Below are 142902 nucleotides of genomic sequence, written 5' to 3'. Positions count from 1 at the left end.
TAATCACAAACAGAACAGCAGCAAAGAAAAAGAGATACCGGTAGATATCACAGGCTTGTTCGCTTTCATGCCCTCAACTACACCAAGAATGATTGCTTCAAATCTAACCACAGAAAATATATTAGAGGATGAAGTGGAAAGATAGTTTGCAGAGCATGAGAGCATGGACTGTGATGTTTTGATCGAGTTACTGGAAAAGAGAAGATAGTTTTCCTCGTCTCAGGGCTGCTGCTGCTCGAGAACTCGTAGGCATGAGTGCAACATCAGCTCCCCCGGAAAGAGTTTTCAACCATGCAGGAGAACTGTATAATGCAGGGGTCGCGGATTACTTTTCAAAATTAGTTGAGGCCGCGGGCCGCAAGAATGCAATATCGAGGCAAAATAGTACTAATTTTGAGCATGGGCAACCACGTGCTTAAAACTTTGCGTCAGTACAACGCTGTGCTCATTGACATGGGCGATGGGCATGGTTACTACAAAAGAAGTAATATTTTATTAAAGCAGTATACAAGTAAAATATCATGATCATAAAATTCATTGTATTTTGAACTATGAGCTGTGCACGATACCTGACAGCGCTTTTCGGCGACTAATGAATCGATATTGCAGCTAGCCAGAGATGTTGCTAGCCAGACTATCTCATCCTAAAGATTGATCTTGCGGGGACGCCCGATGCCGTTTTCTAAGCGTTTAGGGCTTGGCAGTGTCTGGGCCATTGCCCGTCTTGGCAATATCCTTATCAATATCAGCTAACTCTCCATCGATCGAATACTGTTGTCATCGCCGAAACCTTTTCAGCTGGTGAGGAATAATGTTGTTGGGCACAGGCGAATAGATTTTTGAATTAACAACAATAATTTGAAGCTAGAATCAATTTCAGCATTTAAAAATGCTTTATTTCGCGTTCTTCCAAAATAACAAATCGGATAGCCGACCGCAAAATATGACCTCGCGGCCGCGTGTTGATGACCCCTGGTATAGTGCAAAACGAGCCAAGCTTGGTGTACAGACGTCCACCATTCTCACGGCTATGGGAATGCACTGTGATTTGATATGAACAGAACTTTTGGCCGTATTTATTTTCCGCTCACAATTGCATTCAATTTCCAAGTATTTGCGAATTTGGTAATTCTAATTCTAATCTAATTCGGAAAGAACTGTATAGCTCCAATTCTAATTCTCAACTAATTTGGAAAAAGCAGTGTAGCTCTAATTCTAATTCTAATCTAATTCGTAAAATTGTGTGGCTCTAATTGTAATTCCAATCTAATTTGGAAAAAACTGTTTAGCTCTAATTCTAATTCTAATCTAATTTGGAAAAGCTGAAACTTTTCTAGTTGTCCAAGTCTGGGTGGTAGATGCTCGAAAAACCATAGAAAAAAGACCCGATAGAGAAAGAAAAAGAGAAAGAAATGGCTTCTAAAATCAGCAACGTCGAAGAAGACTGTGACATCTGGCACTAGGTCAAGGTGGATGCCAGTTCAAGAAACCCCAACTGGTTGGTCGTTCGGCATCCCCCTATCTGTTCATCACATCGCATTGTATGTCTTGTAGGCCTATATAGTATTGCAGGCTACATTATGTGTATAAATATAATCGGACGATTGATTGGCCTTCCGTTTAGTTCACCTTTTTTTCAAGCCATGTGCATGTTGGCCGTGTTAATTAAATACATGTCGCTGAACGTTCTAACATTTTCGCCCCCTGAAGTACAGGTTTGGATCTGGATTCCTAATTATATATGTGCTCGTGACGACTGACCTTATGCTGCACGCGAGCGTCCGTATTGTGCTCTCAATAACATCAACCCTGGTGCCAGATCCTATCCGGGTGGTATGATGCTCATCTCTGGTGCAGACGCAAGAAAATCGCACGACTCGTTGCGCTTGGGTCACGTTTTCTGCGCATGACGAAAGGCATTTTGTTGTATTATTTGAACTGACTCCCCGAGCGCGAAATTTGATAAAACCGGCATCAGTCGAAAGTTACTGCCGTATAGATTACGAAATTATAAATTGACCCCGGAGCCCCCCCCCCCCAAATCATTCTCTATGTTTGTATTGCTACGTATGAGGAATTGTGATGGAGCAATCACGTCAAGGAGATACGATGGCTAAGCTGATTACGCTCGGGAGCAACGAAGAGAGGAACGGCTCCTGAAGAGCAATCGTATCGCAGAAAAACAATGCTCCTTCGGCGGTTCGACAATGGGTGAAGCGTTAGATTTCTGAGCAAGCGCGACTTGTCGGTTCGAAGTGGAGCGGAGAAGGTTACTAGTGAATTCGTCACTTGGTGGCCTCGAATTATAATCCAAACCTATCCCTACCCTAAACCCAAAATTGAACCCGAAAAAAAAGTACAAACATACCTACTCGGGATGGTGTGACCGTGACGTTCACGTTCGCGTTCTGTGTGTGAACCTCAAAAAATTTAAAGGTTCACGTTCACAAATGAACCTTCATAGGTTCCGCACTGTGAATCTTTTTCATACATTAAAATCTTTCATGTCATTATAACGTCTTTGGTTGAAATTATTCGCATTTCAACTTCGGAACACTCTATGCATGGCGCTGGCAGCATCAGAAGTCAACAATAGACGAGCATGCACCTTGCCAATCTCAAATATTTTACTTGCTTTGGTACAAAAGTTTGCCTGAAATATTCAGCTTTCCGTGAGTGAATATTTAGTGACTCTCTACTGTTAGCTTGACCCGCAATAACACAACATCAAGAACGAAATGCACTACATGAGGGCAGTCCGCGAATGATGCTTATTCAAACAATCAGTGAATTTGATAGAAAGAATACATCGTTGTTCAATGTAAAAAATATGGCAGGAGTACGTGATTCAACTTGATTTGATTTGTTTATTGCATCATGTAAAAAAAATCCGTGCGATTGGGGTGCTGGCTACTGTATAACTGGTTTATGGGGTATTATCAGTAGAAAGTGTAGAAATTCGTTTTACACTCTGCGCAACATCAATCTAGCAAAAGTTAGACGCCGAATACATTGTCCGGTCTGGCCTAAACCCTTAAGACATAAGCTTATATTCCCCTGCAAGTCATCGTCGAAATTGTGGGCTCCAGTTGATACATCTGGTGACGTTTAAAACGTCAGCATGTACTTAATTAAGCATTTTGTGGCTTATGTGGCTAGAGTCGTCGCTAGCTATCGTGTAGGCTATATTAATACAATGACCGTAACTGCCGCACCCCAAACCCCTTAATTGGGGGCGAGCTCGAAGAGGGCCCAAAATTATTTCGTGAATTAGCATAAACTATTGAATATTTCTTTGGAAATTTATGAAACTTTTCAAAAAATTTTCGCGCTGGGCGCGATTCAGCGTTTTCAAATATCTGGTCAGTCGGTTCTCTTCCCCCAAGAAAAACTACGTATGGTTTATAGAAATGGGCGTTACAGCGTCGGCCATTACCGCGCCGAGGCGTACCAAGACATATAAAGTTTTAGACCATGTAACATGCGACTCCAAGAAGTGTGTCAGAACGATCGGCAGCGATTAAACCTTGGCCGAATAGGACTGCCCTTATGCTGACCGAAAACTTCAATACAATCATACATTTATGTTTAATAGTCCATAGGCATCTAAATGGCTGGCGCCGAATGTTCCTGTCCTGGCAATCTGAACCCCACAAAATAATTGCTATCCGCAGCGACAAATTAATTGCCAGGGAAGAGATAGCAATTTTTCAGTACGTTTGGGTTGTTCACTATCTTTTGATATAGCAGGTCCGCCAGCCCGGAGATGTTTAATTATTATTTACGGGCACTACAGTTTCCAAGACTCAGTCACTCACTCACTCCTACCGGTAAATCTGATTACGTGAGCAGAGAGGATAAAAATTGCTAGCAATATAATTGCAATTCCCGATCCTATTGACCGATTCGTTTCGCGCATTTATGCGATATAAGCTGACTCATTAAACATTACAACAAATCTCGGTAATATGTCACGGCAAAAACGAACAATGGGATGGGGGGTCTGGAGGGCGAAGCCCCCCAAAAGTTCGGTTTATCACCCCATGGGTGGGCCCATGACCAACGTTTTGGGGGGAGCTGACGAAGTGCTATTATGGCCCTGATACATCACTTCATTGAAATGTAAGGTTGGAATTAGCAATATGACGTCACTTGGCGTCATAAGGTTCACGTTCGCGTTCACACAAAACCTTTCAACAGAACCTGAACCTTTTACGGGCTCGCACCATTCCTGATACCTAGTGCCGAGTGCCGAATTCACCAAATGACAGATTCAGATCGCCAGATTCACCAGGTGCCATATATCTTAATTTTCTTAATCGTAGTTACATTTATTGCATTTCAGATGCCAACTTCACCAAGTGCAGGATTCATCATCTCCAATTAAACAAATGTGGAATTCACTGGTAACTATGGAGAAGCAGTGCCTTATCGATGGCGGATATCGACACTTTCTATCGTTTACATATATGCGATTCAGGAGCGATGAGGGCGCTCAAGAGCAGATAATACTTTCTTTGACTTGGTCGGCGGAACGCATTAAGGCCCTAAGAATAACAGCATATTCCTCAGTTGCGCAGCCCAGGCCAGGTATTAAGATCGTTCATTCCAGATCAGTGGTTCTTAACCGGTTTCCACGGAACGCTAAGGGTTCCGTGAGACAGTCTCAGGGGTGACGTGGAGGTCAACACACCCAATCAACTCAGACATATGATTTGTGATGATACCCTCCGTTTTGGCCATCTATGGTTGTAGGCAATTAGGTCCTTGCAGTGTTGGAATTGCGACTGTTGTAGTGGTACGTACGTAGGGTTGCATTCAAAACAATAAATCAATTTGAAACAAACATGTTTCAAACATGGCCCTTGTTTAAAACATGTTTTGAATTGTTGTTTTCTATCCATGGCGTCACAAATCCTGAATTGTGATGCCACAGAGGATTGACATTGACAACTGAAAATATAGGGTAAATATGACTCCTTCAACGAAAAAGGCTTCCGACCACTGTCATAAATAGAACAAAAATATCTTTAACCGGGACTACATCGTTATGAAGCATTTTTACGTTCGGCGGTCATCGTCATAAGAATTCCATACCAATGATCTATATTTGCGTGCTAAATAACTGTTGAACCGACGACGATTTCGAGGGTTCCAGTTACTCCACATCGTATACGTCGACTTTATTGGGTGCTACTCGTCCGTAGGCTCATGCTACATAAATGTTGTTTCAAAAGTATTAACGGAATTATGGTATTATTATTGAACGTTTGAATAAACACGCGATTTTTTAAACGCATTTTTAAAACACTATTTGTTTTAAATGCAACCCTAGCAGTACGGCGTGTGCGGTGGCGTACGCAGGATAGGCTGAGTGCGAAATCGGAATCCCGACCTTCTGAAATGCCGTTTTATTCTCTGATATTTATAAGTTCATTTGTAATTATCCAATTGGCATCATGCTGTTGCGTTTCGACCTAATAATAATATGATGATGACGCTTTCCAAGGTGAAGCCTCGCATTTCGGAACTGGCATCTGAATGTGAATAGCAAAAGTTATACTGATTTTCATACAAAATTTGTTGTAATTAGGGCAATTTTTTCGACTTTAAAAAAAAATCAAAATCAGGTCAAAATTGTAGCGTAGGTCAAGAAATGTCAAAATTGCAAACAAAGTCAAAATTATTTTGACAACCTGCATTTCGTTTGTATCGTAGATTTTGCACAGTCGGGGAACTTATAATTTGATATTTTACAGCTTGTAGCATGATACTTCTAGTCTAGGCCTACCGTTGTAGACGGCCCATTGTCTGCTCATTTGTGAATCATAAACATTCATATTATATGAAACAAATAGGTTGACACTTGACATGGTGTTATGCTCAACGTACCGCAATATCCTAACTGAAGCAAGATTGCGTAGGCAATGCATGGTTCTTATATCAAGAAGCGCATTATGCAAAATTGTGATGTAGACACCATTGTCAGAATGAAGCAACACGGTGTGTAACCAGCAGTGTACGCACGGCGCACGCACAACTTCAGTATTGTCAGCCAACAACTGCTACTGTTGAACGTTCTTCTCCATTCTTGGCATGCTACTTAGTATAAGGACAGACACTTTCTACCCGAGAATGTAGGAAAGTAAGTATCTTTCGTTGTACTACAACAGATTTTATTTACTTCTACCGTCGTAATACGTGATGTAGCCTAACTACTGGAATTCTTCATATGGCCAGATTTGGATAAAATCAAATTTTTTCAAGAAAAAATATGTCAGTAAAATGTAGTAAAATTTTAACATTATGTGGGAAAACATCTAATTTGCATACGTTAGGTCAAAATTAAGTTCCCGTTCACAAACGAACCTTGGTAGGTTTTGCACAGTGAACCTTTTTCATGTATTACAATTTTCACTTCATCAAAACATCTTTGGTTGAAATTTATTGCATTTCAACTGCAGGCCACTCTATGCATGGCGCTGGCAGCATAAAAAAATCAACACCAAACGAGCATGAACCTTGACAATCTCCAAAAAAAACTTTTTTTGTTACAAAAGTTTGCTCGGACTATCCAGTTTTCCGTTTGTGAATATTTAGTGACTCTCTGCTGTGAGCTTGACCCGCAATCACACAACATCAAGAGCGAAATACACTACATGTAGGTAGTCAGTGAATGATGCTTATTCAATGTTCAACCAATCAATTAAATTGATATCGTTGTCTGATGCAAAAAATCTAGCATGCGTACGGGGTCAATCCTGATTTCATATGTTTATTGTATCATAAAAACCAAATCCGAGCGATTGGGGTGTTGGCTACTGCTGTATAACTTGTTAGAGGGTCTAATCCAGGGGTTCTCAAAGGGTGGGCCATGGCCCACTGGTGGGCCACAGAGCATTTTTAGGTGGACCACAAAGCTATTTAAAAAATTTAAGAATTAATGTAAGTTTAGTTATATTTGTTATGTTAAACGCTAGAAATATATTCATAAACTTTTCATCCGACTATGAGAAGATCGACGTAGTGACACGTATGGAGTCAGCATGTACAAGTCGGCGGCTTTCTCCACTGGTTATGACAACCTACGGCTAACAGTAACTAAAGTAATTTCGAGTATATGATAACTGGAAGGTAATGCTGAAGTAACCAAGTATTTCGACAGGGTGATATGTCGTATACCATTGAAAGGGGTGTGCAATAAACTCAGAATCAAGTGTAATAGATGTATAGATTTACTGCACTTCGGCAGATCGTATTATTGTAAGACAAAAATAGCCATAATTGAAAATTATTAGCAACTTCTGGTATACTGCCCCACCGCAACGAATTGTAATGGATTGAGGATTACGCAGAGTGCGTTAATCTTTGCAGTTGGTTTGGTACAAGACCTTTACAATGTACATTGTACATTGTACAGCATGCATAATAAAAAAACTCTTTCTCCACTCATCTGTAGTACTAGCACCCCATTCATTAATGAATTGGTTGAAGCTGGCCCATAACGATTATATTATTCCCCACACTAGTGGAACTAAAACTCCAATCACACAGTGAATGCGGGGATTTGATCATTGTGTTTCGCGAGTCGAATGGAGCAGCGGACGAGCATAATATACACACGAGTTTAAGCCTATGACCTACCAGGGCCGTAACTGCCAACGTAACATCCAAACCCCCAATTGGGGGAGTTCAAAGGGCTCAAGATTATTTTGTTGGTCGTTTGTTGGAAGATATTTATTCAACTCGAAAATTTTCGTCGCGCTTCGCGCGATTTCACATCCCTGGAGGTCTAGATTTTAATTTTATCGGTAAATTTTAGATAAATAGGCATATTGGTGCAGTCGATTACCACGCATTGAACAGAATTATGACTTTAAGAAAAGAGGTGGGCCACAGCACATTTTCAAACCGGAAAATGGGCCACGGCCAAGAAAGGGCTGAGAACCCCTGGTCTAATCGGTAGCAAGTACATAAACCCGTTTTACACTCTGCTCAATATCAACGTAGCAATACATTATCCGGTCTGGCCTAGACCTGGGCGTAAGCTTATATTCCCTTGCAAGTCCTCGTCGAAATTGTTGACAAAGTCACGGATAATATTGATTTATGGGATTATGATATCATTTGTTTGCCGCAGTTGATACATTTGGCGACATTCAAAACGTCAATATGTACTTCAGCATAGCGGAATTATGTGGCCGTAGTCGTCGCTAGGTATCGTGTACTGTACATGAATATAAGCTATCACTCTGTCGATGCGCATTGCACAGTTCATTTTGTGTCCCAGTAATCTATAGCAATGTAATAGATATCTACATACACAAAGTCGACTATAAGGCCACCGTAGGTGGATCTCTGGATGGAAAATCGGCATAAGAGTTGGTCGTAATTCTGATTTTAGCAAATAATAATGCCACACTTGTCGTTCATGAGGCTATGCAGAATGCAGTTCCGATCGTGATTTCCAACAGCATGCAGGAAAAGATATTGACGAAAGAGAAAGAGTGCATGGCGAGCACAATAGATAGCGACATTTTATGTCGTTTACCAACTGAGCAATTCGATCTGGCGATTAACGATAGTGCCAGGGTTATCCATGGATAATGCTAGCGACTTCTGAAAATGACCGATTTTAGAAAGATGTATGGTGACAGCGGCGGCGATATAGCAAATTACGTAAACGATGTGGACGACGAGGGCAACGTCAACGAAAAAAGCAAGAGCAAATCAACCAGCGAACGACGGATGCATATTTTGTCAGTATAGGAAAATGAATGGTAGGCTATAGACCTCTGACGAGCCCGATAGAGAAATATGTATCACTGTGTATTAGCGAGTACTATATATACCTACGAGGATCGCTGTACTTGCGTGGTGAAGACGGAAGTGCCAAGCGATATTCTGTTTGAAATAAAATAATGTAATGAGTGCTGTACCATACGCGAACGCTCTGAAGCGCAATGTAAGGGTAGTATTATGGATTGTTGTCCGTTTACTGGAGGTATGAGTGCGACAATGTTTAGCTTCTTGAGTAAATATATTGACTTGACATAGGTAATCGTGAAATAGAAAGTAACCGCTGACGAATAACTGTGCAGTGTTTACTACGTGTATAGTACAGTCACTTCGATGAGCCTTTGGAAACCAGCAACTGTAGCAAGCATTAGTCAACGTTGCCTTTTCAGTGAATATGATTAGTTGAGCACGAATGCACATTGCACAGTTTCCGCGCTATTTTTTTGAGAATTCCGCCTCATCGACGTTAGGGAAGGTCGATGGCAATGCCTTATATGCACGGTATAATCTATTACAAACCACTATTCACTGCAGGTTTAAATTTATTATTATATTGTAAAGTCAACCAATATTCCTTTGCATCACTTAGGTCAAAACAATCTTCGTGCAACTGAAGTTTTCAATCCATAACAGGCGCTTGTACTATGGACTCTTACTAATGCTAAATGCATATCCGTTTGTACGCAACGCGCCTTCGCCATTCATACCAATATGTCTAACGCAAATGAAGAAAGTGAGTGTATTCCCTCTTCATAGACTTCCATTCGTTAACGAGCGGATATAAAGTGTTCGTGGGTTTTATTTCAATTGCAATCCTAATGTTTATGATGAATTTTGCTTTCGGTGGATAGCAACTGTGCCTGTGGGAAATAATAGGGATTGTATCCTTGGACACTGGACAGCTATAGTGGGCGTTGAGTGTAGACTGCAATTGCGAAAAGACAGTCGGAATCAGACGATATAACCCTGACATATGATATATAATTTAATAGGATTTTAGATGTACAGATCTTCAATATTGCAGCAATATGGACTGCGGGCAATATGAACGTATTGCTTGCTGCAATATATAATTACAATAGTGTATTTGTGATATATATTTTGCGAGCTCAGGTCTTATCTTCGGTTCTTCTGTTAGACTCATTACGTCGATATCTTTATCCCGAAAATCAATTATTTTCAACCTTTTTATATGACAAGAACACATAAACTAATGTTCTGTGTCGCTGTTCCAGGTTATTTACAACCGAATATGTACTTGTTAACGTTGGTTATTTATCGTTAATGACATATCTTGCCTGTCTACTAGTTTTTTTTTAATGATTACGTCATAGAGACAAATAGTTCTTAAATTTCGAATTTGATTCACTCTATTACTGAAGTTCGCCACCGAAGAGAGTCAGTGGAAAAGCTTTTAGCGAATACATTAACAATATAAAATTATATTGTTTCGCATTATTCTGAAGTTCTGTACCCCAAATGGCTTCTTAATATTTCGAATTCGGTTTGAAACATTTATTAGCGTTTGCTCCAGATTGAATCAGCCGAATGCATTGACGTAGAATGAATATGGAAAAATTGATCTATTTCTTTGTGCAATAATCAGACGAACCAAACTAGCACTTCGCATCAACTCTGTAATTTTGCAAACCAGGCCTGTGGCTCTGTTCGAAATGATCTCGTGACCTACCGGTTGAAAACCACCGAATGAGAAATCCATCTTCACCCGACTGATAAATATGAGAACGTCATTTATGTGCATGTACAGAGTGCATTTACGGTTCATATAATACAAACGTTACATAGATCTCTAACGTGATGTCAGTATTACCGTAGTCTCATTCTCTATCTGCTATCAGGTATCAATTGTTTCAACAAAGGGATAACTGCCGACCACACTCCGAGATTTTTGGGCAACGAATACATGTGCATTGTGCAATATGAACTTTAGCCCGAGACATTTATTTCAACCATATCCGAAGTTGAATTCTGACTGAATAGCTGTATCTGAAATGGTGGAAGTGGAACAAAACACTATTTAGGTGCATCCCTAGTGTAGGAGGATTCCGTTGTTCTTGTCGCGATGGATAATAGTAAGTAACGCTGGTCGTTGTTGGTGTAGGAGTTAGTAGTGTAGCCGATATATATATATATATATTTTATCAATAGCCTACATACTTACAAGGTACCGATGTAGTCTATATCTTTGCTTTCGTGTCAAACCAGGATATTTGCCATTGCAGCGGTAAAGAAACCTGTTCATCAATCACTGGCACCAATGCAAGACTCGAGTCTTAACGAAGCTGTTTGTACAAGGAGTGTAACAGCTCAAACCATATCAACAGGTACTCAGTGGGCGTACGTATATTGCATGCATTGCTACCTTATATTAGTATCGCGTCGTTGCGATTGGCTGGAATTCTCTGATCAAGTCACGCTCCACGGAAGAGTTTGTATGGGCGAGTGCTTCGTCACCATATCTTCGTACCACACAAAGTGACTTCGTTCAATGAAATATAGTTAGTTAATTCGTTCTTCGTAGTGGGAAGTTCTTCCCTAATAGGGCGATTTCAATATTCATTAAGGCTCTATTTTCCTCGCACTGATTAAACCTATTATGCAGCGGATCCTAATTTGACTGTACATTTGAACTTTGAAGACACCTATGCCCAGCTGGAAATTTCTATGCTTCCGATACTTGAGTTTCAACGCTTTGGGAATCTTTCAATTTCGAAAATCCCAAGTTCTATAACCATAGTAGGCCTAAGTGAATACTGCGAACGATGTGGAATGACCATTAGCCGCGTGGTATGTACCCAACAAAGCGGCCTAAGCCAGATTGATAGCAATCTCTGACGATTCCAAAATTATTGTATATATATGGGAAGCTGTGCAGATAAGGTTACTAGACTTTTCATTTTTAGTGTCCTTTCAAAGTTATTCGGAACGATTCGAAGAGGAAAGTAAGTGTAGTATTAGTAGTGTATTTGTGTGATTATCCTATTCGTAACAGGAGCAAAAAATTGTTGCTCTGTGGCTTATTAGTACGAACTCACCAGTTAAACATATACGTAGGAATGTACTATAGGGCTGAGCCTCGAAGACTTCGTTATCATAACCCGATTTAATATCTCCGATAAACGCTATTCGTGTTGAAATTTACCAACAGCGATTCAATGTATTGAAGATGAAGTATATAGGTCTAATTGGAAAATTGTTATTGGATAGTGCATACAAATAGATCAATGATATAGCATTGTTCGCGCGCCGGAAACATGGTTCGAATTTTATTAGTAATTTGCGAGTAGGTGGCGACTTTGCTAGAAAGGATGCGCATTTGTGCATGCAACAAACCCCTCGTCCATTCTTGGCATCTATGGTTCAGTTCTTAGAAAAATTCTCATTTTCGCGAATGTAGGTCAGCCTTATGGCGATGCTCCTCCATTCATTATCTAAAAGTATCGTAGGCGCTGTCCAGTGTCCACGCTACTATTTGTTAGTTTCGGTACGGTGCTTTTTTATTCTGATTATATCCTTTATAATGGTTGAATATCATCGGTATCAACAGTGCATAAGTACGACACACGCGCGTCCACGTCGTCCAACTATCATATGGTGGACAAAAAAAAGATCATTGCTCTATCAAATATGCCGGACCTGATTTGTGGAACAGTATCTCGCCCGCTATCCGACAGTCATGGAGCATGTCCAGTTGTCCACATTCAAGTCAAAATACAAACAGTTTCTACTGAATCAATACTAGCTAACCCTCTATTTTACCTGACATATTAGATCTCGCTTTCCGACACATGCCACCGTTTTTTTTATCACCCTGTCCTTTTATTTTATATTTCTCTACTTCTCGTTCAGTGTGCATGCCTCCTTTCTTATATCGCATAGGTCGGGTGGATGTCTCATATCGAAGACTACTCCAAATCGTTTTGACACCTTCCCATCTTTCATCGTATCGCAGTCTTGCTTGTGGCGTATTGAGATGATGAAATTATTAGCAGTAAATTGAATTGAATTGAACTATAAAATGATTTGATTGACATGTATAACAACTGACTGACAGAATCGAGATTTTTTGAATGACACACGTACAAGTGCCATATTAATCAGTTGAGTGACACATTTAATAGTGCCGCTTATTCATATGAGTGACAGCTCATTAGAGAAATAGAAATAGAGTTGATTCGATCGAAACATCGACAAGTTCTATTCGAATCAATCAACTTCGACTCCAAGGGCCCATGCAAGCCCCAACCCTGTAACTCTACAAGCATTCGAATTCCTAAATCCAAAATAGTCCAACCTACAACCTCGAACCCTAATCTAACCTAACCCTAACCTAACCCTAACCTAACCGAACCCTAACCTAGCCCCAGCTCTAATCGCCATCCCTTAACCCTGACCTAACGAAACCTCTCACTTTACCTTGGGTCATCATCAACCTATACACAACCCACCCAAACGACCATCATCGGCGTTGTCACTCAATCGAGCTTTCACTCAATTGACATCGGCCTGCCTGAACTTGATGTTTGTTTTTGGGGTATTCATGTTGTTTGTCGACTACCATGGTTATTTACACCAGGCCGATATTCTTCTTATTTTCCGTAACTGCCGACTTATAGCACGGCCCACCTCTAGGCTTTTGTAAGACACTGCTGACGCGGATGAGGTGGCGAGGAGGAGCCTAGGTAAACCTCCAACACTTAGGTATCGGAATTCAGAAGTCGACCTCGGTCGGACTCGAACTCGCGCCCATTGGTGTTGCAGCCGCGGGTTATACCACTGCGCTATCTCGCCACCCCTGAACTTGATGTATTTGTCATTCAAATCATCTTTCACTCAATCGTTTACGCTTTATAATGTTAAATCATAATTTTAGTTCAACTGATTACATGCATGAAGGACTACCGCTATGCCGATGCTCTCGATATTGTGACGTCAATCTTGAAATCATACTCCCTAACGACAGAGGTAATACGAATACAATATCTTTAGAGTGAAAAGAGTGAAGGCAATTTTTCAAGGCACGGGGGAACGCATTTAAAAGGGTTTTTGATTCAAATTAGGACGCTATCTCCTGGGATGCATCAATTTTAATCATTATTTATTAATGAAGTATACAAATATGAGCGTGATTCCATCGTAAACCGTGCATTTGGCATAATGTCGCATTTTTATAGGCACTCACGTAATTACCCTAATGTAATTTCTTTATATACAGGAGCGGTTCAAGTACACCGTCCTCAAATTAGAGTGCTACCTCCAGCTGCTAATGTTTATCGAAGCCAGAGATGAAGGACCAAAGTTATTTCATATGGCTGCAGACGGCATGCAAGTGGAGGAAAATGAAGTCGCTAGCATTGCGTTGAAGTGCCGCGAAAAACGCGAATTTATCCGTGCAATGCTTTACTATCAATGCTCACTTCATTGCTGTCTTCGAGACATGAAAAATGGCCGCATAAGGAAAAGATCCATTCATGTTATAAATCGCGCAGAGAAATTAGCACTCGTAGTTTACCACTTGGGACTTTCGTCCGACACTAAAGGCATTGTGTATGAGTACGCGCTCCAGCTGTTCCACTCATTCATTGACGAATACGAATCGGGGCCGGAAAGATTGAGTGTGCACAGAGACATGACGATATTGGGATGCTGTTATTTCATAGCCGCCGCATTGAAGAAGCTCAACGATCCAAAAGGGAGCCTAATTTTCACATCAAAAGGAAACAATATTGGCATGAAAACGATGAAGGAACACAAGAACCACCTTCTAGCAAAATCCCATTTTTTAGCGGCGCAGTGTTACCTTGAACTTAACGAACCAGAAAATGCAAAGAGTTGGTTGGAGGTCGCTCTGAAACTCTGCCCATTTATTACGAATTGGGACTTCCAGTCGCAAACCGAAACAAGGAAGGAGTTTGAGGAAGAAGTGAAAACATTTATGAAGAAGATAAACTCATCTGATTCGGCAGCTTAAATCACGCATAACTTATCCTTACTTTGGATATATTTCTATAGAACATGCCATGAATGCAATTCATTTCCTTTACGAATTAAAGTAGCAATACAGTTGCAATAGTATTTCCGAGGTTATTATTAGCTCTTACATATACTACACTGTTCAGGCCTACTTTACTAGTTTCACTAGGGGTTAGTTGTAGAACCAAGCGTCACAAGTGTAATACCTAATTGGTTCGAAGAATCCCAAAGGAAACTTATAGACGCTTTTAGTAGTTAGATCTGACTATACTTTGTTTAGTTGCAAATATTGATATTGGCTTTTGCGTTTCGTATGAATAGCTACAACCTCCGCTGTAAAACTTGCGAGACTTCCCCATCCACCAATTCATTTCCTGTTGCCGTCAATGACTCAACCAGTAACGGACAATATGGGGATTGTCGTGTTGAATACGTCACATAGTTATATGCAAAGTCGTTGCCTGGGTTTTCAGTAAGTTATTTTGAAGTATAAGTTTTAATAAGGAGACATTTAGGCGTCTAGTCAAGTGTTCGAAAATCACTCATTATTACGTCATACGAGTATGGATGATGTAGGAAAATTCAAATATGTACCTTTCATGCAGGGCCTGGTATGGCATGGAATGGCAAATTTCCATACTCCATACCCACCTCAATCGTTCCGTACCATAGCAACATATTCTTCAATACCATATGTGATACTTTTTCCATACTTTCGCAGTTGGCCAACCTCTCACATACCTAATCTATTTTTGATGTGTAGAAATTTTCCGGCGTTTTTACTCTGATTATTATGGATGAATATTATCCATTTAAACAGCTCTGATGCTCCAACTCCATCCCCATTTTCTTTGTGTCATGTAAACGTTGTTGGTTACCTGGTCATCGCAGACGGATCGTAAAATATATACGGGATCGGGGGAGGCGAGTGGCGCAGTTGGTTAAACACTGTAGTCACGACACCAATGGTCGCTGGTTCGAATCCCGGTTCTGACCAACGCCTACGTGTCGGAGGTTTCTCTGGCTTCTCATCGCCTACCTCACTACTACGGTAGTGCGTTGAAAAGCCCAGACTGAAAGTGAGCCATGCTGTAAGTCGGCAGCAGAGAGCACGATGGGGACACATGGGAGCGAGAGACAATGAAGACGACTGCGAGAGAGAATGAAAAAGACGTCCCAAACAAGACAAAAAAAGCAAAGAACAATGAACTTTATGAAATTCAAGTGGTGGAGCACAAGGCCTAGAAAGGCGATAGGATCCACTGTGTTGTGCCGATTAATACAATACAATACAATGCACGGGATCATTTGGGAATCACAACAGAAGCTCATGTCATGCAAAACTAGGTGGTAACTCACTGCTAGCAGTGATATGGGGAATGGGGAAATCATCTCCAAAAGTATTATATAAAACAATCATTACAACGTCGAGACCATCGGGAAACCTGGCGCTAGTGTTCGAATTTAGAGTGTATAGTCTCAGAAGCTGCATTTATTAGTTATTTTGTAACAGCGGATGAAATGTCCGATTACCCGACGATGTGTGGATCACACATAGGCCTAATACATTTATTAAGCAACATCAGGGCACCCATTCTTTAATCTATTCATCTTGTTCATCTATTCTCGTTTGGGGGAAATGAGAGTTTGCGTACGCCACACGGACAACCCACTCTTTTATCAGAGATAACCAGTTTTAATGAGGTTACAATCAGGGCTGTGGAGTTGGTGGAGTTGGAGTTTCGCTAATTTTATCCTTAATGGAGTCGGAGTCTCAGAAATATTTTAGCAAAGTGGAGTAAAAGTGAAGTTATTGCCGCCGAAAAATTTGGATTTGAATAAAATTGTATTTACGATGGCCAATTCTTTAATCATTTATTATAAGTGTGCCCACCGTAAATAAAAATGTCAACTGGGGTTGAATTTGTCAAGTGGGAAGCAGCGTTTGGATATATTTGCATCAATTTTACAAGTGATGTTGTCACTCACACAACTAAACGATTTATTCACTCTTTCACAGTATATTGGCATAATTCCAAAAATTGCACCAATTTGTGATTGCATCAGCGGTTTTGCGTTGGTCACGAAGATGCATCTTGCAATGTTCTTCCTCTATGCAGCTGAATTGCAATTTGCAAATATTGTCCAATGTTATAATTATCATTACTAATAACTACTGATAATTACTAATAATAATTCTTGGTGCATACTACATACAAATGCTATCTGATTTATTATGAGTAATTTTAAGAGACCTTTGACAGCACTTTCTTTCATAATAAGGGAGTCGGAGTCGGAGCCAGAAGCATTTTCACAAACTCCGAACAAGACTACAGTCAGTATTTTTTCACGACTCCGACTCCAAGGCGTGCTAAAAAAATTTTAGACTCTGACTCCGACTCCATTGAGCGAAAAATTAGCCGAACTTCGACTCCGACTCCACAACCCTGCTATGAACTTTGCCATTGGCAAGCATTTAACTGAGAATAGCGACGAGATATTTTCTACATTGGGAAGAAGCTGCACACTTTGTCCATCTGTTAGCACTCGAGTCGACATTTATTAAACTGCATCAACACAACAGCGCTTGTGTCAGCAGAAGGAATATTCGCTGTAACTAAAATTGGCCACTAGCTGCGCTCGCGGTTTACCTGAACTTCAGTTCAGTTCATGTTGATTTGTTGTATGCAAGGCTGTGGAGTCGGTAAATTTTATTGCCGACTCCAACTCCGACTCCACACATTTTCAATGGACCGATTCCGACTCCGACTCCTGGGTCTTTAAATGTACCGACTCCGGCTCCGACTCCGACTCCTGAGTCTTTAAACCTACCGACTCCAACTCCGACTCCAACCCCCACTCCAACAGTATTACCCATTTACTTTGAAAATTATATGTCACAGTGACGGTTAAATGACTATCATACATATATATATATATATACATACATATGATGAACGATTGCAGGCAAAATTTGTTTCGTTGTGGCACAGCTCTAATAATTCACTATGCATGAAAGATAGTCTTTCTAAATATCCTTCCTTTTTCATATTTTATCAGTTTTTGTAACACGGAATCTCTATTAACCTAATATGTATGTATGTATCATTCAAACACGACATATAGCCCATTCTGTATAATTAAAATGTGGATAAAACAATCGAAGTGTTGCTCTTATGTATGAGTCACCAACTAATACAGAGATAGCCTATATCTTACTAATTTTCTTATTACACACTGTACTGATTACAAGCACACACACTCCCGCTACTAATAGACATTGGTCATAAACGAAATTTAGGAAGTAGTCAAATAGCATATGTCTAGTCTACATGCCAGTGTTGGGATCAAGTCACTACCTTCGAGTCACGGATCATTTCGAGTCATTGCACATTTTGACTCGAGTCAAGTCAACTCAAGTCACGAGTCAAGTCACATTTCAAGTCAAATTGCCTTTTCGAAGTATGACGAATGCTTACGTCATTGCATTTGTTAGCTGTCTCAAATACAGATTGGGTGGTCATTGATTCTGAACCGAGGAACGAATATAGAGTTAAATATACACGCAAGAAGGCGCTGTATCGCTCACATATAGCCAACCTAGAAATGCTAAGCTACGTAAGTAATTGCATAGCCTCAAAAATAATAGAGAAACGAATTGATAAGATGCAATACATTATTACCCGCATTTACAAATTGATATGAAACAATTTGAGCCTGCGCCAATGATTGAAGACTATATCAACTATCTTCGAATTCAATTTCAATAAAACAAGAGGTGTGGTTAAGGTAACAACAGAGAACAGAAATATATATTTTGCTATTAAATTACGTTACTATACTAGTGTACGACTACAGAGATGAGCGGATTTGAAATTTCTATGTCCTAATCCAATCCAAATCCGAACCTTCAAATCCAAATCCATGTCCTAATCCATAACTTTTTCATATTCAAGTCCATGTCCAATCCTAATCCGATTCCAACAGGAAATTCAGAAAAAATACTAATTTATGCAATGGAGGGATTCCAAAATTTTTTTTCACAACCAACGATTCACTTGATTCAAGATAACTTAGTAACCATAAGTACATTAATAACTGATCTGAATAAAGTTTGTCGCCATTCGCCACACGACATTTCAATCTCCCAGAAAATAGGTAAATCCAATCCAAATCCTAATCCGTTCCAAAAAAAAAAGTCTAATCCAAATCCAATCCAAATCCGACAAAATTTCACAAATCCTGTTTTTTCAAAACCTAATCCTAATCCATGCTCATCTCTGGTACGACAGCGTAAGCTGTAAGCTTCGATCACTTTGCTAGCGGTCAATTTATTTGTGAGAGAACAATGGAGGCTCAGTAAAACACACGATCAATGAATGATTGGTCGCTTTCACGGGTTACACCAGCGTTTCGCGAACAATCCGACCATAAACAAGATACATTGATTTTTATCGATATCGATTGCTTGATGACTTGAAATTGACTATTGAATTTTGCTTCGAGTCACGAGTCAATCCACATTTCTGATACGCCGAGTCAAGTCTAGTCAAGTCATTTTAGCAAAGTGACTCGAGTCAAGTCAAGTCATACGAAAAAGGTGACTCGAGTCATCCCAACACTGCTACAGGCACTTTGTCAAGTAATCAAGGACTAGGACTTGCAGTCTTTTTTTAATCATTTGTTCGACCCAAGCAGCTAAGCTACACAACAAATATTTTTAATTTTGTCAAGTGGGAATGATCGTTTGGTTATATTTACATCAATTTTACAACCAGACGATATATTTGCTCTGTTACAATATCATGGTATAATTCGAAAAATTGCATCAATTTTTGACTGCATCGCGAAGATGCATATGGCTTCTTTCTTCCTCCATGCAACTGAATCGTAATTTGCAAATTATGTCCAATTCTATCTATGTCAGGGGTGGCCAACCTTTTCGACCAAAGGGCACCATGAGATTTACGAACCATTGCGTTGGCAACTTCAATGTTGATGGCCTTTTTTTAGTTGCCCGATAGGAACGAACCGAATTAGGTAACATTGAAAACAAAACTTATATGAATATGCTTTAAAACTGATAACAGTTATGTCATGAAAACTCCGTGTGCAACTGTACAGTGTGCACTGTGCAGTCATGCCCTGGTCGTGCGAAGCATAAAATATTTTCCAAGGTAATGATGAATTCGATCAATTAATATATTACTTGCATATATTGGGGTCGCCTCTGTATAGCAATGGGCTCATTTGGCAAGGACAGGATTATTTGTGGTTTTGGACATAGCAATGTCGACTGTTTCAGTGAACATGCCTCAGTAGTTTTGTGCAAATGTTTCATCGCCGACGATTTCGCTTCGAGCACACAAGCAAAGCCACATGTTGGACGACACGTTATCTCCTAATTGCGAGCATAGTTAGACTCAATTCTGTAAATTGCGCGTATTTATAATTTCCAGGAGGGGCTCCAATACTAAATGCTAGAAATCTGACAATACATCATGCGAAGTGCTGAGAAAAATTTCAAGTCAAATAAATCTGCTACGGAATATTCTACTTTATGGTCATATACGAAGATCTGCGGTGAATGTGGCTGTCCAGTGGCCAATGCGTCGAAACTCATGTTTTAGTAATCATCAAATTTTACGGCCAGGCTAATCAAATTTTGGTTGGCCTTGCAATTTTACCTGATGTTATATCTAATTTCGAGAATTACCTCGCAGGCCACACAAAACCTTCTCGCGGGACACATTTGGCCTGCGGGACACGGTTTGGCCGCCCCTGATCTGTATCGTTACTAATGACAGTGATTGATGGTACATAAAAATCCTATTATAGTTAATAATAGTAATTTAAAGATACCTTTTACGATAAAGAAGTTGGAGTTGGAGTCGGAGTCGGAGTCGAAATCAGGGTCATTTTCACAAACTCCGACTCCGACTCCAGTCAGTATTTTTTCCACGACTCCGACTCCGACTCCAGCCACTATAGAGTTTTCACGACTCCGACTACATCAAGCAAAAATTAGCCAAACTCCGACTCCTACTCCACCGACTCCGACTCCCCATAAATAGTATGATGTTATTGTCAATAAAAGTCACTTTGTTGCTCTTTGTCACTAGTCTAGAGTTAATATTTGCAAAACGCAGATGACGGTTGGAGTTTTTGGTTGTATTAAGGCAAGCATCGCCTTACTGGACGCTGGGCGGTGCGAAACCCTCGTGGTACAACCGATACTACCAATCTCTCTCACACCCAGGAAGAGTATGGCCCTTGGCCTTCATATTCCTGAACGGGATCTGAAACCGCCGCTTGACGGGGCAGTATGCATAGCCACCATGCATAGCCATGGTGGCGAGGACAAGCTTGGGGCCGCAGACTCAAGCCCCTCAAAGCCTGGCTATGCTGACTCGTTGCACCTTTGACGGAAAATATGAAAGAAGGTAAAATGCGAGTTACACCGAGATGGGGAATCTGTGTCCTATGGCACAGAGGACCTAATACGGGGGGAGGTTTACTGCGGTTCCTCCGGACCCCTAGAAAAAAAAACGCAGATGACGGTTGCATGAAAATTGAGGTGAATTTGAACTATAACATATAGTGGAGTGGGTCGGCGCGGGTGCGTGACGGTTCAAAGGGGTACCGCGAAGACAAAAAGGTTGAGAACCACCGAGTTAGATTGTAGCACTAAGTGTTAAATGTAGAGTCAGATGCAAATTTACGAAATTCCCTATTTGCTGACTATTGCCCCTGAAGAGTGTCAGCTCAAAAAGCTTCGAATTTTAAGATTTACGTTATGAATATATTATTAAAGCACGTAGTTTTCTACGAAATATTTTGGATGCAGTGATACGACCAATAGAGGCTTCAAGGCAACCACGATGGTTTTTGTCGCTTCTTATGTGTTAGCCTTTCTTAATCCAGTGTACATGCATGTCTGTTATGTACTTGTACAATGTACAATTTGTACATGCTGTAGACCAAGGTGCGTGTCCGATTAAATAGGGTTACCATACATCCTCCATCAGGAGGATTTGCCCTGCTTTTTCAGGAAATTGAAAATGTCCTCCGAGGACGCCTAAATGTCCTTCTTTTTGCCAATTCGTCATCATTTACAGATTTTACAGCTAGGATATTAATGGACAAGGTCAACTGAAAATCGGCATAAATGACGCGAAATAGTTAATGCGGACGTTCGAGCGGGTAATTCGGCAATTCGGGAGTCGAACTTTTAAAAAATCAGCTATATTTGCAATTTACTAAAACTAAAATAAAATGTGTCCATCTTTCCAGATTCCAAAATATCGTAACCATAAATTAAAAGATTACTCCAAGTCGTTTAGGCACCTTCCTATCTTTTCATTATATATCGCAATCTTATGGTGTATTGATTTGATAAAATTTTTAAGAAAATGATGACGGTGATGATGATGGGAAAAAAGTGTCGGAACTACCTTTCTCATTGTTGATATTGGTATAACTCTTTGGAAGGCGACACAGGATTTTAGTACTCGGAATAAAATCGTCTCTCACTGTTCGACTCAAATCTTAATAATTAATGCTCGGCTCGGATTGGAGTACTCGAATCATATTGTGTCTCTAGGGTTGCCATACGTCCGGAATTTCCCGGACATGTCCGGAATTTCACTGAAAAATCTGCGTCCGGGAGGAATTTCTAAAATATGCCTAAATGTCCGGAATTTTGAAGGCTCAACATAAACAATATTATTTTTAAGCAGATTTATGCTATTCAAAATTCTTTCTTCGCGCAGCGCGCGAGTTAATGTAACATATATTGATATTAGTATGGACACCAGGCACCACCCTCCCAAATTAGCAATGAAAATAAATATAAATAACCATCATATACTGAAATAAGTCTGATTGTAATCGCAATTATAAGCTAACGGTAAATTACTAGAGTTGGTTACAAGGCCGATTGGATGCTTCAGTCACAGACAGTGGTTCCGAATCTTGAGGTCGTTTTCCTTTATCTGGAGATCGCGATGATGTTGGACGTATAATCAACTTCCTATGCCGTAACTTTGGGCAAGCTGATTTTTTTAGTAATCAGCTTATCAAATTTGGAGCTGGGCCACGGAACATTTTGAAGTTGGAAATGAGGTCGCGACCATAAAAAGTTGGAAATCACCGGATGTGCTACCTGCTAGTGCATTTTATAGTAGCCTAATATATGGAATAATCAATAATATTGATAGAAGTCATTCAAAAAATTTAGCAGCAAAATGCATATTGTAAGAGCCCAAGAAGTTACATCGACTACCGTATGTGGGGCCCAAGATCAGTGTTCTTTTTACGGCGTAAGGGGGCAGAAAAAATGTTGTTTCGGACCTGATTAAAACACATACCCAGATAGCGGCACCGACCTAACAGTATAGCAGGGCTGCCAAACACAATCCCGAAAGGCCAGACGCGGCCCGCCAGACGATTTCATCCGAACCGTGGAGAAATCTATTGCAGACCCTAGCCAGTAGCAATCACCAGAGCCCGCATTACAGATGGCCCAATTCATGACAAATGTTCCTCTCCATTCCTGTATACCAAGTACCATTTCGAGTTTTTATGCAGTGCTCGCGTACCACCTATATAAGATAAGCGCGCCGAATGTGGTAAAAATGTTTCCACCGTGTTGAGGTGCATTTTAAGGCGCAGTAGATGATTTCTGTAGTGGATCCATTTCAAATTATTGTGGTCAAATATACTAAAACGAAATTTGGTTAGGTAAGAAACCCAATGCTTTACGACTAGATCTCTTCGCCGTAGGCCGTCACTTGCGCGATAGCCCCTACCAACGACGACGACCTTACCACGACGACGGCGGCTTCGAAAACTCAAAATCAACCCGACTTTAACCAATAACTCCCTTCGGTCGAAAAAAACAGAATCTACTCGCGTACCACCTCGAAGACCTTCGCGTAACATTACCACTGCTGTATACAGTCGATGGCCAATGCTTGCTAGTGTGACGTCATATTGACAGACAATATGTCACCTCATTTTCAAATCCGCTAGTGGGCGCTAAAGAGTGTCCGGAATTTGCTTCACAAGAATATGGTAACCCTAGAGCCCTATTCGTCAAATTCGCCCCAATGTATAGGCTATTCCAAACTATGTACATATTGTTAACGCATGGTGTTTTGTAATACCAGTACCAGAACGAGTAATAACTCACTTATTACCAGTGTTGGGATGACTCGAGTCATGACTTGACTCGAGTCAGACTCGAGTCACCTTTTTCGTATGACTTGACTTGACTCGAGTCACTTTGCAAAAATGACTTGACTTGACTTGACTCGAGGCTTCAAAAATGCAGATTGACTCGTGACTCGAAGCAAAATTTACGAGTCAATTTCAAGTCATCAAGTAGCTTAATCGATGTCGACTAAATCGCCGTATTTTGTATAAGTTCGGATTATTTACCAGTCACTCAATGATTGTGCGCTTTACCGAGCCTCCATTGTTACACCACTAATGACTTGATTGTTAACGCAGTGATCGGAGCTTATAGATTACGTTGTCGTAAACTTGCTCACCTCAAACTAACCCTCTTGCGTGCTTTAAATCGAACAAATATCGTCCATACGTTTATAATTGTATATCATGGATATATATGCGAGTAGGATATTGCTCCATATCATTTTAGTGAACTTCCTGATGCTTCATATGCTATCTTATATTTTGGCTGATAAACATAGATCAGGGTTGGGCAGAGCTGCTTCACGCGCAAGCCGCATATCAAAAATCGTTGCCGTAAAAGAGTCACAACACAAACATTTATATATACTGCGATTTATTCCGTCACAAGGAAATGTAGGGTATCGAATGAAGTTTATTATTGTGTGGTATAAGACGAACCGTCCCCACCTAGGCTGCAATGCGTTTGAAATCGGACTTATATGACGTCAAACAGTGCGGAGATCGGTAATCATAATACTTCGTAAATATGTATTTTTGGGGTAACTCTTGGCAATTAAGGTTTCGGTGTTTGGTTTCGTAATGACGTTTCAATTCTAGCTTTGGGATTATTGGGCATATCTTGACGTAAAAGGCACCGTGGCTTACGCTCATTATCACCGATTGCACATTGCACACTCATTGAAGAGCCGCAATCAAAGACTCAAAGAGCAGCATGCGGCTCGCCAGTCACAGTTTTCCCAGCCCTGTTATAGACTGAGGGTATGCCGCTTTACTTGCGTAGTTTGACAGTTCTACGTATGCATGAGCGATATAGAGCGCCTTCATGGGTGTATAATCAACTCTTTTGTCGCTCCTCGATTCAGAATAAATGGGGACTCCATCTGTATTTAAAACTATTAGCAAAATGCAATGACCTTGAATCATGTATCGTACTTTGAAAATTCAACTTGACTTGACTAGTGACTTGACTCGTGACTTGACTTGACTTGACTCGACTTGACTCGAGTCACCTCCAAAAATCGGGTGACTTGACTTGACTCGAGTCACCTTTGAAAATCGAGTGACTTGACTTGACTCGAGTCAAAATCTGCAATGACTCGAGATGACTCGTGACTCGAAGGTAGTGACTTGATCCCAACACTGCTTATTACTCCTGATATAATGTTGCCTTCAATGTCTGACATTTACGTCAAACAATTCCTGACGCAAATTCTTGGTAGGCTACAAATGTAATCACAGATGATACAATCTGTTCTCGATTTTCGCATGCTGTTTCGATAGAGAGAGAGAGAGAGAGTCTTTATTTTCATCGAACCAAAATACATAACAAACGGCAGTGATGGTGGTACAGAAAATATGCGTGCACAGTATTCGGTATTAGATAGGAATGATCGATAAGACCGTGAAGGTCATCTAGTCTGATCACACCAGCATCAAACAGGTACACTTGACTCTGAACAGTCTGGCTGTAAAGAAATGATTAGTTAAAGGAAAATAGAAAAAAAAATTAAACAGTGGTGGCAAATGATCAATGAAGCAATGTCTGGGCGAGGTAGGGCAACAGTGTTAGTGTAACGACAAGAGGTGATCAAGTAGGGCTTTTTTGAATCTATTAATAGGCAATTCACGGATATGTGGTGGTAATGCATTCCAGATGATAGGTCCCGAGTAGTCGATAGATCTCTTAGTTAGGTTGCTATTGGGTGGGGGTAAGTAGATGTTTCCTTTAGACGAGGATCTCGTGTAATGGGAATGGACATTGGACATGTTTAGCAGGTATGAAAAAGTCATCAAACACAGGAGGCAGACTATTGGAAAAATATTTGTGAACAACTTTTGATACTTCGAAGCGATATAGTTCATCAACTCGCAAAATTCGATGCTTACGGTAGTAAGGCGATAAATTGGTACGTAAAGGTACAGATGAGATCAGCCGTATCGCACGGTTTTGCAGGGTTCGAATTCTGCACAAAAATGTTGTGCATGCATTTCCCCATACTACGATTCCATATTGCAGATGAGAGTGGAAAAGAGAGAAGTAGATGGTTCGTAGCACTGATCTGGAAACCAAAGATTGGAGACGGGTCATTATTCCCACACACCGAGCTAGTTTTGATATTGTGCATTCAATATGCTGCTTCCAAGACAATTTGGAATCAATGGTGACGCCGAGATATTTTGCTGAGTCACATATTGAGATTTGTTTATGATTGATGTTTACAGTGAAATTATGACTGGCATTATTTAAATCGAGCATCTCGGTCTTATCTGCATTCAAACTTAGTTTGTTTGCTTGGAGCCATCTCGACACTTTTGGGAGTTCCATATTCACAGATGCATGCAAACCATCGACAGTGTTGGAGGTTATGACGAGGTGAGTATCATCAGCAAATAGCGTTGTGCGGAATGAAGATGCATTAACAATGTCGTTAATATAAATGAGGAAAAAAGTCGGTCCAAGGACTGAGCCTTGTGGCACTCCACAAGTTATATCTCTGGTAGTCGTTCTTAATGACCCCAGTTTAACAAATTGTTTGCGGTTTGCCAGGTAGCTTTCAAGTAGAGTTGCTGCAATACCCCTGATTCCATAGTGTTCTAGCTTGTATCTTAAGATTCTGTGGTTAACTGTGTCGAAAGCTTTGCGGAGATCGATAAAAATGCTGCAGCCACTTTCTTTTTGCTTGATGGTTTTGTAAAAGTCCGTTACAATTGATAGTATTGCATGGTTGGTGTTGTGGTTGGATCTGAATCCATGCTGAGTCGAAGACAGTACTGCATTCAATTCAAAAAAGTTCTTTAGTCGGCAGTCAATCAGTTTCTCAAAAACCGTGGCAAGATTTGGCAAAACAGATATTGGTCGGTAGTTAGAAATTAGCTTTTTACAGCCTTTCTTAAACACTGGCATTACTCTGGCAGTTTTCAGTGCATCTGGGAAAATGCCTAGACGTATCGACGGAATCAGAGGGCATTTGAAATATATTAATAATTGAAATATATTTGAAAAGTGATTTTTTGATATCTTCAATGCCCCATTTTTGAGATGACCGGTAGAAGTAAAGTCTTTGCTTCCTCGTACTACTACTAGGCTGTAGGAAAGTATCTTTCGTTGTAATACAACAAATTTCAATTATTTTTACCATAAAAGGTGTTGCAACTACTGGAATTCTTCATATAGGACCAGATTTCGTTAAAATACAAGTTTTTTCACGTAGAAATTTGTTAGATTTTAAGTCAAAAACGTTTTTTCAGGCCAAACTGCTTCGTAAGGACAGACAGTTCCAACCAGAAATTAAGATAAGTAGTACAATTTTAACTGTGCGGAGACACCTATAATGTGCATACGTGAGGTCAAATTTTGGTCATATTTTGATTTTTTAGGTAAAAAAATCGCCCTAATAGCAATTAAATATATCTCACTGGACTTTCTAACATATTTGCTCCCCTATCGCCCCCTTTGGTATTTTAGCCCCTTTTTTCTCTAATAGCCCACTGGGGGTCAATATCGTCCACTGGTCTACAAAACTGAAAATTGTCAAGTAGAAGTAGAAATAGTCTTAGCCATCACGATCTGAGGAAGTAGGCGAAATCTATTGAAGTACAGGTAGAAATACTTCGGTGTTGACACCTCTGCATGTACAATATGCATCCTTAATGACTGGCTATTCTACGATGCCGTTATTCATATTGTATTATAACCTAACCACGAATATATATACCTGCGAACGTACATAAGAAATTCACTCCTGGATCAGCACAAGCTGTGCCGGGAAGAAGCTGCGCGACGTCAATGTGGATAAAGCATCTTGGATGGTAGGCTAGATGTAAGATAAGCGGACATATTACATATCATACTTCACTGCTGCAGATGGATCAACAACAACAAATATATCAAATTCAATCAAGCGAGAGCTCCGTCATTTTCCCCGTTGTCCATGTTGTGAGCCGCAGTATTTCGCCGATTTTTTAATGTAGCATGACTGTATCCAGATTTTGAATTTGCTTTTGAAAGTCGTATTTTAGTACGATTTTTCCATTGAAATATGAAAAATAAGCATGGTTTTGGCAGGAGTATTTCGGACTCTGAGTAAAGTATACTACAAAGAATATAAACGGCAAAAGACCAGTAAATAAGGAAACGCATGTTACCATGTCAACCTATTTGTTTCATTGGAATGTTTATGATTCACAACGAGCAGAGAATGGGCCGTCTATAGAACGGTAGGCGAACTTTTGTGCGGGCCACTATCCGCGCGAAGCGCGAAAATTTTTTGAAGTTCATAGGTCAATAATATTGTCACTTAACTATATTGCGGGCCTGCTGTATATCGTTGGGCTAAGTTTGCGAGGGCTGGGCTATTCGGCGCATGGACATATCGATATCGAAAGCTGCGACCAACATGCGTCAATCATTTCATGCCTATAGGTTTCATAGTCGACGGTCTTACTGCTAGCGCAAACGCAAGGTCGCATACGTTGAACGACACTTTGTCTCGTAATCGCGAATATAGTTAGACTCAATCTGATACATTGGGTGTTCTTCAATTTTCACAAAAGGGCACCAATTTTAAAAACAAGAAACCGAGTGACAACATATTGCGCCAAGCTTGTAAAAAATTTTTACCTTTGATAAATCTATCGCAAATTATCCTGCTTTATCGTAGTGTACGAAGATATAGGTTACCAATATGTGAATGGTTGATGGATCTGTCAATGAGTCGAAACTGATATTTTAGTCATCACATCTCAAGTGTTGCGGCCAGACTAATCAAATTTTTGGTTGGACTTGCAAGTTCACAATCTGTGCAATCCATTTTTCATGATATTAGAAATTTCGGAAATTACCTCGCGGGCCACTCCAAACCGTCTCGCGGGCCACATGTGGCCCGCGGGCCACGGGTTGGCCGGCCCTGCTGTAAAATGTCAAATGATAAGTTCACCGACAGTGCAAACATCTACGATACAAAGGAAATGCAGGTTGCAAAAAAAAATTCGACTTTTTAAACAATTTTGACTTTTTTTAACATAACGCTACAATTTTGACAAAATTTTGACTTATTTTTTACATGTCAAAAAATAATCGCCCTAGTTATTATATACGTGTGCGTGCAGCGTGTGGCAGTGGAGCTTACGCGTAAGTTCGTCGAAGCGAGAAGACTTGCATTAACTGCATTTACGATGTACTCAATCCTAATGAATTGATATCTTGGTAAATTTGGGGTACCGGGCTTATCAAACGCCTCGAAATCTTAATTAAGGATTGCACCGTGTGTTAATTGATCAGAGATAAGCAAACATGGCGACCCCTGTATGACAATGTTGCTTCCAAATCCACATTGTCTTCGTCATTATCGGCCAGAAATGGCTTTGAAGTGCTGTCGTTTAAATACATTTATTAAATACGTTTTATTCCTTGTATACGTGGATAAATGGGCGAATAATGTGTTGATTCAGCAATCCGGCCCGTCAAGTACTCATTTTTCCTATATTCGGCCCGCCGACTGGAGAAGTTGCCCGCCCCTGATTTATAGTGTCTTTTGTCGTTTTGCGTTTGTCGCGGAGATATACCCAGCGGTTTAAGAGTATATAGCCCCCGTCCGAATAACTGCTAAACGTACACAACCTATCCAATCAATCGGAGGTAGCCTACTCTTATATCTGGTCAATATGTACAATGCGCTACACGTACAAAACACAATGCTATAAAATGAACAGATAGGGTGATGACAAATCGACCAAAAGTTTTGTCCTTATATTTTATGACGCTTTGAGGCTCGCTCTTTCATTCTTTTCTTTGAATTCGCATGCACTTGATCGGGTCTTTTCTGGGCATTTTCGTATAGACGCTTTGAGCACAGTGACGAAGGCAGGGGAAGCATGCCTCTTTGCTTCGCCTAGGCCAGAGGTCTCAAACTCAAATGTGCTTGCGGGCCATTTTTCCAGTTTTGACGACGCCGCGGGCCGCAGCATTTATAGGGGTATACTATGTCTTTCCAAGTAGGTCTTATTTGGCGGGAATGAATTTTCCTATTGAAAGTGAGCCGATCCAGCAGACTGACAGTAAACACACATTGTCAAAATGTGATTTACGTTTGTATCAATTTAGGCCTGGCACGAAAAGAATCATCACATTTGTAGCTGATAATAGAGGCGGATCTGATATCAAAACATTTTTAAGTTGAGCATTGTAATACCAATTCGGAATTCGTGTATACTTCTGATAAGTAGGCTATTAATCAGGGTTGTAACGAAGTCCCAAGGCTCCGAGTCACAAGTCAATCTCACTTATATTTTTGACTCGAGTCAAGTCGAGTCATTTTCAATTCCCACCGAGTCAAGTCCGAGTCCAAGTCAGCGAACAGAGGATCGAGTCCGAGTCATGGTATTATGACTCGAGTCCGAGTCCAAGTCATTGTGTTGACTGCTCAGTTTCCAGTTAAAGTCTTCCTAAACCCACTTTTTTAACTCTGTTTGGTGATATTGAATGGTTCCCATTTATAATATATCAATTTTCCTCACTTTTAGCAGTTTCTGGTCGCATTTCCAAGCACCATAGTACCAACAAACGAAATCCCAATAGTGTGTTGGCTTCGAAATTACAATGAAATGTCGGTCTTCGCCGTCTGAATCTCGAGTCAATGACTTGCTCCGAGTCATGCGCAATGACTCGAGTCCAAGTCGAGTCAATACACAGATTGACTCGAGTCGAGTCGAGTCATTTCCGTATTTTGAGAAAATGACTCGAGTCGAGTCGAGTCATCCGAAAATCGTGACTCGAGTCTGACTCGAGTCGAGTCATGACTCGAGTCATTACAACCCTGCTATTAATCTCATGGCCAAATATCTTCAAATATAGAAATAGGAATATAGAAATATATTATTGAATGTGTCCAAGTGATTGAAATGTCGGAACGCCGAACGACCCGTTTCTGTTACATCGTTGGAGCGTACCACTACGGTACTCGGTACCTTTAAGTGGCCTTAATAACATGTTTTAGCAACCAAAGATGTAACTAACAGATTGCCAATGGTTGCCATAACTATACTTGCCTAGTTGGCGAAATAGCCTACCAAGCTGCGACCTTCTGATCTATTACTATTCCCCTGATACGCGATTAGTTTGTTGCGTCCATGGTTCTAACAAATTTACGGCATTCCGAGTCACTTCAAGTCCACTCGAGTCGTTTTCATTTTGCCATCGAGTTAACCCGAGTCTGAGTAATTCTAAGAGAGGTCGCGTCCAAGTCCAATTAACAAATTTCAGTCTAGAATCGTCTAAGGGTCCGGTTTGTCATCATGAATTGGAAATTAGCGAAACAGTGAATGTTCCACTGCATGGTAGCGTTTGCAATTGACGTGATAGTGAAGTTTGATGAATAGTTTAGGGCTTTCGGAGCAATTTAAGAGGGAATTTTCACTTTATAACCTGAAAAGATATATGTGACACTTAGATTTTGTAAAATTAATAAAAATCTAAAATGTCGTCGCGGGCCGCACAAAATGCTCTGGCGGGCCGCATGCGGCCCGCGGGCCGCGTGTTTGAGACCTCTGGCCTAGGCCAACGTGGGTGTATGATTTCAAAGACTACTCCAACTCTTTTCGACGCCTTCCTATCTTTTCATTGAATCGCAATTTTGGTGGTGTATTGAACTGATGGAAATTGCTAATCAACCGAACCGAGTCCAGATAAACATCCGACGCTTCTGAGCGTTGACTGCCGAAAGTCGAACAGGGATCTACAAGGTCGATGACGGTTGATTACCACTACACCCAACTTCCGTATTTTTACTTGTAATTGAGTAGAAACTTACGGAGTTACTTTTATATTCCACTTGTTCTACTTGAATACCACCGCTGGCTGCTTTGACCACGTCTGGACATTGCTAGACCCGTGTTTGATCTTGATCTCTCTGTTGTCTTTCTTTTTGACGCTTTCCTTGCTCTTTTCATTCTCTTCCTTGTATTCGTCCTTCATCGTATCATGCTATTTTCTCTTCTTTTTTTTAAGACGCCGTAAAAACAGCGACGAGAAGGAGGAGGAACACTCTAACATAGGGAGGGGTTCTTAAACTTTTAAATTCCTAAACCTCTAAATTTTATTTTGAGCCTTCGTAGAAAATTTTGAGAAACAGGGGGCGAAAATACCAAAGGAGGCGATAGGGGAGGGGAATGTTGGAACGTCCGAGATATATCTACACGGCCAAAAAATGCACGTGATGACAGTTTATTTTGCATATGACGCAAAAGTTGAGGTCAACTCAACGGAAAGCAGACGCGGAAACCGGTTTTCCGAACACCCACTCGAAAAAGCGAACATTTTTCAGTCAATTCAATAGCGATCAGAGCTAAGTCAATAAATTTCCCGTTTGTATGTCCTCATTGTCCTGTTTTCGGATCCGTAAATACGGGGGGGGGCGAAAATTTGTGCAGAGCTTTGATAAGGGGGCGATGAGTCGAAAAAGGTTGGAACCACTGCCCTAGCAGAAAACTGGTCAGAAGTAGGCAAATTCATGAACCACGGTATATCTATTGATATTGATGCGGTCGTTGATTCAAGTAAACCATTACAAGATCATTCAATTTTCAAAGTAACGTAAGAGCGCAACTTATGATATCTGACTACCGGTATCTCATTGGATGCTGCATTCAACAAAGGTGATTTTGCGCGCTTTATCGGACGGAACAGTAAAATGTTCACTCGCGGCATCAACGTGTATAGTGTATGTAAATAATTTACAATTAAGTTGGAGAGCGAATTTCCCCGAGCCAAAATGAAATATTACTTCAGCTGCAATATCAACGTTCGACTATAGAGACTGCGTAGTCTACAGCAATGCTCTTCAACCTTTTTCGTCATGGTAGGCTTACACCCTTTCAATGTTTACTCAAAACTCGTACACCCCTGATCACATAACACACTGATTCCGTATAGTAAGCCTTATCCAGTGATGGTCAGCCTCCTTGCTATTCACGGCCGTACTTCAATTCCATTTATAGCATACGGCCGCATTCCGGCGGAGAGTCTTCATGGCCCATCTGGACGTCATATACTCATATACTGTTAAATTGGTTACTGAGAACTTCGCACCGGGGAGAGCCCTTGTGCTGGTGTTCTGTGTCATCACTGCTTTCTTGAGATATACCGTGCGTATAAAAGTTTTTAATTGTAGCCGCAGAACACCACCGCGGGTTTACTAATGCACAAAAACCGCGAGTATAAATGTTGGGAAAAGTTCGATGGACTCAGTGGACTAATTTTTTTAAGTTTCATAAAAATCTCTCAAATTGTATATTGACGGTCGCCAAGACACGCTAATTTAGTAATTAAATTAACCTAATCATTATTGATCAACGGCTGCATGTGACCGTACGTCTGCAGGTTCACCACCTCTGACCTGTTGAAATAAGGATTAACAAGGCTGCAAAGTATTGAAAATGCTGAATACTAATCAGAGCTCAAGGTGACCGGACCACCATCTAGCACTTCGGTCCTTAAACACAACCCCCTCCCCCCCTGTCTCACCCGCGAGACACCCTGTCTACGACCGCGCAATTATGTAGACAGCACTAGTTATAAGCATCTCGCAGAAAGTACCAATTCAAAATTTCTGAGGTCTCGCGACGGCTTTCTCAAGAATCATTGTAGAAGACAGCATTGCAAGCTGAACACATGAACCTGAAAGGTTCAGGTTCATGTGAACGCGAACCTTTTGGAAAGGTTCTGTTTGAACGCGAACGGGAACCTCATGACGTCACGTGACGTCATATTTCTAATTCTAACCCTACATTTCAGTGAAGTGATATTCTACATTAATATACAGTGTACTGTACATGTACAGTGTACGTACGCGGTACCTAGCGACGACTCGGGCCACATAATGCCACAATTTGCAATGCCAAAGTACATATTGACGTTTTAAACGTCGCTTTGCCAACAATTTCGACGAGGATTTGCAAGGAAATATAAGCTTACGCCTTAACAGCCTAGGCCAGACAGGACAATATTTTCGGCGCCTGAGTATTGCTACGTTGACATTGAGCACAGTGTAAAACGGGTTTTTACACTTGCTACCGATGTTACCCCATTAAAAAGTTATACAGCAGTAGCGGACCGCATGGTTTTTATGATACAATAAACATATGAAGTCAAGATTGACCCCGTACGCCTGCTAGATTTTTTACATTGGACAACGATTTCAATTTCATTGATTGATTGAATAAGCATCATTCGCTGACTACATGTAGTGTCTTTCGCTTTTGATGTTGTGTGGTTGAGGGTAAATCTCACAGCAGAAAGGCACTAAATATTCTAAAACGGAAAGCTGGATATTTCAAGCAAACTTTTGCAACAAAGCAAGTAACATTTTTGAGATTGGCAAGGTGGATGCTCGTTTGGTGTTGATTTTTTATGCTGCCAGCACATGCATGGAGTGGTCCGCAGTTGAAATGCAATAAATTCCATACGAAGATGGTACAATGAAGTTAAAAGTGTAATATATAAAAAATAAGGTTCACAGTGCAGAACCTACCAAGGTTCGTTTGTGAACGTGAACCTCGCGTTCACACCATCCCTAGTAAATATAGCTCCTTTGACGAAATAGGCTTCCCACCCTTGTCATATTCGGACCAAAAATATCTTTAATCAGGACTACATCGGCATGCAGCATTTTTACGGTCGGCGGTCATCATCATCAGAACATTCATTCCGTACCAATGATCTGTACAATGTGTACATACGTACTTTGGCTGTTTTGAACCAGTTATTTCGATGGTTCCAACCATCCCATATCGTACACGTCGGCTATATCGGGTGCTAATCGTCGTCCGATAGCTCATGCAACAGCTTTTTGGAAAATATTTACACAATTATGGCATAATTATACAACTTAAAAAGCACAATTTTTTTTAAAGACGTTTGTTTAAAACATTGTTTAATACATATTTTATTGAAAGTGTTATGAACATGCAACCATTTGTTTAAATGCAACCCTACGAATAACATACACACCAGGGTTGTAATCGAGTCACAAGGTTCCGAGTCACAAGTCAATCTCACTTTTATAGTTTTGACTCGAGTCAAGTAGAGTCGTTTTGAATTCACCACCGAGTCAAGTCCGGGTCCAAGTCAGCTAGTAGAGGGTCGTTTCCGAGTCACAGTGTTTTGACTCGAGTTCGAGACCAAGTCATTATTTTCACTGTTCAGTTTTCAGTTCAATCCAGTTCAACCCACTTTTCAACTCAGCTCGAGTGACATAGAATGGCTCATATTCATAATATAGTCGTTTTGGTCAGAAAATGCCAAATCCCTAGATTAGGGCTCTCATTCACGGATTCAACAATCAGCCGATTACTATCTATATTAGGACTTTTTGGCGTGAGATTATCATCTACCTCGAAATCGATGGATTGATTATAATCAACAACTTCGCCGTAAATCCTGGATTGATTTAATTACTCGTCTTTATAGCCCAGGGGTTCTCAACCTGGGGGGCGCGGCAGGCTCTCAGGGGGGGCGCGAGAAATTGACAACTTCATTTAAGCAAATTTATGATATTCTTTGAAGATTTAGAGCAATTCCCACTTGCAAGTCATTCATTACTTCGTAGCTTTGGTAGTAACCTGAAGCTCGGTGCGGCGGGTAGCTGTTGTTAATTGCTGACGAACTGCACTGCCTAAGACAGATCAAGATGCAATATAGGTTAGCCGGTTTCACCCTCAATTAGGCTACCCTAAATCAACACAATTCAATTCAATTCCGAAACTGATCCAATTTAGCATGGCAGGACAGAACGACGACGTGCTCTCTGTAGTCACTTGCCAGCATTGGGATTAGTCTCAGTGCAACCCACCTTGAAATAAATTGATGTCCTGTTCAATGTTTTTTGCTATTTTCAAACAAGTTTGGGGAAATTTGTCAGAAATGTTAAAGACTCAACAACTGGAATGCGGATTCAAACTTGGCGTAAGATATACCATATGTATAATATTAGATCAGGGATGGGCAACCTGCGGTCGTATAAGGGAATTCGTGCGTCCGTCGACACCCAATTCAATTAGTATGTGCTGTCGGCCGTCGACATGCAAATTGAAATTACGAATTCACTCCCGTATTTTTGCGAGATTTTAATTAATCTTGAAATTTTCTTCGCGCTCCGCGCAATTCAACATTACTTCATAATTCGATTTTAATATAGTAGTGCCCTTCTCAATCTGAGCTGGAATCGTGTGCTTTTCACGAAAGAAATTTGTTTATGGTACATTTGGGCGATTTCAATATATTTCCACTATTTCCACTACCGATACAATCGGTAATCCTGATTGGGGGTCAAGAAATAACAGCATGCAACAAAGTGACTAATAACAATAGACCCACCCGAAGATGCATTATCATTTATAACTTGCCCCAAATTTTCGAAAGCACTCCCTCCATAAACTCTACCGGTGAATCTGATCACATATGGGCTGAGAAAGGATAAATATTTGATAGTAATATGTGATACTGCTATAGCTACTATTAATTACGGAATTCATTCGTGAATCTCAAAAATTTTCGTGCTCCGATCCCAGTACCTATTCATAACAATACCACTCGCGATTTCGACGCGTACAATATAGGCCGTTGTGAAAAGTAGAATAGTCCGGAGTTCACCGGGAATGGATATGGACAGATTAACATAGGTATTTTGCAGGGTTGTAATGACTCGAGTCATGACTCGACTCGAGTCAGACTCGAGTCACGTTTTTTTTGTGACTCGACTTGACTCGAGTCATTTTCTTGAAATGGGAAAATGACTCGACTCGACTCGAGTCAATATTTGGATTGACTCGACTTGTACTCGAGTCATTACGCATGACTCGACCCAAGTCAATGACTCGGCTTATTTTATATGACTTGAGGATAAATAAATTTGCGAATCGTATTGGCTAGTTCAACACATCTGACGAATTCTGCCGACATCGCTATTTGTCACCACTGCTTTCGTTGCACTCGTCTGATATCAGATATGCCGCCGCAAAAACAACAGACAATGGTACCATAGTGTCCTATATTATAGATAACTAACCTACGTAGGTTAGTTATCTATACTTATATGGTGTCGGCACAACCAAATCTCACGCCTCAGAAATTGATTCACGTCACAATTTCGATTTGGCTTCAGGCAATTTGAAGGTCATTTTTGACGGGCTTGGCGAGCATTGAATATGGTAAAACGAGTACCAATCGAAAGCTGACTCTGCACTAATTACGAAAATATAAATGTTATTCCGCTCGTGGCCCTGGAACCCCCCCAATCAGCCTCGAATTTTTCATTGTTATGGAGATCGGCATTGGGACGCAATAATGCTGTCTGGCTCTTTTGCTCTTGAGCTACTCTCTCGTTTCGCCAGACAGCATTGTTGCGTTCCAATGCCAATCAGGGTAGTATCAACTACCAACCCTGCTCTCCCTGTCACTCTACAAACATGCAATTAGGCACACTGTCAATTACTTGCGCGCATTAGTTGAAGCATTGAAAAATTCTATTTTAAAGCGTTTTGCAGGAGTGTTTGTAAATGTGAACATGATCACAACTGATGAGTCTTTGGATTGGCCTATCGGTAACCCCAAACCGTTTGGTGAAACCATCTTCTTCACATCATGCGTGTTCGATCCGAAATTTGCTTTCCATTAGCTTATGGATCTAAATTGCTCAGAACAATCCCGAATTGCACTGCGGCAGAAAATAATCGAGTTGATGATGACTGAGGCTGACACTCATTCATACAGGATCACCAGCCAAGGTACAAAATAATCTGACGAAGAGGTACTAGATCCTCCGCAATCAAAGTATTTAAGACTTTTCAATTATACAAGCAAACAATCGAAGCAAAGTTCAATTAGAGCCAACGCAATGACTCACAATAGTCAAGTACTTGGAAGAATCTGATACACGTGTGTAGATTTGATGATGATAGATGTGTAGATTTGAAAGCGATGATTCTTTGCATTTTTGGGCGACTCGAAAGAATGAGTATCCTATGCTCTTCAGTGCGGTTCAAAAATGCTTATCAATTCCCGCATCTAGTGCACCAGTGGAACGTGTATTCAGTAGATGTGGATTTATTCTAAGACCATGCCGCTCTAATATATCTGAGGATCTCCTTTCCACTTTGGTATTTTTAAATTGTAACTCGTCATTGATGTGATCTGCTGTCTGTGAAAACACACAATACCCTCTGTCTATTTGAGGTTTTGCTAGGTATGTGCATTGTGCACGTGAGTAATAATGAATGGCTAATGCTGCGTGATGTTTGTAGAATAGGACTGTTCGAAAGTAACTTCTTTTTTATTTTACTCGGTGGCTACTTGTTGAAATTGTTACGTTGCATAAAAAGAACATTGAATCTGGTTCAATTTTAAAAAGTAGAATCAATGATATGATAGGAGAAAATTTTGGATTTGAAAATAAATGAAGTATTTTTAGTGAGAAATTATTTCATATAATATAATTAGGCCTACATACTAGTAGTAAGCCGACTATTTTTTCATATCCAAAATATTCTACTCTAATAACTTTATTTCTTCTAGTTGGAATTTGCTATGAATCATATTTTTACACAATGTAACAATATCATGAGATAGCGGTAAAATTCGAAAATCTCTATTTGTAATTAATCTAAAATTTTCTTTCGTAGCATTGCATTCTACTGGTTGGAATCGAGCCAAATTTGATTTTTTAGGCAATCTAACAATTTTAAGAAGTAGCCGGAAAACTTGAAAAATGTTGTACAATTGTACAATTGTACAATTATTTCTCCAATGCTGTAACTGCGATGTAGTCTGTAATGCAATTGGGAAAACCTTAAGTAATTTCAAAAGGTATCTGTTTTTGTCACTGCACAATGCACATAGCTGCATGCACGCTTTTACAGCATGCTGGCTTGGTGTAAATACCTCTACATAAACATGCATCTGTTGATTCTCTATCAGCTGGTATCTTGACGTGAACTCGTTGGTTCTCTATCAGCAATTTATGAGCTATCGTCGATGTGCTTATCATAAAAACTGAATGCTTGAATTGGTGATGTATCAGACTGACAAGACAGATATTTGATTTTATGTTCTAACTTAGTGAAGTTATCTGTAGCATCGGTAAATGAGGCCAGGGCCTGTCCGTTAACTGCCTAAATAAACACGTCCCAAAACTCTGGTAGGGACAAAATGAGCATGTTTGGGAAGCTAGGAATTCGATATCACCCAAGCACGATTGAAAACATGAGCTGAACATGACTTCAATACTGTGACTTGGACTCGACTCGAGTCATAACACTATGACTCGGACTTGACCCTTTAAACGGTGACTTGGACTCGGACTCGAGTCAGTGATGAATTGAAAATGACTCGACTTGACTCGAGTCAAAACCACGAAAGTAAGATTGACTCGTGACTCGGAACCATGTGACTTGGTTACAACCCTGGTATTTTGCGTCCAGTTAGTTCATTAAACAGGTATGCCCTGGAATGTGGTCTTAGGCTACATAAGTGATCAAAATGCGGCCGTGATTAGCAAAAAGGTTGCCTAACTCTGTATTAGATGATGTGATCTTTTTGAAATGACGATAAATGCAGGGGGGTGTCATGGGGGGCGCAAATTTTTTGACCATCGCCAAGGGGGGCGCATGACCCAAAAGGTTGAGAACCGCTGTTATAGCCTATTTGCTACGAGTTTGAGTGGCTTTTCATGAACTCCAGGGGGTCGGTGGACCCCATTTGAAGATCCTCTGCTCAACACTTCAAAATGTACTACAGCCGATTATATTAGAACCGAAATATTCCGAGAAGGTGCAGTGCGTATAAATACCGTGATGAGGTCATCATCATTATGATAGTAGTACAATTTTAATGAAATCAATACATCACAAGATTGCGAGATAATTAAAAGATAGGATGGTGCCGAAACTTCTCGGAGTAGTCTTTTAGTCAGACACCCACCTTGGCCTGCCCTAGAGCCTGTAAATAAGAGACCTGCACATGGGAAAGGATAACGTAAAAGGAGACGACGAAAATGAATGCTGCATGCGTCGGTAGGTGAGGTCAATATGTCAGATTGTGGTCCGGTAATCTTGGCGATATCTAGTATTGAATAAGTAGAAATTGCTTGTATTTCTATTTGAATGTGGACGTGCTCGACGACTGTCGGTCGGATCGCCGGCGAGATGCTGTTCCACACTGCAAGCCCGGCATACTTTATAGAGCGATGCGTCACGTCAATTTGAATTAAAGCATTTGATTCTTTCAAAGTGACCATGCGAAAAGTTGACTTTCATAAATCTAAAATCTGAAATCGTTTCTCGGAGCTGACAATTTTGAAAAACTGCAAATCCTTATCGGATTCTAGTCCGGTTAGAATCCAAAATCCTGCTTCCACATTTTTGTAACGGCTGATCTGAGATTACCCACGTGCACCAAAGCGTCGCGAAACATAGCTCGCTCCGGTCTTTTTTCTCTGCAACGCGGATCACGTTGAAGGTATGACATGGATTAGATCGTTTTTCGGTATATTATTCCTTGAATTGCTCAGTTAAAATTAGGAAATAGCCCAGGTAAAGTAATAACTGTTAAGGATGTTTTCTTAGATAAAAACTCGATGTTACCCTGGTTAATTGTGTATTGTCAGGCCATGTACAAATATATCGGTCAAATGTTATCGGTTCTGGATAGCTATAGGTAGCTGATACTTTGGTCTTGAAATACCTTTTGCATGCTTGAATTAAGTGCTAACACGTAGACGAAACGACAATTTGAACAAAAGCTATACTGGCTCTTCAGTCTTGATAGAACTTGTAACATGTCGACCAAACAGCATCACAGAACAGTATTATAGCTAGCCTATATCGCAGTCGTGTAAACAAAGCAAGAGCAATTCTGTTAGCGGAATAGATATTAGTTCGACCTGTCCTTTCATTGCTGACTATTTGATATGTTTGTAATAATAATGATCTTAACACCAGACTGGAATCAGTGGTTGTTTTCGTCAATAAGTTGCGCGTGACAGAAGGGTTTCTTCCATAGAATAATTAAAGAATTAAATGAAAAGTTGCGCGTGACGTTTACCACCAATTCCACTCTGGTCTTAACATTGCAGATGGGGGGTGGAGTTACTGTGAAGGATGTTGATCAGCAAGAGTTTGTCAAGCAGTTGGCAGCATTTTTGAAGAAGTGAGTGAATAAGCGTACTTCTAGTATTGTTGAAACTCTCTGCTTTGAATACCGATCACCTTCATTGATGCGGCTATTCATGCAATAGGCTACTCATTATTATGCTGTTGAGATTACCGGTGAACTTTATACACTTGACTTATCGGGATTGGGTTTAGGACATTAGGCATGATGGTTGATGACATTTCAGGCGCTTTGACATGTGCCCCATCCTGTATGGAATCGGTGTCCTGTGCTCGCACTATACTTTTTTTTTAATTTTTTTTTTTTCAAGTACTTCAACATGGAGAATCATCGACAGGCAAAACGTACTGAGATTCCAGTAGGGTGCCCCATAACAAACCAGAACTCACCCTAAAACAATTAGTTTCTCTCATGAACGCGTCAAAATTTATTGTATTTTGCGTTGAGAGTATAGCAATATTGTGGTGGTGCTAGGTTATCGTAGCAGCATTCATAACCCATACCCTGACCCCCTACTGGAATCTCAGTACGTTTGCCTGATATATCAGGTGAGCAGCGATGATTCTCCAAGTTAAGTAATTTGATATAAAATAATGAAATAAAACAGTGTGAGCATACGACACCGATTCCATACAGGCCTGACCCTAATGTCGCAAATCCAACCTATCCTTAATATCCCTAGCCCCCTACCCTGGCTGGTGTGCCAGTCCCCAGTCTCGCACCTGCGTGAATCTTCGGTGTTCAAGAGACATCGATTCCATATTTGCCCCCAACTCTGACGTTCGTCACCTCGAACCCAAATGTTGCTAACTCTAAACCCGACCCTTACCTTAATGATCCTAATCTACTGCGCTTACACTGATACGTGATCTACCCATCCTCCGACCATAGTCGATACATTGGTAATGCCGAATTCACCAAGTTCAGTGTCTACCGCTGTTGACAATGTCGTATCAAAAAGAAAGTAGGAGAAATGTGGTTCAATTATATCAATTAAATTTTATTCTATCCAGTGGACTAGTGAAATTGCTCAAATTGCCCATCACATTTTTTGAATCTTTAGAATGAGCCTGTCTCCTTGTAGTGCAATGACAAGTGAGCATCATAATAAGTATATTGACTCGTATTAAGCATCAATTCCCCATCCTCTGAATGAAAATCAATCGCTTAAGGAATACTTGATGCGGCGATTTTGTACATAATTTTCAAAATAGTTATTGCTTTTCAGATCTGGCAAGATGAAGAACCCAGAGTGGGCAGATCTTGTGAAGACAGCAGTCCGAAAAGAATTGAGTCCAAATGATCCAGATTGGTTCTACGTCAGATGCGCATCTACTGCTCGACATCTGTACCTTCGTGGTGGCGTCGGTGTCAAATCTTTCACCAAGATATATGGAGGTAATATTTAGTTTACTTTTGTGAGACCCTTGTTTACAAACATCTCATTTGCAGGACGAAAACGCCGAGGAACCAAGCCCTCGCATTTCAGCAGAGGTTCACAATCGATTGCGCGCAGGGCTCTCCAAGCTCTTGAGGGAGTTAAAATGATCCAAAAAGACGAAATGGGGTTAGATTCACTTGCTTGTGTCAATCTTTTTATATAGTTTATATATCATGGTATTCTATTCTGTCTTGCAGTGGACGAAGAATCACATACCAAGGTCAACGGGATATGGATCGAATTGCTGGCAAAGTGGCTGCTGCCAAGTCTAGTTAACTTGAATAAATAAAATTTCAAGGAAACTTGTTTCATGTTGTATACGAGATGATTTGAAAGTGTCTTCGTGATTTGTTCTAATTCATGGTTGCAAAAGAGTAGGGCTCGTCCATCAACTGTCTCCGAAATGCTGCCTTTTGCATGCATGTCGACATGCAATTTGCATTTACGAATTGGCCGGCGTGCAGAGTAAATAGTATAATCGGTGATGAATTTACTAATTCCCTGAAAATATTAATCGAGCTAGGTTATGTCAGGTAATCGATTACTGAATTTCGTTAGTTTTAGGGAGTGTTTTATACTGCTTGTGGTCCGATGGTGCTGTGGAAGTTTTGTTAGCTGAATAGAATTCTCCTTACTAGCGCAGTGTGATATGTACGGATGCAGTGAGAATCGTCGAGTTGTGGTGAACGAACGTCTTGCGGAAGGGATATCTGTTATTGAGAATGTTGCGACAAGTCGGTCATAATTCCCCTGGAGAAAATATTCGCTTACAAGATGAATGCAAACAGTTCTGAGAGGAGGTATGTCACAAAGTAATCAGACACCGTTTAAAACAGCCTCAGCTTCGTTCTGATCCATGAAATCCACTTTGATGCAACTAAAGATACTTCTTATGTCCATTGTCCGCCCTCAGTTGTGGAATATACATTCCTTGTAGTTCACCAGGGCAGTTTATTTCTCCGACGTCGCTGGTGCCAAGTTGCGAAGTATCGTATATTTTCGTATTGTAGCTAGAGCCCGATCAATATCGGATTTTTGAGGTGATAACTAGCTACGAAACACCACGACTTCGTCACCCCTCAAAAGTTGGTTTTGGACCTCCATAAGGTGATCAACCGAACTTCTAGGGGTTTTGACCCCCAGACCCCTGTTTCACGGCTATGGAGAGATAGCGTAGTGGTCACGATAAGAGCCTGCCGCCCAGGTTCGATTTCGCGACGGAGGTTATTCTGGGCTCCTCTATCCCCGCGTCGCTGTTCTTATTGCGACAAAAAAGACCAGAGGGAAGAGAGCATTTACAAGGGATGGAAAGAGCAAAGAAGAGCCGCGGAATAAAGACAAACCTCGAAGAAAGAACTGCAACCGCAACTGGTCGTTCGGCATCCTCTTATCTGTTCATTACATCGCATTGTGTGAGTCTTGTTCGGATAAAAATATAATCTGAGATGATCTTATCTTAGTACACTTCCAAAATGGAATGTTATCGGACGGCAGACGTGTGTGTGTGCAGTGAAGAGAATTACAAGCTTAAGAATTCTGCCAAAATACTTTAAATTTAGGCAATTTCACGATATTTCAAATTGTGATATCGACTCGATCAGTACCAGTTTTAATAATATTTTCATAATTTCAAAACATCACAAAACTGCGAGACAATGAAAAGATAGGAAGCTGCCGAAACGACTTGGAGTAGTCTTTGAAATAAGACACCCACCTTCGTCCTTGGCCAAGGCAAAGTAGAGAAGAGGCATGCACATTGAATGAAAAGTAAAGCAGAAAATATAAAAGGCAAGCGACAAAATGAGATGGCATGTGGCGGATCGATGTTAGGTCATGGTCCGGTGATCCTAGAGGCTGACCGGTATTCATTTAGAATAAATTGCTTATATTTCGACTTCGATAATCGGCAAACCCATGATAACTTGTTGGCAGAGGTGGTCAGTAACGAAGTACTTCTACTTTTTCGAAGTACTCAAGTAGTTATCCTCTACTTCTGGTACTTACTCAAGTAGATCTGATTTTCGCTACTTCTACTTCTACTTCGTAATAATTTGTGATCTACTTACTTACTTTTCGCTATTTTCAGTTTGTCAAGTAGAAGTAGTTCAATCTTTCAATCAGGAAGATAGCCTGAGGAATTTCGGGGCTGTTTTCGCGGAGTATCAACATTTAATTTTCATAAAAATTGAGTAAAGCCCAGAATTTTCGTCGCGCTTCGCGCGCAGTGGATACGGAGTTACCAGTATGATTTCACGGAAGTATCAATGAATATAATTTAGGTAGCGGGTTGGCGTGGTTCCGTTCCCACAGGGATATCTAGAATTAGATATCTAGATATCCCTGCGTTCACACCACATTGTCCCCCATTCGCCATATGAAATAATTCATCACAGTATATATGGATCATCAAAACGTTTGAAAATGATGTTTTGCAATGTAGCATTTACTTGTCATATCGTAATATAGCATGTCCATGGCGCGTCCTAACCTGGCAAAGTGGACTCTGACATTTTTGTTAATTTTAGAGCTGTTTTAGCACACCACCTTTGAAACTTTCTGGACTAAAGGCAAGAAAAACGTGTTTCGCTTTTAGAAGTAGTATTTATGTTTCATTTTCAATTCCCAGTATCATATACTTTGAGTTCTAATTAATTTCAGTCCTTTTGTCTGGATAACATACATGTGGAAGTATAAAAGCAAGTGTAGTATAATGCCTTTAATTTCCGGAAATAAAGCTACACAATATCTCATTTTTACGGTCCACCATATTTTTTATTAACGTTTACTAATCGTGCAAAGTGTTTACACCGTATCCTATACAAATTCTCCGTATTGCTCTTCGACTAAACTACGGACCTTATAATATGGGGGATGGCGCCATACCATGTTATTTTCTAAATCGTGCTTTTCGAGAAAACAGAGGATAAGTATCGCATTTCCATATCAATCCTATCATTTTCTTCCCATGATGTGGACGAATGCTTATGCTATCGAAAATTGGATACCTGCTGGTATGCATCCATATGAATCAAGCTCGTCACCTTTCGCATAGCTCAATTTGCACCTTTTTACAATCCATGTGAACGAATTAGGATCGTTTTCACAACTACTTACTTACTTGAGTACTTTTAAAGTCAGTCAATTCTACTTCTACTTCAAGTAGTTTTAGGATGCTTATGGAAGAAGTACTTCTACTCGTACTTGAGTAGATATTTTCGTCGCTACTTCTACTTGAGTAGCTTTCTTGACTACTTTGACCACCTCTGCTTGTTGGACTCGAGCTACAACGCATTCACTTGAACATTGCTATCTCAAATTAATTAGCAATTGTGATCCAAACTCGAGTCACTAACCCTGTTGAATGCTTGGATAACGTTTGGTCACAGCGAAGAAACGTAATTCGCGATAACTTCGCCCGAGACAACACCACATGCTCTTCGTAAGAACAGAAATTTTCGGTATTCGGGAAATTGCCGAACATTTTTTATGATCGGTATTCTTCGATTCGTTTCAAGTCATAAATATATCATCATTCCGCAAATTCTGAGCATATTGTCTGGACCTCTGCTTGCACTTCAATTTTAATTCCCAGAATTTGCCGTTATCAAATTTAGATGGGTAGTCAAGCAATCCTTCTCAGCTCATTGATGTATTGTATGCGAAACGAAGTGTTAAGTTTCCCTCTTCCAACTCATCACGAACAAAACATGAAATAGCCTACGCATCCCGAAGATAAATATTATGTTCGGTTGAGCAAACTCCCGAACACGAACGAATACGATCAAGAATGAGCATGTAATGACCCCCCCCCCCCCCCAGGCCGGCGACAGTTGGAAAAATGGGCCTAATTGAGCAGCCCTAACGTACGGATCATCTTCACTCTCAAGTGGCATAATTGTAAAGCAAGTCATAGCCACTGCAAGAAAGCAATTCAGGATGTTTTTATTTGACACTAAGACCTGACGTGGCCGTGAATAATTTTTTTGCCATGGATTCTTTGTAAAATGTAAAGATCTTATCGCTTGCAGCCCTTGCCACGGAAAGACAATTTTCGTACAAGGCAGGAGGCAGAGTGCCATTACATAGTGTGCAAATAGTGTCTTTCTTAACACTGTCCAGTACAAACAGCAACGTGGCAGATGCTTGACTTTCCTCTTTCCTGGAAGGAAATATGACTATTTCCTGTTCCTTTTCGACAGCACCCAGATGAGGATTCTCTTCCTCGCTATCTTTTTCTGTGATTGCAACAAGAACAGCTGCGGGCAAACAGGACAGGCTTATTCCAGCATCCTGCAAATAACATTGCCATTTCAAGTTACAATCGGGCACAAATAGTTGCACAGTCTCACCTGTAACGCCATACAGACAGCATTGATTGCACACGAAAGAAGCTACATGAAAGCATTAAGGAAAATCATATGCGATGTAAGCATCCATATCAGGGGTGGCCAACCTTTTCGGCCCACATGAGATTTACGAACCATTGAGCGGGCCACTTGGATGTTGATGACCCTTTTACAGTCCTCGGATAGGAGCTAACCAGATTAGGTAACGGTGAAAACAAGACTTCTATTACTAGGCATCAAAATCGTCATGTCATGAAAACTAAGTGCAGTGATGTCCTAGCCGAGCGAATGTTAATGAATGAATTCAGTCAATAATAATGTTACTTGCATATATTGCGTGGCCCCTCTATAAACCGCTGGGCTCATTTGGCAAGAACAGGATTATTCGGAGCTCGGAATATTGATATCGAAGGTTTCGGTGAACATGCGTCTATCATTTGCAGCAAAGGTTTCATCGCTGACGATCTTTCTGTGAGTGCAGAAGGGAAGTCGCTTGTTGGACGACACGTTCTACAATAAATGTGAATATAGTTCAACTCAAAGCTGTAAATTAGGGGTATTTTTAATTTTACGTAGGGGGCACCAATGCCAAAAGCAAGAATTCGAGTGACAATAAATCACGCGAAGTGCTAGGAAAAATATCAAGTCAATAAATAAATCTTCAACGAAATATTCCACTCTATGGTCATATACAAAGATCTACGAAAAATTTGGCTGGACCCTGGCCACACAAATGCGTCGGAACTGATATTTTACACATTAACATCCCAAATTTCGCGGTCAGGCTATTAAAACTTTGGTTGGCCTTGGAAGTTCACAATTCTTTCACAGTTCTTTTGATATACTGGTTGGCCACCCTGATCTATATTCTATATATTGTATCATTTCAAATAAATAATGATGCAAGCAGTACCAACAGCTTTAGCTACTTTTATGGTGGGTGCTCTCCATGTCACAAAAAGCATAGAGACAGCCTTAAGACTGGGTTTGCTAGCCAGCGGGAATCAAACTAGGGAGCTCGTCTCAAGACCCAATGTGTAACCATTCAGCAAACGGTGTTACTTTGCCAAAGGCCGAGTAGTTTTGAAGGAACCTGATATTGATCCTAAGATGTTCCTAATTTTATGTTTATATACGTGAATTGAATACATATGCAGTAGTAGTTGAAAATCCTAAACCACTGCAGTAAGCCTAATACAATATGTTTAAAATGATGCCCATTTTCTGCGAAGGATACAGATCCATAATCTTGTATTATCTGCACGATGATCATGATTTGACTTCGAGGATGCAAACTCGTGATGATGACGGTTTCGCAGATGTTTTTGATTGTGTTCTCGAGAAATCGTTCCGCAACGCCCGGAATACCGTCCTTGGGTCGAAACGACACCTCAACAGCACATCTGTCGATCAGCTGCCTGCTCTCTCGGCAATCAGCAGGACCGTAGACAGCCGCAACAACATTTGTGTCCCCTGAAAATCTATCGAAATCTTGAAGAATTCATTTCGCGAGTTTTGAAATAAGTACATCACCTTCGGAGTAATCGACAGAACCGTCGGGATTCCTCAACGTATTTTGCTCGCATTTCATGTCTTTTATCGTCACATTCACCTCCTGTAACTTCATCTTTATGATGTTTTGAGCCAGTACTAGAAACAAGCAACTCTATGCTCTATAAAAAAATCATCAGAATGACATATTTCAAATATTTGACGCAAAAAATACCGAATATTGCAGACACTGATGTAAATTAAACAAAACATAAGATAAACATGGCAACAGATATTGCTGCAATCTGCTTAGGAATAGAGTTGAGCATAATGATTGGAGTACTCAAATCTGAACCAAGCATAAATTGTAATGACTCTAGTAGAGCAGAGATATTCGTTAAAGTACTAAAATTTTCAGTAAGAGTCCTATTTTCAACAATACTTGCAACCTTAATTGGTCACAGCATCCAAAATATGTAGAACGCACTGGAGAGGTCACTTCTGTGAAGTCACGATCAGAGAACAGCATTGTCACAAAGTGCAATGAAATAGGTATGGCCGCAAAAATACCAAATTATCTTTAATGTGGCATAGAACCGGCAATATTTTCTTTGGGGTCGCATAGAGGTACATATTTTAACTACCCACGTAATCACTTTTGTTGTGACCAGAGATAGTTCAAGTCATAAGTCAAGTAGAAGAAAATTTCTACTCAAGCATAAGTAGCATTTCAAAATAAGTAAAAAGTAAGAGTTTTGCCTAAAACACCAAAAACTGTTAAGCAAAAGTGGAAGTAGTCTCAAAACTTAATCCCTAGAGTATTAGTGAAAGTAGGCAAAATCCACTTGAGCACTCCAGGAAAGTAGAAGCACTTTGTTACTGACCAACTCTGGCTGATATTCGAATACTCAGTTCAAATGGAAGCATAATACTTGATTTAAAATAGAACTTGATTTTGATCAGCCTACTACAAACATAGCATTTATTTCAGATATGTTCATCCGATTCGTGTTCCGTTACGACAGTCACTGGGATAGGAGTAACAGCAACAGGGATATCTATAGGCGCACAGGACGCGGCCGGAGACTGGCACGGGGCTGCCGCGAGCGGTTTGAAATTCGTCTCCACCTCTTCCTCGTCTTCACTTTGCGAGGATTCAAAATCTCCCATGATCTCGTCCATTTCTGCCTTGGTTATGCTGGGCTTTTTCACGAGCGACGCAGACGTCTTCATCAAAATCGTGCTCTTCAACTTCTGCTTCGTGTAATCCGAGACCGACGCCGTCCTGTGTAGGCATTTGCGGGCCAGAACTTGAGACGTTTCGGGCAAAGACGCGGACCTCGCCAGAGCACCGCGACTTTGTTGTTTCAACGAGCGTATGTGAAGGTTTGCGTCTGAATTCTTGCGGGAAGTGAAAGCGCTGCGAGGAGAGGGTGATAAATCGGAATTCGGGTGTCCAGCAACGATCTTCGTGTAAGTCTTACCGCCTTGAATAATGGTGGTAATTTCCGCCCCGGGTAATGCAGGGGATTCATCAGAACTGGTAAATGCGGGTAGCTTTTCTGGAGTGACATCACTTTTGGAAGTTTGTGTCTGACAATCGGGTTTCGTGGATGAGCTAGCGATCAGATTAGGTCCTCCCATATGATTAATCACAGACGACGGACTTGTTCCATGAAGGCAAGGTGTTGTTGGAGTGACTTCGTTACAGTGACTGTTATCCAAATGCGGTTGGTTTCCAGAGGCAAGAATGGATTCGATATCAAAGGAATGGCCGGATGCTAGGACTGGTTTCATTCTACCGCCGGCTTCAACATCACGGATTACTCCATCTGGATCCTTAACAAGTTCCGATTTGGAAACAACCTGATTGTCAGTTGTTTTATCTAGCAGAGTTACAGTACTGTAACCTTGATCGTTTGAAGTAGGATCTCTTGTGACTTCGTCATTGGACTTACTTTTTTGTAAAATAACATCTTCGGAACGAGTTATGGATGCTTGTATGAACGTTTTTTCAGAATCTCCTTCACCTGTTTCGTTTGTTTTCTGTGACTTGGCGACAGAACTTTCAAGAGGCCTTTGATCCTTTTTCTGCGCTCGCAAAAGGTCCGTGGCCTTACTACCTGCGGGTGTCGAACATTTGGACGAGATATCGCAAAGCTTAAAATCAAACTGGGGAGAAAACTTCGCCAACTGTGACTTCGGAGTGGACGGAACCGACCCCGTGTGCTGTTGACAGAATTTGAGTATGCGTTCCACTTTGACGACGGCTGGGACAAAGTCCAAATTCGGCAGAGGCGTGGAAATGACCGGCATCGACGCGATATATTTTTCATAACACATTATCAGGAGTTCCTTGTGCCATTCCGTTTGCTTTTTTGGAAGAACGTCTTCGACAGGATCACTAACCCTCTGTTTCTGCTGGCAAACTTTACCGGCGTCCATCAAGAACTGCAGTTTCTCATCCGTAGTGACAACGTCTTCGGCACTTGCATTTGAAACCTTCTTATAAAGCGCTTTGATGCAGTAAGACAATGCTTTCTTACACGCGAGCACCCTGTCCGAATCTTTCAAGTATTTCTTCCCTTGATCGGGGGTACGGTTCAGTATGTTATGGAGATAGAACAACTTCCTGTGATGCTTGAGAGCGCACAGAACATCGAGCAGAAGGAGAATGCAGCGATACAAATGATACCCAAAGCTACCGGGTCGATCGACTTCGTCAACAGGTATCTTCCACACCCCGTTGAATAAGTTTGTTTTGTTTCGTTCGCTCAATAAGCCTGGACAAGGCATGTGCGACAAGCCTTGCCATGGGGAATCCGAACCGAGTAGCAGATCGCAAGACCAAGTGGTGTGACGGGTCTCAGGGCTGCAACGCCAGTAAAGATCAGCAAGTCTGTAAATAGCTTTGTAATGCTGGGGAAGGCGGCCCAGACACAAATGCAATCCGGCTACGCAAGATTTAAATATTTTCGAACACAATTCAAATCTCTTTTCCTTCGTTAACGGATAAGACTGATCGCTTGATTCCACACTTTTTTGTACATCATCAACGGTGCGGTCACAAATAGATTGGAATGGATTAACAGTCTCGGATGTGCGACTGAGGGTCAATTCGTTGACAGAAACAGTGTCACAGGTCTCCATTTGTTGATCGTCAACAGTGGACATCTCAGAAGTCAACGCCGAAACAATCGAATCCGGCACCAACGAGCCCATCGATAACTTAGCGCCGTTCTCACTTTGACGAACCACCAACTTTGTGACATTGACCGTTTTTCTGGTGTTGCATTCCACCGGCTTATCGTGAAATTGATGGTAGGGCAAGCTCTCCCTTCTCACAAAGTGACTGGCTTCGGCCTCATCTATAATATCGCCGATGAGATCGAAATCTTCCTTGGTCAATACGTCTCTCTGTTCGCCGTCTTCAAAGCCATTCAAGACGTTTATCTCGTGCTGCACCAGCTTGAGAGAGCTACAGTGAATCCTGTAGTACATCTCCAAAGCCTCGATTGCATAATCCGTCTGGTATAGCTTGAACTGAATTTTTTTCGGATATCTGGCGTGCTTGCGATGCAGCAAACTCGCGGCTCTGCTATATTTTGATAAATATTTGCGCGGCGTTTCTTGCTTTTTCTCCTGCACCTTGCCCAACATGTACAGTATCAGCCACTCTTCGCTGCTGATATCGTCCGAGTCGCATCCCAATGCAGCCTCGAAGCACTTCTCCGCCTGACGCAGCATGAACGACTTTTTCTTCTTCCATACCGCGACGGTATCGTCGGACGCGTGTTTCTTCAACTTGATCTGCCTCGAAAAATAGGAATGCATCCAATACGCCAGGGTTCCATACTCGATCCACAGCGTGGTGCTACAGTCCTCGATCTTCATCGCCTTTTGAAAGCAAAACAAAGCGGCTCTGGAATACGACACTATGCTTTCTTCTTTGTGGGACACTTGGTTGTATAGCTTGCTCGAGCACAGCCTGAGCCTTTGATCGAGAATACTGGATTTAACCAAAGCCAAAGCTGCCCACGAGTCGAATCGATGTGGATTGACGCAGAGATCGTGCAAATAGTATTTTCCCGCTTGTGGCATGTCCTTATTTTTGAAGTAATAATCGGCGAGAAGGTAATAAATATCAGCAAGAATTGGAAAATCGGCGTCATCGCACACAGGCTCGAGTTGCAGATCCCTCTCAATATCATCCTTTTTCAAATACTCGTCGAGCGATTTCAACGAGCTCGATAATTTTGTATTTATCTTCGCCGGTAAGAGCTTTACAATCCTAATCAGGAGTCCAGCTACGTCGCTCATGATTGTGTTGACTTTATAACTGTCGAACGCCGGTATGTTCCCGGGCTTGAAGTATTCGTACACCAAAAACGAATCTGCCCACCGGAACGCACAAGGCTGCGACCCGTGGTCGTAGAGCGGACTCGATTTTCCGAGCTTGCTCGGGTAACCAAACAGACAATAAATGCACTGTTCGATGCACGTTTGGATTTTGGACTTCTTTTTCTGCGGCGATGCGCTGTTCGATTTTTCAGAATCAGTGAGGCTGGTGTTGAGATCGCTTTCTTCATCCATGGATCTTTCATTTAATATGCTCATGTGACTCATCAGCCGTTTCAGCAGCAGTCGCACCATCGATCCATTATCGACACAGCAACAGCCCTTTTCTCCAAACCAATCGTGACACGCCATGAGAATCGATAGCGAAGATGACACTTTGTTGCTATCTGTGACATCGGACTGCGTCTCGGCGAAATCAGTCACACGATACAGCAATATCCAAGGAGTGAAAATCTGCTTGACGTAAGCCGCTTTCAGAATCAGTTGAGACCTAGACGGCAGGTGTACTAAATTGTGATGGTTCAACGACACGCAGTTCTCCGCACATACGGCGAGGTCTCCCTTCTTCACATTGGCCAGACATTCCACATTCTCTTCAAGACATTCCGCAAAGGTAGTGCAACACAAATTACACAGAGACTGCCAACTGTCATATAGTCTCTTGTACTTTGGCTCCTTTTGGGATTTTTTCACATACAAATACTGCAACTGTTGCGCACTTTCATCCAGAGTATTCAGCAATACTCGCAAAAGCATTTCAGTGTCACCGAGTCCGACAGCGGCTTTCACGGAGTAAGTCATTAACTTGGGTCTCTCAAGATCTAACGAATCCAGCCCACACGACTCGAACGGCGTTATATTCGCGTTCAACACTTTGAGAGCCTCGGTAAATTCATTATGTTCCAACAAGGCTTCGATTCTCTCGAGCAGCTGAAACCTTTTCAGAGAATTCAACCGTTTCAAAATGGACTTTGGATTGATGACGTTGTGGTGTTCGAGATGGCGAAGATGTATTTCCATACCTTCGAAACATAGCTTTGAACACATGGTCAACTCGCCGATAACACTCATTTTGTCTCCCTTGAGAAAGAAGTAATTTGCTCGCACCCAATGGAAGCGTAGAACGAAGTTTTTGAAGCGGTACTGCGGCATTTCGTCGAATTCCAAAATTTCTGGATGGTAAGACGCTTCAATGATATATCCCATGTCCCTGTACTCCAGATTTGACGGAACGTACTTGAAATCGACAGAATGCTTTTTATACTTCTTGTCGAGGATACATTCCATGTGCGTCAACATGTAATACGCTAAGGAAACCCTGTCTTTAATCTTCAAGTCGCTTTCTGCAAAAGGCTCCACCCTCAAACTTGGTTGCATGATATCGAATGCTTGGAGAAATACTTCTTTCAAACCAGACTCCCACGCCACATGCGACCTCCGTCCTATAGCCCTGCAATACAAAAACAGCAGGTGGAGGATTCCGTTATTAGTATCGTTATAAGCGTCGATGAACTGCCTGACTTCCTCCCCCTCCTCTAAATCTTCCTTGGACACTCGTTGTGGAATGTCACGGGTCGTCGGGTCATCCAGTGGCGTGTCCTCATTCTGCTTTTTCTCGACAACGTTGCACGAATTCTGTTCTCGAGATGTTGCTACATCTGTATTGTCATCGACTGACATCTTATCAATAGCTGAAGGTAGCGAAGAGGTTGAATTACTCGGGATATTATTCTCTTGTGTTATCTGAGATTCTTTAACATCGACTTCGTTTTTTCCTCTCTTGGGCGTCCGAGTATCAGTTTCCTCTTGAAGACTTTCATTACACCGTTTTAACGTCGTAGTGCTTTCAAAGTTCGAAGGATCGGATACAGGTCGTATGTCATCGGCTGCTACAGTGACTTTATTAACCTCACGTATCGTCAGCAAGGTGTCCGTTTGAACCGCCGAGTCATTAAGCATGATGTTTGCCTCTTTCTGGAAACTTTGCACAAACGGCGAACCCTCAACCCCCGAGATCGAATTATTCAAGTCCTGATCAGGGTCGACAAGGCTGGAACTTTGACTGTTCGTGTCGCTGTCCATGTCCATTGGTTTCTGCGGAACCAGCAAAGATTTGGGAAGGAGTCGACGCATCCTGTCACGAAAATCAAATTCCTGACTCGGAGCCGGATCTTCGACCGACTTGCTATGAAGACGAGGCTTCATTCGTGAGGAGCGCCGTTTACTCCTCCGGCTTTGTTCGGAAGGTTTTTCCGTGGGCTTTTTTCGTTTCAGCGCCTTTTTCGCTTGATTCGAATCATTCGACTCGGCAGGAGTAGACTTTGAGTCATTGGCCGCTTCAACAAGGCTGGGAGTACCACTCGAGTCACAACTTGCACAGTTGGACTCAGACTCGGGTCTATTCTCTCGCTCGGAAAGCACGCGACTGGATATCGGCTTGACGACGGACTCCGTCTGTGCTGTAGGTTCGTAAACGGACCTGACATCCGCTCCGAAAAATTTCATATCTATAGGACTAGTGATCGAAATGGGTTCTTCCTGAGTCTCGATAAATTGGTACGTCGCCACGATACTTCTGCCCAAATTCAACCACGAAAGAGATTTCAAAGGTATTTTTATTGGCACGATGGGTATTTCCGGTGGAGCAGTCCATTTACGAAAGTTATCCCTTAGAATATTAGCCTCATTGAGAAACTCGTCAGCGTCCTCTGCTGGTATCACCATCTCAAAGACATGGCTGCCGCAGTTCTGAAATATGTGATCAAAATCCTTTCTCAAATGTGGACACTCGCTTATCATTTTCCTACGCAAGACTATACCTTTTTTGTAATATGAATCCCTTTTCAGGGCCTTGGCAATCCATTTGAGGCAACTTTCGTAATCCAGAATGGAATAACACACAGTAATCACGCTGTCCAGGCACGGCCAATGGTTTGGGTTGCATTCGAGACCTTGCGTCAGCGCGCGACGCGAGAGATACAAGTTGCTCAACTTTGCCGCGAGTATTCCGATCTTGTGCCATAGAGTAACATCCGAAGTGTCGAGCATCACAGCCTGCAGATAGTTCTCCATTGCCTTGTTTTTGTCGCCTTTGCTCGCGCAAATGCTGGCAACATTCTTGTGCGCCGAGTACTTTAATATCAGACCGGGATCTTTCAACGGATGCTCGATCGCTTCGTTGTGCTCGTTCACTAGAGTCGTGGCAGACTCGACAATCAGCGGGGTTTCTAACAGTTGCTCGTAAACTTTTACAGCCTCATCGCGGTGATCAATTTGTTGCAAGCGCAACGCTTCATTGTAGAGTTCAAAAGCCTGCGCTTCTTGCGCCTCTTTCGTGTCTTTACGGGGCTTATCGAAGTTTGATTCGTTTTCATTTGTTTCATTCAGAGCTGATAATTTGAACATTGCAGAACAAATTGTATGCTGAGGGAGTAAGAAGTTACACTAAATATACATCAATTCTAAATAAAAACAGAAGTAGACAATCATAAAAAATTCACGCTACATAGCCTACTGAACCATCATGTGACTTCAGACTCTTAATAAAATAACTGAAGTTCGGCCTATTCAGGCAACTGCCAGTGATAGTGAGGCAAACAAATGCTACTATCAGAAATCATGGTGCTTCTAAAATAATATGTCCATTGGCAATCTTATGTCAGCAAAGGATAGTCCAACTACTAGGGGGTAAATTATTGTACAACTGACTATGATTGACCGTTAAAAACGAATGTAGACTGGCAAATCTCTCACAAAACGTCAACAAAAAGCAATATTAGAACATCAATGCAAGCAAAAATTTGGATGAAACTGGAACCCGGATGCCAGCAATTCAAAGACCTGCGTCCATTGAAACCAGTCACAAGATGACATAAAATTCAGTTACAAACAATGTTTCCTCTAATTTTTCACAACAGTGCGTAACGAGTAACGACCGTGTCAGCACTACGCAATCGCGCTGCTGAGATGGAACAGTGATTACGAACAATCTGAATATATAGCTTCTACAGCTGGTAGAACTTTGATTCTCCAGTAGGCTGGACTGTATAATCGGCGTAACTAAAATGATGAGTCTAAAAAGCATGAGAACAGTCTAACAGATTTTAACGGAAATGTGTGAGAATTCAGCATTGTTTCGGGGGCAACAGAAAAAGTATGATAAGTTCAAACACATTAGACAATAACTCGGAATTCGTGTGTATGGAGATGGGGATATCAACAGAATAGCCTATACTGTTTATCCTGTACAACACAGTCTGTGCTGTACTCCCCGGAAGAGAAAGGTATAACCAGAGCTTGTTCAGAATTTTATAGGCAACAGCTTCATTTATCTAGCAGCAAATTACGCTCGGCAAGAGCTATTTTGCTAGCCGCCATTATATCTTCAACCATAGAATTTGCATGAAGCAATCTTTTCTCCACTATTTTTTCTTTCTGACATATCGATTGGTTCAGTTCCTTCAATTCTTCATCCACCTTGTCAATTTCTTGTTGAAGATTTGTAATTTCTTTGTATTTTTGCAGAGCAATGTGAGCCCGCATATCAGCTTCCGGGTTGACTGCAATAAAATAAGACCCTTCACTTGATGCTAGCGCACATTAAAAAATGTAGGCGTACACCACAGGTGCTATATGTTCATTGGGCTTCAATTCAATTCAATTTATTGCTAACAATTTCATCATATCAATACACCGCAAGACTGCGATACAATGGAAGATAGGAAGGTGTCGCAACAACTTGGAGTAGTGTTAGAAATCAGACACCCACCTGGCCTAGGCAATGTAAATTTTTACAGGAGTCATGTACGCTGAATGAAAAGTAAAAGAAGATAATAGGCTACAAAAGGACAGGTGACAAAAATGATGCATGTGTAGGAAGGCGAGACCGATATGTCAGGTCGTGATCTGGTAAACTAGAGTGCCGACTAGTATTGATTCAGTAGAAATTGTTTGTATTTTGGCTTGAATCTGGACACTGGACATGCTCGATTACAGTTGGATAGCCAGCGAGATACTGTTGCACACTGCAGGTCCGGCATATTTGAACGAGCAACGATCTTTTTTGTCGATCACACGGTAGTTGGACAACATGGACGCGTGTGTGTTGTAAAGAAGTCCGCAGTGGAACTGATACATGAATTTGGCGATTTCTAGTTTTCACATATCTTTTGTTTATGACACCGAATATTTTGAGTATTGATTTGTTGGACACACATCCTGGCCCCTTTGGCGCCCTGGCTATGGTACAGAGGATCTGATGTTGTAGTTATTGCAGTGGCTTCAGTGGCAACGTACCCATTGCTTCAGTGCCTAATTTTACCTAAAAACGGTCTAAAAATTTGTAATTTGCTTTTAACTTTTTTTCTGTACATTTTTGAGTCAAAGTTCTGTGGAAGTGAGATAGAAACTTGTTGCTTCCGCATCCAAAATCAGCTTTCTAGCGTAAGCGGTCATCAATATATAGCGAAATTGGCTATTTTTGGCACGTTCGGAGAAATTGCACGACCACTAGAGGGTGCATGAGCCCGAAATTATTATAGAAATTATTTTTTGATATTTGGCACCACATATCAAGTGTCCATTTTGAAATTCAAAATTTTCCATTTTTCACTCCACCCTAATGCCATACCGTACCGTACTGTAACTTGTTGGAATAATGATTTAAAGAGTATCAGAAGGACCCAGCCTGACATGTATAGTCTCTAAGGCTGTAGGACAGACCACAGTTCTGTGATAAATTTGTTTCTTGTGACTGAATGTGACTCTTCCACGACATGTTCGAGTCTAGTAAAACCCTAAGGGTCCAAGGTATTTCGCATTTTCCGAGTTGGAAATAGGCCGGGTTGGAATCCTGGTACGTTGAGTGCAATAGCCTATATTTGGTGTGCCAAGGCTGTTCCCAGTGTCACACCTGAATACAATTAGTAGAATCTTTGGTGTGCAATGTGTATGATACACCAATTCCATATTGGTAAATAGGTTGACCAGCGCCCTACTGGAATCTGGGTACGTTGTACCTGATATAACTTGTGAGGAGCTGTGATTTTCCAAGTTAAGTAATTTAATAAAAAATAATAATAAAATATAACAATTTTCCTCCGCGGGCCAAATGAGAAAAATAAATAAGATGGCGGGCTGAGTGAAAAAATTGAGCTTTGTTCTCCAGTGTATTTAATTGTATAGGCTATTTCTAAATTATATTGTTAAAAATGCTGCTCAGTGAATGTGTTGATATTAGGTAATATGAGAAAGTGACGGTTAATTAAAAAAGTATCTGTTAGCTGTCATGATTCGAAACAATGTTAAACATGATACATTTTAGCTCTCTTTAACCCCCTATCCACGTTTTTCTATTAGGACTCTAATAAAACAGTGGTTTTAAAACTTTTTTAGGCACTCCTCCCTTTATGATAGTGAACAATTTCGGGAACACTCATCATGATAGCACAAAATATTAAAAAGTGCAACCAGAATGCTAGCAATCCCAACGGATAGTTTGATGGCATGAAATATTATGGCTGTTGATGAGAGAATTTTGAAATATCAAAGTCGGACAATAAACAGAGCAACAACTACAAGCTGGGTTATATCGCGCAGAGCGGGAAAAGATTTTTCGAAAACTTCGGCTTCGTGCAACCCTCCTCATGCTTTCACGTCTCTCAGTTCGCGGGCCACTGCACTGAAATGTATATGCAATAGTAAAAAGCTTATTTTCTTGGTCGCTGCCTTCCAAGCAGTGTGCAGGTTAAATAGCCTTTATGTTTGGCGAAGCTTTAATTAAAATCCTTATTCTCGAAAACATGATCGGCTAAAACTGAAAAGATGGGTTTACCCTTGACTCCAGTATGCGAATATTTAGTGCTCTAAATTCTAAACTTTCATTGAATTTAAGTTTTCAACATTCTTTCTTTTGGCATTTCCGTTGATCCTTCATGGGTTATATATATGATGAATGAGTCATATAGTAATTGTGAGCGATGATTGTCTTTTTTATGAATTAGGGACTTGGAAACATATCACGTCACAAATTGAAACCCATGCCTTATAATGCGTAATGTGACAATGTCAACAAGGAAGGTTTGAACTAAACTATATGGAAAGAGTGATTTCTTGCGACTTCAGTTGCTACTCACACTTAGCCACATTACCTTCACTTTGAGTCAGGATTACGCATGCCAGGTACGTAGGCAGTGTAATCGTGGCATATTAATTAACAGGCTATTCAAAGTAAACGAATTTCATGTTCATTTGATACAGCCTATGGTTTTAGCCATTGAAAAAGCAAGTTTTATGTTTTCAATTCCAAGCAACCTTTCGCGGGCCGCACAGAATAGCATGGCGGGCCGCACTTTGTCCAGGTCTGCCATACAAGCACCAGCGATTTCATACGGCTAGGTTCTAACAAATTATTTGCCGGCAAGCAAGTTCATGGGTTCGTTAATTCACCACCACCTGCATGTGCGTCTGTGGTTCGTGTCTTCACTGAACTGAAACATGCTTCAAAGAGTCGTAGGTTTATGGGCAGACAGGGCCCCTCCCCAACGTCACTCTTCTGCGGGCTCGCATTCCCTAGGTTATTTTAAAGCATATCATTATCAGCGGTAAAATTAATTTCATCCCGTCAAGAGTCTCAAGACACACAATCTGCACTTTATCTGGACTCTTTTTGATTTGTCAAGTCGCCGTTTGAACAAGATTACCGGATAAAATACCCTAGACCTACACTTGCACTACAGTATCACAACACGTTTGCATGTGTAACATACTCATATAGTATGAATCGTGATTTTAGAATATTATGAAACAGCCAAATGACGTTAACATGAGGTATAATCTTAACTAGGCTTACCATATTTTGGAAATCTAAAAAGAGGACACTTTTTCAGAAATTTCCACTCAGAGCTAAAATCAACGTTTTTCACTCCGAAATACCCGCCAGAGCGTCACTTCTGTGCTAATTTACGGCATATCACTAGCAATTTTCAAAAAAGAGGACAAAAGGGCGTCTTCCGAGGACACTTTCAAAAAAGTCAAAAAAGAGAACAAATCCTCTTAAAAGAGGACGTATGGTAACCCTAATCTTAACTATACAGTACCTGAAGGTCTGCATCCCTTGCCATCTGGTAACTCGGTCAATTTTTCCAACTTTGTCTTCAGTTCGTATTCCATTATTTTCTGCTTCAGGGCCTCTCGCAACATGCTTTCATATTTCTCACCGTACTCATCAGATATTTGCAGCAGTACTTGCGGATTATCCCTCTGTATTTTCGTAAACACTTTGGCAAGACGTCGGCAATCGCCAGGTTGGTCTCTCATGGCTCTAACGAAAGTGCCGATACATGATTCAAAGTATTGGTACCTATTTGATTCTGAATTTAGTTCCATATTTCTTCCAGGTTCAGGCCCACTTTCACTTTTATTCAACTGGAACGCTACGTAACCTGAACTAGGCTGGAGGGTGGAGGACGAGACGAGGAAAACAAAATGCGCATTTCGCGGTGCGATCCTGCAGTACAGAGTCACTAAATAAACATGGAGCGCACGCACCAACAAAGTCAGTCATAACAATGGTCCTTGCGTGGTTGCGATTGCTCAGAACAATGCAGATTTTCAGACTTTTAGGTGTATTTCAAGGGGGTTTCATTGCCCTGATGAGATTTTAATGTATATTTTCGGAATCAGTGCGACATTAGCTTTCAAATAAGACCAACTTTATTGAACTTAGGCGCGCGGGTCGTCCGCTATGGGATAAGCAATTATGCTGCGTTCAGATTGCTGAGCAGTAATTTCCTCCGGGCAAGCAAGCGTGACGACGGGTGTTGGGTATCTATCCGTAGGTTAGTTATCTATAGATTGACCCACTCCAAAAACTACTGCATCGGATCATCCGTATCATTGCCAAAGCCACACGGGCGCCTGGATGTGCAACTGACAAATCGCTTCCCAAAAGATTAGGTGTTCTAAACATAGATGATATGAGGAAGCTAAAAATTGCCAAGCTTATGTATCAATTCCATTGCGGTCACTGTCCCTCAAAATGTCCACTCCCATTACACGAGATCCTCGTCAAAGGGAAAAAATCTACTTGCCTAGGCCAGTGGTTCCCAACCTTTTCGACTCCCCCTGTCAATCTCGAAACAAATTTTTGCCCCGCATATTTACGGATTCGAAAAAGAGTACATGGAAATAGGAAATCTATTCGCTTAACTCTGATCGCTGGTGAATTTACTGAAAGGGCTATTTTTCCGAGGTGGTAGGTGCTCGGAAAAACGGTTTCCACGTCTGCTTTCCGTTCAGTTGACCTTCTTTCGCATCATAATCAGAATAATTAAGCCGCCTTTCATGTTCATTTTTTGGCCATGGTAATTGAAAGGCAGTGGCTACTCGTCCGGACCCGGACGAATAATTTTCTCAGGCTATTCGTCCGGCACCGTGTGACGTAGGCCCGTTACTATGGAGACTGTATGCGTTTTTGAGAGGCTTCGGTTTTGTACATTATTTATTCGCCCTTCTGGTTACTGATTTCAATGGTTACTGTTACTGATTTGTATGCTCATAATTATAGCTCCGAGGGAAAGTTTACGCCATACTAATAATTGCAAATAGCTGTGGTGAAAGTACCAGAACTTGACGCCCACCTTTACCTTTACAAGAGATGTTTACCTACGCTTAATGTAGTAAGAACAAGTAGGATAGTGATTTGTAAGCTCATAATTGGAGCTCCGAGGGAATGTTTGCGCCATACGAAGAGCTCCAAAGTGCTATCGTTAAATATCCGGATGCAGTCAGAACACGAACGATTCGCTGAAATTCTTGCTGTCTCCACCTATTTCTGAACTCATGCAAGCGCCATTGACCTAACCAATTGTACGTGAACTTGCACAGCTAAGACGGAATTGTCACCTCTGCTGTACTACGAGTACTCATACTTGATGTTGCTGCGCAGTAATGATTGGAATACCAACTGAGAGAGACTGTGCGTCTTTATTTTCATACAACAGAAATACAGAACAAATGGACAGCAGCAATGATCATACAGAAAACATGTGCATGCACAGTATTTGATGTCGGATAGAAGAGATCGATACAGCCATGGAAGTCAAGTGGTCTGATAAAACCCGCATGAAACAAGTATGCCTACATTGTCTCTGCATCATCTGACTGTAACAAATCGTAGTTGAAAAGATGAAGAAAAATTAAATGATAGCAAATGAATGAATGAAGCTATGTCTGGGCGAAGTAGGGCAATAGTGTTAATAGGAGAAAAATACCAGTATTTGGTGTCGGATAGGAGAGATCGATACAGCCTTGGAAGTCAAGTGGTCTGATAAAAACCCCATGAAACGAGTATATGCCTACATTGTCTCTGCATCATCCGTCTGTAACGAATTGTAGCTGAAAAGATGAAGAAAAATTAAATGATAGCAAATGAATGAATGAATGAAGCAATGTCTGGGCAAAGTAGGGCAACAGTGTTAATACGACTATCAGAGGTAATCAGGTAGGTCAAGAGTGTTAATAGGACTATCAGAGGTAATTAGGTATGGCAAGAGTGTTATTACGGTGACAAGAGGTAATGAGGTAATTTTTTTTATAATCTGCGATACAGCAGTTCACAGATGGTAATCCATTCAAAATGATCGGTCAGTCGATAGATCTCTTGGTTAGGTAACTATTAAATGGGCCCAAGTAGATATTTCCCTTCGGTGAGGGTCCTGTATTAAGGGAGTGAACAACTTAAGCAGGTATGAAAAAGTCATCGAACACATACGACAAACTGTTCGAAAAATATTTGTGTACAACTTCAATGTTTATATGATCATTGGGTGTTAATCTGGTATGCATGCTGGCATTTCCGCACATTCCTTATTGCAGGTGACAGTAAATGCTGTGCATACAATTTGCTGCTTTCAAGATATTCAAGCATTGATAGCGTGTTTTCACTGGGAACATCAATCATGAAAACTAAGTAGCCTACTTTCAATGTCAAAGTTGCCGCTACATATTTTTCTAACAGAGGCATCTGTTATTTTTTGCAGCGGCCACAGAACCATTTGTTTTGTTTAGGGTAAGTGTTTAGTCCAGCACATAGAAGATGATCCCGGTTGAGACAGGAGTCGCAACGAATTGAATTGCTCTTTGTAAGTTGAAGGTCGCATACTCCACAGTACCAGTCTTTCTGACTATATTTACTTTGGAATGCCTTCATCACAGCAGCCCATCCATCATATGCGAAGTAATTCTTGATGTGGAGTATATTCACAGTCTCATCAAGGCAGCTGTTGGGGATGAGACGAGTGTCAGACGTGACAGACTTACTGCCCAATTTCTTTCCATACACTGCTTCATTAGTGTCAGATGGTGATACAAACCATGACAGCATCACTGTGAATAAGGCAGAAGTGAAATTTGCTGAAGTTCTGCATGAAATAAACTTACATCGGTCTCTGTCTTTAGGATGTATTTTTTTAAATGGAACTGGAGTGTCACATTTCTTCTTCTTCGGAAGGCCAACCACAGTTTGTTCCAAGCCTTTTGGGCGTCCTCTTTTTTTCAGTTTTGATGGCAGATGAATGTTGGAAAGATCTGAAACAGCAAGATCAGTTTTACTATAGTGTAGCAAGATAAAGTTTGGATTCATTTGACACCAACCCGTGAACTTGTCTGGTGTCATGGTGATTTTGCTACAGTCTAAGGACACTGCTGGGGTGCTATTTTCTGCATCACAGACTTCGGACACTGCTATAGCGCAATCTGAAGGTAAACAAACATGCAAACATCATGAAATTGCAACATACATCTAAATCCAGTGAGTATAGTGACCTGGTCTGTGATTTAAGATAATTTCGAGCTAAAAAGGGGGCACTTCTTCGTTATTCTCCACACATCAGGAAGTGGTCTCCATGAAACCAATGCTTCCTATGAACATGTGAGAATTTATAAACGGTAAAATAAATTGATTTTCGCGTTGGGGTGGGGGATATTAGGGTCGGGTGGGTTAGGATTGGGGTGGCGGGATTGTGGTTGCATGTGTGGGGTTAGGATTGGGGTGTCGGGTTTGCATGTGTGGGGTTAGGATTGGGGTGTCGGCACGCGTGGGGTTAGGGGTGTCGTAAGATGAAGTGGTGGGGTTGCAGTTGCATGTGTCGGGTTGCGTATGCGTAAGATGAGGTGGTGGGTTGCAGTTGCATGTGTCGGGTTGCGTATGCGTAAGATGAGGTGGTGGGGTTGCAGTTGCATGTGTCGGGTTGCGTATGCGTAAGATGAGGTGGTAGGGTTTCAGTTGCATGTGTGGGGTTAGGATTGGGGGGTCAGCACGCGTGGGTTAGGATTAGGGTGTCGTAAGATGAGGTTGCATGTGTGGGGTTGCGTATGCGTAAAATGGGGTTACAGTTGCATGTGTGGGGGTTGCGTATGCGGGGTTAGGATAGGGGTGGCAGGGTTGCACGTGTGGGGTTGCGTATGCGTAAAATGAGGTGGTGGGGTTACAGTTGCATGTGTGGGGTTTGCATGTGTTGGGTTGCGTATGCGGGGTTAGGATAGGGGTGGCAGGGTTGCGGTTGCATGTGTGGGGTTAGAAGGGTGTCGTAGATGGGGTTAGGATTAGGGTGGGGGTGTGGTTGCAGTTGCGTGTGCGGGGTTAGGATAGGGGTTGCGGTTGCATGTGTGGGGTTAGGGATTGGGGTGTCAGCACGTGTGGGTTAGGATTAGGGTGTCGTAAGATGAGGTGGTGGACTGGTGGGGTGTCATAGGAATGGGTTGGGGTTTAGGCTGAGGCTAATTTAACCCCAATTTCACGATACCAAGACTACAAAATGCTCATGGGGAACATTGCTTCTTCATGTTCATGTGGTTGTGGACCCGGTGGAAATTCCGTATCATACGTAACGCTTACTTACCGTTGGTTAGGTCGTAGACCCTTAGATAAGCTCTGAAATCTGCGGCCGCCGTGGATGCAGTGAAAAGATATCTGGCCATACTTGAGCGCATCATTGAAATTTCGCCGAGTGGTTCGCTTTCTTACTGCATCGAGCGTACGTGAATCTCTCTTGTAGAGCTGGACGTAATTTTCTTTCTGGTATTTCTCCAAAGCACTTTTTAAGTCTTCATAAGAGGCGAACCTACTCTCGGAATCCATGCCGCAGTTACGGCCCACAGTTCCGGAAATCCCGGCACCCATTCTGCAGTTGCGGCATGCTTACGCCGGACGAATAGCCTGAGGAACTTTATTCGTCCGGGTCCGGACGAGTAGACACTTCCAATTGAAAAATCTCAGTAGACGTCCTAACATTTTCGCCCTCATCGCCCCCTGTCGCCGCTCCTTACGTATTTGCGCACCATTGTTTCTCAAAATCGCCCACGTTGGGAACCACTGGCCTACGCTAAGGTGGGTGTCTGATTTCAAAGACTAATCCAATAAGTCATTTCGATACCTTCTTATCTCTTCATTGTATCGCAGTTTTGATGGTGTTTTGAAATGATGAAAATATTAATAATCGGATATATACTGATACTGATACCGCATAGTAAAAATTAAATTACCGCGGCGACCTGATCAAGCTTTGTCTTAATATATTTCACCATGATATTTAGGGTTGCTTTTAGAACAAAAATCAATTTGAGACAAACATGTTTAAAACAAGCTCCTTACAAAAAACATGTATTTTATTTTATTTTCAAGTTATGACGTCACCGATGTTCAATTGTGACGTCATAGTGGATTGACATTGACAATTGAAAATATAGGGTAAATATAGCTCCTTTGTCGAGATATCTGTACTATTAATGTTGAACCGACTATTTTGCAGGCTCCAACCATCCCATATCGATATACGTCGGCTATAGCTGGTGGTAATTGTCCGCAGGCTCATACAACAGAATTTTTCAACTTAAAAAAATATATATATATTTGTATTTTCAAAAATGCCTGTATTTAAAACACCCTTGTTTGCCGCGGCACACTAGTGTGCCAATTGGACTGCTCGGGGATGCCGCGAGAGAATGTAGTAAACAATAACGCCGACGTATAAAGAAAATTAAGGAATTCAAATTATGAGTGTGGCATAATCGTTGGTTTTCTTATTTTTACACGCTCAAGACACACGATGAACAATGTGTTGCAATGAACAAATACAAGGCTGTCGAAACCACCAGTTACGGTCCCTCAATTTGGCATCCCCCTCAGCCTAATATCAGTGTTCGATTTTCCTCCCTCCTTTCAAACTCTTCCTTGGATTGGACTTTGATAGGGTCGATTTATTGCAAATACGCTGTGAATACGGTAACGTAGGAGAGGATCTCAAATACATCCCCGACACTTCGGAATTTGCCACTTACATGAATCAAACTGGTGCCTCCGCCGTCAATGGCGGTGACACGATAATTCACTCACATATGGCAGCACTTGGGACGGTGATAACTTGGGTGATTTTTTTACCTAAAAAAACGAAAGATTTTGACCTAAAAATTCTAAATTTTGACACATTTAGGCCTACATTAAAAAATTTTTGACCTCACGTATGTAAATTAGATGTTTTGCAACATAATGTCAGAATTTTTCTACTTATCGTCATTTCTGATTGGAATTGTCTGTCATTACGAAGTAGTTAGGCCTGAGCTAACTTTTGGGATTTAAAAACTGAGAAATTTTTACCTGAAAAAACTTTATTTCAAATTAATCTGGGCCTATGACGAATTCCAGTAGTTACATCACGCATTATGGGAGAATTAATTAAAAGTTGTTGTAGTAACGAGAGATACTTTCCTATACATTCTCGGGTAGAAAAAGTGTCTGTCCTGTCTGTGACTTGCCAAGAATGGAGAAAGAACGCTGGCAACACTGAAGTTGTGTGTATACAGTACACTACTGGATACAGTAATCTTGTACATATATTGTAAGTTGCAATGACAGTCCGTGCTTGCATTATCAGCAAAATGAGGCGACGCATCATAATGAAATGATGGGACTATAGAATACGGAGACCGCGTCGAGAAACAGGGTCGAAGAAGTGCAAGCCAGTGCCAGAAATTTCGCAACGGGTTAAGCAGCGGAAAAGCGCGGCCGCGCACGCGCAACCACGTAAATTTATTTATACAACTATAGCGTGTGAATGGGGATAGTTGGAGTTTATTTCAACTACAGTTCCATTACTGTGGCATTCTGAAATAAATGACTGCAGCCAAATATTTTCCCGATTTTATCTTTAATTTGAGACCACATAATATTTAGAGTGCAGTGTCCTTTAATATTTTTATCACATCAATGCACCACAAGATAGCGATAAGCTACAATGAAAAGGTAGAACTGTGTCGAAGCAACTTATTGGACTAGTCTTTGAAATCAGAATCCTCCTGGGCCCAGGTGAGATAGGAGGCATGCACACTGAATAAAAAGTAATAGAAGATTACAAAAAAGGACAGGCTACAAAATGAGATGACATGTGACGGAAGGCGAGATCGACATATCATGTATGTTTGAAATAATGATAAGGGTATAGCCTATCAGAAGGACCCAGAGCGGCATGTTAGTGTCTAGGACTGTAGAACGGTCATCTGGATCCTCAAATTCCGAAATATACATGCCTCTCCATAATCATTCTCATTGAACCATGAAAATCGTAGCTGAGCATTGAGCATCCAACAAACCCGGCTTATGATCGTTACATTCGTAACGGCGATTGCTGCGCCAAATGACGAATAAAGTGAGGAGGAATAAATGAAATGTAATAGCACTGAGAAACTGTAGCAGTAGGCATATAGGGTAAAAAAGGGGACGAAACAACCCCTTTTTCTAAGACGGGCCGATTCAACACTCCCCTTTATGCATGTCATTCCAGAAAAGAAACTTAGTAGTCATCTGGAATGGGCCGATTTATAATTGAAAGCAAACTATGGCCATTTTTATGATGCTATCACACAGTCTGTATATACGTCGATCTTATACAAATTTTGACAATGAATTATAGGCTATTGTGTTCGACGGAAATGGACACTGGGTAAACGGTATTTACAATGACAGCTTCGTGGAAGTTAATGATTGATAACTCGCGTAGCTCCCCTTAAAGATGCGATATATAGCGAGAATAGACCGAGTAAACATGATAGCTCTAAAATGAAAGTAATCTCAATGATAAGCTCTAGCTAGCAGGCTACAGCGCATTTCAGCAAAGTACGGTGTCTTTACCTTATTATTGATCTAGGCTACATGCCTACATACACCATGAGAGCGAGAGAGCAGATGATATATATATAACTATACAATTGTAAAGAAACTGTTGGAAAGATGATTAAGTTAATTCCAGATGAAGGTGATATCATCATAACTGAGAAAGATATGTCAATAAATACGTCAATCTCTGTGATCGCATTTTACTGAAACTGTGCGCAAAATTTCTAAGGCGAATTCATAGCTATTGGTGATAGAACGATCCATAAATTCATATTGTTGCACTTCACTGCCTATAAGCTTTATGCCGAATATCATCAGGAGAGCTATAAAACTGACGGTAGCTTCTGATAAGCGTTAGCTGATAAGATTCTACTGAATAGGTACATAAGTACAGCAATAGCAGCGTATATTGTTCACAGCAACATATTAACTGCATCCGATATAGGACGTCATGGATATTTGTCCTTGATGTTTTTGCGGTATATATAGGCTACCTGTAGGTCTACACCGACTCCTGACATACACATTACACACACGATCTGTGCGCATATAGCAGGAGTGTTGACACCCCGGCAGAGACGTAGTCGTGGGAGGGATAAGAGAGTCACTCCCCAATGCTTCGTAAATTAGGCCATCGTTAGTAAACACCAATTAAAGTTTTATTGGGAAGATTTATTCAAGTCCAAAATTGTATTCGCGCTTCACGCAATTTAATGCCATGATTTTTTTTAAATATGGATAACCCCTCCCTCAAAATGAAATTGCCTATGCCTAATTTACAGAATTCAATATTTAGAAGTGTTTTCGCAATTATGAGACAACAGTAACCTAGATAATTAGCATCACCTCGGGCAGTTGGGATGTTTTAGCATTGGGGTGTGCACTGTTCAGACGGTGGGTGTGGGACTATTAGGAACCAGCATTCCGGCGACAGTCATGTCCATGCAAGGAAACATCAAGTCATATGAAGTTTAGGAAAACATGTGATTGTCGAAGTGCGCTCCCGCATTGATCGACGGTGATTAAAACTTTGACTTAAACAACCGACGCTTTCTGGCCGAAACTTTCGATATTGATATGGCCAGGTGTCAAAGCAGTCTTACCCTTGCAATCTCAGCTCCGCTCTGCAAATGTGACCCACAGTAGATAATATTGCACCCCGTTAAGAAAATGCGGCTAGAATGGCATATGCGTCACACCAAAGGAGTTATTCTTTTAGTTTGGTCCGGTACGTGTGAGTGTTGCCAATACCGTTTGAGTAGCGGCAATTTTCGCCGGAGGTCCAGGATCGAGGAGGGTTGGTGCGATTGCGACTGACCTTATTTTGCAACCTTACTTTTCATGGTGATTTTGGTACGTAAGCCACTAGATATAAACAGATAAGTGTTACGTTTGCATGATACGATGAAATGTAAGGGCAACGACGAAGCTGCCCGTAAAGGACATGACATCTGGTGTTTAAGTGGTGTTGAAGACTTAACACCACCGAGGGCCCAAGACTATCCTCTTATAATTTTATTTTTATAATATTATATTTTGTGGCGGGGCGCGGGGTGCTAGAACTTATCATATATTTGTCCACTTCAAATTTCACTGGTTACGTGTGTAGTTTGGATCAGACATGGGGTGATTACATCATGAATGTAATCGATTGCGATTACGATTACTTCCGAATGACGCGATTACGATTACGATTACGATTACAGCAAAATCAGCAAGTAGTCGATTACGATTACGATTACATTGGAAAAGTAATCACGATTACTCACGATTACATTTATTTTGCATCTTAGAGATTATATTGGAAGACAATATATGGATTGCGCTGAAAAGGCCTAATGAGACGACAAACTTCCTTGAAAAAGATGCGTCATTTGCTTGTTACGTCATAATGTACATATTGCCCATTTTTATAATGGACGATTAATCGCACCCAGCGATTTGCATTCTTGCCAGGTCCATGACTGCCGTACCCCAAATTTCCCAATAGGGTGGGAGCGAGCTCGAAAGGGACTGAAAAGTATTTCGTAAACAAACATAAATTATAGAGTATTTTCGAGAGATTTAATTAACTTGAAAATTGTGTTTTTTCAAGTTGTAAAATTATGTCATATTTGTGTAATGCTTTCGAAAAAACATGTTGTATGAGCCTACGGACAATTACCGCTCGATTTAGCCGCTATACATCGATATAGGTGGGCTGGAACCCCTCAAAATAGTCGGTTCAACAGTTATATTAAAGATATTGCGTCAAAGAAGCTATATTTACCCTATATTTTCAATTGTCAATGTCAATTCACATTCGTGACGTCATTGCTTAAAAAAGAAACAATAAAAAACATGTTTTAAACAATGGCCGTCTTTTAAACATGTTTGCTTTAAATTGATTTTTGTTTAAAAGCAGCCCTAATTTGTAGTAATAGGGATTTAGGTTCCAATCAATAACGTGGCACGACACACCAAAGACATATACAGTTTCGACGAACACGCGACTTCACGAAGTGTGCTACTAAAGAAAGACCTTGGCCCAAACCTAGGGTATGTGCTGATTGTCAATAGCCGCGCTGGGTGGGCGTGACTTATAGTCTGGTCCTTCCAATCTGAGCCCACAATGCAAATGCCACTCCTAGGCACCCACAGAGCATTAAAGACATGACAATTTGTGTGTGCCTCTAACGAAAGTCTGCTTTTAGTCTGCTACGTGTTGGATACAACAATATCTTTTGATTATATAGCATACCGAATGCCATGAATTAACAACATATACCAAATTAATTATAACAAGATACCAGACGTAAATCTGACCATCGGAGGCAGAGAGAGGATTAAAAATTAATAATAATATAATGCAATTATCAATGTTATTGACGGCATTCAGTCTTCAACTTGAAAATATCACCCTATAGGGCCAAAGACCAACGTTTGGACTGGGAGACGAACTGCTGTTTTGGTTCTGATTCTAGCTATATCCCACGCTAACATGATATATAAGCCCATGGCTATGACGGCAGGTCCCTATGTTGAGTAAAGGATAGTGAAATAACGATTGGCGCCCGTTTCAAATAGAGTCATATGAGAATAAGATGAAGAGAACATAAAACTCTGCCTTCAACCTAATACAGATAATGTACTGCAAGCGGCCGTTACGAAAAACGGCAAAAACGGCTCGGTTATGATATTAAACAGTAGCTGTTGATGTTTAATGCTTCGTTTTATTTGACGAATACAACATTTCAAATCTTTGTCCGGTGTACATACGTACTACATGGGCCTACTGCTCGCCAATCAGTAACGGTCAGACTGCGTCTAACTAAGCATAACCAAACATCAATACACAAGTTACTATTTTAAACTAGGCAAGTGGTGATTAATTATCCTGCTGCAATGTACTATATGGCGTGTGCAACGTGTTGATAAGCTGATAAACAGCACGGCGGGTGTTCTTACAATCACACTACTGTACGTACATCGAATATCTATTTACTGTGGATACTTGTTACGCATGACTAGCAAAGCTAATAGGCTACTTCTGACGTAATAATGAGCAATGGCATTTGAAAATAAGACGTTTGTGCTATCACGTAACTGGTATAATATCTCTTTCTTGTTCACGAATATTCAGTTCATTTCGTAGTCCTTGTACAAATAAAAAGTAATCGTTCTTTCACAAAAAAATCGATTAGATATGGGAAGTAGTCGATTATGATTACGATTACTTCGGAATTTTTTCGAATGTAATCGATTGCGATTACGATTACTTGAAAATGCTGTAATCGTCGTAATCGATTACGATTACTAATCGCGATTACCCCATGTCTGGTTTGGATAGGTATTAAAGCGTAACCAACATTGTGCGAAGACACCAGTAATATAATTAGGTGATATGCATCAACTTCATTGGTGTGTGTTAACGAATTGTATATACCAAGGGTTCTCAACCTAGAGTCCATGGACTACTTGAAGGTACGAAACACCAAAGGGGTACGAGATGCATTCTGGAATCATACGCTATTTAGAGCCCAAAATTCTTTCGCAAATTAACATAAGTGGAATATTTTCATGGCAGATTATTTCACGTACCTTAGAAATTTTCTTCCGGCTTCGCCCGATTTCATTTCTACGCATATTTGATTTCATTGTGTGTACTACCCACTCAAACAATAGTAATCAAACATACGCCTAATTTACGGAATTGAGGTCAAGTGTGTTAGAGAGTATTTGTATTATTAATATTACATTAGTAACATTACTTTGCGCCGGTGAGATGTTTTAGTCTGGGGTGTACATTTCAATGCATAGAAGTAGTAAAAGTAGCAAGGCAAGGATCTGAAAATCTCTCAAGTTCCATGATGAATGCGACTTGATGAATACTACTTCAATGGAAAAATTTATTAGTTTTAGTTCATAAAGTAGAAGCAAAGTAAGTATTCTGAAACATAACTATATCGGAGTCCGCCGCGTAAGCTGGGATTGCAGTTCGAGTAGCTCGAACTAACTTGTATTGCCATGCAATGACTTCTCCGTTTCATGGATACTTTCTGGAGCGGGCAGGTGATGCCAATTGTCCCATAACAAAGAGAGATCTGGAGAAGCTTTTGCGACTATTCTTATCTAAGCGAAACACCATGTAGCCTACCAGTCTAATTCCCATAACAAAAGAAAATAGTGGTTATTTATAGCAAATTTTAGTATACTTCTGCGTCGTTCTATATAGCGCAGAGGTTCTCAACCTTTTTGAACATGCGCCCCCCCCTGGCGATGGTAAAAAATTACGCCCCCTTGACCCCCTGCACTTATCGTCATGCACTTCATCTACTAGTAAACATATGGTATATCTTACGCCAAGTTTGAATCCGCATTCCAGTTGTTGAGTTTTTTTACATTTCTGACAAATTTCCCCAAAACTTGTTTGAAAATAACAAAAAAACATTGAACAGGACATCAATTTATTTCAAGGTAGGTTGTACTGAGACTAATCCTAATGCTGGTAGTGACTACAGAGAGCACGGCCATGTTAATTTGATCAGTTTTAGAATTGAATTAAATTGTGTTGATTTAGAGTAGCCTAATTGAGGGCGAAACCGGGCAACCTGTATTGCATCTAAGTCTGTCCTAGGCAGTGCAGTTCGCCAGCTAATAACAACAGCTACCCGGCGCACCGAGCTTTAGGCTACTGTCAAAGCTATGAAGTAATGAATGACTTACACGTAGGAATTGCTCTAAATCTTCAAAGAATATCAAAAATTTGCTCAAATGAAGTTGAAGTCAGCCTATAGCCAACTCCGTTGAGCGCGACTGTTGGAGTTCGTATTTGGCCAGCTTTCTTGAATACGAAATAAGTTTCATCTTCAACGATCATCTTCTCAGAACGGTTGTGAAACATGTTTGGTCACAATTTATACAGACTTTGTCAATTACTCGGGCCCCCTGAAAGCCTCCCGCGCCCCCCAAAGGGGGTGCGCCCCCCAAGTTGAGGACCACTGATATAGCAGTTGCGTACTGGTGGCTGATTTCAAAGGAGGTAGAACGGTGAAAGGTAAAAATTTCTTGTTTATAGTTTTTGACTTGAATGAACTGTTATCAGGAGGTACATCTACAGATCTATAAATATAGGCCTATGATACAGTATTTCACTATTGAGCATTGCATGACTGGAACTGACGTTAATTAGTTATGCATAACCGGAAATAGCATTAAATAGTTATGCACGGCATTCTTTACGTGTGGTGTGGACCATTTCAAAGATGGCGGGAACGTTATGGCATAATAGATAATGGACACCTTGACATTTATCCGTCAGTGGACTCGAAAAGCACAAACCTTCTGGAGTCTCATTACATAGCATGTGCAAATGTTACTCCGGTTTCAAGTTCTGCTCTTGAATGGATTATACACTCGCCAGGAAAATCTTCGGCATACTTCAAGGTAACGACACCCGAGGAAAGACGGCGATGGCTCAAGTTGCTTGGCTCCGCCAAAGCTTGCATTGCTGATTCCTCTGCATTGATGGCAAGATATGACTCGGATACCGGTAAAAGCATCAGCAACCAGCAACTTAATTCACAATATGAGGAAGTTCTGACTAAAATTGACTATAAAGAATATAAAACCGAAGAAGCGACAGTGAAGGAAGATGTTGCAATTGAATACTCTAGTATAAGAGCAATAATTTCTCTGTCGGAAGATATAAAATCCGAGCTGTGCGATGTGCAGAAGCATTGTAAAGAGGGTTTAGATCACGTCAATATAACTTACCTTCAGACTAAGGAAAAGGAAATATCAAATCTATGGACCAATGTTAAAGGTATGATTGCATCATTTTCTCCTCATACCGAAGACTGTGAGACTTCACACTCTGAGAGCCTTGGCGATCGAATTAGAGACGGGAACCCAACCAAGGATGAACAAATTGAGTCACAGATCCACCAAACGCCGATAACACGAAAAGTTAATGTTACTACGTTCTTTACACAGATACAAGTATGTTTTTCTGATGTTATGGCGGAAGCAACTCAGCGACCTGAGTCGACTTTGGTTTGCTCGATTCAGTCATTATCATTTATGGAAGCTTGCATTCAACACGCAAAGTTATTCGATCTCATTGCTGGGAGTCTTCTGGCGCCCCTAAGAAATGACGTCTTGTCCAATACTGAGAAGATCAGAGCAAAATATCTCAAAAACGCGAACAAATACACGTATTTACAGAGAATATTTGACGATGAAATACAGGATAAGGTGAATCTAAATCCCAACAGCGCGACACAGGCTATTGTGTGGATGATGCGGGGTCTACGGACAATTTCAACGTTTCTATGTACAGTCTGCTCTCGGAACCACCATCTCTATAAGGACACATCAGGTGCCTTATCAGTTGCTTATGAGGATCATTTGAAAAGATATCATAATTTCTTTGTACAGAAGATGTTCACTGCAGGTTTGACATTTTTACCCAGTATGGAACATTTTAAGCAACAGCTCGTATTAGATAAAACCTGTGATGTGTCGTCCAAAGTTGTTGAAAATGAGATCATGGAACAAATAATTTCATACAGTCAATCCATGGTGGACATCGTTCAAGATCTCGAAAAGGTTTTCATTCATCATAACATTGACTTTTAGCTTACTGCACTAAATACTGCAGGGTAATCAACAACATAAATGTTTCATTTCTTGGTTGGTACTGAATCATTCAGGTTATTATTCTAAAATCTCTATGCACTATATTGAGCTGTACCTGAACAGTGTCAGTTATCCTATCTTTCTTGTAAATACAAAATTAGGATTCCTCATCCTAGCCTTGATTCCATGAAAGTAAGCATAGGCCTAACTGCCTTTATGGTGATTTCAATGATTAAAACTTATCAGAATACACAATGGACATTGCACAACTTCTATGATTTGCAAACCGTTTTCCTGTCATAAAATTTCGGCATATTGCTTATTTAAAGTATGGATCGCATTTATTTCCTTGTTAAACATCCTGTTCCGTATGTGTGTATTCAACATGTAAATGTATGCGACTGTGCGAATAGTATTGACGTTGCATCGACATAGCCTATAATCTAGGGCAGTGGTTCTCAACCTTTTCTGACACGCACCCCCCCCCCCTTGGCGATGGTCAAAAAAATCGCGCCCCCTGACCCACCTTACATTTATCGTCATGTCAAAAAGAGCACATCATCTAATACAGAGGTGGGCAACCTTCCTGCTAATCATGGCCGCATTTCGATTACTTTTGTAGCCTATAAGGCTGCATTCCAGTTCATAGCCGCAATGAACGATCTGGACGCAAAATGCCAATGGTAAATTGTCCAAATGTCCATATCCATTCCCGGAGAACTCCGGACTATTCTACTTTTCACAACGGCCTATTGTACGCACCGAAATCGCGAGTGGCAATGTTATGAAAAGTTGCTGGGAGTGCATATTGTCGAGAGTCGCGAATGAATTGTTATTTCTTGATGATTTCTATTCCTGCTCCAATTAAGAAGGACGCTACTGCATTAAAATCGAAAAATGAAGTCTTGTTGAATTGCGCGGATGGCGAAGAAAATTTCAAGATTAAATAAAATCTCATGAAAATTCGGGAGTGAATTCGTAATTGCAATTTGCATGTCTACGGCTGCCAACACATAGGCCTACTAATTGAATTAGGCGTCGACGGCCGCACAAATTCCTTTCCATGGCCGCATGCAGCCGTACGGGCTGCCCACCCCTGATATAATAGTAAGGTATATCTTACGCCAATTTTGAATCCGCATTACAGTTGTTTAGTCTTTTACATTACTGACAAACTTCCCCAAACTTGTTTGAAAATAACAAAAAAACATTGAAAAGGACATCAATTAATTTCAAGGCATAGGTTGCACTGAGACTAATCCTGATGCTGGTGGTGACTATAGAGAGCACGGCGTCGTTCTGTCCTGCCATGCTAAATTTGATCAGTTTTGGAAATGAATTAAATTGTGTTGATTTATAGCCAAATTGAGGGCGAAACCGGGCAACCTTTATTGCATCTAAGTCTGCCTTCGGCAGTGCAGTTCGCCAGCTATCAACAACAGCTAAGTAGCGCACAGAGATTTAGGCAACTACCAAAGCTATACAAAGTAATGAATGACTTGCACGTAGGAATTTCTCTAAATATTCAAAGAATATCAAAAATTTGCTCAAATGAAGTTGAAGTCAGCCTATACTCCGTTGAGCGCGACTGCTGGAGTTTGAGTTTGTCAAGCTTTCTAGAATACGAATTAAGTTACACTTCAATAATCGTATATTCAGAATGGTTGTGAAACACATGTTTAGTCACAATTTATAAAGACATTGACAAAATTGACAAAACTTTCTCGCCCCCCAGGTTGAGAACCGCTGATCTAGGGTTACCATACGTTCTCCTTTAGGAGGATTTGTCCTCCTTTTTCAGGTTTTTGAAAATGTCCTCCGAGGACGCCTAAATGTCCTCCTTTTCGGGAATTTGTCCCCCTTTAGAGATTTTAGAGCTAAGATTGGATAGATTCGAGTGAAAATGGGCATAAATGACGTTAAACAGAAAATTCGTGGTTCGAACGAAAGTGACGACTTTTTTTAGTCAACCAACAACAAAGTCGGGGAAAATTTACCATTTTTTTAGATTTTATTCCAGTAACCTAAGTTTGAAAGTTTTGAAAAAGTGTCCTCCTTTTCCGATTCCAAAATATGGTAACCCTACTATAATCATGCATATGCTGTTCAATGAATCGCTATGTCTTTAGTATTGAAGTTATATTTTACCGATTGCTGTCTGAAATAATATAGTTCGGACTTATGATTTGATGCAAACCGTCTACTGGGGTGGCGCATATGTAAACAGAATACCCTCAACATACTGCACGGAATCACGATGTACTAACGAGTTGATTTGCACCCTTCCAGCACATCATGCTAACAATCTGGATATTACACGCTTTACTGTACAGTGTACATGTACACCATGGGGTGTCAAACATACGGCCCACCAGACGGTTTAATCCGGCCCGCGAAGCAATTTTGAGTGGATTAAAGAATGCATGTATTATCGAGCATATTTCTAACAGCAATTGTTGGGATTTTAGCAAGAAATACTTCCATTAAATAATCCCTCACGACAGCAAATGTAGAGTATGGTCATAGGCCGTAATGAAACGTCGTTCATTACGGCCGCAAGCGATTGACCATTAACACTCTCATTCTCGTGCGCACTTGACCTGAACTGCGCCATATTGCTCCAGAGGGCATCGTTGCGTCGCAATATTAAACTCCGTTACAATTCGAGGCTGATTATTGCGGATCTATCAAGTTGAGTTTGACACCCCTGATGTACACTGTATGAAGTTATATGGCGAGCACCTCTAATATGTTATGTATACTAGTGATAGTTTTCCATATTTTTTTCGTTTTCAACTAGGTCGTACTAATGGCATTCTTTGTGCTGCTTATTTCCTAACAACCGGTTTTTCTATGAACACGATGACAAGTGCCAAGGACAACTGGTTTCACGGTCGTGCTTCCAGAGCACACGTGGAAAGGTTGGTTAGAGATGCTGCTGTCGATGGCAGCTTTGCGGTCCGATGCAGTGACACAATGCCAGGAGCCTTCAGCTTGAGTTTGTTGTGAGTATCCAATCTTGTTTAGCCAAGCGGCGAAGAAGAGAGCGTAGGCCGATAAGCAGACATGTTTATTTTTGGCACAAGCCAAAAATGCCCACAAAAAGCTTATTTTCCACATTTTTTCACATCTTATTTTTCGCAGTTTTTGCATCGTTATATCGTCATGAATAGATAGATAGCTGTAGACTCAAATTGGTCATATAAAACATTTTATTTCGGTCACTATTATGAATCGAAGCCACAAAATGCGTAATGACGATTCATAATCAGCACCAATAAACAATAAGAAGAAAAACCTAATGAACACATTGCACCAAACTCTTAAGTTTGGTTTTGTGACGCAGCGATGCCGTCTGGGATCAGGTGCACTTGCTCCTGAGCTGCTCAGACTGCATGGTTGCGTCACAATACCAAACTCCGTTACAATGCAACATTCGAGGGTGATTTTGAGGGGTCCCGGTCCACGAGCAGAATAAAATTTATATTTTCGAAATCACTACCACGGTAGCTTTCGATTGATACTAATTTTATCAAATTAAATGCTCGGCAAGCCGATCAAAAATTACCGTCAAATTGCCCTTGACCAAATGGAAAGTGTGACGTAGACCAATTTCACTGAGCCGTGAGATTTGCTGGTGTTCACACCATATAGGACGCTATGGTGCAATCCTTAATTAAGATTTTGAGGCGTTCGATAAGCCCGGTACCCCAAACTGACCAATATAGCAATTCATTATGGTTGAGTGTGGCGAGATAGCGTAGTAGTAAAATCCACAGCTACAACACCAATGGATTAGGGGTTCGAGTCCGACCGAGGTCGACTCCAGAATTCCTACCTAAGAGTTGGAGCTTTTTCGCCTCCACCCTAGGCTCCTCCTCCCCATCTCATTCGCATAAGCGGTGTCTTACAAAAGCCTAGAAGTGTGCCGTGGTACAAGTCGGCGGTTACGGAATCAAAAATAAGAAATATCGGCCTGGTGTCTTCGTCAAACACCATGATTACCAAAAACAACATTAGGACTGAGTAGCCTACATCGTAAAGGCTGATAATGCAAGTCTTCTCGCTTCGACGAACCTACACGTAATCTCCACTCTCGCACGCCGCGCACACACATATATAAAAACATACAGTCACTAAAATTTGACGTATAGTTATAGCAATTAGTGGGGAATATCGGCAGACTGGGGCCGCTATGGCCACATTATCATGTAAGACGGGAAACTGTCCGTGAGCCGTATGTTGCGTTCCCTTCATTTAGCTTGCACCTTTGGCACGTTTGAACTGGACTCAATTGGGCAAACCATGGTGTACGGTATGTAGGCCCTACCACTTTAGGTGCCACCATAGGTAGGCTATCACTATATTAAATTGGCCTACCTTCAGGCTATATGCACTAACGCTAAGAAAAGGGACGAAAACACCCATATCAATAAAATATGCATATACTTATTAGACTTTGCACATAAATATATTTCATAAAGTTTATATTATAACGAAAAATATTTTCGCGATTCACTTGATTACTCTTTAGTCTTTACCCTTTATTCATAAGTCTCGTCGTCAACGTTATCAATTCTTAATGATATTATGGAACTGGAAAGCCTATATGTGTGACCCGTGGTTTCGGCGCCGTATATTTATGTAGCAATGAAGTGGTTCTCAAAATTTTGACCAAAATTACGCAACGGCCTCGTAGCAATATTTCAAATGGCTCGTGGTCCATTAAAAATTCAACAAAAACACGTTGGTTTGATTCAATGGTATAAATAAACGTCTGTGATGGGTTCGTTTTGGACAGCGCAACCTTAAAATCGTGAATCACAATCAATCGGTTTAAATTCACATTCAACCCTCGGAAATGGTAGTTTTGGGCCCTCATAGAGAGATCATTGATCAATATTTGACCCCTGAGGGTTCCTATCCCGAACCTCTACTTCCTCTGTCTTTTGTTGTCGCACTAAGCGGGAATTGTTGTTGATAATATTGATACTTGCATATATGATGACCGCTTTATCGTCGCTGATGTTTGTGGCGAGGCACTTCGCGAAGTCGCATGTTGCTCAAACTTCGTATGTCTTGGCGCGGAAATGGTGGGGGCCAAAATTCCGATTCCTAGAAATCCATAGACTCGGTCGCAAGATTCAAATGCTTTGTCAGTCGGTTCTATCAGAAAAGTCAAACGTAACAATCAAGGATACGCTCGATTTATTTGCGTAGTCTATTACGCAAAAATGCATTTCCTGACTCTGTGATGTTGAATTGATTTTGTTTTTAATGCAAAAGCCTCTCGTCATTGCTAATACAGCAGTTAGAATCATTACTGTAAAGCGTGAGTATTTTGGGGAGGGCGTATGCATAGTAAAATCAGGAAATCTATAGACGACTAGGGCTGGGCACAATGATTCGAGTACTCGAATCTGAATCGAGTAATTATTTTAATGATTCGAGTCGAGTAGCAAAAGACGATTTTTTTTGAGTAATGAAATTATATTCTCCTCGCTACGGAAAGTTATTTTATCTACGAGAATTATGGTTTCGATAATATTTTCCGCTGTGGAAGCCTTGAAACCTTGATTGGCAGTATCGCAGTATACGAAATATATCGTACAAAGCTACTTCAGTTACTGGAAAAACATTTCCAAAGTCATGATCCTACAACAACATTGTCACTAAGTACAATGAAATCGGCAGGATCGAATAAATACCAAAGTATCTTGAATGTGATGGATAACAGGCATTATATTCCTTGTGGTGGCACACAAGGTACGTATTCGAACTTTGACATATTACATTTTGTTGTGACGTCATAATGAGTGATACTCGAATACTCGACTCGACTCGACTCGAAGCATAATACGTGATTCAGAATCGAATCACTCAGGTACTCGATTTTGCCCAGCCCTTTAGACGACAGTAAATCGCGTCAAGTGGGAAGAAATATTTCAAGTTGAATACATCTGCCACAAAATAGCCTACGAAGTAATCTTGGGCCACTTCAAACTTCGAATTTAGATTGCAATAAGTTTCCCGACAATTTTATAAATCCACAGTTTTTTCTTCGGGATTGTGTTGATGTTTGGAAGGTACTTCGCCGACCCAGAAAATTGTCTCGTATAGACCCCAGTTTGAGAACCACCGAGCTATAGCTGTAATATATTATCAGCGACATTATGCCAACACGGATTAGAAGTGCGATGTAGCATGATTCTTTAAAATATCGCATTCTGGAGTTTATTATGCTATTGATTTACTTATACATCGGTCATAATGTTCTAAATTTACAGGTATAGTGAACGAGTTTTTACTTATCGCGTTATACCAGTCTCTGGAGACAAACTGGCTGTGCAAACGCACTCCGGAGTTCAAAGCAGAAAATTTACATGTATTGATGAGCTTGTTCAACAGTACAGTACACCAAAAAATGGATTAGCGTGTGCACTGAAAAATCCTGTTGGATTTCAATCTAAGCCATGTAAGTATGACTGATGACGCCGTTACTGTTATTATTACTTTGCGGAACGGAACGGTACCTACACTTTCCGTTCTTACATGTCTGATATTATTTAACGGATACTGATACTGATACTGAATCTTCAGCATATACCACTTGATGCTTTATTTTGAATTTAAACTTACGTATTTCCGTTATGATACTTCGATCATTGCGTATTTTGAAGGTTATATGTTCTTCTATAGATAAGGACTAAAAGGCAAACAAGTCCCAACCACGAACCAATTGAAAACGGACTGGTTGTCTGTGGGGCGTCAACCAACGAAGTATTATCTCTATACGTAGCATAGTGGTCGTAGCAACAAAACAATGCACCTCAAAGTTATGGCAGGCTAATGCGTAAATCAGCTAAAAAACTTTGAATGTTGAGGCATAATTAAAGTTTCACTAACGCATAAGACGCGATTAGCGATTTAGCGATTACTACCCACCTTCGGGGACATACTATAGGGATGGAGAGGAGTGTGAAGCTGTGAAAGGTGCTGAACCGAGTGAACAGGAACTTTTATCAAAGTTGTACGTGATTACGTATATGAAAGCGAGCATATGACGTCACTATGGTATAATTCTAAGCAATTGTACGTTGTTCGCGTCCTCATACGTGTTAATTTTTTCAATAAATGGCTGACTATACTGACTATATTGGCGTACGCTTCGTGCAACTCGTAGGATGTGACCTCAACGAAATCTCATATCACAGGATGTTTTAATAATACCTCATTGATAAAATTATGTTATATCCCGGGTCACTTTGTGTCCGTAATGGCCCTGTAGTATCGCCCAGTATTCTGGGGATGCTCAAAGAATCTTCGGAGCCCAGAAACTATTCCTTAACACTGACCCCATACATGCAACTTCCGTCTCATCAGACATAAGAGACAACTCTGCCACTGCACGGAAATATATTGACAGTGACGTATAAGCAACTCATTTAATTGTTGGCAAGTAAAACAGCGTGATATGTCAATCTACATTTCAAAAACTCAGTAAATTTATCACGTCACAAGGTTCCGCTTAGTTTTGTCTTTGCATTGAATTTCCATTGCTGTCAAGGTTCGTTTGTCAATGTGAACCTCTGAATTATAAAGGCTCGCATACGAACGTTTTGCACCCCCTAGTAAATACATCCTTGAAAAATTGATCGGATATCATGAACTTGAGTAATGTGGATATTTGTATGCGAATGAATCTACTGGATCGTTGTATTTTACACAACGTACTTGATCATTGAGAACTATTGTACCATAATAACGATAAGAAAAATGAATAAACCTCATAACTTCATATATATTTTTAGCGTTGCCACCTCGAAATATTCCTGCAGCCGATACAAACCAAAGCTTACAAATCAACAACGAGACTGGTAAATATGCAGTATTAAGCCGTGGTACGCAATAGCTCATTTTAGAAAAGCCGGCACCATCTCATTTAGAAGGGCTATTGCGATCGTCAGCCACCAAATTGCAATCACAGAGCTCGAGCAATGTATCAGAATTGCGCTCCGTCGCAACAAACGATAATTCTATATAATCGCATAGACCCGCAGGTTATTTTTTTATTGGACGCACGTATAATTACATAAAATTTTAGTCATCTATACTTATGCATAGAAACTACTCAGAAACAGTAATTAAGCAAATATACCACTCATTCATATTTTTTTGGAACAGGCAAGCAACCGTCGGCTCCGCCCCCTAATTCTCCGACCTCAGCCCAAGTAGTTGGTAAGTTAATGATGCGTCTCGATAAAGTGTGACAACGATAACGCTCTATGACAGGGGTTCTCAAACCGGGGTATGTCAGAGAATTTTCGAGGATGCGCCAGGGATATATAGAACTGTATATACCTGGGGTACGCGAGTAACTTCCTTTTTATGGCACTGTGACAATGACCTGCAACAGCGACTTTAGCTTTTATGTGACAGGCGATAAAAATTTAACCTTATATAAAGCAGCGTTTATTAAGCCTTAGTGCCACCATACTTTTACATTGCCGTGAAACGTTACTCGCCTTATCTACATTGACGGCAAACGGCAGTGAATTTCTGTTTCTCTACTAGTGCGTACTGCGATGATGAGAGCTAATACGCAGACCATACTGTAGATCTCGGATAAGTTCTGTCAGAACCATTATCATCAGCTTATTGTGAAAGCTACTTGATTAACGATATTGCAACATTAAGTGTTTGCTTATGTACGTACGTCGTATACAATGATAAGCATGGGACTGGCCTAGTATGGTAGTACCTAGTACGCGTTTGCTATTCCGGAACACTTCCAAGAATACACGTATAGGCCTACTCGTGGAGAAGCGTCAACCTCACCCGCACCGCAGTAAAATAACATTTGAAAGTGTATACAAATACATACACAGTTTGTGGTAACTAGTCATTGAATTGCTTACACTTTAGTTTAAACAAGATTGTTTTCACGGGATATGCCATACATGCAGATAAATCGAACGGGTACGCAGTTGAAAAAAGTTCTATGATGAGCACCTACTCATGTATTCGATTTGTGTTCTGCATTTGCGATAGTGCTTCTTATCCGCACTTCCGAATAAGCTAGGACTGTATCATCATTTCGAGTAAACTCGGCTCCTCTCTCTCTCTCTCTCTCTCTCTCTCCCACTCACTCTCTCTCTCTCTCTCTCTCTCTCTCTCCTCTCTCTTCTCGGCGGTATCTTATATTATTTGAATGTGTGATCCCCTTTCACAGACCTCTCGGATGACAAACTGTGTAAAATCTGCATGGACTCAGTTATCAATATTTACATTGAACCATGCGGACATGTCTGTCTTTGTGACACCTGCGCAGGACGAGTGGATGTTTGCCCAATTTGCAGGATCTCAATTATCAGCAAAAAGCAAGCTTTCCTACCGTAGGCTAACATTGACGTATTTCAATATGCATGGTTCAGGGATGTAAAGACTAGATATCCCTGACCTCGTTATGTTATCCCCAATATACTATACTACTATTTTCCAGCAGCTGGTACTGCTGGTGTGTTAAGCCAGCTGTATTATGCAATAAAGCCGATGTTACCATGACAAACGATGCTTTATAAATCATAGCTCATGTTCTATCTAATGCACGTCTCCACATTTTTGTTTGTTTGAGCAGTCTTTTGTCTCGTGTACAACTGTACATGTTCATATTGTTCATTTTGAATAGGGAAGATTATCCAAATACAAATATACAGTCCTATTTGCTTATTTCCTCTCTAGTTAATTCTGTTTCTGCCATTTCTTTGAATGAAATGTGTTTTCTAGCCAGCCAAAGCCACTGTAACGCCAGTCGCCAGTCTGTTGCAATATCATTTTCCATGAAATATAATTATACAATTCGTGATTATGGCTGGGCAAAATGTGGTGTCAAAGGCAATACTATTCTGAATCGAGTATTAGACTTCGAGATGAGTCGAGTATTAAAGTATCACTCATAATGACGTCACACGAATGAGAATGATGCGGAAGTCAAATATGTACTTTTCGTGAGACCGCAATGAATCTAATGCCAGTTCTAAACCATATTAAAGCTATATTTTGGCATTTTCGACCTTAAATTGCGCCCTGTGAAAGTTGCTGTGAATTGATGACGGCTTCACAGACATCTATAATGTAGGTCTACACTGATGTGAGTAGCTTTGTAACAATCAGAATCTGAAAGTATTGACAAATTCTATGCGTCACAGCATGAATCCAAGTTTGCCTGCCTGAGAAAGATGGTCATGTAACTATACTTGTTCTGTTCGGGTCGACATACATTTGCGAGCAAATATTTTCGACCACGAGCATTAACAATCTAACTGATGTTCACGCGCAGTCTAAGGGTTTCTATATACGACAATGAAGTCAGATTTCAAATAACTTGTTGACAATTTTGATCGACTACAGACGCCTGATTGACTTCAACAGCTATTGAAGTATATTAGGGTACTAAATTCAATAAATACTGTTTTTGGTGTCTATGCTTCAAACTTAAAGTTTACATTGAATACGATTTCTTCCTTGTATAAGTGACTAAATACGCGATTACTGTATCGATTCTGTAATTCGGCCAGTCAAGAACTTCATTTTCCCATATCAAGCCCGCCGACTTGCCCGTCCCTGAAATTATGATTCTCGTTAACGAATAACTCTGAGTGACAAGAATCGTATAATGTCAATACTCAAATAAAATATATCTCACTATTCGACTCGAATCATTAAAATCATTACTCGATTCGGTTTTGAGTATACTCGAATCATTGTGCCCGGCCCTATTCGTGATGCATGTAAAAGCTATAAGCAATAATACCTAATTTTTATTAATACCTTTGACTCGACAACTGCTAATTTATTGGTATGAAGTTTATTTACTTTTATTCACATAGACATGCTTTTTTTTATCTCGAATATATCTATCCATTGGGCAGCTAGCCCTATAAATCGCCTCGCCAGTTTTGTTGTTGCCCAGGTATAATTATTCTGTGAATGTTTCTGAAAGATAATAAACTCTCTCACTACTGCTGTATCATGCTGAGACCATATAATAGTCTGTAGCAGAGTGTACGTGTACTTCGGTATGTTAATATACAAGAGATGATGTTGTATGCAAAATAGCTGTAAATTCGGAGGAATCTAATAAGACAGCCTCGGATTTGGAGTGGTATGTACACCGGAAGTCACCATCCTGCCGATTTAAAATTATAACCGGGTCGAACTTCAGGCTCTGTGGCAGACCTGGAGATTTTGCGGCCCGCGACGCTATTCTAATCAGCCCGCGAACAGTTCCTTGGAATTTACATCATAAAATCTATTTATTAATCATAATCCTTGCACTGAAACACGTAGGCTATATAGACTGAACCGGAAATGCGATTACCCTGAAGTCAAGTTAATTTAAGTACCGTGATTGCTTAAGTCAGTGGTTCCCAACCTTTTTGTCTGCATTCCCCACTTCAGATTTATTCCGAGCCTTTATTCCCCACCAGGACTGTAACAGCATTTCGTCAGCCCCGCCAAAAAAAAAAAACACGTTGGTCGTGGGCCCCACAGGCTGATAAACCCAACTTCTGGGGGGCGAAGCCCTGTACGCTTTTTCCCCGCTACTTATCAGCTATACATCGGGTCTATACTGTTTAGTGCGTCGCCTTATATTAACTGAACGCGCGAAGCGCAAAAAAATTTTATAATTCGTGTTTGAATCGGTCAATATGATTGGAAATTGCATATATTCTGTTATCAATTTTTTATCCCCTCTCTGCTAAGGCAATCAAATTCACCGGTATAGCTGAGTGAGGTGTGTTGGAAAAGGCAGGACCTCTAAATAAGAATTAAACATCTTCGGGCGGACCCGTTGGTATATTGACTTCGTTGCATTATGCTATTTCGTGACGTCCTATATCTGCTATGTCAAAAGATATGGAAATCACCAAAACTAAAAGGCACAAACGATTTCAAATTGGTATTGCTTTACTGGCAAATAATTTTTCCCTGCATTGCATTTGGCATTTGCCCTGTGGGCTTCAGATCGCCAGGACAGGAACATTCGGCGCCAACCCTTTAGCCGCCTGTGGACAATTAAACATGTATGTATAATTGTATATTGTATACATCGAAGTTTTCGGTCACCACGAGGCCATTCTTTCTCGGCCAAGGTCTTCTCGCTGCTGATCGTTCGGCACACTTCTCGGAGTTGCATGTGGCATGGCCTATAACTTCATATGTCTTGGTGCGTCGTGGCGCGGTAATGGTTGACGGCGAAGTCTTTATTTCTATAAATTCTACATATTTTCGTAGGGGAAGGGTACCGAATAATCAGATATTCGGCAATATTAAATCGCATGAATTTATGTTAATTCACGAAATAATATTGGGCCTCTTCGAGCTCGCCCCCCCCCCAATTGGGGGGTTCGGGGTGCGGCATTTGCGGTCCTGTTCCCCACTACCCAGCACTTTTGTCATCACAGAGCAACTATTTGCTGGTCTGACTACACAATACACACAACCACACAAGACAATCGCCTATAACTGCAACATAAAATGTATTGTAAACCCACTTTCTGATCGGTTGACTAAAAAAAAAAAAAAAAAAAGGACTTCTCTCCGCTCAGAGCTCAAATCACCGTTTTTCACTCCGAAATACCCGCCGGCCTTAAAAAGCAGGACGTTTGGCTGACTGGTCGGGACGCCGGGACAAGACGTCAAAAAGCGGGACTGTCCCGCCTAAAGCGGAACGTATGGTACGCCTACCTATACCAGTAACGCTCAAAATTTTCACGTCAAATTATAGTCGTGATGGATGCGTTTGTGACGCCATGATCGGCCATCCAGAGTTAAAAATGAGGTTTTGTGAACAACACGCAATTTAATTTTCGATACATACATTCCAGAGCAGTTAACTGGTAACGGTAATTGCGCATGTGTCTCCGTGAATATGTAGACTGTCCTGTATATAATTTTGAACAAATGGGTCTATTCCCCACCAAAAACCATTGAATTCCCCATCATTTGGGAACCACTGGCTTAACCTGAGTACGTCGTATGCGTAATCCAGGTTCAAAATAAAGCCAATATAGCGGAGTATGCCGTAACAATTAAAGTTATAAGTCACTGTTTCCTCATTCAATTTCAAAGTGTGTTTGTTGCCATTGTTACATTAGTCAGTCGTGAACCGGTATTTTGAGTTTACGATGATCACCGAGCAGTTGTCCGTGTTTAAGGAATATAATTTGAGTCGACATTATCAGAAAAATCATGCAGTGAAATACACCAACGGGACACACCCGGCTGATACGGAAGACCAAGGCTATTTTACCATGACACAGCTCGGTACGCAACCTAACTAACACGTCCACTTGGGAGCATGCACTCTTAGCGAAACGAGTATGTATTCACACCCAAACGCTCGAGTGCAATAGGTAAATGCCCATTGCATGCCTATACCAGACCTGGGCATTTTACGGCCCGCGAGCAAAATCTGGAGCGCGAAGCGATTCTGACCGGCCCGTGAGAGGCTTCTCGAAATATATAACATAAACCTATCTTTGTATACTAATGCGTGAACTAAAACCATAGGCTGTATAAACTTAACTGTGAATGCATTTACTTTCAAGGTTGCTTGTGGTGGTTACTTAGCCTTACGTAAGTCGTATGCTTAATCCGGATTCAAAATAAAGCAAATATGGCAAAGTATGCCGTAGCCGTAAAAATTAAAGTAAAAAGTCACGGTTTCCACATATAGGTCAAACCTTGTTGCTGTTTGAGGTATTCATGGTGTCTGTCGACTACAAAGGTCATTTACACCAGGCCGATATTCTGTATTTTGATTCCGTTTATGCCGACTTGTATAGCACGGCCCACCTCTAGGCTTTTTTAAGACACCGCTTACGCGGATTGGATGGCGAAGAGGAACCTAGATAAACCTCCAACACTTCTGGTAGGAATTCTGAAGTCGGACTCGAACCCACAAGCCATTGGTGTTGCAGCTGTAGATTATACCACTACGCCAGTGGTTCTTAACCTTGCCACCAGCGCCCCCCAGGGGGCGCTGGCGATCTTGAAGGGGGGCGGAAACGCTCAGGGGGCGATATGGGGGGCGCTGGGCTCAGGGGGGCGGTATGGGGGGCGCTGGAGAAAAATGGCTTCGCAGTAGATGATGTGGTGATAGGACATATCCTTAATGAGTATTCAGAGCAAATTAACACCGAAAACGTCGTTACATATAGCCTTCAAAATACATATAGATTTAATTGTCCATGGGCGCCTAAATGACTGACACCGAATGTTCCTGTCTTGGCAATCAGAACCCCAGAAGACGAATTCCATCTGGCAGGGAAAAATTATATGTCAGTAAAGAAATATCAACCTGAAATCGTGTGCGTCTTTTAGTTTAGTACAATTGGGCGACAGGGATATTCCTGCTCGGCGATATCCCCGTTGAGCGATTCTATATTTTTTGATATTGCAGACAGGGGGTCAGGAAATAACATTATGCAACGAAGTCATACCAACGGGTTCGCCCGCCCGAATATGTTTAATTATTAGTAACGGGCCCTACAGTTTCCAAGAAACCTCACAATGTTCGCTTTAAGTTTTGATTAGTCTGCGCACACTCAACGACTCACTGCGCTGACCCTTGGACAACAGTGCGTAACGACTTATTTTAACTCCGGATTTGTTGTGCGCAACGTAGATTTTCTGTGTGCAGAGACCGTGTCAGTACTGCGCACGTGCGCAGCTTAGAGGGAACATTGCACCTCACTCAGCTCTACCGGTAAATGCGTTTACGTGAGCACAGAGAGGATAAAAATTGATCTCAATTTACATGCAATTCCCGGTGATATTGACCAATTCAATCATTAATTAGTGAATTTTTTCGCACTTCGCGCGAATAGACGAGAATAGCTGCCTCAGTAAATGGACACCCAATATAGATACCTAATAGGCTATCAGCAAATAGCGGACAGCCTAATGGGGGTCTGGGAGTGAAGTCCCCCGGAAGTTTGGTTTATCACCCGATGGGGCCCAGGACCAACGTTTTTAGTTTGGGGGTGGGGGCTGACGAAGTGCTGTTACGGCCCTGGTAACGAATAATTGTACTTGCGGGCACGCCCGAATATGTTTAATTAATAATTACGTGCCCTTTATTTTCCTATACAACAGCTCACTCAGTGCTACTGGTAAATCTGATTACGTGGGCTGAGAGGATAAAAAGTTTATATAGCGACTTATATATATAATTACCACCTATTCATTCATGCATTATGGAAAATTTTGGTACTTAGGGCGACCAGGCCACACAAACTTTGCTGACCATCAAAATCACGATATGGGGTTCGTGGGGGCGAAGCCCTCAGAAGTTCGGTTTATCACGCTATGGGTGCGCAAGGCAATCGTTTTTAGGGGGGTTAACGAAGTGCTGTTACGGCCCTCCCTCTTACTCATTGTCTTTATTACATTCCTTACAATATGAAGTTGGGGGGGGGGGCGCTGGAGCACGATAATTTTTGAAAGGGGGCGCTGGAAGAAAAAAGGTTAAGAACCACTGCACTACGCTATCTCGTCACCCCTCAAACCTTGTTTGTTGCCATTGTTACGATTGCGAATAACCAGGGCCGTAACAGCACTTCGTCAGCCCCCCCCCAAAACTTTGGTCTTGGGCCCCCCATAGGGTTATAGACCCAACTTCTGGGGGGCTTCGCCCCCCAGACCCCCCTCCAGCGATACACTTTTACCGCTATTCATCATTTTCATTCGGAGTTTGTTTAGTGGATCAGCTTTTGACGCCTAAGCGCGCGAAGCGCGGAAAATTTCTAGAATTCATGATTTCATCGGTCAGTATGATCGGGAATTGCATAAATTGTTATCATTTTTTATCTTCTCTCTGCTCACGTAATCAGATTTGCCGGTAGAGCTGAGTGAGGTGTGTTTGAAAAGGTAGGACCACTAAATATTTATTAAACATCTTCGGGGGTATACCCGTTGGCAGGAACGAAACAGCACCTGGTCAGGCCCCTAAAAACGTGGGTCTTGGGCTCCCATAGGGTGATGAAACGACCCCCCCCATCTCGTTGTTCGCGTTTGTCACGAAATTATCTGTACTATACTGTGAGCCAGCGCTATGCGCGAAAATTTTCGATAATTTATGATGAAATCGATCAATCAGATCGGCGATTGCATATATATTATGCTATCAATTTATTGTCCTCTCTACTCACGTAATTAGATTTACCGGGAGAGCCCGTAAATAATCATTAAACATCTTCGGGATGGCGGACACGTTGATATGACTTCGTCACATGATGTTATTTCGTGACTTCAAGTCTGCTATATCAAGAAATATAGAATCGTCCAAATGTAGGCTTCTAAACTAAGAGGCGCACACGATTTCAAATTGGTATTTCTTCACTGGCATAAAATTTTTCCCAACGGGATGGTATTTGTCTTGTGGGGTTCGGATTGCAAAGACAGAAACATTCGGCGCCAGTCATTTAGGCGCCTATGGACAATTAAACCTATATGTATTTTGTAGGGATGGTGTGAATCCCAGAAAGGTTCAGGTTCGCGTGAACGCGAACCTTTTTGAAAGGTTCTGTGTGAACACGAACGTGAACCTCATGACGTCACGTGACGTCATATTGCTAATTCCAAACTTACATTTCAGTGATGTGATAGCCTATAACAATGTGAACGTCGACAAACGTCAAGTGTGTCAACTGCGGCAATCAAATCATATAATAATCCCATAAAATCAATATCTTCCGTCGCTTTGCCAACGAGGACTTGCAAGGGAATATAAGCTTACGACTTAACGATCCGGGCCGGACCAGACAATGCATTCGGCGTCTGAGCATTGCTACGTTGATATTGCGCAGAGCGTAAAACGGGTTTCCATACCTGCTACCGATATTGCCCCATTAGAAAGTTATATAGCAGTAGCCAACACCCCAATCGCGACGATTTGTTTTTTATGATGCAATAAACACATGAAATCAAGATTGACCCCGTACGGCAGCTAGATTTTTATTACCAGACAACGATATCAGTTTCATTGATTGGCTGAATAAGCATCATTCGTTGGCTGAATAAGCATCATTCGCTAAGTCAGGGATATCACTGGCTAAGTTGAGTACGTACGTATAGCTTGTGTGATTGCGGGTCAAGCTCACATCACAGAGTCATTAAATATTCACAAACGTAAAGATGGATATTTCGAGCAAACATTTTTAACCAAGCATGTAGAATTTTTGAGATTTTCAAGGTGCATGGTCGTTCAGTGTTGATTTGTTTTTATGCTGCCAGCGCCACGCATAGAGTGGCTCGCAGTTGACATGCAATAAATTTCAACCAAAGATGTTATAATGAAGTGAAAATTGTAATATATGAAAAAGGTTCGCAGTGCAGAACCTACCAAGGTTCGTTTGTGAACGTGAACCCCTAAATTTCGAAGGTTCACACACAGAACGCGAACGTGAACCTCACGTTCACACCATCCCTAGTATTTTGTATATATAACGAAGTCTTCGATCTGCATAAGGGCATAGACCTTTTTGGCCAAGCTTTTCTCGCTGCCGATCGTTCTGGCACACCTTTTGGAGTCGCATGTTATATGGCTAAAACTTGATTGTATGTCTTGGTGGGTCGGGGCGCGGTAATGGTCCAATACCCAATACTATAGAATCTATAGTATAGATAATTGGCTACTTTAATTCGCGCGCAGCGCGAAAAAATTTTGAAAAAATTGCATAAAATTTCAAAAAATACTCTATGATTTATGCTGATTCAGGAAATAATTTTGGGCCCCCTTCGAGCTCGGGCCCCCCCCAATTGGGGGGTTTGGGGTGCGGCAGTTACGGTGCTGCGAATAACTCGGTCTGGGCTTTGCGTCATACGTTTCGTTGCCGGTTTCCAAATCCATAATTCGTCAAACAATCCAATCAGTGCTCGTGAATAGCGGTCAGGACCAACAGAGGTGGAGGCTGAAGCTGTCAAAATGTCAAAGCAATTACTAACAAGCTACAAGCGGCTCGGGACCAAGACCAGCTTTGAAATATCCGAAATAAATTTTGGCGACTACAAATAGAAAAAAAGGTCTGGCCGTTAATGTGACTAAAAGGAGTAAGAATGTTTCGTGCTACGCATTGTTTTGAATAATGATGCTGAATGAATAAATAACATTTTTGCAAATTAACCCTCACTTTCTCGTTACGTTGTTTTTACACGTCCACTTCGTAACTTGTGTTAACAATATGATTCACTGTCTCCAATTTAAAAATAAGACCTTGATAGCTTCCACACCCTGTTTAACGTCCACTTGTATGAATATAACTTCATTATAGTTACACGAGCTTTCGGAGCTCTGCTCTTTCATCAGGTGATAAAGCGAAAGTAACGCAAAAAGTGCAACGCAAAAAGATTTTGAATTTGAACATATACCTATTATGACTAGAGCCCGACCGATATTGGATTTCTGAGCCGATACCGATAAGACCGATATCCAGTACCTCCACCGATAACACCGATATATTCAGCCGATATTCAAAAGATATGGAATCTACCTCAAGGTCCATATTTAACACATCAGAGTATTTCTTTCAACAACTTTACAGCCATTGATATGCTTGAACATGAAATAAATGATCCAGGAACTATAAAAATATATCAAAAGCACCAATCCAGCAATTGCAGATTACAGTTCACGAAGCACAATTTCTCGGAGTGAACTTCTGTGGTCTTCCATAGATGATGTATATAGTACTAAACACATTGAGCAGTCTTTCACTTGGTACCATAGTTAGTGGCACAGCAAGAATTGGATATCTTTCTTCATTTCGGTTCCACCGCTCCCTTGCAGGGGATCTTTCCTTCAATGGTTTCACCATATATTGATATTAATATTGATATTCTTCTGGCAATGCACCTGGAGCCTTCAGCAAATCATTAACAAATAGCTGAAGAGAATGTGCAAAACAACTCAAATTGTCCAAGTCTGCAACTGCTCCACCCATTCGGCCCTTGGGCCTTGACCATGACCAGCATTTCAACAATCAACGTTTTACGCTCTTGTGTCAGAATTGGCCAATGTCATCATGGAATCAAAAATTTTGGTATCAATTATTGGCTTTACTCCACGTTTGCTTGATTTTCTTGCCCTCATGCTTGCATATTTCCTATCATGGTGGCCCCGCAGGCCTCAGTCAGACGACTTCATACATTACTGGAATAATTAGCTCTGTTGGTATCGAACCGAGATATGTTTCGACACGACGCTTTTCTCTGTCATTACGAGGGTCAGTCCAGCATGATTGAAGTTCTCATTTCTCTTACTGATTGAAATCTTCTGCAGACAACTATCCATCCAGCTGCTCTCTGTCGTTGGTGATCGATTACTGCAGGGGGATTCCCACGAAGTCAGTGGGGCATAACGGTGGTTAGTTATCTATAATATTTTTCAGATAGGCACGCCTACTACCCTGTATGCAGTATGCACTATATGCAGCTTGGCCATTTATTTTTATAATTTACCGTCCTCACGTCTTCTATCGACTTCTCTGACTCCCTGCCACCATGTTGTGACGTCACGAAAATGGCCGATATTTTTTTACCTTCAATGGCCGATACCGATATTTCTCTCCAAGCGTGATATCGCCTCGATATTATCGGCGAGCCGATAATCGGTCGGGCTCTAATTATGACATCATAGTGGGTGAGAACTTTCCAGATTTCAGAATTGTGTACTTTATGACGTCATAGGCAAAAATATATAGTATACATTAGAAACGCATGAAGTAAGCTGTGCTCCTAAAAATTGGATACGATATAAGGTGTTTGTAGTATAACACACGTACAGAAAAGTGTCAATTCAAGTATTACATGGTGCAGTGAGACATGCACCCTCTATCTATATTCAGTCCTTGACGGAATGTATCAAATTTGTCGATATATTTTTGTTCCGTAGCCTTGCGTAGGGTAGAGTCTTCAATGTTCCCGACCAATACGTTGATTTTTATGTCGTTCTCCAAGTGTCCAGCCGAAGAAAAATGTTCACCGACAGGCTTGGATTTGTTGCATTTCGATATATCATGTCGATGTCCATTTACTCTCTTGTGGAGAGGCTGACTATGGTCTCTCCAACGTACCATGCATTGGTACATCCTTTTCGGCAGCGAATCAAGTATATCAAATGACTTGATTTGCAAGTGAAATGGCCTTTGGTGTTGTGCTTGGCATGTCCTCTTGTAATCACGTTATTATTATTGAGAATAGCACACGTTTTGCATGACGATTTTCCGCAATTTACCACGCTGTTTTTTTGTTTTGACCGGGGTAGTCTGCTATTCACTAAAATGTTACGCAAGCTGCGTGGTTGTCGTATGGCTAAAATAGGCCTCCTCGGGAATACTTCATTGCATTTTGGATCATTATTAAGTATTCGCTGATGTTTTCGCAAAATCTTGCGGATCTTTCTGCTCCCGGAAAATAAGTCGTGACCAGAGGCACTCTGCGATCTCGTGCTTCCTCACGGGGAAGCGAGTGGCGCAATGGGTTAAGCGCCTGCGTCACGACACCAATGGTGGTGGTTCGAATCCCGGTTCGGACTAATTACTATGTGTCGGAGGTTCTATGGGCTCCTCATCGCCGACCTCACTGCTAGTCAGTGACATTAAAAGCCCAGCTACAGTGAGCCGAGCTATAATTCGGTAGCAACAGAGACGATTATCAACTGATGAAGTGTGCGTGAAAGAGACTGTGAGAGTGCAAGAAGGATGAAAAAGTGAAGCAAAGATACGACGATAAAGCGAGAGTGGAAGAACGTCAGAGACCCGAAAAAATGAAATTCATTGTGTACTGTCCGTGTAATTGCAATGTCGTGGAGCACAAGGCCTTAACCTGGCTAAAAGCACCACTATCGTATCCAATAATAATAATAATAATAATATTCCGACTGCAATCAAATAGTTCTTCACGTGGTACATTGAGAGCCTTCCTTATTTGAGTCTTTATTAGCTGTTGGTCGTAGCCAGATTTGGTTAGTTCATTTCTCAAAACTTCCAAGTGATCATTTTTGTCCTCTTCCTTTGAGCAGATTTTGTGTATTCGAAGGGCTTTGCTGTACACTATTCCTTTTTTTGCAGTGTAACGGATGGAAACTATGGTAATTTAAAATCTTACCAGAGTCAGTAGGTTTGCGGTAGAGGGACGTGAAAACACGGCCTTCTTCGATGTTGACGAGCGTGTCGAGGAAGGGAACTGCCATCATTGAGTTTTCCATGGTTAGCCGAATATTAGGGTGGAATTGGTTTATGGCCTCGTGAAACGTTTGTAGAGACCGTTCGCCATGGGTCCATATCATGAATATGTCATCGATGTACCGCGTGTAAAATATAGGCCGCAATGTTTGAGTCTCCATGAAATCCTTCTCAAAATTGTGCATGAAAAGGTTCGCGTACTGCGGAGCAAATTTCGTGCCCATTGCCGTGCCTTGAAGCTGTAGAAAGATGTCTTGGTTAAATTTGAATGTGTTGTGTGTCAGCGTGAAGCCGATTACTTCCATGATGATGTTTTTCAATGGATTTCCACTTTCTACAAGAAATCTTTCGACAGCTTCCATGCCATCTTTATGCGGAATACTCGTATACAGGGATGATACGTCCATGGTGACTAACATCGTTCCTGATTTCAAGTGATTGACGTTCTTGAGTTTGTTTAAGAAGTCCGTGATGTCACGACAAAAACTTGGTGTATTTTTCACCAGCGGTTTAAGATGTTTTTCCACGTATCCGGATATATTTTCCGTTAGGGGTTTGTTGCACGACACGATGGGACGTCCAGGAACATTTGGTTTGTGTAATTTCGGTAGGAGATAGAAGCGGCCGAGAGAAGAATCAGAAGGGATATTGATCTTCGATTTTTCATCTTCTTTCATATCCAACGATTTTATAATTTCTTTCAGCTGTTTTGTATGTTCCTTCGTCGGATCGTTACATAATTTTTGATATGAATTGGAGTCGTTCAGCTGTCTGTCACCTTCTGCTACATAGTCTTTTGAGTCCATAACGACCACCTTCCCTCCTTTATCGGCGGGCTTGATTACGATGTTCTCATCGTGTTTAAGTTCTGCAATAGCCCTTTTCTGCTCCTTCGTAAGATTGTCGTTGTAGTTGCTATTCAGATGTTTGGATTTACTGATTCGAATCCCGGCTCGGACCTACTTCTATGTGTCGGAGGTTTATCTGGGCTCCTCATCGCTGACCTCACTGCAAATATGCAGTGTCGTACGAAAAGCCCAGAAGAAAGTAAAGTCGAGCTTACGGAAATCGGCTGCATCAGACTCTGACGAGGACGCGTGCAAGAGAGAGTGAAAGACGTGTATGAGAGTGTGACTGGAAGTCGTCCGTAAAAATCGTACCACAAGCAAAAAGACCAAGCAAAGGACAGTATTCAAGATCGGGCGCAAATGACCTTATCGGCGATAAGCGCCAAAAATTATTCAAATACACACATACACACACACACTTACTGATGAATGTAGCGTTAATTTGATTGTGGAAACTTTCTACATATCTGTCCAAATTATTGTTTTCACCGTGAGGTGCCCTCCATTTCATGTTTTTCCTGGGCTTCTTGCTAATTTGTTCAATTACTTCGCCCCATTCTGAGATACTTCATTTTTGGAATTGATGTCATAAAAATGGAACTCGTTTCTCATTCTCCTATCAAATTCATCGGCATCTCCGGTTAGTACGTAAGGATCGAGTTTTTGGGTAGGGCAGAATTTCAAATTAAGACTGAGAACATCGACTTGAGATTGCGTCAGAGTTTTGCTAGACGGATTAGCAACGGCTGTATCCGATTCATTGCTTCTGGCTGTTGCGCTCGGTGGCAGTGAAATTTCGGATTTCTTTCTTTCCAGTACCAATTGCGTTATTTTTTTCTCCTTGTGGAGTATCATATTTTTGGCTTCGTTTGTCGAAATTTCACTGCCACCGGGCGCAACAGCCAGAAGCAATGAATCGGATTGACCTAACGCTACAATTTTGACAAAATTTTGACAAATTTTGACCTGTCAAAACAATCGCCCTACTCATCACTAAACTGAGTTTAGTAAGTCAAGCCTGTACTAACAGTTACGCATTAAGCAATATATTGCACAGGGGTGCATAACACCGATATGGTCACAGGCTTGTTGGACCGAGTGGAAATGAATTCGCAAGCTCGATTTTGTCCTAATTTGGAAAGCATTTTTTATAATCTTAACATCCTATTCATTTCCGGATCTTTACATCTGAGCGTTATTCAGTCGCAAAATCTTCTTGCTATTGTTTATAGTAAGTAACAGTGATTTACCGCCAGATACAATGAAATAGCATCGATTCGAGGACACTAGACTCGCTCTTGTATCATTATTGGACATTTCCACTTGTTTCCACTTTAGATAGCTCTCAACTCGATTCCCCAGTAAAGTTCTCTAGACAGCGCTGTTCTAAGATACTTCCAGCTGGTATAGCAGTTCAAAGGAGCCGGACTTCCAGTATGCTGCGTCGGAAATGAAGTTTAAGGTTCTTTCGATTGCCATTATTTATGCAGGTGCGGTAGTCACATGCGTCGAATCTCTATACCTGACCGGACATTTGCGAACCAAAAAGGTGCGAATTGGCAATTGAAATTTTTCGCGTGCTGGAGGTTATACGCATTACTTTATGATGCAGAACTGGGAATTTTTAGGAAGATTCTGTTTTCTCTCCGATCTTGGCCGATTGAAATTCGCGTTTACGTACCCACATGTAAGATGATGTTTACTTTTGAGTATATCTATAGCGCTGGCTAATGATATATTATATGGCCAGGAAAAGTGCTGTTATAATATTCTGCTCTATACCGATAACGATGATCAATGGGCGACCGTGTACAAAAATTATTCCAAGGTAGGGCAGATTAGCCGACTTACGTTTTGCTTCATTTTATTTTGTTTCATTCTCAAATAGTATGAAAATACGCTGGTGCTTATGAAGGTATATCCTACCACACTGTAAAAATTATTGTTGTAAATTTACGACAATAAGCCTGGTGATTTCCAATACAGGCTTACAGCCATAAGCCTGTAAGCTCAACAGCCATAAGCCTGTAAGCTCACTACAGCCATAAGCCTGTAAGCTCACTACAGCCATAACCCTGTAAGCTCATTACAGCCATAACCCTGTAAGCTCACTACAGCCATAACCCTGTAAGCTCACTACAGCCATAACCCTGTAAGCTCACTACAGCCATAACCCTGTAAGCTCACTACAACCATAAGCTTGTAACTCTCTCTCTTTCTCACCTATAATCTTGTACCTGATACTTGCAGTAGTCGACATTACAACTGACATGATGCACGGTGGTTATAATTGATCACAAATCAATAGAAAGAACTGGCATTTTTTATACAGCAAATGAATAGAAGCAGAAGCAACACGTGCAGCAGGAACAGTAGTAACACCAGCAGTCAGCTCAGTATAATAACACAGTATGGAACAATAACAAAAGTGTCACGACTTGGCCATCAGAGACCTATGTTAATAAGATTGAAGAGGTCAAAGTAAAGGCAAGATCACATTATTCAGCACAGGAACTTGGGTAAAACCTAATGTCCTAATTTATTGCTCAGGGGCAGCAATTGCCACGTGCTGATACTTCTCGTAGTATAGTAAATGAATGGAAAGTACTCAAGTACTCTGAAACAGTTAATTTGGCAGATACAAACTTATTCCACTTCTATTTGTACTTTACAGAAGTAGCAGAGTAAAAATTAAGTTCAGAGCAGTTCAAAATGTGATTTAGCACTCCAAAAAAGGTAAATTTGATAAACACTTCTACATCAATGTCCATTAGTGGTAAAATCAGTCGAATCACTTTCTATATCACATTTTATCACAGATTGAAGTGACTGCAGATGGTACACGCAGTCTCTTGATTTTGCCAATGCAGATGGATAAGAAATGCAAGGTGTTATTCACACTGCGCTTGAATTGGATATTAAATACCCAATGCAGGGATAGAATGATAGCCAAAGCATATGCAAAATCTACAATGTCATTAATCTTGAGCCCATCAAAGTGTACCGTCCATGTCTTTTTCCCAGTGTCCAAATGTATGATTGGGTTTGGTGATTCCGAATCATCCTGAAAAGAAAGGTACATCTGTATATTGAAGGCAATGAGAGTAGTACGACTAAGAGAGTAATTTTTTGGCAAACTGGTGTAATTGGTCCAACAATGACTTTTTGGCAAACTGGTGTAATTGGTCCAACGATGACGAGTACACCACTTACTAACAGACTGGTTCTCAACCGGTATGCCGCGACACACTAGTGTGCCATTTATGTCTCGCAAGGGTGCTTCAAGAGATTTCTTCTCCATTCGGAAATTATGCGCAAAATACTTCCAGTCTTTATACAGCAAATGATCATTAATCTAAATCGGCTTCGATGTGACGTTAATAGACAAATCAAAATTGCTGTCATGCCCAATGTTCCCTCTAAGCTGCGCACAAAAAATTCGAAGTGATAACCCTTTTTTTCGTGGTTACGTACTGTTGTCCAAGTAACCGCGCAGTGAGTGCGCGCTGACTCGTAAAAATTAGAGGGAACATTGGTCCCGCCCACAATCAATACCCCGCTCGAATTCGCTTTACTCGGCATATCTTCATCGTCTTCCTAATCACCAGCGAGAAATGAACCCACTTGGAAGTGACGGTCCCGTTCAAAAATTTGACGAACAAAGCCATCCACATTGCGATTGTTAGGTAGCGTATCAGTACTGCAGTTAAAATGTAGGCTCGAAGTGCAACGTAACGTTATATTACAGGTGCCGAATATGAGAATTGAGAAGTATAGTTGATCAAATTATATCAGCTAACAAATTTCCCCGTCGCTGAGGTTATTATCCCAGTTTGTTGGAATTGGAACTATAATTGAGCTGCAGGTGCCTGCCAATAGAACTACAGCAGTGGTTCTCAACCTTGAGGTTCCATTGAAATAGCAGTTTCATACTTCGTCCGCAACATCAGAACTTCTGGGTTTCTTGCGTCGTGGGCTTGCAGTCGGCGATTCTTCAGCAGGAAGCCGTCTCCGCGGGCCAGTCCGTCCGAACTTTTTTCTGTTTGCTAGGAGAACCGGATCGTCTGTGTCTTTCATTTTCCGATGCTCGTTATATATTTTGTCGTTGAGTCTCGTTATCCATGAGTGCTAAAATGTATCGAATTTGACAGAGTGTGATATTTCCACACTGCAAGCCTCAAAACTTACGTATGGCGGAAGAAAATTATCTTCATCAGCCGTAACTAATTTCAGAATTGGATATTTCCGAATTAGAGCTGAACATGCCTCTTTTCTCGCATGCATTGGCGGAGAAAGTCTTAACGAAACGTTCACGCATATAATCAACCTGATTGCACTAAAATTGGTACACAGTGAGTTGGGCTGTGGAAGTAACAGAGCCGAACTGGAGTAAAACATGGCCATAGCATCTGAATGGAGCACAAAGCCACAATCGACGGGAATTATTTTGCGCCCCGTGCGATTTGCCCCACAACTCATAATTATGTCACTTTCCTAGTGAAACAGCATGAAATAAACATCACAGTCATAATCAATTTTCGAAGATTTTAACTTATTTGTAGCGTCATTATCAGTCATTTTCCATTAGTCGTGAATAGGCATCTTGCAATTTCGAAAGCAGTCAGTACCGATTGACAGCTAAAATCTTGTTATACGTTCACCAAATATATATCTTACAAAATACTTACTCGACTACATCTGTTTATTTTCTTCCGCAGTATAGAGGCCTACGAGATTAGTCATGATTGATGGAACATTGTTGCGTTGTTCTGACTTTTGCAGACCACAGGGTAGGCCTACATCTCCAGCACTTTGACATATCACCTGCAAGACAAAATTGTGCTGAATTCCACACCATCACATCAAGTATATCCGATGGCAGAGTATCTTACCAATCTTGTGTCATTCATAGATTCACAATGCTGACACATCAATTGGAATTACACAGACCATATACAAGGCAAATCTGTCACTTTTGAAGCATCTGTAACACAAATATACCAAGTAATTAATCAACCCTGAGACCTGTGAGGCCGAAATTTACCTGAATTTTTCTTTAAATTCAATTTTAACTGGCCGTCGTTGGAATCAGCCATCCCAGACAACATCTCAGTAACAGTAACCGATGCTGCCATCGTCTACTCCATGGAATACGTCCGCTAGCAAACAGGACTAATTCTATATTCTGCCAAGTCATCAAATCACATATAATTTTTCTACCTACCAATCTCTTGGCTGCAGTTGTCAATTGAGCACGACTGCACAAGAATATATAGCGATCGCAGCGGTCGAATCCCTATCAATAAGATAATACTGACTGAAAAACTTGCCAACTTTCCCGGCTCTGCTCTACTCTACTGAGTCTACTCTCACTTATATACATATTACATATTCGCGCCATCTACTACACAAATCGAATTAAGCCGGATATGACGTCAAAGGGTACTAACTAAAGGTGAATGATGCACAACATCACAATCTGCACATAGATACTACGTCTCTAACACTTCCTATCTACAAATGACGCGACACATAGCAGCCCCCAATAAGATTCGGCCAGACTATGATATCGACTCAAGCTGCAACAAACGCTACAGCTGACGGCAAAGCTTCTGCTGCCCAGTGAAGCCGAAACGAAAGGAATCGGCAGGCAACATTTTGGCGGACTTTTACCGAAGCGTTCAACCGCGGCTGTGTCTTTATTTTGTACAATATGCATTAACGATCTGTGATTAAAGTAATAATGACGAAAAATAATGACCATAATACTTCTGTTGTCTTGAGTATGCCTGCGGTATGTATGGAGTATTATGGACTACGTTTCCAGTAGGACATCAAATCTGGGGCGTATCTAGGGTGTGTTCGGATTATGTTGTCACTCGGAAACCATGTCTGCGGTATATCTGGGGTGCGTTTGGACTGTGTTATTTCCACTCGAACATCAAGACTAGAGTGTGGCCTACGTGTCCACATAATCATCTTCATGTCTGCGGTATGGCTGATCTATGTTGGGGCTGCGTTGGCCCCCGTGGATCAGATCTGGGTCGTGTCTGGGGTGTGTTTGGACTGCTTAGACACTCCGACAGCATGTCTGCAGCATATCTGGAGTAGGCTCGAACTCCGTAGTCAATCGGACATCATGTCAAGCGTGTTTACGGATTACGTCGACACTCATACATCATGTATGGGGCATGTCTGGGGTGAGTTTGCAATGCGCTGACACTAAGACATCGTGTCTGGGGCATGTCTGTGGTGTGCTATAACTGTGTTGTCACTCGGAAATCACGTCTGAGGCATGTCTGGGACGTGTTCGTTATTCTCTGTCGACACTCAGAGATCATGTCTGGGCCATGTCGGGGGTGTGTTAATCGGACTGCGTTGACGCTCTGACATCATGTCTGAGGCATGTCTGGAGTAGGTTCCGACTTTGTTGCCAATCGAACATAATATCCTGGGTGTTTTAGGACTGCTTTTGACACTCAGACATAATGTCTGGGACATGTCTGGGTATGTCTGGGATGAATTTGAACTGCGTTGACACTCGGACATCATGTCAGAGGCATATCTGGAGTAAGTTCGAACTGCGTATTCTATCGGACATCATGTCTGGGATATGTCGGGGGCATGTTGGGGGGTGTTCGGACTGCGTTGACAGTCGGACATCATGTCTGGGCATGCCTGGGTGTGTTATCGTGTCACTCGGAAATCATATCTGGGTTATGTGAGGGGTGAATTCAGTTTGTGTTACCGCACGAATACTATGTATATGGGACATGTCTGGGGTGTGTTCGGACTGCGTTGAAACTCGGACATCATGTCTGAGGCATGTATGGAGTAGGTTCAGACTGCATTTCAACTCCGACATCGTGTCTGGGCATATCGAATGTGTGTTCGAACTGCGTTGTCACCCGAAAATCATGTCTGGGATATGTGTGGCGTGAGTGCTGCGGTCTTCGTTTGAGACACGAACATCATGTATGACGAAAATCTGGGGTGTACTCGGACTGTGTTGACACATGGCATCATGTTTAATAAATGTTTGGAGTATGTTCGGACAGGGTTGCAGATCGAACATCATGCCGGGTGAGTTTGGACTTCGTTTCAACTCAAACGTCATGTCTGGGGCATGTCTTGGGCATATCCGGGGGTGTTCGACCTGCGTTGCCAGTCTGACATCATGTATGAGGTATGTCTGGAGTATACGTTCAAACTTCGTTGTACATTATTTGACATCATTTCTGAAGCATGTTAATTTACAAGCACGACAGCTTGTTATGTGCCTGCATTTGGCGTTTACAACCTTTACAAGCTTGCAGTCCGCCATTACAAGCTGATTACAGGGTACTTTACAACAATAATTTTTACAGTGCATAGGCTACGCTTAAACACAGAATTATCCGTTGTTGCCTTCAGCCTAATCTAGTTACGTTCGAAACATTGTAGTTCAGGGATGTAGGCCAAGGTTGAGCTGCGACTATGGGTATATATATAATTGTATATGCAGGATGTATGTCAGGGACAAGAAATTAATCCGGTACGAATGAATTTGGGCGAAAAGTAAGGAACTTTGCGGTAAAAATTACGTTGTTTTATCGTACTGTGCCGTGCTTTTTTCGTACTTCTTGCTGCAGGTTTGGAAATGTCGGTCAGTATATTGTAATGAAGTTGTGTTGCTTGCCGAAGCAATGTCATCTACTGTGTTGCGAATTGATTTTCTACTTAAATAGGCCTACTAACCCTCACACACCTGACTGATAAATATATGTAATTTTCCATATTATTTATATTTTATAATTTTGACAATGCGGTGCCTATCTATTTCCATCTTACATCACATTGTAGTTAGCTATCCTGGCTTTACCTCACTCTTAAAATATACAACGATACAGACAACAACAAAAATAACTCAATTTACTTCGGCGACTGCGCTACCCTGACCTGGCGGAATGATTTGGGGCTAGCTGATATAGATCAAGCTGATATCTTCCAGAGATGAGCGGATTTGAAATTTTTATTTCTTAATCCAAAATCCGAAACGTCAAATCCTAATCCTAGTCATAATCCAGAAATTTTGTATATTCCAATCCTAATCCTGATCCTAATCCGATATAAACTTGGAATTCCTCGTAATTTTGCCTATAATTATGTCAAAAAAATAGAACGCATAATGAGTTCCAAAGTACATTGGTAACTTCGGTAGGACGCTAAACCTCGTCGCCATTCGCCACAGGACATCAATCTTCCCGAAAATCGGTAATTCCAATCCTAATCCTGATTCATTACAAAAAATCTGAAATCCTAATCCAATCCAAATCCGACAAAATTTCACAAATCCGGTTTTTCCAAATCCTATTCCTAATCCATGCTCATCTCTGATCTTCATCTGGATCAGTGGTTCTTAACCGGTGGGGAATTCAATGGTTTTTGGTGGGGAATAGACGCATTTGTTTAACATTATATACAGGATAGTTTACGTATTTACGGAGACACATGCGCAATTATATATATATATCGACTTTTCAATTAGATAAATAAAAATGAAAAGGGCAAAAGAAAACAGGAAACAAAATACATCAAGATAATCAGTTTTAGGCGCAATTACTGTTACCAATTAACTGCTCTGGAATGTATGTATCGAAAATTATAAATTGAAAGTGTCCTCCGAGGAAGCCTAAATGTCCTCTTTTTTTGGGAATTTGACCTTTTTTTCTGAAAAGGATTTAAATGCAACGAGAAATGAGGCTTCGACGCAGCGAAGGTCAGAGTTTCGTAAAACTCGGGGGCCGAGTAATAGTGATGACCTATTTTTTAGTAAACGCAATACTATCGGTCGAAAAATTTTCAAAATCACCAGTCTTCTTGGAGCTTTTAGGATTTACAAAAAAGGTAGTGGGGAATAAAGACTCGGAATAAATCTGAAGAGGGGAATGAAAACAAAAAGGTTGGGAACCACTCATCTAGATTCTAGAGAGTTGATCGAAGCCCGCCAAACAGTGAGCAGCTGATCACTCTGAACACCCATGACATATAGGCCAGACCTGAATTTCCAGTGAAGTTGGCTGCTCGTTGATTCGATACTTACCTTAGTGATATCGGCTCTCTTCAACAAAGTTGTAGGGCTTCGGCGCACTCCTGTAAAGAACTAACTTGAAAGCTATCAATACTATCACCTATATAGTTGTGTCCCCAACTAGTACATAGCCAAGAGGCTTATACGCCGCGTCAGTGGTGCAGTTTACGAATGCTAAATATTTCCTATTGCGGATATAGAATATTTCATTATTGCCCGCATTAGGTCGGTATGCACCTGTTTATGATACTCATTCAACATTTGACTGCTACATTTGCTATACGCAGACATGCGCCGACAAGGAATCGGTTTTGCGACCCGAAAATCATGAAGTCATCAATTTAACCATGGGATATGAGTGGAGCGGATGTCACGTGAGTTGAGAGATGTGATGACGATGTCATTTGTTAGATAATACGAACATTTCTCCCGTCGTCCCAGGCCGTCTGAGATACCGATAACAAAAACAGAAGGTTCACGCTTCCGAATTGAGAACCCCGGGGGTTTATATTTAGGTAGAAAATGCTCGATTTCGTCTGATTTGTCTGTATTAACGTACGAACCAGAGACATATATCCCTGGTCTTTGAAAAAGATGGCACGCATGGACGAATTACTAGCCAGCCAGAAACGACAGTAAAGTCTCCATATATCATAGCGGCACCAATCAAAAAGTATATCAGAGTACTGCCACATAGATAAGCCTCAGTCAATATACAGTTTGCAGGCCCAACTAACTTTCTACTCAAATTTCGTTAGAAAAGAGGACTGTCGACACGAACAATAAAATGATTAGCTCAGATCATGAAATATCAGGCTAATGTAACGTCATACCAGTAATAAATAATCATCTGGAAAGTTCAAAATGCCATCCAACAAAGCTAGGCTATTCAAATTGATTGGGCTCAATTTCTAGCGGTTCCGTTTTATTCCCAGATAACGAACAAAACTGGGGCCAGAACTTTGGAGTGCTCAGGTGAAAGAAGTTTTGGCTCTGTCCGTGAGCGATGGTGGTATATTGCCATCAGTAACTGCCAAGGTAGGATAGATAATAATAATTCACTACAATTGTTACTGATTTAGTAAAACGGATCAGAAGTTCGGCACGTGCTTTAAACAAACGCCATTTTAAAAAATATTCTGGAGTTGTATCATTAATTATGGCATAATTGTTGAAATAGTTAGAAATACACTCTTAGCGAAAAGAGTGTGTATCCCCCCCCCCCAGAGGGTCGATAGGGTGGTACAAGAAAACAGAACCTAACTCAGGATTATATCGCGGTCATAAATCCTAAGGGCCATCTCCATAATTTAAATTAAAGACTTGTATTCGATTTATTTCGCGGTATAAGTCTGAGATAGGTTTTGGTTTCGTGACTCATGGATGTATATTCACACCAGAGTTGGATCAATTACATTAATTCAGTTCAATTACAATTACAATTACAATTAATCCCTTGCATGTTTCAATTACATTACAATTACAATAACTCCATGCTAAAAATATCAAATTACAATTACAATTACGCGATATAAATATGCTTCAATTACAATTACATTTAAAAAAATATAATTCATTACATTAAGCTCAATTACAAATTACAATTGATCCAACTGTGATTCACACCTGTATGTAAAGTGTGGTACACGGGTGCAGATTCTTTTCGCTAAGAGTGTATATTCTTCAGATTTCCGACATAGCGCGGGGTGTGTAAATGTGGTGAACGGTCTTCGGCTTGGGTGCCAAATTGTGCTTCCACACCAATCGTAAAAGTGATATCTCCCAGGATTGTAGTAGAGTAGGGTGTGTTTGGGTGTACCACCTTTTTTTTATTTCTGTGAGTGGTAAACGAAAACAGAAGCCACTACATACCTGCGACATATCTACGTATGGATTGTTGTTTGACCCATTTTCCCTTGGTTACTTGATCCTATGCGTAATACTTAACTGCAATAGCAATATATGCATAATTTCGTCCATATGATCCAGGCAAAGATGGTCTCGATGTAAGCTATGAAATGAGCTTGACAAATGGAAATTCATTCTGGACTCAACAATTTTCAGCAGACGAGTTTGGTAAGAGACAGCGGAAATATCTTTATTCGAGAAGTCTTTCAAATCTCCAGTCAGATCATACCCTATAGTCTAATTTTTCATGTAAGGTCTGCTATGTTTCTATTTAGACTCGTAATTTTAGAGCGAAATTTACAGATATATGCAGATTCTCCGATCGTGATCCGTAATCGATTTCCAGAGTTTCGTCGTTGCGCGATTTTTACTACTGTGCTTGTACAAATGTACATGTACAAGTACAATGTGCTTGAACCGTTCACACGGATTAGAAGCATCTGCAATCCACGGTATTAACTGGATCGCAAAATGACTCGATTTGTTACAGGCATACTGGAGATGAACATCGTGTTTTTCGTCGCATGCATGCTGATGTTGGCGAATGCGATGAGAGCAACAGGTAATGATTCCATGAAACAGGTCAGATAGCATTTGAACTCATAGCGATAACACAGTTTGCTTTGTATTCAGCTGAACTCGCCAATAGACAGATGCTTCACACAACGTACAAGATATTCTTAGCTTGCTTGGTAGTCGAAAGTATGAAAGAATGCCGCTACTATTATGAAATGCATAAACTATATATTCAAGCGCATTTATTTTGTTTTGACATGACTTATAGCCTTCTGCTTACTGCTTCTATCCGTTGCGTACGGTACATTCGCTGCAGACGGTATTGGGCATGACGGGATAAAAATACTAGGTAAGAGTCCGACGGAATACTATTTCGATATATGCGACCGGGGCCTACGATAACTTATAGTTACTTAATACTTGAAGTTATCGTAGGCCCCGATGCGACCTATGATCGAGGCTTGAGTTTCGATTATAATTTGTGATTTAAATTTGAAATGAGTAATTTAAAAGAAATATCGCGCTTCGTACAGATCAGATGTACAGATCAGGGCCTGCCAACAATTGGCCCGCGAGAAGGTTTTGAGTGGCCCGCGAAGTAATTTCCGAAATTAGTAATATTATTAAAATGGATTGCACAGATTGTGCACTTGGAAGGCCAACCAAAATTTTGATTACTGGCCGCATCACTTGAGATGCGATGACTAAAATATCAGTTCTTCTGACGCATTGGCAGATCCATGAGCCTGTCACATTTTGGTACATCTTCGTACATTACAATGAAGCAGAATAATTTGCGATAGATTTATCCAAAGTGAAAATTTTCGTCACGCTTCGCGCAATATGTTGTCACTTGATTTCTTGCTTTTAATATTGCTACCCCTTTCTGAAAATGAAAGAACGCCTATTACCAGATTGAGTCTAAATTCGCAATTACGAGACAAAGTGTCGTCCAACATGCGACTTTGTGTTTGCGCTCGCAGAAAGACCGTCGACGTTGAAACCTAGGCACAAAATGATTGACGCATGTTGGCCGAAGCTTTCGATATTGATATGCCCAGGCGCCGAATAGTCCAGTCCTTGGAAACTGAGCCCAGCGATATAAACAGACCCGCAATATACTCAAGTAACAATATTATTGAAATATAAACTTCGAAAAATCTTTGCGCTTCGCGTGGCTAGTGGCCCGCGCAATAATTCGTCAAATGCATGTGCCCCTTTGGCCGAAAAGGTTGGCCGGGCCACCCTGATCCAGACCGTGAGTCTATATAGGCGTAAATCATTATCGTTGCCTGATTTCCATGGGGTATCCACAATGGCCATTCAAGTACTATTTTTACACTAACAGACAACTTTGGTTTTCTAATTGTTGTTTCTTTGATTCTGACTTACAGCTCACAAGCCTGTACTCTCACTGTTGGTGGCGGTGACGAGAGTATGGGTTGTATCGCCCTAGATGAGTCATCAACGAGGAATTGAAGATATTTATGGAATAATTGATGAAAATCAACCCTTGATAAATACTGCCTATACACGACCCTAATTATTATTAGTGAACCCTGAGCATCATCAAAACAGTCTTCAGTTTGCTTTAGTAATAGTTGATATTTTAAGGTGAACGCTTCAGCCACAGGCACCAGGCATGTGCACTTTGCACTTTGCAGTGCATGTACTGTCACACATATAGGCCTACCACGCGGTATTCGATATGTCGGAATATATAATATCTAGAATCTAAATTATACGTATACGGAATGAAGCATAGGCGCAAGCTTAACGGCCTACATATTGTATGCGCGATATTTTATCAGGAAATATTCGAGTTTGCTTGATATACAAAGCGGAATAAGATGGCATTAACGTTAATATGTACTTATGCTATTTTAAAACATGGCATATATTAGGGCTGCCATATGTCCTCGTACAGGCGGATTTGTCCTCCTTTTTCAAGAAATCGTCCAAGGGCCGCCTATTTGTCCTACTATTTGGAAATTCGTCCTCATGTATAGCTTTGACAGTCGGGCTAATGGACAGGCTGAACTAAAATACGCCCTAAATGAAATCTGTAATTAGAGCGGGTCATTTGGGCGTGGGACTGGAAAAATAACCTTTTTTGGTCAACACCACAGCAGCATCGTTAAAAGTGTGTAATTCGGGAGTCGATTCGGGGAGATGACCGTTTCTTAAGTCAGTACAAATTTTGGAAACAGCAGTTTTCTAGTCCGGTAATCTGACTTCTGTGATTTGTAAAATGTGTCCTCCTTTCTGGATTTCAAAAAATGGTAAACCTAACATATATCATCATGATCGAGAGCCTGCGCTCAGGCAGGTCCTATTGATAATACTTCATCTTATGGTTAAAGGTTATGACCTATATATATCATTGAACTGTATCGGTGAAACAGGTGTTTAATATTGGTCTGGTTTTCACTCGAACCTAACATTTATTTCAGGCGAACTGCTTGGAGCGTGCTCGGAAGTTGGTTTCCTTGTGATGTTGTTACTCGTCGCGAAAGGTTACACAATAACACGTGGACAGCTGTCACAGATTGGCAGTATCAAACTGACAGTGTTCTCTACTATTTATGGAGTTATCAGCATTGTTTTATTTTTGTATGAATATGTGGTAAGTTACTACACCTACACCATTTCCTTTGGACACGGTTACATGTACATTACAAGCAAAGCGGGCCGCAGTATAATGAGGGGCTCACGCTCACGCATATTAGCAAAGGCAAAACTCCCGTAACTGTGATCATATCCCCCTTTGGACTGTCCGCGGTTGGCCGTACTCGCTCACATGAAGTTTGCAGACTGCTTGTTGTTCGGGCACCAAGGTCTTACTGGCGTGCTGTGTCGTTTTGACGCATGAAAAGATAAATTTCTTGCTGTAGTCACACCAACTCTTCTGTGTCAAATATGCATTTCATTTTCGGAAACATATCTTTTTTGAAGGAACGTCGAAGTTATAAGCGATTGAAAAGCTACCAATGCAACTAGATTACGCGAGCAGGACTACCTGTATAATCAACGAGAGTTGACGAATTTCCAATTTTGTCGTGTGAATATAATTGTGAATTGAATATATATACGCCCATTGTGAATTGAATATATGGACAGCGAGTACCGCTATAGTAGCGTTATGCGTAGGCCATGAGAATCAACTCGCGGATTGCATGCGGCCCGCGTGCTATGGCTTAGATCACTCATGCTTTAAAATATATATTATTCATATGCAGTGCTCGTTCTGCCATTTTAGAAACAAGCATATAAAGAACTGGATCTATAAAGTGATTTCTTGCATAGTTTTCAGATCCTGGTCTGGTACTCTACGTTTATGAATCACCTGCAGGATACGGTATCATCACGCTGCGTATGATGGCATGGTTTTGGTTCACGTACAGCTTAATATTCACCGTGAAGCACTACCCAGAAAAAGCAGGATTCTATTATCGTCTGTTTTTGTTATACAGTATTTGGTGAGATTTGTTATATATATTTTATTTAATCCGCACTCCTTCGAAAATGTTCCACACTACTGCCGTGTACGAGAACGAGTACATGCATAACACTGGTCAACACAATTTTTGTTGACTTTGATCAGACAATTGATTGTGACTAACTTTTGGGCGCTGAATTCAAAAATGACTTCCGTTTTTCTCTATCACGTCAAGTTTTTGGGTTAGGCACCCACCGCATTGTCTCATAACCCACATAAAGCACTACTTTTGATATTTTGTGTTTATTGTATAAAACGTTTCAAAAACCACAAGCAGTCGAAAGTAAATCAATAGATTTCAAATAAACATTAGCACTGCTTTATTTGGTTGATTTAAACTGATATTGCTTCTACAGGACAAATAAAGTGCGGGTTCCAGAGTCCAAATTTACGCTAATAACCCGCAATTCTGTAGGTTGTCTCGTTCGATACTCGAGCAATAGTCAGCTAACATGTAAGCTCCAATCTACTCTGGTATCTTACCCCCATCATTTTCAGATGTTGGGGGATATTTTCTCCTTGCCCATCTCCGAATAGGTTAAGGTTTTCGGGGATATTATTTATATATTTTAGCTTTTTTGAATGTCTGCTGTCCGACATAAACATATGGAAGTGGCACATGTGTATCTGGCTTACATGTGCATCCTTATATTGTCTGACCACTAAGAAAACACAATCTTTCAAAGCTAACACATATGATCCAACCGTGATCTTGATATTGCAACAATTCAATGTTTCTGTATTATTCTCAATGTTTCTGTATTATTCACGAAGACTAACTGAGATTGCAATTGTTGCAGCACCTAAGACATTGCCATTTTGGAGAATGCCACACTTTAAGATCCTTTTTGAGCTTCCTATAAGCATTTGCCGTTGACTTGAGTTGTAAATCGGGATTCCTAACTCCTCCAGTCATCCATGGAAACAGTATCATGCCAATGCCAGTTTCGCGGCAATACACAAAGCTACCGAAAGTAGGCCTACGAAGAAAAGTCGGTTTCTCCTGATCGAAAGTGAGATAGGCTACCTTTTCTACCTTGCCAAGTAATCTTTTCTCACTTCGTATGGATGTTAAAAGTTCCGAATATTTCTATTCAAAGTCCCAAAGCTTATGCCAGGTCAATAACTTGTGTTGATGGACTACTCTAGGTTCAGAATCATCTTCTATTTCAGAATCTTCATCATTAGGCCTGCTATCCCTAAGATCTTCATCGTGATCCAAATTATCGAGCGTATAGTAGTTTCAAGTTACACTGAATACGCTGAATAGGGCATTGGACCTATAGCTGATGGTAAATGTAATGTTTAATTTTCTTGCCATATCCTGCAAGTTTGCATAAAATATGTGCGTGAAATATTCTCGGATGATTGCATCCTCTAACCAAAAATGGGTGAAAGCATCGGCCTATGTCGACACCAGTACCTTTTTTATACAATCAAATTTAGCGCTTGCTTATATAACTTATTATATGGTGGAAAGTGTGGATTTGTATATGGTATGGAAAAGTAATAAGGCTAAATTCGTGAAAATTTGCATATTTTGGGCATTTGTCGTAGAGCAAAAACTTGACGTAATTGAAGAAAACCAGTGGCATTTTTGGAATCAGCACGCAAAATTAGCGTAAATCAAGTACAAAATCAAAGTCAACAAAAATTTCGTTCAGAATTGTTGTCCAGTGCTCAAGTAATGCCATATAGATCACCACCGACGTGTCCTTTCCGACATTAAAAATGACAATATCAACTTGACTATTCAAGTGAGGTGTGGCGATATATTTCCGAGAGGTGTTATATGGGGTGAAGCTGATTGACATATAGATACTTATACAGAGGGTTGCATTTAAAACAAAAATCAATTTAAAGCAAACATGTTTAAAACAAAGCCCTTGTTTAAAAAATGTTTTTTATTGTTTTTATTGTTATTTTTTAGCCATGACGTCACGGATATTTAATTGTGACGTCACAGTGGATTGACATTTCCAATTGAAAATATAGGATAAATATGGCTCTTTCGACCAAATATGTTTAACCATAGGACTACACCGTTATGCAGCAGCGTTTTACGGTCGGCGGTAATCATCATCAGAACACCTATTCTGTACCAATGATCTATATCTACATGCTAAAACTGTAGAACCGACGACGATTTCGAAGGTTCCAGCCACCTTACACCGTATACGTCGACTATTATGGGTGCAAATCGTCCGTAGGCTCATACTGCATGGTTTTTCGGACGCATACACAATTACGGCATAATTAGACAAAGAGTTTTAAAACACCGTTTGTTTTAAATGCAACCCTACTTTTTTCAATGTACACCTATACCTATATAGCGCCTCTCGCACAACCTCTATGACTTCTGACGAGTCTACCTTACGATACATATATATGGATTAAAACCCGATATCTCTGTCTTTAGTGACGAAAATTTCAAAATACAGGTTCTTTGCAGTACCGATGATGGTTTTAATATCGTCCTACATTATTCCGAAGTATATGCGGTCAAAAATCGTAAACGCTTTGGAGCTCTGTATTGATTTCGTGGCCTACTTTACCTTCATGGTGAGTATGATAACAGACACATATCAGTACTATTTCACATTTATATAAGCAATGTAGGCCTATACGACGTAGACCTAGCTAGACTCTATCATGCTGTGTTTATATTTCCTTCAGATTTTGACAAGGCCTGCAGCTGCAAATTCGAACTTTCCGTATCATGTTCGAACTTCACAAATAGGTATCATCATGCCGAACGGAAGAATGGAAACCTTGGCCGATTTCCCCCATTCCGTTTACGCAGAAACTGACTTAAATGGGCGTCGGTACGGTTGTCTTGCTTCGTAAGCGTGCAGTTTTATTGATTAATTCATGCTGACCGCACAGTGTCTCCAACTTCGCGGATCTTTTCTCCGCTGATGGTCCACTGGAAAGAGGGTCTGAAGCTATCCAGGGCGATGATGGCAAATCGAAAGCCCATAATATCAAGGATCCAAAGTGCGAAGAACGTAATTCGGTTACTACAGTTGATCATCATACTCAGGTGAAGCAAAGTAAAAAAATAAAACATGTTTTTTATTTTAACCATGATTTCCTAAAACATGTAAAGTGACGTTCTGGAGTACAGAACCGGGGCCTACGATATCGACAATATCGTAGGCCCCGACAGAACCTCATAATACATTTGAATAATATATTCATATTTAATACTGAACCTTTTAGAGCTGACTCTCAACAAACACAATCAGTATCGCTAATTATGACGTTACACACTTAGTCCTGTAGAATTTGATCTAAAAATGGCTTAACCTAGAAAAAATTCTTATAAAGACGTATTATATACTGTTGGAAAGTTAATTTTACCATCTTTTCAATGATAGGTTTTGTCATTTTTTTAACCTTGGGGTAAAAAGTTATGACCAAAAACGTGCCAAAGGAGTAAAAATTGAAATTAGGGAAAAAATTATTATAAAAATATGAACAAAATGCTAGAAACTAATGAATTTTCAACAGAAAAGCAGGATATAGATGCAAAAGGAATATATGAAAATAAAATAGAATTATATATCTGTTTCAGGGAGTAAGAGTGAGCAAGACAGGGGGACGGAGGGTGGCGCAAGTAGAGCTGTTGTTGTCCGTTAAAACTTCATTATGTTATTGATTACTTACTATAGTCTGTTTCATTTACCTTGCTTGTTTTTTTAGATAGTGCTTAGTCAAAAAAGAAACAGCAATTTGTGTTAAGTGTAGAAAAGGCTATCGTACTGGAGATTCACTGTGTCATTCGGGAGCTCATTTCTGCGAGAGTGATAGTACCACACACCCTTTAGACTAGGGTTGCATTTAAAACAAAAATCAACTAAAAACAAACATGTTTAAAACAAGTCCCTAATTTAAAACATGTTTTTCATTGTTTTTAAGTCATGACGTCACGAATATTCAATTGTGACGTCATAATTGATCGAAATTGACCATTGAAAATATAGGGTAAATATAGCCCCTTTGACAAAATATCTGTACTACATCTGTTGAACCGACTATTTTTTAGGGTTCCAACCATCCCATAACGATATACGTTGGCTAAATTGGGTGGTAATTGTCCGTGTGATCATAAAACATGTTTTTGGAAAGTATTTACACAATTATGGCATAATTTTATAACTTGAAAACAATACAATTTTGTTATTTAATAAGGCTTTCGTTTAAAATATGTTTTAAAAAAAATGTTTCAAAACACCGTTTGCTTTAAATGCAACCCTACTTTGGACACTATAATTGGTCATGCTTTGAAACTGAATTGTGGAACGCTGATCACAACTTTTCAGAAAAATTAAGAAAATGGCCATAAGATGTACATCCACACATCATGCCGTAATTTATTGAGAAACCATGCGAGATCCAAGAAATGTTTGTGAAGGCTTTATCGAAAATTCGTATTTCTTCACTGGCAAATAATTTTTCTCTGAGAAATGTTATTTGACCTGTGGGGTCCAGATTGCCACGATAGAATAATTAGACACGTACAATCTAGGCAGGTATGGACAATTAAATAGGCTTATATTTATTTCGAAGTTCCCGGTCGACATAAGGGCAATCCTTTTCGGCTAAGGTTTTCTCGCGGGCGATCTCGCACACTTTTCAGAGTACCATATTGGCAAATACTTCGTATGTTTTCGAGCATCGCGGCATGGTAATGGTTGACGCCGAAATGCCTATTTTTATTTTCTATAAATCATGCTTTTTTCGTGGGGGAAGGGTACTCATAATCAAAAATTTGGCAACATGAAATCGCTCCCAGCGCGAAAAAAATGAAAAGAGTTGCATAAATTGTCGATGAGTGATGTATAAATAATTTATGTTCATTCACCGACATAATTTCGGGACCGCCAATTGGACGATTTGGGGTGCGGCAGTTACGGTCCTGGTAAGAGGTCAAAGTCCGGTCGCTGTTTTCTGGTTGAGATTTTACTATTGGAAATATTTTGCGCTTCAATCGCATATATATATATTAATTGCATGTGCGGTATATCCGGGGTCAAATCAAGGTTGTTATAACAGCCATCGGGGAAGGGTTCATACCATGTGCTTCGAACCAGATGTTCGCAATCCGAATTCCCATCTGTGATTGGCAATACGGGAAATTAATTGCATTGGGTTTTGTTTTAGTGCTTTGTGTGACTGGTAAATCAACTGGGAATGTCATGGAGATATCTGCCCACATTGAATTTGGTACTGCACCCAGTTATTAATTTTAACACGAATGTATTCCAAACAAAGCTCCGCTCCGCGACGATGTTGGTTGCATATGATTTCATAAATGTAGTAGCCTTAACAGCCCCTAAAGCGCGGTAACTGAACATATTTTTGAACATTCTACCAATGGGTATTGTGTCATTATAAATATTTTGCGTTACCCGAGAAGACACATGTTGCGATTTCGTATGTAGCCACCTCCGACTAACTGTCGAAAGTATGCGACCACCCTCCCCCGACCAAATATACTTAGATATTTCTGCCACTTGAAGTAGTTTTCACGTGTCTTAAAAATTACTACTTTTACTGTTAATTGAGTAAAAAATATAGGGAGTTACTTGTGCTACTTGAGTAGAAACGTCAATCACATCTACAAACTATAGTTCAGTGGTTCTCAGCCGGGGGTCCGCGGACCCCTGGAGGTCCGTGAAGCATTTTCAGGGGGTCCACGAAGCGAAGCGAATTTACAAAATAGTTGATAACCTAATTTATATTTTTCAAATTAGGAAAATCCCGAGGCAGTTTTGCTTCATTACAGTAGAACTCACATCAACAGGATGGCCGTCTGAGATTGAATATCCTTCTGTGTGGACTCATTTTAGTTGCTAAATTGCCAATAGCCCACTGATACAAATATTTGACTGTATAGAGGTGTTTTGCTGGGCATTGTGTAAAAAATAAATGGTTTGATACGTAAGTCAATCACGGAGACTTCGAAATGTTCGCAAAAATCCGTTTTCTCCTGTGATATAGGCCTACATAACCATTTCCCTAATAACTTCAAGATGAGCTGCTAGATATGAATTGACAGGCTTGACGTTATATGTTCAATAAAAAAAATTGTTTGTAAATTTTGGTGTCATCATTGTTGTGAACATACCCAAATGTGTCGTCGGAAGCGTTATGCCTAATTATTACATTCGCCACCACCTTTCTTTGTTTAAATGGATTTTCAGCACTCCTTGATATGCAATCGAAGGCGCAGATTTTAACGACACGGCCACGTATTTCAAAAAATGCAGTTGAATAATTAGTTTTGAAATAATAAAAGTCAACCCAATTTCTAAATAAATATAATGCTGTTATTTTCAAGAAAAGTAATTAATTTTGTTGCTGTTTATCATTAGCTTGCAGTTATCAGTTGCCCAAGACGGATGACGATTGTACGATACTTTCGCTAAATTTGAACTAGAAGTTCGGGGGGGGTCCAAAGGGGGTCCGCGAATACTAAAAGGTTGAGAACCACTGCTCAAGTTCATAGTAAAAATATTACGGCAAATCAGAAACCGCCAAAGATGTAAAGCTTTTTGTATATAGAACTGGCGTTTAATATTGCAAAACACGAACAAAAAGCCTCGATACCATTTAAAAACATTTCTGCCTCTGTTCAAGTATGGTGTCTGGTATTTGTTGAGCGCTGTAAATGGATGGATCGAAAAGAGCTTCTGATTGGAGGATGATAGAGAATCACTGTATTCAAGTTCACCGAAAAACTCATTCATTATGTATTAGGCTACAACAACCCAGGTTTCATGATAGATGATTTCAATAACAATATTTGATCTGTTGCTATTGTATGCTAACCGTGATGTCACTAACGAAAGCTGAAATTTGATTAATTTATGAAAATGAGAAAAATTAATACGGAAAAAATCTGACGTGACGGAGGAATTATCAGCACAGAATCGGATTCAGCAACCATAAATTAGCCTAAATCAATCATTAAAATTTTTGACGCTGATTTTTTTTCGAAATTCGTAAACCAGTTTTATTATCTTCGTCTAGGTCAACTTTTGCCCCCTCAACTTATGATAAATACATCTTAATAAAGTTATGTTTCATTTATTTGCTGTTCAATTGTTAGTTTGCTTTACTGAGAGTGATATTCCAATTTATGGTGTTGTATTCTGTTACGAAGGTATCGTGTTTTAGCTTATAATTGTATTTTAATGTCAGGCAAAATAGTGCTTTACCCCCTTTTTGGTCATAACTTTTTTTCCCCAAGGTAAAAAAATGACAAAACCCATCATTGAAAAGCTGATAAAATTATCTTTCCAGCGGTATATGATACGTCTTTATAAGAATTTTTTCTTGGTTGACCGAAAATTCTACAGGACTAACTGTAAAATACAAAATTCAAAATACGAGAGAGCTGTAACGCAGGCACGAAACAAAACAAAAAAGTTATTGTGCGATTTTTAAATGATACATACTTTTTTATTGGCATTGCATAGACTAGGTCAGAGGTGGTCAGCCTTTTTGCTATTCACGGCCGCATTTCGATTACTCATGTAGCCTCCGGCCGCATTTCAGGTCATATAGTCGTAAGAAATAGCTGGACGCCGAATACCCATCAGCATGTTAAACTGTTCATGACCATTTTCGGTGAACTCCGGACTAATCTATATATTGATATCGGTGAACTCAAGAACAAAAAATAACATAAATTACGCCCCTTTGCCAATATATAGAACTTGTCCTGATGATAATTGGCATCACGCGTTGGATTTTCCAGCAGGTGTTTGCCGATGAAAGACTTTTGACCAATGGTTGTATTAAAAAATAAGCAGATTATTTTTCAGCGACTTCGAGATTTACGATTTTATGGATGGTGGAATGTGTTCTTTGATACGGTGCTGCAACCGTTTGGTAGTTCTTCCAGTGTACCGACAATCGCAGTGACACTTGAATTCATAAATTACATTACTTTGTTGTGGTGCCGAGAGAAAGTCCTTTCGGGTTGCAGGAAGCATTGGTATCGTAGTATAAACAACATTGGTTTCGCCGTTGGATAACAACGGTAGACAGCTGAAGTCAGCTGTTTCTCAAATCGATAAGAAACCAGGTGAATAGCTTTTATGGAGTAGCCTATACATCCCTACTTCCACGAGAAATTTATTCGCAAGTCAGAGCATCCAGTAATTCGGATTTCGGGTAGGTTTTACGGGGTGAAATACTGAGAAAGGCGAAGGAAAATATTAATTAATTACGACGGCGTCACAATGATAAAGCTCAAAGTTAAAGGATTTCGGAGCGAAGGCACCTTTTGTTTCAGCTGCATACTGTTGAAAATGATGATTTTGATATTTATTTATTGGTAACAATTTAGTGAACAGATTTTCATACATTTCCCTTACTATATTACTTGAGACATTGTTAAACTGTTATATATGCCTAAATGCCTGTATTGTACAAATGTACATATTGTGTGTTCGTTGTTTACTCTAGTGTTAGAAATATTTTGGAACTTTGTTAGCTCAGCATTATAGTCTCCAAGTATGAGAGAGAATGACTCATTTTGAAAGTGTTCTGGTTTCTCGGGTTTAGGCCCTATTTCCGAGTTAATGTCATGTTAATCATGCATGTATAATTGGTTTCAATCTGACTCCTCTCGTGGTAGTACGATACGCCGCTCGATGTGTGAAACACTGAACATGAACATTAAACACTCAGGTCTGTTGAAAAATATTCTGCCAAGTAGGCTGTGTGAATTGAACTGATATTATCTAGGGTTACCGTACGTCCTCTTTTAAGAGGATTTGTCCTCTTTTTGACTATTTTGAAAGTGTCCTCGGAGGACGCCCAAATGCCCTCTTTTTGGGGATTTTGTCCTCTTTTTGGAGAATTTTGGTTAAATATAGGGCAAAATCCGACTGAGATGCAGTAAATCAGCACTGAAGTAACGCTCCGGCGGCTATTTCGGGAGTTGAGCCAGAAAGTTGACCTTTTTTTAGTCAACCGACCACGAAGTTGAAAAAATTTACCTTTTTCAGGATTTTTCTCCTGTATTGCAAGTCTGAAAATTTTGAAAAAGTTTCCTCGTATGGTAACCCTAATATTATCAAGTGTAAGAAATGATCTCAAGCCGCAAGTAGAACGGTGCAGATTCTGAATTTCATCACATACACCGCTGTCTATCGACATATATTACGGAAAGCACATCCATCGCCCATGTTTGCCTATTTTGGCGAGATTCTAAGTAGCATTGGTGAAGTTTATTAGGCGCACACTATACAAGACATCTGGTTCCTTTACAGCATGAAGCCAGTCCGGATCCTAGTCGCAATGGGAAGGCTGAAGTATGTGCTGAAGAAAACACGAGCGGCACTGTTAAATTAGAAACAACCAGCAGCACGAATGCGTAGAACAGGAACTGAACTACACCCAACCGTCCACAACTGAATCGAAAATGGCTGTTATGTAACGTCATATTGCAGTGAATTGCACTTTCCGCGGACAGTTTCGATGAAAACCGGAAAAAATCCGAATGTTAGCATAGTAGGCTATAGGCCTATATCGTAGTAAATCCAATGGGCGAATCTTGCACAAACAAACTTTCGAACCTTATTGAAGCCTCCGTTCCGATACCTTCGACCCGTTTTGCATAGCCTACTTATCTTTGATATCATCTCCTTGATATAGCCAGGTTGCCTAAGCAGTCAGCGTTTCGACTCAAGTAGAAGTGACGCCGCAAATTTCTACTGAAATACAAAGTCATACGTACTTCAAGTGGAAGTAGAAAGTGGAAGGTACGAGCAGGGATATCTGGAACTATCTAGATCAGGGGTCATCAACGTTCGTGAAACCAAGAGCTACATACTGATTAATCTGACGGGCTACCAGTTACTCGCGCCGTTTATCCGTGATCAGTTGGATTTCTTCACTTAGCTGAGGTATAAGATCAGAGTATTAGGCAGGGTGTCCGCCGCTTACCAAGAACAGAAGACGACTCTCCCTTATCGGAGCTCACGCAAGCGTATCCCAGTTCAGCTGCGTTGCCGCACTGCGCGCCGAAGCCTCAACCTCCGCGTCGAGACTAGGGAATATTAACTAGATTCCCGTTAAGCCTGCGTCCGTATGTTGCTTGGGGTCGACAGACCCGCATGTTCAACTGCTGCTCATATATGAAACCCTTCTCTGCTTCGACTTTCAAATCTCTTATTTGAATATATGCTAATGGGAGCGTGGGCACCGCGTTATTGGTGACCCCTGATCTAGATATCCGTGGGTCCGAGATGTATTCATGAGTAGTTTCAAGTAGATTTGGTCGAAGCGTCGTATACCTCGTCGGAGGTGGGTATTGTCGAAATTGCAAGATTTTTGTCGCGACGAATTATAGATTACTAACCTACGGATAGATACGCAACTCTCGCAAAAACCCGTCGGTACGCTCGGGCAAGCAGTTACTCTTATTGCTGAGCAATCTAAAAGCAGCATAATTGGCAGTGCTATAACTGGCAACCAGAGCGCTGAAAATTAATTAAACTGGTCTTAATCGAAAGCTAGTGTCGCACTGATTCCGACAATACAAATTAAAATTTTGTCAGAGCAATGGAACCACCTAAAACAGCCCTCAAAGTCTGAAAATCGGGATTGTTCCAAACAATTGCTTGACGAAATTGGCCATTGGTTATGTTAATTGTGTCACAGCACTGCCATTGTTGGAACAATGCCGATTTTCAGACTTATGGGCTGTTTAGGGGTGGATCCATTGCATTGACAAGATTTTAATTTGTATTGTCGGAATCTGTGCGACACTAGCTTTCGATTAAGACCAATTATATTAAATTTCAGCGCTCTGGTCGCCAGTTAGAGCACTACCAATTATGCTGCTTTTAGATTGCTCACCAATAGGAGTAACTGCTTGCCCAAGCGTAACCACCAGGAGTTGCGTATCTATCCGTAGGTTAGTAATCTATAGACCAGTGGTCGGGAACCTTTTTTGTCCGAAGAGCCATATTGGCCCTATTTTTTCCGCCATTGTTGCGTCCCAGTGCCAATCTATATAACAATGAAAAATTCGAGGCTGATTGTGGGAGTTCCAGGGACACAAGCGGAATAAAATTTATATTTTCGTAATCAGTGCAGAGTCAGCTTTCGATTGATACCCGTTTTACCAAATTTAATGCTCGTCAAGCCGGTCAAAAATGACCGTCAAATTGCCTGTAGCCAAATGGAAATTGTGACGTGATACAATTTCACTGAGGCGTGAGATTTGCCTGTGTCGACACCATATAGGACACTATGGTCACACTGATTCCGAAAATCGAAATACTTATCGACTTCTCAGTTGTCAAAGTATTCGGCGGTAACATAACGTTGCGCAACACGCCTACATTTTATCGCCAGTATACTACACGGAGCTGTACTTACCAATCAAGAACGTGGATAGCTATGACCAATGTTTCCCTCTAATTTTTAACGAGTCTGCGCACCCTCACCAACTCACTGCGCAGACCCTTGGAAAACAGTGCGTAACGACCAAAAAAAGGTCACCACTTCGGATTCTTTGTGCGCAACTTAGATTTTCTGTGCGCAGAGACCGTGAAAGCACTGCGCGTTTGCGCACGTGCGCAGCTGAGAGGGAACATATGACGTTGTTCATAATTCGAGTTTGTAATACTCACATCCACAACAGTTCATTTCGCGCCGTAGATCAGTAAGACAATGCGTATTTGAAAACTGCGTTTTGAAATGGACGTCGCCATGTCTGCTATGCTCTCTGATTAATCAATGTATCGCACAATTCAAGATTTCGAGCCGGTACATAGAATTCGCGAGTGATGTTGGCCGCCGGCGTGACAGTTACATAAATTTGATGATTTTGAAAAGAGTGGGTACGAGCCTACACCTGAAGACGACATTGTCTTTACTTCTCAAATACATGTTTATACTGCCACGAGAATATCTATTCTGGCCGTGATGAAAATTTACCAACAAGTCGCTGCAATATTGATTAATTCAGTACAATAATACATATTTGGCAAAGAGCCATATCTTATACCCAAAAGAGTCATATATGGCTCGCGAGCCATAGGTTTCCTACCACTGCTATAGACGAATGCAAACCGAAAATATATTCCGTTACCGTTATGCTGGAGCTATTTCAAGCGGTTCATCCAACAATGTCACCCATAAATTAGGGTTGCCATACGTCCGGAATTTCCCGGACATGTCCGGAATTTCACTGTTCAAACTAGCGTCCGGGAGGAATTTCTAAAATATGCCAAATGTCCGGAATTTTGAAGACTTGACGTAGGCTCATGATTTTTTTGTAAATTAACATTAAAACTTTATTTTTGGGAATATTTATGCTAATGCATGATATTTTTCTTCGCGCTACGCGCGATGATTTACTACCACATCTATTAATTTTAATATGGGGAGTGGGGACTACCACCCTCACAAAAAGTGCAACAAAATATAAATAAAAACAACCTTCATTTATTGGAATAAGCCTAATTGCAATCGCAATTATGGGAGAACGGTATATTCCTAGAGATCTATAAGGCCGTTTAAATGTTTTATTCAATGATATATAGTGGTTCCAAACTTGGCGGTCGTTTGCCTTCATTCTGGGGTTCGCAAAGATGTTGAACGTAATCAGCTTCCAAAATAGCCCGTGAGTAAGTCTGGGCAAATAGTTTTCACTTCTTCTAGTAATTAGCTCGTCAAATTTTGATCCGGGCCACGGTACATTTTCAAATTGGAGATCGAGTCGCTACCATGAAAAGTTGGAAACCACTGGATGTGGGGTGTTTCTAATGCTCCGTGGTGCGCACCTGCATATGGCTGATAAACAAGCTTATCGGTGGGACGTGAACAACTGAACATGACTTAGCGATGTACGATTACGCCCTCTGTATTTTCGAACTCATCATCCTCTACCAGCTCTACCGCTAACTCTGATCATGTGGGTGGAGAGTATGGAACAACCAATATTATTGACAGAATCTATCAGAAAATTTAACGACCAGATGCATATAGAAACCAGATTCATATAGCAACCCCCCCCCCGCCGAAGTTGCATCGAATACCCTATGGTGGGCTCAAAATCATTGTTCATTTGGGTGGGAAGGGGCTGAAAATGTGATTTCGGTCCCGGTTACACAGACACTTGCTCCTGAAACGGATCGTGACCACCTCTGGTCTATGACCAAAGCTTTGCTAGTGTGACCCCATAACTCATTTTGAAATCCGCTAGTGGGCGCTAAAGAGTGTCCGGAATTTGTGTCACAGAAATATGGTAACCCTACCATAAATGCCATGCCCAACTGTCCTAAACTACTTTGTTTTACAAAATACATATTGTAAAAAGTAGTCAAGCCCGACGAACCGAAGTTTGAGCACACGTAACCCCTTGGGCATGTCGTACAAAAAAGGAAAACCTACTTGAATACTTACAAAAGCATATGGTATACGCACTTCGTTTCTGACCACCTCTTGATATAGCTTGCCAAAGCTGAACTTATTAGCCTCACTGGAACTCCTTTAGCGACTGAACCCTAACTTTGGAAAATTCAACTCATGTTCAACGAATAAAGATAATCCACATCAACATTCTAAAACAAGTAGAATTCCAACAACAGCTAGATTCTAGGTATTTCTCGTGGGTACAGAATTGTATACATAAAAACGACGCATTGGCAGTGTGCAGGTAAATTGAAAGTTCCATACCATAATATATAGGGTTACCATACGCCCTCTTTTAAGAGGATTTGTCCTCTTTTTTGAAAGTGTCCTCGGAGGACGCCCTTTTGTCCTCTTTTTTGAGATTTTGTCCTCTTTTTTGAAAATTTAGGTCACATTTATAGCAAAATGCGAGTGATATGACGTAAATTAGCACAGAAGTGACGCTCCGGCGGTTATTTCGAAGTGATTTGAGGTCTGAGCGAGAAGTTGACCTTTTTTTTTTAGTCAACGGATCACAAAGTGGGAAAAATTCACCGATTTTTGAGAATTCTTCTCCGGTTTTGCAAGTCTCAAATTTCTGAAAAAGTGTCCTCCTTTTAGATTTCCAAAATATGGTAAGCCTATAATCTATCACCATATTGTATATTTGAAAGAAAGGCTCCCACATGGATCAGTAAAAACACCGTCTTATCATGTAGTATAAAGCTGCTACCCTTCATGGTGTGAGACTTTGAGTAGTAGGCTAACTAGGAACAGGCACACACCTAGGGGTAATATATTCAGCAAGGACAAACATAAGCAGTCAGCGTCTGCAAGAATGACGAATTGAAAGCATGGAAATTCTTTATCTTTATTGCAATAGAGCAGTGGTTCTCAAACGGGGTCCGCGAAGCATTTTCAGGGGGTCAACGAAACCTTCAAGTTTGGAAAATGGTTGATAACCTAATTTGCATTTTTTAAATTAGAGAAATCACGGGGAAGTTTCGCCTCATAACTGCTAAAACTTGGGGACTCTCTTAAACAGAAATGGAATATTCTTATTCGCAAGCTCATTTTAATAGCCAAATTGTCAAATGCCTGCTGGACGTTATATGGGCATTAAAATATGCTACTCTATTTTGGTGCCATATATGTTGCGGTCACTGCTCCCTGTGAGCTGCGCGCGTGCGCAATTGCGCAGGGCAGTCCAACCAAATTGATTACCTTTTTTTTTCAAGTCGTTACGCACGGTCAAGGGACCGCGCAGTAAGTTGGTGAGTGCGCGCAGAGTCGTGAAAAATTAGAGGGAACATTGGTTGCGATCATAGGCGCCGACTTACGAGGTTACCTCGTACAAAATGCTCAAACGCCCAAGTGATTTGTGACCAGTAATCAGTAATCAGGCGAATCGATGCGACCAAGAGACGTCTTCGATTTCGATACGCGGGTGTGCCAGGCGCGTAGGCGTAGCCACGGTGGTTTCGAGGGTCGAACTTCCCTATTTGAAACGCGAAACCCCGTCATGTTGCAATGATCATTCTAACCCTAATATTCAGTTGCAATTCAATAATTGTGTTATCAGTGTTCCGCGCGGCTGACTTGCGAGAAACGTGTTTCCAATTAGCGAGAAGAGTCTGCGATGATCTCCCGCTGAGATGGTCACGAAATTAGGTCATTCATTCCCGTGCGAGACTGCGCGTGGCAATCGTCGCTAGCCTGATTTATCGCGTCTCGAACAAGCCTGGTTCCGCAGGCTGGAACAATCGCATCTGCAATAGTGGCGTTCACACTATATCATCGCTTGCCTGCGCAATCGCATCTGCATTGGCGGCTTCGGCCTGGTGTGCACAATATCATCGCTGGCCTACACAATAGTATCTGCAATAGGCCTGGTGTGAAAGATATCATTGCTGGCCTAACTATCGCGTCTCGGGCATAGCATGCTTTGGCTCCTACCTCTCGCTGGTTTGGAGACAATGCGGTCGAGTCTACACTAATTAGTGATCGTTTTATGTCATATTGATTAAAAAGCGACATCGCGAAACTGAATAACATCAAATCGCTGCAAACAGGCTTTAACGTGCGAAATTTATTCCCGCTAAGACTTAAACGTAACGATCAGAAGATGTGTATATCATGGCTTGAGTTCTGAAAGACGACAAAGGTTTGAACTCGCTGCCATCAAGTTCGGACATTTTGATTAGCGAAAACTGTCGCAAAGACTGCGTAATACGCGCGCGTATTTAATTGCTCACCAGGGATCAGGGACTCGCTAATTGACAGCACTCCGCGACTCTTTGGCGAGCTTATCATACGCCTAAAATCGTCAATACGAAAAGATTATATGATCGCCATTTGCACATATACTTGACCCGAATTGAATTGATGCTATATTGGTAAATTTGAAATAAATCCAAATCCCCCAAATTTTTCGACTGGCTACGCGCCTAGCCTGTGCTGAGAAGCACCGCCCTGGATCTGTTCACCCGATCAGGCGCCCAAATAGACGTTTTGCTTTTCTGAAATCTAAATTATGTGCGCTCATATTCGTTTACAAAACCATTCGTGAGCTAGCTAGCTTCGTGATAGTCTTGGTAATCGGAGCGCGAAATTAAAGGGTGTGCTGGCGTGTGCCTGCAAATTGGAATTCATTTCTGCGCAGATTAGTTTCTCTAACAATGCTTTGCCAGTGACATTATTCGGGAAATGCATCAATACAGCTTAAAGACCGATATAATGAAAGAAAACAATTGTCGCGACGAAAGCTACTCAATACGGTGTCAGACTATAGATAACTAACCTAGGTAACCGTGGGTTAGTTGTCTATAGTCAGACTCACAACCCATTCGTGGCGATACTGATTCAAATACACGCAGGGTTGTAACCAAGTCACAAGGCTCCGAGTCACAAGTCAATCTCACTTTTATAGTTTTGACTCGAGTCAAGTCGAGTCATTTTCAATTCATCACCGAGTCAAGTCCGAGTCCAAGTCATCAAGCAGGGGTTCGAGTCCAAGTCATGGTATTATGACTCGAGTCCGAGTCCGAGTCATTGTGTTGACTGCTCAGTTTCCAGTTAAAGTCTGGTTAAACCCACTTTTATAACTCTTTTTGGTGATATTGAATGGTTCGCATTTATAATATACAAATTTTCTTCACTTTTAACAGTTTCTGGTCGCATTTTCGAGTACCAGTATCAATAGACGAAATCCCAATAGTGTGGTTACTTTGCTATTCTTCGAAATTACAATGAAATGTCGGTCTTGGCCGTCCGATTCTCGAGTCATATGACTTGATTCGAGTCATGCGCAATGACTCGAGTCCAAGTCGAGTCAATACACAGATTGATTCGAGTTGAGTCGAGTCATTTCCGTATTTTGAGAAAACGACTCGAGTCAAGTCGAGTCATTAGAAAATCGTGACTCGAGTCTGACTCGAGTCGAGTCATGACTCGAGTCATTACAACCCTGAATACACGCTTTCTCGTTTGCCATTACGGTATCCATATCTCTCGTTATCTACTTGATACATTCGTACTCCGAAATTGTCGCACAAAGTCATTTTTCAGTGTTCCTTCCATTATTAACGTGCAGCAGACCATGCCATGCCATTGTCAAATATTGATGCATCACAAGATTCTGGGTGGCACAAATTTTGATTTTATTCGATTCGTTCGAACAGGGCACCTTCTACATTCCGGTAAATTTGATTGCTTGACGTACTCGAATCATGAACAACAATAGCGAATATCAAACTATTACGCATTAGGTAGACAGTGAATTTCTATTGATAAGATCGCGGCATGCGCCCGGAAGTGGAATTAATTCTAGCCCAGGGGTGGCCAACCTGCGGCCGTAGAAGGAAATTTGTGCGGCCGTCAACACGTAATTCAATTAGTATGTGTTGGCGGCCGTCGACATGCAAATTGAATTTACGAAATGACCGATGTACTCCCGAAATGCTTCGCGAACGCAAATCGGAAATGCACCAATGCCGCCCAAATCGCTCTTTTAATCTGCAGATAATTGCCGCGACAGGAGTTGGTCAACGCGAAGCAAGCCAAGAAACCGCAAGAGACAATATCTGATGGGTGCGCGATTTCGCGTTTGTAATCATCACTATTGTCTGATTGCAATATTCGAGAGTTGTCGTGTATTACTTGGCAGGCCAGCGCAGGCCGCAGTTACACTTTCGAATGATTGTACCGTTTTAAGAATGCATTTAATAACTCGACTGCATGGTTTGATATTAATGAGTGCAGGGCCGGTATGAAAACGTCACACGAATGGTTTAACGCTGCACGTACACCAGCGGCATGTAGTAAAGTGCGTTTTAGTTCGAAGATGACGTCATCGATATGGCACAATTATGACGTCACAAGACTTCGCCACCTCGTAAAAAAATAAAAGTCGGTGCCTATGGTTGCGATCATACCCAAAGGTGTCTCCAGAAGGGTCACACGTTATTATTACATTCGCCACCACCTATCTTTGTGGAAATGGATTTTTGGCACTCGTTCATATCAGATCGATAGCTCGCTAAGAAATAAAAAAAATCTTCCCAATTTCTACATAAATAGCGTAATGTTATTTTCAATAAAAGTCATTTTGATGCTGTTTATCGAGCATACATTTGCACAAGACAGATGGCGGTTGCATGACAATTGAGCTAAATTTCAACTAGAACTGGGGGTGGGGGTCCGCAAAGACAGAAAGTTTGAGAACAACTGCAATAGAGTCTGTCAGGGCATTTGTGAGTTCTTATTTGACCCGATCCCTTGCCAATTGAAACAGTAACGGGTGTCGCACAACAGTCCGCTTACCGAGATTGAACGAATTCGTTATTGGAAGCGTAATTTCCTTCCACCTAACGGGCTGTCTCGTGGGGAGAGCGGCCTAGTCGGTGAATCCATAACGGAGTAACCTCGCTTCTTAGGAGGACCCCGTTGCACTTGACGGGCTCTTTGTCCAAAGTTTAAACACTGCATTGATTCGACGAGATACCGCTGCGCCGGGGACACACACAGCATAAGCAGAAGCTTAGCGTCGCCGCCCACCGAGTCTTGAAGGAGCCTCGTGAGCCGAGAGTTACGGTACGGAATGTGCGACCGTTTTTCGGACAGCGCACAAAGCACATCCGACAGTGCGGACAGGGACCGGTTGATACACGACGTCTCACGTAACGCTGGTCCCGTCACGCCTGACATACCGACACACTCGCTACCTGCTAGATCTACGAGCTGCAATTTTGTTTTGTAACTATCTCCCGCAGTTACAATCGCATCCCTATCGTCACACGTAGCGGAATTTTGCGAATTTGCTAATTTACATGTCATGGTCGGAAGATTTGGCTGAGGAAGCCGACGGGCTTTCTTTGATAAAAGTGATGGGGATGCCATAGTGCTGTGTTCATGAGACGATTTCCTCGGTGAAGACACGGTAGTTTCGTGATTCGTAACAGTCAGAGTAACGACCAAATGCGATCTGCTAGAATGTTCGTGGACTTTAGTTGCTATCATCGCACGATTCCGCAAGCCATGCGCAGTCCACTTTTCAATTTCCGCGGAGCAATGAACTTGCATTTGAATTGTAGACGTCGTATCCAACCCGCCTTCTTCGGTGGACGTGATTTCATGCTTCGTGCTTTTGGGATTTTCCGACAGCAAATCATAGATTTCGTTATTGTACACTTCCACAACAGACACATGAACAGAAACACTACCAGGTGCTTTTTCGTCGATTAATTTAAAAAGTTCATTTGCAGACCTCGGTACAACACCAGGTTCTTTTTCATTGCCTAACATAGTATGCGTTTTACCACTACCAGTTTGGCCATACGCCATGATGCAAACATTATAGCCGTCCAATAGCGATGTAATCAACGGTAGCACTTCGTTAAACACAACATCTTGAGCATCCTCTGGAAAGAAAACATGATCAAATTCAAAATTCTTTGCGGTAGATCCTGGTTTTTGTTGAGTAACAACAACACTTTCGTCATCAATTGGATGAATGACTTGTTCTGATGGTGACCCAAGTTCGCCTAAATTCGTCGGTGAGCCACATGCGTCACCTCTCTCAAGGAATTCTTCCTTGAAATGATCTAATCTGTTGTCGAAATTTTGAAGAGGGCGAAGGCGACAATGTACTCTTATATTTCCCCGTAATTCAATTAATGTGTTGTGAAGTTTTCTCCTTCGTTTCTTCTCTTTGATATGATTGTCATTCGCTTCCTGCAACGCATCCTCCAATTCAGTTACTCTGCCGATCAGTTCTCCAAGATCTCCATCTTTCAGTTGGGCTTTCTCGAAACGTAACATCAGATCTTGCAGATGCCCGTCGAAAAGATTTTGAGCACCGTCAAATGCGTATCGAACGTTGGACTCGAGGTTTTTCAAATCTGACTTGATCTCACACAATCTCTTCTTTGTTTCTTGAAATTGGGCTGACATCCGAGTTCTTGTTCTCCATTGCACTTCATTCAGCACCCTGAATATGGAAGAAAAAAATACTGAACTATTTGCAAATAAATGAAAGGGATGGAAATAGGCCAAAATGGTAAATATTTGTGAAGTCACAAGGTGCTCCAGCACGTGATTTTGTGCCATGTGGGCTCACAAGGCAAATCATCGTTCTACCGCGTATTATTTAATTGCACGTAACTAAAATGTGGTAAACAAGTTGCAAGGTTCATTCCAACAGATAATAAACAGTCGCGTCATCAAAAATTGCGACTCAAGTCATGATTTGAGTCATTACAACCCTAGTAACTGCATATGGAAGTCTTGTAATCGATATTTCGTGCAATGAATAGAAATATATATCTATTGAATAGTAAGGGTTTGGAGTGCAATGCTTAAATGGATCATGTCAAACAATATAGCCCAGAGGTCGGGAACCTTTTTTCGCCCGAAGAGCCATATTGGTCCTATATCTTCCATTTTCACTCCCAAAGAGCCATGCATGTCAATCGAATGTTACGTCACAATTCGTGACGTCATAGTGGTAGCACTAATTCGAACTCACTACACGAGATTCATTGTGCGTGCCATATTTTCTCTGTAAAAACTCTTATTAAGCATGCTAGTTGCTTTATTTGAGCATGCGAAACTTGGGTTACAGATCTTTTGCAAGCTACATCTTTGGTAACTTTAATTTGAGGATTTTGAAAATGGGTTCCGAGGCCCTATCCTTGAATACGCAATTGTCTTGAGCTCTCAAAGACATGTTTACACTGTTACAAGAATAATTATTCTGACCGCGATGAAAATCTATTGAAAAAATAAAGTTGCTGCAATATTGACAAAATAAGTACAAAAATCAAAATTTAGCAAAGAGCCATAGCTTATACCCCAAAGAGCCATCTGGCTCGCGAGCCATAGGTTACTGACCCCTGATATAGCCAAACCAATATGGTATTGGCAAATGTGTCTGGCTCTTCAAGAGAATAATTAAGTGCATCTTAGATGCACAACTTCAACTGGTTAAAAGCTTTAAATTATTTTGATTGAAATGCTGATGTATTAACCCTTTTGAAATCTCAAGATTTTTTGCAGAACTGACCATCACTTTTCAAATTCATACCGTGACCTCGCCGAGATTTGAATCTGAGCTGTTCCAATTTAAAACCGGGCGGGGTGTAGCCTTCTACCGTTTCCACCCTCTATCGACACCCCAATACATGTCTAGGTTTTTTTTATAAGACTAAATAAACAAACTTTTAAAAAAAAATCTCTTTCCCTTTTTCATTTTTCGAGACTGACCCCAGGATAGCGTCAGAGAGTCAAAAAATGATGCTTCAGTGCGTAGCCACCGTTGCCTGGTTTCGAACGAGCCGTCAACCATGGCTGTAAACAGCGCGGCTCGCCAGATATTGAAAAATCAAAAATACATAAGAATTTACATATGGGCGTGGTCAGTGAGTGGTCATAATGGTCAAGTTCAAGATCAATACCATGACGGATCCCTACCGCCCAGTTAATGGCATGAAACAACGTGGTATACTTTCTCCTGTCGTATCCAACCATTTGCATGCATAGTAAACCTGTTTATGACTCATATTCGGTCAGGAACTTGAATTTTAACTTGACTATGTTCTTGAAAATCACCGAAGCGTAACCACAATTCACAAACTCCCTCAGAATACATCCCACAATAAGGTTTCATGTTTGAAACGGTGAAAAATTACATATAATTAATACCGTACAAGTCTACTTCTGATGTTCTGGCAGAATTTCTGACTATATTTCCCACTCGGAAAATATCTGGAAAGTTTGGGTGATAACCACTTTTTTAGGCATACGTATTTTCGGCCGAACTCCTCACGTAAGACCGTCGGTACTCGAAAATTGTCATGCCTTATTCCTTCGAATTAGGGATCATAAAAATCAGAAGATTGCTAGCTTTCCCTACAAACAAAAATGAAGCCTCTAGGACGTAGACAAAAAGAGATATGGGCAGATGAAGTTGACCGATTGCACTGGTGCAGTCCGATTTTGAAAGGGTTAATGTGCGAACACACTACCGCATACCCATCCAGCAGTAGAACAGTACCTATTGTTTATGCCCATGACATAGACACCACTGATTCTGATACCAGTACTCGAGACTCAAGTCCTACAGGGTTGGTGCGATGACATGCAAAATAAGGTCAAAAACATGCAAAATGAGGTCAGTCGCGACATGCAAAATAAGGTCAGTCACATGCAAAATAAGGTCAGTCGCGACATGCAAAATAAGGTCAGTCCGTGCATAAATCCAAATCTATACTTCAATTACGTATCCAACTCTTTTCTTATGAAAAATAAATTCAAAATATCTTTCCTGTATAGCAGCCTACTTTCAACATCTATATCCTAAATCCTATTATGTTTCAATCAAAAGATAATCATGATTAACCTGATTACGAAGTCAGTCGCATCCGCATGTAGAATATTATTATCAGTCCGCGCCTAAATCCAAATCCACACTTCAATTACAAATCCAATTCTTTTTTTCTTATGAAAAATAGATTCAAAATATCTTTCCTATATAGTAATTTCATGATTGACATTCCCCATCTATATCCTAAATCTGAAGATGTTTCAACAAAATGTAATCAGACGATTATTACGATTACGAGGTGAGTCGCACGTAGAATATTAACAGTCCACGTATAAATCCAAATATTTACTTCAAATCCTACTGTTTTCTTATGCCACTGACCTTATTCTGCAATCTGCATGTGGCGACTGACCGTATTTCGCATGTGACTGACCTTATTTTGCATGTGACTGATCTTATTCTGCATGTAGCGACTGACCTTATTTTGCATGTGACTGACCTTATTTTGCATGTCGCGACTGACCTTATTTTGCATGTTTTTGACCTAATTTTGCATGTCATCGCACCAACCCTCCTCCTCAAGTCAGGCATGGATTGGAATTTCTCATATTCAACTATAGATAACTAGTTAGTACTGTAGTTACTAACTAGTTAACAAGACCTAACAAAAGAGCAAGCTACCGTAATTAGCAGAAATATTTGACTTTGTTTGTCACTGGTTGCATACTCCTATAGTCCTAACTTGTGATGCGAATTATTATCAAGTCATTATAGCTAACTTATATGACATCATTCTGTAGCACAAGCAAACCACGAATATAAGCTCACTTGAAACGAATGATATCTTCTCTGACATTTCGAGTTTCATTTTGATTGTTGGCAAGGCGCAGATTTAAAAGTGCATTCTTCGTTTCAAGTTCTTTCACCTTTTCCTGCAAAAGTACCAAATACAGAGATTTTTGTCATGGTGTTGTGATCTCACGTTTTTTAATATAACGTATTTATCAAATCAACTAATGTGTGGTAGCCGATTACGGCTCCATGGTACCTGTAGACGTAAATTTTCAGTTTGCAGAGATTGGATTTTGGGTCCAACGAAATGACTTGCATCGAAGTGAAGAGGCATATTGCTAGAAAATTGGAAGGGAACAGCCCCCACACTCACAGCGTGTGACACGATTACAGTTATAGAATGCCGGTATGTAGCTAGCAGCTCTGAGCAGCTCTAAGCTACAACAAAGACTACAGTTACAACGCGCTATATACTTATATCCGGACCGCTTGTCAAAAATGCTGCAGCCGCACCGCACAATGCAAAAACACTCCTTAGCCTGAGCTGAAGCAAAAATCACAACAAAACAAGTCATACTCACCGAACCAAATCCATCGAGCGAAGGGACAGTAAGTTGAGGAGCAGAATCCAGAATGACAGATATTTCGCCATCTTTTGCTGTAGATAAGATACTAATACAGGTATATATTGTGTTGTATTATATATATATCTTATCAATCCTATTTCAATGTTTTAAATGTTTTGTTTCTATATTCAAGGCTTTTTGAGGCAGAATACTCCTTTTAAAAATGTACATGAAGTGCGTCACATACATTTTGAAGCACCGTCGTATATTTTGGCGGCAAGGCAACTCAGCTGAGCATATTTTTACTGCACGAAAAGTAACGGTTGGTGTTAAGTTGAACGGCGTTCTTTTGTATCCTTTATACTTTTATCCGAGAAAGTTTTTATCAATACGCTATGTCAGAGCCCGAAGATCCTGCTACAGAGGTGCAGGGTCTGGCAGCGACCCGTTCGAGACGGGAAAGAAAAGATAGAAACGGCAGAAAGGCTACCCTGGAAAAGATTCGAGCCGCGAAAAGCCGAGGCGAGAAAGTCAAATACGAAGTGTCCGACGTCAAGAATGTATACGATGAAGTCGACGAGAGAGAATACGTCAAAAATGTCAGAAAACGTCAAGATGACGATTGGATTGTTGATGATGGTTCCGGCGGTTACTTTGATGATGGCCGAGAAATATTTGACGATGAACAGGAAGAAGTAGAGGAAATGCGGAAAATCGATGTTGAAGATGTGAAAAAAGCGAGAAAGGGTTCGAAGAAAAAGGTCAAATTGGTCAAATCGAATGATATAAAGAATATGCTTTCTAGTATTTCGTCAAAAAAGAAAAATAAAGGAAAGACTGCTGATTTAGGAGAGGATGAGTTATTGGGCGATATATTGCAGGAGATTTCTGCCACACCAAATCAAAGCTTGTCGAAGCCGCTGAGACCTGTTAAAATCAAGAGGACTTCACAAACTCCTCCGATTTACAATGCAACTTTACCGCAAGCAATGTTGTCGCCATCATCTCTTCCTCACAAGAGGATCAAACCAAGACGTATCGTATCAGCAGCTCCTTTAACTGGTGATGGGTATGATACGGCCGAATGCAATGAACCGGTCACGCCTCCAGCCAAACGCATAAAGACGGAGACTCCTCTTAGTAAGAACATGGCCGGCGAAAAAATTGACACAGATGCGGCAGAAATCGAAAAGCACGATGAAATGATGGATATCAGTGATATCGATTTTGATGATGACTTTGGATCGTCTCAAGAAAAGATCAAAAATGAGATAAAACGTGAGGTGAGTCCTCCTTTGAGTAATCTAAAATCTCTCGATTGGGACAAAATCAAGCAAGACGCGCTTGACACTACTGAAGAAGTAGACATAGTAGTGGACTCATCACAGCTACCTCTCGTGTCTGATAGTAACGGAAATAAGGTGCTTCGCATGTATTGGCTAGACGCATATGAAGATATTTACCAGCAACCAGGAGTGATCTATCTCTTTGGCAAAGTTTTTATCGATTCTGCCAAATGTTTTGTCAGCTGTTGTGTGATGGTAAAAAATATCCAGAGACAAGTCTATTTTCTACCTCGCGAGAGTAACTTGTCAAGCGGCGAGGAAATAACTTTGCAGGACGTTTACAAGGAATTTGACGGAAAAATTGCGGAAAGGTATAAAGTGATGAAATTCAAGACAAAAGTGGTGGAAAAGAAATATGTGTTTGGCGAGGCGGATATACCTGAACACAGTCAGTATTTGGAAATTCAATACTCGGCTGAATATCCTTGTTTACCTCAAGACTTATCTGGCGACACTTTCAGCCATGTTTTCGGTACACATCAATCAGCTCTTGAATCCTTTTTGGTACGACGCAATATCCACGGTCCGTCTTGGATTGATATTCGTTGTCCACAATTAAACTCGCAACCGGTGAGCTGGTGTAAGGTAGAAGCGTTTGTGAATTCTCCATGCAATATCACGCCGATTGCTGATATTCCGCCGCCACCATTAATTGTGATGACAATTGCGACGAAGACCTTGCCGAATCTGAAGATGCATCAAAATGAACTCATTGGTATTGCTGGGTTAGTGCATAATCAATTTCCGCTTGACAAAGCTGCCCCGAAACCAAATTTTCAACGTAGCTTTTGTGCTATTAGTAAGCCCAATGATTGCATTTTCCCCTACGATCTTCGTGATGCTATTAAAAATATACCAGAAGCTGTTGAAATTGCCCCTACCGAAAGGATGATTCTTGGGTATTTTCTAGCGAAAGTACAAAAGGTTGATCCGGATGTAATTGTGGGGCACAATATCAATGATTTTGATTTGGACGTAATTCTTCACAGAATTATGGCCTGTAAGGTACCTGGCTGGTCCAGAGTTGGACGTTTGCGGCGAAATAATATGCCAAAACAGTCGGCTGTCGGAAGATTTTATAACAAAGCTTTAACGTGTGGACGGGTTTTATGTGATGTGAAGACAATGTCCAAAGAGTTGATACGGTGTAAAAGCTATGATTTATCTACACTCACTGAACAAGTGATGCACAAGAAAAGAACCGATGTACCTTTGGACACCATTCGAAATATGTACAGCTCTTCAGAAAATTTGATATGGCTGGTGAGGCATACATTGCTCGATGCCAGTTATGCTCTGAACATTGCATGCGAGCTGAATGCGCTGCCTCTGGCTCATCAGATCACCTCGATTGCTGGGAATATTCTTTCGAGAACTCTCCTCGGAGGAAGATCCGAGAGAAATGAATTTTTACTCTTGCATGCTTTTCACGAAAAAGGTTTTCTGCCTCCGGACAAGAGGACTGGTCCCAAAAGCAAGTCCACTAAGAAGGAAGCGTCATATGCTGGGGGGCTGGTTCTCGAGCCAAAAAAAGGATTTTATGACAAATATATTTTGCTACTCGATTTTAACAGTCTTTATCCATCCATCATTCAAGAATACAACATCTGTTTTACCACTTTGGATCGACATCCTCCTCCAGGATCTGAGGGGGACTCTGAATCCTACATTCCGGAAGTGCCGCAAAGTGACTTGGAAACCGGTATTTTACCGACTGAGATCAAAAAGTTGGTGGATCGCCGTCGCGCAGTCAAGAATCTTATGAAAAACCCGTCGGTGACGTCTGACGAGTACACACAATACAACATTCGGCAGCAGGCGTTGAAATTGACTGCTAACAGTATGTACGGGTGCTTGGGATTTAGCAACTCCCGCTTCTACGCAAAGCCTCTGGCCGCTCTCGTCACTCGGATGGGTCGCGAAACGTTGATGCGCACCAAAGAACTGGCACAGATGATGAATTTGGAAGTCATTTATGGCGACACTGATTCCATTATGATTAATACTAACAGCAATGATTTGGAAGAAGTCTACAAGTTGGGGAACAAAGTGAAATCGGAAGTGAACAAGTTATACAGACTTTTGGAAATTGATATCGACGGCGTTTACAAGTCTATGCTGCTGCTGAAGAAAAAGAAGTATGCAGCCTTGAAGGTGGAGAAAAAACAAGACGGAACACATATTACAAAGAAGGAATTGAAAGGTTTGGATATCGTAAGGAGAGACTGGAGCGAGCTGGCGAAAGTAGCGGGTAACTACGCCGTTAGCGAGATTCTGTCCGATCAGCCGAGGGAAACGATTGTCGAAAACATACACGGCAAGCTGGAGGAAATCGGACAGAAAACTAGAGGTAACGAGTATCCGATACAAATTTATACTATCAATAAAGAGTTGACCAAAGATCCCCAAAACTATCCCGCGAAGAACAGTCTCCCTCATGTCATTGTCGCGCTGCGTCTCAACAGCAACATGAGCAAGCATTTGAGGTCCGGCGACGTGGTGTCGTACGTTATCTGCAAGGACGGCACCAACAACGCAGCCACTCAGCGAGCCTACGCCGTCGAAGAAGTGGAACAGAATCCGAGTCTTGTCATCGACGAGGTCTACTATTTGGCGCAGCAGGTGCATCCCGTCGTTATGAGGCTGTGTGAGCCCGTTGACGGGACGGATTCGGCACGGATCGCGCAATGTCTCGGCCTGGATCCGGCCGGGTACAGGCAGTCGATGAACACGCAAAAAGAAGACGATGAAGATCGACTGTTGTCGTTTCAGGCTACGGAAGAAGAGAAATTTTCAAGGTGCGCTCCGGTGAAATTTACGTGTCCCGAAACCGGGAAAGTGATAATGATGAAAAGCGGTGTGTTCGCCGATACCGATCCATCGTGGAAACCTACTTTGCTGTTGGAATGCGGGGATGGGGATCAAAAAACTGTCGGACATTTTCTGCAGCATTTACAGAACCAAGTCGTGCAACAGATCCGATCCGATATCGACCGGCATTATCGAAATTGGCTCGTGTGTGACGACACCGCGTGTAAACACAGGACACGGTTGGTGCCTACCGTTTGCGATAAGCAGGGTCCGCCGTGTCCGTGCTGCGACAGAGGGATTTTACGTCAAGAGTATTCGAGCAAGAATCTTTACCAGCAGCTCTGTTTTTACAAGTTGCAATTCGATGTGGACTACGCGCTGAAGAAATATAAACAGGATGCCCCGAATTCCATCGGTGCCATGCGAATTCAAGATTGTCGCACTTCCTACAGAGCCCTCGTGAACGTGGTTGACAACTACTTGCAAAAGAGCGCCTACAACGAGGTCAGGTTGCCTCACTTATTCAGCTGGATGGTTACTTTGAAATAAAATGTGGTGTTTGGTTTTACTTGCTAAAGCATGTGTTCCAAGTTTTTAATTGTCTCACCTTTTATCGAGTTTGTACTGTAAATAATAATAATAACGATTGTGGAAAATTCATGTTTTACCAGCATTGCTTTTTGTGAGTGCGATTATTGTCCAGCTAACAAAGTGTTGACTTCATAGGACAGGCTTGGTCATTTCAGGTACTTGTTTGTCAGTTTTTGTCTACCTGAACATGGGCGGACATGACAACTGACCAGTATTCAGATAGGTTTTACCTACTTTACCAGTCAGATTACTTCAGCTCTGCAAATGGCATCAAGTAGTTTTTTGTTGAATTTTAGTATTTCTATAGTTCAGGTTAGCATAAGAATATAGATGAATCCACCACAGGGAATAATGTTATAAAACTAGCATTTCCTGCTTCAAAAGAAACGTGACTGGAACGTCACCTACTTGCAAAAAGTAGAAGTACCGGTAACCTACTTTGTTGCTGATCACTAGGGCAAGTTTTTGCAACTTTTTTCTACAGCTTCCTAAATACTCGTAAGATATAAACTGTTTGAAGGAATCTTATAGTGCAACTTTTTGCAACTTTTTCCATGCAACTTTCTCGACTTTTTCATGACAGTCTTTTCGATTTTGGTGAAATACACGGCCAAATACGACTGAAACACCGTAAATCAGTACCGAAGTAACGCTTTTACGGGCATTTCGGGAGCTGAGCCGGAAAATTGACCTTTTTTTAGTCAACCGAGCAAAATGCAACTTCTCAACTTTTTTCTAAAATAAATGCAACTGTCCACGGATTTAACTGCAACAAAAACTTGCCTACTGATCACTAATAATATACATATATAGTAATATGGAGAGCATGTTGTAAGGTAAGACATAAACCGAACTGCATTATAATTGACAACAATTCCGGACGTACGATGCGCGGTATGAGTGGCCGTCTGTTCTGAATGCAATTACATAGCCAACAATGCTGGTTGCGGAAATTGACTAAGCACCGGATGTATTGAATTAGTCCAGTCTGCATTCCCGCGATTGTGGTTATATTCTGTTACGAGCATGTGACGAATAGCGTGTTGGTGATAGGTGACGCAATGGTTTACTCTCCATCACTGAAGTTCTTGTTTTGGCGAGAATGTTTTCACCAGCTCAACTCTGCTCATACCTTTATGCAGTAG

The 142902-nt window shown here is 41.0% G+C and overlaps 13 protein-coding genes and 3 long non-coding RNA genes across 23 annotated transcripts; 7 read left to right on the top strand and 9 right to left on the bottom strand.

The window, feature by feature from the left end:
• Positions 1-5266: 5266 nt before the first annotated feature.
• LOC145449934 (uncharacterized) lies at positions 5267-11117 on the bottom strand. The gene is made up of 3 exons (XR_013918382.1): positions 10982-11117; positions 8853-8904; positions 5267-5537 (listed from the first exon to the last, which is right to left on the bottom strand). It is a non-coding gene; the product is annotated as an uncharacterized LOC145449934 (long non-coding RNA).
• On the top strand, positions 8326-16088 carry LOC145449931 (uncharacterized). 3 transcript variants are annotated; one of them, XM_080328369.1, is made up of 5 exons: positions 8326-8780; positions 11043-11144; positions 11724-11762; positions 13694-13785; positions 14036-16088. In XM_080328369.1, exons 1-5 carry the CDS (start codon positions 8687-8689, stop codon positions 14789-14791), a joined length of 1083 nt encoding a protein of 360 aa, XP_080184495.1. In that variant the 5' UTR covers positions 8326-8686; the 3' UTR covers positions 14792-16088. The 3 variants fall into 3 exon arrangements, with proteins under 3 accessions (XP_080184495.1, XP_080184496.1, XP_080184497.1); XM_080328370.1 differs by lacking the exon at positions 8326-8780 and adding an exon at positions 8806-9532; XM_080328371.1 differs by lacking the exon at positions 8326-8780 and adding an exon at positions 9547-10892.
• A 24531-nt stretch (positions 16089-40619) lies between these two features.
• On the top strand, positions 40620-43135 carry LOC145450937 (small ribosomal subunit protein eS19-like). The gene is made up of 5 exons (XM_080329427.1): positions 40620-40738; positions 41355-41428; positions 42621-42790; positions 42845-42959; positions 43031-43135. Exons 2-5 carry the CDS (start codon positions 41355-41357, stop codon positions 43107-43109), a joined length of 438 nt encoding a protein of 145 aa, XP_080185553.1. The 5' UTR covers positions 40620-40738; the 3' UTR covers positions 43110-43135.
• A 3624-nt stretch (positions 43136-46759) lies between these two features.
• LOC145450934 (exosome complex component RRP46-like) lies at positions 46760-48853 on the bottom strand. Its single transcript, XM_080329425.1, has 4 exons — positions 48713-48853; positions 48417-48652; positions 47183-47224; positions 46760-47123 (listed from the first exon to the last, which is right to left on the bottom strand). Exons 1-4 carry the CDS (start codon positions 48804-48806, stop codon positions 46776-46778), a joined length of 720 nt encoding a protein of 239 aa, XP_080185551.1. The 5' UTR covers positions 48807-48853; the 3' UTR covers positions 46760-46775.
• LOC145450931 (calcineurin-binding protein cabin-1-like) lies at positions 48852-56437 on the bottom strand. Its single transcript, XM_080329421.1, has one exon. It carries the CDS (start codon positions 56432-56434, stop codon positions 49658-49660), a length of 6777 nt encoding a protein of 2258 aa, XP_080185547.1. The 5' UTR covers positions 56435-56437; the 3' UTR covers positions 48852-49657.
• Positions 56438-56488: 51 nt separating this feature from the next.
• Positions 56489-61555, bottom strand: LOC145450935 (uncharacterized). Its single transcript, XM_080329426.1, has 2 exons — positions 61126-61555; positions 56489-57588 (listed from the first exon to the last, which is right to left on the bottom strand). The coding sequence occupies exons 1-2, from the start codon at positions 61412-61414 to the stop codon at positions 57353-57355; spliced, it is 525 nt and encodes a 174-aa protein (XP_080185552.1). The 5' UTR covers positions 61415-61555; the 3' UTR covers positions 56489-57352.
• A 1439-nt stretch (positions 61556-62994) lies between these two features.
• Positions 62995-66317, bottom strand: LOC145450933 (uncharacterized). 3 transcript variants are annotated; one of them, XM_080329424.1, is made up of 4 exons: positions 65929-66317; positions 64682-64783; positions 64223-64615; positions 62995-63424 (listed from the first exon to the last, which is right to left on the bottom strand). In XM_080329424.1, exons 1-4 carry the CDS (start codon positions 66020-66022, stop codon positions 63345-63347), a joined length of 669 nt encoding a protein of 222 aa, XP_080185550.1. In that variant the 5' UTR covers positions 66023-66317; the 3' UTR covers positions 62995-63344. The 3 variants fall into 3 exon arrangements, with proteins under 3 accessions (XP_080185550.1, XP_080185549.1, XP_080185548.1); XM_080329423.1 differs by having other exon boundaries at positions 62995-64414; positions 64469-64615; positions 65929-66306; XM_080329422.1 differs by having other exon boundaries at positions 62995-64615; positions 65929-66309.
• On the top strand, positions 64780-66196 carry LOC145450936 (uncharacterized). The gene is made up of 2 exons (XR_013918643.1): positions 64780-65200; positions 65249-66196. It is a non-coding gene; the product is annotated as an uncharacterized LOC145450936 (long non-coding RNA).
• Positions 66318-72446: 6129 nt separating the features above from the next.
• On the top strand, positions 72447-79116 carry LOC145449935 (pleckstrin homology domain-containing family A member 8-like). The gene has a single exon (XM_080328372.1). The coding sequence runs from the start codon at positions 74901-74903 to the stop codon at positions 76314-76316; it is 1416 nt and encodes a 471-aa protein (XP_080184498.1). The 5' UTR covers positions 72447-74900; the 3' UTR covers positions 76317-79116.
• Positions 79071-87345, top strand: LOC145449936 (SH2 domain-containing protein 1A-like). 2 transcript variants are annotated; one of them, XM_080328374.1, is made up of 5 exons: positions 79071-79321; positions 82604-82791; positions 84128-84193; positions 84501-84554; positions 85549-87345. In XM_080328374.1, the coding sequence occupies exons 1-5, from the start codon at positions 79071-79073 to the stop codon at positions 85713-85715; spliced, it is 726 nt and encodes a 241-aa protein (XP_080184500.1). In that variant the 3' UTR covers positions 85716-87345. The 2 variants fall into 2 exon arrangements, with proteins under 2 accessions (XP_080184500.1, XP_080184501.1); XM_080328375.1 differs by lacking the exon at positions 84128-84193.
• A 6657-nt stretch (positions 87346-94002) lies between these two features.
• Positions 94003-96002, bottom strand: LOC145450688 (uncharacterized). Its single transcript, XR_013918566.1, has 2 exons — positions 95841-96002; positions 94003-94300 (listed from the first exon to the last, which is right to left on the bottom strand). It is a non-coding gene; the product is annotated as an uncharacterized LOC145450688 (long non-coding RNA).
• Positions 96003-97278: 1276 nt separating this feature from the next.
• Positions 97279-99267, bottom strand: LOC145450026 (uncharacterized). Its single transcript, XM_080328477.1, has 3 exons — positions 98960-99267; positions 97488-98479; positions 97279-97322 (listed from the first exon to the last, which is right to left on the bottom strand). Exons 1-3 carry the CDS (start codon positions 99265-99267, stop codon positions 97279-97281), a joined length of 1344 nt encoding a protein of 447 aa, XP_080184603.1.
• Positions 99268-99757: 490 nt separating this feature from the next.
• Positions 99758-123025, top strand: LOC145450128 (transmembrane protein 145-like). The gene is made up of 15 exons (XM_080328617.1): positions 99758-99961; positions 100025-100099; positions 100163-100240; positions 107770-107856; positions 108418-108520; positions 109472-109558; positions 109881-109952; positions 110024-110092; positions 110175-110255; positions 112360-112532; positions 113213-113385; positions 115847-115967; positions 116082-116230; positions 116292-116448; positions 122696-123025. Exons 1-15 carry the CDS (start codon positions 99863-99865, stop codon positions 122801-122803), a joined length of 1632 nt encoding a protein of 543 aa, XP_080184743.1. The 5' UTR covers positions 99758-99862; the 3' UTR covers positions 122804-123025.
• Positions 100684-103769, bottom strand: LOC145450135 (uncharacterized). 3 transcript variants are annotated; one of them, XR_013918428.1, is made up of 6 exons: positions 103457-103758; positions 103305-103396; positions 103101-103236; positions 102601-102709; positions 102314-102540; positions 100684-101476 (listed from the first exon to the last, which is right to left on the bottom strand). XR_013918428.1 is itself a non-coding variant. In XM_080328629.1 (6 exons), the coding sequence occupies exons 4-6, from the start codon at positions 102694-102696 to the stop codon at positions 101216-101218; spliced, it is 552 nt and encodes a 183-aa protein (XP_080184755.1). In that variant the 5' UTR covers positions 102697-102709; positions 103101-103236; positions 103305-103396; positions 103457-103769; the 3' UTR covers positions 100684-101215. The 3 variants fall into 3 exon arrangements, 2 of the variants coding, with proteins under 2 accessions (XP_080184755.1, XP_080184754.1); XM_080328629.1 differs by having other exon boundaries at positions 102346-102540; positions 103457-103769; XM_080328628.1 differs by having other exon boundaries at positions 102346-102540; positions 102601-103236; positions 103457-103571.
• Positions 123026-126921: 3896 nt separating the features above from the next.
• Positions 126922-137065, bottom strand: LOC145450127 (kinesin-like protein KIF25). The gene is made up of 3 exons (XM_080328616.1): positions 136700-137065; positions 136480-136583; positions 126922-133317 (listed from the first exon to the last, which is right to left on the bottom strand). The coding sequence occupies exons 1-3, from the start codon at positions 136775-136777 to the stop codon at positions 131670-131672; spliced, it is 1830 nt and encodes a 609-aa protein (XP_080184742.1). The 5' UTR covers positions 136778-137065; the 3' UTR covers positions 126922-131669.
• Positions 137066-137273: 208 nt separating this feature from the next.
• LOC145450121 (DNA polymerase alpha catalytic subunit-like) lies at positions 137274-141822 on the top strand. The gene has a single exon (XM_080328606.1). The coding sequence runs from the start codon at positions 137405-137407 to the stop codon at positions 141713-141715; it is 4311 nt and encodes a 1436-aa protein (XP_080184732.1). The 5' UTR covers positions 137274-137404; the 3' UTR covers positions 141716-141822.
• The last annotated feature ends 1080 nt before the right edge of the window (positions 141823-142902 follow it).

The sequence above is a fragment of the Botryllus schlosseri genome, chromosome 11 (assembly GCF_051294905.1).
Source record: "Botryllus schlosseri isolate E-star chromosome 11, Bs_hap1, whole genome shotgun sequence".
In the NCBI taxonomy this organism is placed as follows: Eukaryota; Metazoa; Chordata; class Ascidiacea; order Stolidobranchia; family Styelidae; genus Botryllus; species Botryllus schlosseri.
Note: the sequence above shows the minus strand (reverse complement) of the source record. Positions and strands in the feature narration are given on the sequence as shown.

Coding starts and splice junctions, on each gene's coding strand:
- LOC145449931 (XM_080328369.1), top strand. CDS start 8,687: ATGTGGACGACGAGGGCAACGTCAACGAAAAAAGCAAGAGCAAATCAA. Junction 11,145..11,723: donor AGCTCAAACCATATCAACAG/GTACTCAGTGGG, acceptor TTTCATTTTTAG/TGTCCTTTCAAAGTTATTCG. Junction 11,763..13,693: donor GGAACGATTCGAAGAGGAAA/GTAAGTGTAGTA, acceptor TCATAATTTTAG/TTCAACTGATTACATGCATG.
- LOC145450937 (XM_080329427.1), top strand. CDS start 41,355: ATGGGGGGTGGAGTTACTGTGAAGGATGTTGATCAGCAAGAGTTTGTC. Junction 41,429..42,620: donor TTGGCAGCATTTTTGAAGAA/GTGAGTGAATAA, acceptor ATTGCTTTTCAG/ATCTGGCAAGATGAAGAACC. Junction 42,960..43,030: donor ATCCAAAAAGACGAAATGGG/GTTAGATTCACT, acceptor TCTGTCTTGCAG/TGGACGAAGAATCACATACC.
- LOC145450934 (XM_080329425.1), bottom strand. CDS start 48,806: ATGAAGTTACAGGAGGTGAATGTGACGATAAAAGACATGAAATGCGAG. Junction 48,653..48,712: donor TTCTGTCGATTACTCCGAAG/GTGATGTACTTA, acceptor ATAGATTTTCAG/GGGACACAAATGTTGTTGCG. Junction 47,225..48,416: donor TAATACAAGATTATGGATCT/GTATCCTTCGCA, acceptor GCTTTCATGTAG/CTTCTTTCGTGTGCAATCAA.
- LOC145450931 (XM_080329421.1), bottom strand. CDS start 56,434: ATGTTCAAATTATCAGCTCTGAATGAAACAAATGAAAACGAATCAAAC.
- LOC145450935 (XM_080329426.1), bottom strand. CDS start 61,414: ATGGAACTAAATTCAGAATCAAATAGGTACCAATACTTTGAATCATGT. Junction 57,589..61,125: donor CAAGGGATGCAGACCTTCAG/GTACTGTATAGT, acceptor ATTTTATTGCAG/TCAACCCGGAAGCTGATATG.
- LOC145450933 (XM_080329422.1), bottom strand. CDS start 66,022: ATGATGCGCTCAAGTATGGCCAGATATCTTTTCACTGCATCCACGGCG. Junction 64,784..65,928: donor GGTCTACGACCTAACCAACG/GTAAGTAAGCGT, acceptor GTTTACCTTCAG/ATTGCGCTATAGCAGTGTCC. Junction 64,616..64,681: donor GACACCAGACAAGTTCACGG/GTTGGTGTCAAA, acceptor TTGCTGTTTCAG/ATCTTTCCAACATTCATCTG.
- LOC145449935 (XM_080328372.1), top strand. CDS start 74,901: ATGCACGGCATTCTTTACGTGTGGTGTGGACCATTTCAAAGATGGCGG.
- LOC145449936 (XM_080328374.1), top strand. CDS start 79,071: ATGTATACTAGTGATAGTTTTCCATATTTTTTTCGTTTTCAACTAGGT. Junction 79,322..82,603: donor GCCTTCAGCTTGAGTTTGTT/GTGAGTATCCAA, acceptor CTAAATTTACAG/GTATAGTGAACGAGTTTTTA. Junction 84,555..85,548: donor GACCTCAGCCCAAGTAGTTG/GTAAGTTAATGA, acceptor CCCCTTTCACAG/ACCTCTCGGATGACAAACTG.
- LOC145450026 (XM_080328477.1), bottom strand. CDS start 99,267: ATGATACTCCACAAGGAGAAAAAAATAACGCAATTGGTACTGGAAAGA. Junction 98,480..98,959: donor GTATCTCAGAATGGGGCGAA/GTAATTGAACAA, acceptor ACATCTGAATAG/CAACTACAACGACAATCTTA. Junction 97,323..97,487: donor CCGCAAACCTACTGACTCTG/GTAAGATTTTAA, acceptor TACGACCAACAG/CTAATAAAGACTCAAATAAG.
- LOC145450128 (XM_080328617.1), top strand. CDS start 99,863: ATGAAGTTTAAGGTTCTTTCGATTGCCATTATTTATGCAGGTGCGGTA. Junction 110,256..112,359: donor TGACGGGATAAAAATACTAG/GTAAGAGTCCGA, acceptor CATTTATTTCAG/GCGAACTGCTTGGAGCGTGC. Junction 116,449..122,695: donor CAGTTGATCATCATACTCAG/GTGAAGCAAAGT, acceptor GTTCCTTTACAG/CATGAAGCCAGTCCGGATCC.
- LOC145450135 (XM_080328628.1), bottom strand. CDS start 102,891: ATGAGTTGTGGGGCAAATCGCACGGGGCGCAAAATAATTCCCGTCGAT. Junction 102,541..102,600: donor ATAATTTTCTTCCGCCATAC/GTAAGTTTTGAG, acceptor GATACATTTTAG/CACTCATGGATAACGAGACT. Junction 101,477..102,345: donor GTTCTGATGTTGCGGACGAA/GTATGAAACTGC, acceptor CTTTCTTTTCAG/GATGATTCGGAATCACCAAA.
- LOC145450127 (XM_080328616.1), bottom strand. CDS start 136,777: ATGCCTCTTCACTTCGATGCAAGTCATTTCGTTGGACCCAAAATCCAA. Junction 136,584..136,699: donor CTGAAAATTTACGTCTACAG/GTACCATGGAGC, acceptor GTACTTTTGCAG/GAAAAGGTGAAAGAACTTGA. Junction 133,318..136,479: donor GAAGATATCATTCGTTTCAA/GTGAGCTTATAT, acceptor TTCCATATTCAG/GGTGCTGAATGAAGTGCAAT.
- LOC145450121 (XM_080328606.1), top strand. CDS start 137,405: ATGTCAGAGCCCGAAGATCCTGCTACAGAGGTGCAGGGTCTGGCAGCG.